This window comes from Homarus americanus, unplaced genomic scaffold (genome assembly GCF_018991925.1).
Source record: "Homarus americanus isolate GMGI-L3 unplaced genomic scaffold, GMGI_Hamer_2.0 scaffold23518, whole genome shotgun sequence".
Taxonomy (NCBI): Eukaryota; Metazoa; Arthropoda; class Malacostraca; order Decapoda; family Nephropidae; genus Homarus; species Homarus americanus.
Window position 1 is genome coordinate 49,023 of NW_024745451.1, and position 144,179 is coordinate 193,201.

The window sequence follows — 144,179 nt, forward strand, 5'->3', positions numbered from 1 at the left end:
TCCTTAATATAGTTATTGTGCTAATGCATAGTCTTGTTCCTCCAATATACATTATTACAGTACAGGATGTTGGCACTGTTTTCTTGTAAATTCCCACAAACAATTATTCATTACATTATATTTATGTTTTGGTCTGTCAGAGTACACATTAAAATATCTCTTATAATCCCAACAGATGCTATTTAAAAGAAGACCACGGGCAGCCCATATTTGGGGTGCAGTTTAATCAGCACCTACGTGATGGCCAGCCACTCGTGTTTGCAACAGCTGGCAACAATCGTATCTCTGTTTATCAGTGTATGGATGATGGCGCCATCAAACTCCTACAGTGTTACAGTGACCCGGACGTAAGTTTGTGACTGTTTATTTGTGACCTCTTAGCATAGTCCTCTGTCTTAGTTTTCTCCTTATATATGAATGTCAAATATTCTATTGTCATTTTATATTTTCTTATATGGGAAGTTTTCCTTTATAATGATCAGTATGATTGCCTTTGGGGGAGGTGAAGGTCAGGAGGATACAGAAAGTACCTTCTGTCCTAAGGGTTGCTGGTTCAATTCCAGGGCACTTATAGTCCACTCAGCTGTAAAAGGGTACAGGACTTTACAATTGGGAAATGAAGGCATTTGAGTGCAGTGTCGGCCACACTCCTTCCTTGTATACCAAAGGCTTATCAGGCAGTCATGTCTGTGGGACCCACTCTCACGATGAGTGTTTTCATAGTTCAAGAGGAGAGTAAGACTAATTTATGCCTTTCTTGTGTTACCAGCCTGAGGAGAACTTCTACACGGTGGCTTGGAGTTATGACACAGATACGGGTAGACCAACCCTCGCCGCCGCCGGCTCCCGGGGTGTTATACGAATCTTTTCACTCGCCACAATGCAGTGTGTAAAACATTTCATAGGTAAGAGTACTTTATGGGAAGTAAACAAAGAACTATTTTGCTGTACAGTCACCCAAAAACTATCTTTACAAAATTGGGTTGAGAAAATATGATGCAACGGACGAAAGATTTTGACAACCCTGTCGAGATAACAAGAGTCACAGTGTTCATTCTGAAATCCATCGACCCCCACGGTAAGATAGCTTTTGAGTGACTGTACATTTCAGTTAATTTTCATGGTAAAGTGTTTAAACATGCCTGGTCTGTAAAGGAGAAACTTCAATTATATTCTCAGGTAGTTTTGGTTGACACACAGACATACAGAAGGCAGTTTTTGTGAAACTAACATCAGATTTTATTTAAAATTACTTAAAAGTTTATACACCATGATGAAGATTGTAGGGCTGTTAAACTTGAGTCTTTCTAATGTTAAGAAAAATTAGTAAGCCAAGAAAACAGATCTGAGAACCTTAAAAAAAATTTACAGCCATATTTTTTGTTTCTCATTGAATACAGAAATTAATAGATAAAGTAGAATCTATTGGGTGTATGATATTTTTATTCCAAAGAGGATCCAATAGTGATATATACAAGGTGTTTGATAAGTAATGTAACCTATAGAGTAGAATTACCACATGAATGAAGGTAAACTAGTCTGATGTATTAAGTCTTGTGTATTGTTTCTTTGTTCATATTGTTCTCATGTTCTTGAAGGCCATGGAAATGCTATCAATGAGTTGAAGTTCCACCCACGGGACCCCAACTTGTTACTATCAGTTAGCAAGGATCACGCTTTAAGGATGTGGAACATTCGCACTGACATCTTGGTGGCGACCTTTGGTGGAGTAGAGGCCCACAGGGACGAGGTGCTTAGTACGGTGAGTAGCATATTTACCCTCACTAAATGTATGTCTCTCCCTGTCTTTCTCTATCACTGTCTGTGTCTCTCTCTCTCTCTCTCTCTGTCCATCCATCTCTATCACTGTCTGTATATCTTTGTCCCTCTCTATCACTGTTTGTATCTGTCACTCTCTATCACTGTCTGTCTCTGTCCCTCTCTATCACTGTCTGTCTCTGTCACTCTATCACTGTCTGTCTCTTTGTCTCTATCACTGTCTGTCTCTGTCCCTCTCTATCACTGTCTGTCTCTGTCCCTCTCTATCACTGTCTGTCTCTCTCTATCACTGTCTGTCTCTGTCCTCTCTATCACTGTCTGTCTGTCACTTTCTATCACTGTCTGTCTCTCTGTCCCTCTATCACTGTCTGTCTCTCTGTCCCTCTCTATCACTGTCTGTCTCTCTGTCCCTCTATCACTATCTGTCTCTGTCCCCTTATTTATCACTGTCTATCTCTTTGTCTCTATCACTGTCTGTCTCTCTCTGTCCGTCTTTATCACTGTCTCTCTCTGTCCCTCTATCACTGTCTATCTTTCTCTGTCTTTCTATCAGTGTCTGTCTCTCTGTCACTGTTTTTTCTCTCTATCACTGTCTGTCTTTCTCTGTCCTTCTATCACTGTCTGTCTTTCTCTGTCTTTCTATCACTGTCTGTCTGTCTGTTTGCCACTGATTGTCTGTTTGTCTCTATCACTGTCTGTCTCTGTCCCTCTCTATCACTGTCTGTCTGTCTGTCTGTCTGTCTCTATCACTCTCTGTCTCTGTCCCTCTCTATCACTGTCTAACTCTCTCTGTCTCTCTCTAACTGTCTTTCTCTGTCCCTCTCTATCACTGTCTGTCTGTCTGTCTCTATCACTGTCTGTCCCTCTATCACTGTCTGTCCCTCTATCACTGTCTAACTCTCTGTCCCTCCTATCACTGTCTCTGTCTCTCCCTCTCTATCACTGTCTGTGTCTCTCCCTCTCTATACTGTCTGTCCTCTGTCCCTCTCACTGTCTGTCATCTCTGTCCCTCTATCACTGTCTTATCTTTCTGTCTCTGTCTCTATCACTGTCTGTCTCTCTGTCCTCTAGCATTTGTCTGTCCTCTGTGCTGTCTGTCTCTCTGTCCTCTAGCCTGTCTTAGCTCTCTGTCCCTCTCTATCACTGTCTGTCCCTCTGTGCTGTCTGTCTCCCTGTCCTTCTCTATCACTGTCTGTCTCTGTCCCTCTATCACTGTCTGTCCCTCTATTACTGTCTGTCTCCCTGTCCTTCTCTATCACTGTCTGTCTGTCTCTGTCCTCTATCACTGTCTGTCCCTCTCTGTCTGTCCTCTCTGTCATCACTGTCTCTGTCTGTCCCTTCTGTCCTGTCCCTCTCTGTCTATCACTGTCTGTCCTCTGTCTGTCTGTCCTCTGTCTATCACTGTCTGTCACCACATGTCCACTGTCTGTCTGTCCCTCTCTATCTCTGTCTGTCCCTCTGTATCCTGTCTGTCCCTGTTGTCCTCTGTGTCTGTTCCTGTCTGTCCCTCTGTATCTCTGTCTGTCCCTGTCTGTCCCTCTGTCACTGTCTGTCCCTGTCTGTCCCTCTGTATCTCTCTGTCCCTCTGTATCACTGTCTGTCCCTGTCTGTCCTCTGTATCACTGTCTGTCCCTGTCTGTCCCTCTGTATCTCTGTCTGTCCCTGTCTGTCCCTCTGTATCACTGTCTGTCCCTCTGTATCTGTCTGTCCCTGTCTGTCCCTCTCTATCTCTGTCTGTCCTGTCTGTCCCTCTGTATCTCTGTCTGTCCCTCTGTCCCTCTGTATCCCTCTGTATCTGTCTGTCCCTGTCTGTCCCTCTGTATCACTGTCTGTCCCTCTGTATCACAGTCTGTCCCTGTCTGTCCCTCTGTATCACTGTCTGTCCTTGTCTGTCCCTCTCTATCACTGTCTGCCTCTGTCTGTCCTTTCTATCACTGTGTCACCAATCCCACCACTGTCTGTCCCTCTGTATCACTGTCTGTCCCTGTCTGTCCCTCTGTATCACTGTCTGTCCCTGTCTGTCCCTCTGTATCACTGTCTGTCCCTGTCTGTCCCTCTCTATCACTGTCTGCATCTCTGTCCCTCTCTATCTCTTGTCTGTCCCTCTCTATCACTGTCTGTCCCTGTCTGTCCCTCTCTATCACTGTCTGCCTCTCTGTCCCCCTCTCTCACTGTCTGGCACCAATCACACTCACTCTCTGTCCCTCTCTATCACTGTTTGTCTTTCTGCCCCTATCTGTCACTGTCTTATCTCTCTGTCTTTCTCTATCACAGTCTGTCTCTCTATCTCTGTCTATATCTCTCTCTTTTTTCCCTGTGTGTTCCTTGGTGGACAGAATCACTAGCAGTATGAACTCTCTCCTCATCTTCCATTGTTGTCTCTCTTGAACTGCTCTACCAGGTGTATTCTATCTTGGTGTTCCCCTTCCACAGTGAGACCTTAAGAATATCCATGAGAATGACTTTTGTTGTTTTATATTACACTCCATTATCATGTATCACCTTTATATACTCGTAGTCCCCTATAACCACTTGATGCCATGGCTGAGAGTTAACACACCTACACCTGTTTCTTAAATGGCCAACCTTCTTCACCCTCTATCCATTACCTCATTCTCTTCTGTTTTGCTTCACACTCCTTCCATTTATACTATTCCTTATGTTTCCCTGTTTAGTGCATCCTATTTGCCTCACACATATAGCTCTCGGACACATAATTTTGTCACTTTAAACGTGGTTCTTTCTTATGCATCCAGAATATGTTTCACACCTGAACAACATTGTTATCCATTGTTCACCAGTTTTAGATTTCTGTCAGCCATTGAAATTATTTGTTAACTTCACTGATCTGATCTTATTTTTGTCAATATGATTAATTATGATGAGGCTCTGTTTGAATTCTCTGATGATTGCTGATGCTGAGGCTCTGTTTGAATTCTCTGATGATTTATTATGCTGAGGCTCTGTTTGAATTCTCTGATGATTAATTATGCTGAGGCTCTGTTTGAATTATCTGATGATTAATTATGCTGAGGCTCTGTTTGAATTATCTGATGATTAATTATGCTGAGGCTCTGTTTGAATTCTCTGATGATTAATTATGCTGAGGTTCTGAATTCTCTGATGATTAATTATGCTGAGGCTCTCTTTGAATTCTCTGATGATTAATTATGCTGAGGCTCTGTTTGAATTATCTGATGATTAATGATGCTGAGGCTCTGTTTGAATTCTCTGATGATTAATGATGCTGAGGTTCTGGATGAGTTCTCTGATATAACCCTTTAGTCAATGTGTAATCAGCTGCTGCATTTATGTTAGTTTACTGTTTTACTTCTACTAGATCTCGTGTTCCTTTTATTATTTTTACTCGTGTTGTGTTTTGTTGTTGAAATTGGATGTGAAACTTGTGTACTCATGGTATTTTAACTCCTTAATCCCTTCACTATTGATATTTACTTTGACTAACACCAGGTGATTTTATTCAGCTCAGACATGACACTATACACAAGGGGGTTAATTTAAGTTCAGTAATCTCATAATGTTTACTCTTCCAAGTCTCGCAGTTGTTTTCATGTATGTAATTCTACAGGATATAGATGTGGAAGGCATGTGTATTGTATCATGTGGGATGGACCATTCCTTAAAGATCTGGAAGCTGACTACAGACATCATGCTCTCCACCATCAACCAGTCGTACACGTTCAACCCCAGTCGAGCAGTGAGACCGTTCCCAACTGTACAGCAGAATTTCCCTGACTTTTCAACCAGAGATATTCATAGAAATTATGTGGACTGTGTTCGCTGGCTTGGTAGATTCATCCTATCCAAGGTAAATTTTGTATTTTTGTATTTCTGTCATTTGTTTATGTAAATGAATTGAATTGATAGCGTATTGGAGTAGGGCCCCACTTCAAGATTTTATTTAATATTTTTTTTTGGGGGGGGGGGCAGTAGTAAGCAAAAGTGCAGTATAGTTATTTATAAAACTGTAAACAATACATTATTGAGGGTAAACAATTTCTACATGGAAAATATGCACTCTAATGCAGGACATTTATTTTTCCATTTTAAGTGTATTTTTACTTGAATCCACCTCACCTTTGGAACAGATATACAGCTTTTCTCATGAATTTGGTGGAATACAACCTGGACGGTGGATGTGGGCTGTCTTAAGAATGAAGGTCCTCTTAAAGGGGTTCTAAGTTTTTTTTTTTTTTATGCATACAAGTGGGATATAGATATCCTTTAACAAAATAATAATGTATTTCAATGTTGTTTCTCTTGCAGAGTTGTGAAAACACCATAGTGTGCTGGAAGCCTGGTCTCCTCAATCAAACAGAGCTGAAGCACAACGACACCAATGTCACAATCATACACAAGTTTGACTACAAGGAATGTGAAATCTGGTTCATGAGGTTCTCCTTGGACTACTGGCAAAAGGTAAGGGTGAATGTGGGTCTATTTTTGATATTGTTTAGAACCACAAATGAAAAAAATTATACTGTTTGTTTTATATGTTACAGAAACTCACAAAGTTTTGTACACACCATCAATACAATTCAATGTGCGCTCTGTTTTCACGCGCAGGATTTCAAGACCAGTCTAGGTCGCTGAATTGGCTGAGGCGGACCAACTTTTACCTGGTCACCACGATCACCAGACATAACTCCCCTTGATTTTTCCTATGAGGGTTTTTCAAAGATGTAGTCTACAGGACCAAGGTGAAAAACTTGCAGGATCTTAGTGCTCGGATCACAGCTGCATGCGCACTAGTGGTCACCAACATGTTGAGCCAAACACGGCATGTACTCGAGTACCGCCTTGATGTCCTGCATGCTACAAACGCAACATACATTGAATTGTGTTGATGGTGTGCACAAAACTTTATGAGTTTATCTAATATATACAGTAAAACAAATGGTATTGTTTTATTCATTTGTGGTTCTAAATTTATTAACAACCAAAGTTGTCCAGGTCTTTTTCAAACATCCTGTACTTCTACTACAATCATTTAAAGATTTTTATTCCACTTATAACATGGGTGTGACAGCAGTGAATGTACAAGCTAGAAATGAGTGAATGATATGAAAGTAAATGATAATACAAGAACAGGGAAAGGAAAAAAATAAGATTATTCTCACCGTACATAGTGTATGTCAAAAAGTTAGAATTAAAAATGCCCGCTGTACCTGATTTTACTTCTCAAATGTTTACACTTTTATTAATTTTTCATTCTCCCCTTTGAATGAAACTTTAACCGCTGACAGTAATAAACATCTGAGTGAAGAAAATTGGTCTTTATTTCATGGATTTGCAGACATTGACACAATTCATTCTAAACGTTAATATTAGGTGTCATATTTTCAGTTCTCTTGTGGTGCTTGTGGTTTCTTTAGTTCCTTGTCAGTATTTTGATTCAGTCTTTAACCCCTTGTGCATGGGGTCTGTCATTAGCCAAATAGAATATTAATAGTGGCGTCCCCGTAGTGAAGGGGTTAGTGAAGTTTACTGCAAGAGCAAGATGCTTGATGAGCATAGCCCGGCAGAGTGTCTTGGAGTCACAGTCACAGTATAACCTACCAAATAAGTGATGGTTGGTGAAATTGAACTCCTTCACCAAGTAGAAAAGCATTAGATTCACACTGTTGTATCCCACCTGGGTTTGTAAGCAAGATAAGGGAAAACTAGCCAGCACAGGACCCTGAAAACTTTATACTGTAGGTGCTGTTGTAAACATTTTTAAATAATTTGGTTATATTTTCAAGCTACAGGGTATTTGGTATTGGATTAATTTTTGCATTAGTGACCACATGTGTATTCCATCTTTGTTTCTGCTCTGGTTCTTCTTTGGTTATTGATTATTACCAACTTTTTCATAGGTTTGTCTTCTGCATGCATTATCTCCCAGTGTCTTGGCCACCTGTTGTTGTGTCCAAATTTTCATGTATTCTTCCTGCATCTGTTACTTGCAGGTTTTTTTCTTCTTTCTTATGTTAAATTAAGAAATCAGAAGACAGTCTTCTAACTGAATTATGAACTTAAACAATCTTTTTGTGATAAAGTGTTAACAGCCTGAATTGTTGCAGGTATTGGCAGTTGGTAATCAACTGGGTCGTACTTACGTTTGGGATCTAGATATTTCCGATCCATCTCAAGCCCGATGCTCAACACTTACCCACCCAAAATGTGTTGCCCCCATTAGACAGACGGCCTTTTCACGTAACGGTAATATTTTGATAACCGTGTGTGACGATGCCACTATCTGGCGCTGGGATAGAGTAGCGCAACAATAGAAGGTTTGATAGTTTATAATAAAAAGGATACAAAATAAAAGGAAAGCCTTACTTTGTAAGTGCTTTGTTGCATAAGGATTTATGCTGCAGTCATACATACTTCAGTTTCTTACTGATTTGTGTTCCTCCGTCTTTTGTATTTGTGTACAGCATGTGAAGGAGTGATTCACGTGCATATTATGCTCATTTAGTTCTCGTCTAAATGGAACATTTTAGTATTACGATTATAATTGAAAATAATTATAGTCATGTTTTGTACCTTCATATTGATAGGATATTCATAAATAAAACTTTTTTGTAATTGTTATTTTTTAACACCCACTTTGGACTAAGACTGTGTACAGTACCTACAGTACGGTGTTACTAGAGTTAAGAGAACAAAACTTGCACTTATATGATTACCATATATCTCTACCACATGACAGGTACAGGACCACCAAAAGCTTGCTAACGGGGTACAGTCCAGCTCGAAATTATTGACTTTTTACTTTTCAAACTTAACACTGAAGCCATAATCCTTACCCATTTATAAAGTTCTGCCATTACACATCTTATGATAAGGATTAATACTGTTGACAACATTCTCAACTGAAACCATCTTGCTTTATTCTTGGAAAAAAATTCCAAAACGTGTTAGAAAAAATAACTTTTGTCCCCATCCTTCCTTTGGCTAAGCACCAGCTACATCCTTACCTTGTTTGCAAAGTCTTGGCACAAAACAGGCAAGACCTTACTAATAGTTACATGTATAAACTCTATACCGCATATACTCGTCTATAATTCTACCTCGTTTATAGGTCGACCCTGATTTTTTGACCAAGAAATCATTAATTTATGATATGCCTCGTTTATAGGTCGACCCAAGTTTTTGAGGGTAATGGAACCGCAAAACCTTCACTAAAAACACTCTACGTCCTATAAACTGAGGTTCGCCGTGCCTGAAACACCGAGCGCCGAAGGCAAATTGTTTACCATTATTACGACACTTTACACTGAAGCGCGGGTAGTTTCAGCAAAAATATTGTATATTTCCATTCAAGTATTTATTCAAGTCAATTAGGAGGGAATATTATTGTAATACAACAGTGTTTTTAACTGAAAATCATTCGAAAAGCGATTATGGTAACGTCTTTTGAACAACGAAAGAAAGCGAAAGGCGATTGTTTTCGTCATGGTTTTATCCCACTTTCCGCTAATACGTATGTCATTTCAGCAAAAATATTACATTTCCGTGAATGTTTTGTATCAAGCACAGTATGAATAGAATATCATTGTAATATAGCAGTATTTTAACTGAAAACTATTAAAAAAACGATTAACATCTCTTGAACATTGGAAGGTTAGGTAAAGTCTTTTGTTTTCGTCATGTGTTTTATCCAATTTTACATTGAAATACATCACGTTTCAGCAAAACTACTATTTATTTCAGAGAATATATTCATTCAGGCGCAGTTAAGGTAAAATATACTTGTGATGTAACAGTTTTTTAACTGAAAACGATTCGAAAAACACGTACCGTCTAGCTGATACTCAACAGCTGGTGGTGCGTCGTGCATCGTAACAATATGATGTTGAGGTGGATTACCGGGTATTATATTAAGTGTGAAATATCAAAAAGGTTTTTATTACCGGTATTGTTTGTAGATCAGTGGGTACTGTGATACCGTATATGATATGATAAGTTAGCCTGTGCTAAGAACTTCAACATAGACTACTGAAAGCACGTTGTAGGGTAATTTAGCCTATTGTAAGTTGGTGAGCTTCATCTGCTCAAGGCACTGCACAGCTTTTCATTCCTACCGGTAAATGGTACATATTTTATGTTTCCATTGTTTAATGGCAGTAAATGATAAATATTTTTCATGTCTAAAGCTAAAAGTTGCTCCTCGCCCTTCCCATCATGCACGGACTCAACCTAACAAAACTATTACCCAAGTAGAGGTCGACCCCCAATTTTTTGCCGAAAAATTTGGTCTTAAAAACTCGAACTACACACGAGTATATACAGTATGTTTATATATATTCAGGTCATCTGAGAGGTAGTTTAGTAGTATTGTATAGCACCTTGGTTGTCCCTCAATATACTGATGCATAGTTTTTCTGTTGAGGTCCATTTAATAAATCTGTAGGGATGAAAGTAATGCAGTACAGGTACAGGTCAACCCAATCTTAATTTTGCTTCATATTAAACTGCATTTGGGAGGTCACAGAAAATTAAGAGGTTTGATAAGATCTCCAGATCATCAGTTGAACCTCAGTGGTGTTGAAGATTGGGGAGTGACTGTATCAAGCAATAAAGCTATTACAGTATAGTAACTTGTTGCCTTGGCCTCGGTCTTGACAGTTCCTTTCATTTGAATGTACAGTATATCTTTCTGAAGTATCTGGAAAAAGCTTTTGTACTTTATCTCAAACTGTATATAAACTTGCCTTAGAGATTGGACAGTACCAGTGGCTTACAATCTAGGGTTATACCTTTCTAGCATCAGAAGGACTGATTTCCTGTCTTTGAATATTGTCTGAACCTTAGCCAACTTTCTTTTCCAATCTTACACCAGAAAACTGGTAAGGCATAAGAACTAATTGGTTTGCAGACTGGAAATGGTGTAAGCAACCAACTTTCAAACAAACCAACACATCCCATCTATCAGTAATACAGTGGCAGTGCTATTGCCTCTCACTGTTGGGGTACAGGTTTGATAGTGGGTTAGATGTGAGAAGGGTATTGTTTATTGTGACCTGACAATCACCACAGGTTCTCTCTGGGTACTCAGTTTCCTCCTGTACTAACACTAACATTAGATATGTGAAGGACAACTCACCAAGAACAAAGGGTGAATCAAGCAAACCATCAACTTATGTCCACAACAACAGAGTAAACTTGAATATCCAGAAGGTGGCAGAAGACAAATTTCTGCTGCTTTTGGTTGGTGGACAGTTGTTACAGATGCTTGCTTGTACAATTATAAAATATAAAATATAGTCTCCAATATTGATATTAGCAATTCATAGGTATTTGTTTAAATGTCTGAAGTAGAAAACAAGCTTTTCTTATAAAGGGGCATTATTTGGGTTGAAATTAAAAATATTAATATTTCCAAGGAGATGTAAGAGGGTAGGGGATTGTGTGGGAGACCTCACCTGATGTGAGGCGGGCAGTGTCTACTGTACAAATTACTCTTCTGGAAAAAGTATGTGCCAAAATGATGTTTTGAATTCTAGCTTGCTGTAATAGAACTCACTCAAAAATTTTTCTCAAAAATCCATTCACCTTTTAGAAAAACAGATTTGCATATTTTGTGAAATGCAAATGAATACCGGTATCTATACCTGGTCACAGAGATGAAAGTAAAGTACAGTACAGTATATGGAGATTGCATTGACAGGTAGAATACAGAAGGACAGTTTAGTAAAAATTTGTTAGAGCTGTTGAAGATAGTAAAATGAGACGTAGTCCATGGAATACTGTAGGTGGGTATGGTTTATAGTTTAGCTATTAAGATTAAGAGTATAATAAACTGAATTTATCCAAATACTGTATTGTTAGATTATGAGAGAAGATGAATTGCTTAAGAAAAAAGAGGACTGAAGATTAATCAGTAAATTAACTGGAGCAATAAACATTGTTGTACTGATGAGTTGTGGATGTAATACTGTATACAGTATATGATAAAATTCCTTAAAAGTACAGGATTTGTTTGATATGTTTTAATTTGTTATTGTACTGTACTGTATATGTATTTATTTATTTATTTATTTTTTTACGGGGAATAGCCCACCCAGGCACAGGTCATTGACGCACAACTGGGCGAAAAAATAAGAGTAAAAAGAAATTAAAAATAAAAGAGAAAAGATTATATTAATCTACACCACGAAGATGCCGTTGTTACCTTAAGGGAACTCGGCACTGCTTCCCCTGGTGGTACAATACTGTAGTGGGAAATAAGTATGATTTCTGGTGATGAGTATTTGGTTGGCTGGACAAGTCTGTCAGCTCTACAACAATAGATCAACTGTAATATCCAAAACATTTATATTACTGTCCCTCGGTTAACAAGCACAATTCGTTCCAGAAGGTTGCTCGTTAACCGAAACCATTGTTTCAATGGGTTTTTGGGTATTTGGTTACAGCTCACCGAAAATTACATACAAACTAAAAATAAATGCAGTAAAGTACACTTACTTTGAGTTGTGCATGTAGAAGGCTCCTGGTTGATGATGATGATGATGATGGGTATTAGAATGGGAGTGGAGGAGAAGGGAGAAGAGAAGGCATTGGGGTGGAAGAGAAGTCACCCCATGCTGCCATTTCACCCATAAAATTTTAGTTCACTTGGTGTAATTCAAGATTATTTTCTTTAAATCAACACTACACTGCACTATATATTATCAATATGTAAAATTTATTTCAAAATGACCAATAATTTGACTGGAAACAGAAAAAAAGCATTTATGTTGAAGAGTCTCAAACAAGATGTTCCTTCCTCTGAACTGGTAAACAAACTGACGCCAAGCTTGGTGTGTTGAGTGGCTGTTTGGCGCGCAAAAAACTAGTTTCCTGTACTTCAATTATGTTCAATAATTGTTAAAATGACTAAAAAATTTAATATAAAATTTTTAAAATTATTGAATAGTACAAACTTCTTGATATTTACTAAAATGGTAAGGAATTTAAGCCCTAAATCCGATTACTGTATTGGCGGACTAATACTACAGCTGGTCGGCAGCCAAATGCAGGCGAAAACATGGGAAAAATTCGTAAGGAATTCGTTAACCGAGGGTTTGCTCGTTAACCGAAGTGAAGAATCTTATGGAAGGTAATTCGTTAACCGAGGGATCACTGTATGTGCTTATCCATTCAGAGGTGTTAATAAAGTCCAATAAGGTGGGATACAGAGTATTTATTTGGAAAATACAGTATTTTTCTTGTAATGCAATCAGGGACTTACTGCCCTTGCTCAACATACTGTTCCATCTCTAATTTTTTTATCCCTGAATTGTTTAACTATTATTATAGTTAATTTTCCAATTAATTAAGAAAATCTCGTACTATAATGTAACACACTCAAATACATCTCATTGATATAGTACAGTATAAACAAAATAATCCATCACAATTGAAAAAATATGGACATAATTTGGCCTTGTGTTTACATATAGTTCTGCATGCGATAAAAAGCTTAAAATTGTGTTGAATATCAACACAATGTATCTGCACTTTCAGTAATAACAAAAGCACAAAGTCAAATAAACTCAGAATAAAAGAAATCTACAGTACTGTATATGTAAAAAATAACATAAAATATTGGAATGGGCAGTAGAGACAATGAGAGAAACAATAATCCAGTGATTCCTTTCATAAGTTCCATTACAAAGCTAATGACCAATACAGGATTTCTAAGTTTACCAGCAAACATCTCAGTAAAGGTAGAAATTTAATATTTAAACTTTACTTATAAAATGCCCTGAACACTGTTAGAGGTCAAAACATCTTAATTTCAATGTTGAAAAGTAAAACAGTTGCTAAATAACCTGTAAAATTAAGATAAATTTCATTCGTTCTAAATTAACAATTCTTACTAATTAGTGTATCACATGTACTAAAGAAAGACTTTAGCAAAGAATACAGGGCAAAAACTACAAATTGGATTTGAACTGACAGGATGCCTTTATGTCAAAGAGTCCTCTTACAATATGGGGTCAAAGGCACAATACTGTACTGGATATAGAAGTTCTCATATATTCCCGAAGTATGGATGAAGACTCACAAGTTAAAACAAAATCTTTAAACACAGGCAAAGTTTAGAAACACTTCAAAATTATGAAAGTTCTGTGAGAGGCTGGAGAATGTCACTTGAGGACAATCAACACAATGGTCAGAATAGTCTAAATAAAGATGTATTAATTAAATTAAAGAAACTAAGATCTTCAGGTACTGAGACAGGTTCTCCTTGATTGCCCATGGGTGACGTGTTGTTCTGTTCTGTTTAGCACTTGCTGTCTTTAAGTACTGTTGATGCTGAAGTAACAATTTCACAACATGGTATTTGGTGGTTCGCTTATTTTCATTTCCTCCACATATTTTTTAGTTTCACTTTTCACAATCCATTTTCATTTTTTTTTACTTTTCCATATGTATAAAGTTTCTTGACGTAACAATAATATTTCCTATTTCTTGTGACACTCGTGAAATTTGTAGTAAGCTTTAGCAAAACATTTAAGCACTGCTGATGAATTTTCAGTAGTGAAGAGTACGGAAGTAATTGGGGAGAAGAGTCTGCATGTCACGCAGAACACGGGGTCAGGTAACATAATACAAGTTACCAAAAGGAATACAGTACAGTACTGTACAGTATACTGTACTTTTAAACTACAACATCAACTTGAAACAATACAGTTAATGCTGCATGAAGTACAATACAAGATAAATTTAAATATACAATTTCCCATGTATTCATAACTAGGCACAAATTTTACCCTCACAGACACTTACACATTCAACTACAATGATAACCTATGAAGTATTATATATATATATATATATATATATATATATATATATATATATATATATATATATATATATATATATATATATATATATATATATATATATATATATATATATATATATATATATAATGAATCTTCAACCTTAAGTACTGAAAGATTTGTCCTTTATGTAACAAGAACACTTTCTTAACATCTATGAATGACCGAAGGTTTGCCTAATGGCTTTATGTAACAAATACTGTAATACAGAATTGTACTCGTCACTCCATTTGCTTTACCTTTATTTTTATTTTACATTATTTATTAATTTTATTTTATTTATTTTTAATGAATGTTAAGAAAAAATGAAAGAGTGCTTTAGAGAAATTCTATATTACAGTACAGTAGTAAGTTTAAATGAGTTGGTCTTACCTTGGGGCTAAAAAAGTATTTGACCAGACAGTACAGTCAACTGTACATGGGCATTTTACATGTGCGATGACAGTATGAAAATAACTTGCTATTTATGTGAGGACAGCAATTCTGGAAATGTATGTTGGTTGCCACACACACTAACCAGATGTACATTAATAAAGCATAGTATCCTGATGTGATGATGTACCCTGTTATACTTGCAGCAGTGATGACAGGTATCACTCCTCTGTCAGGCTACCAGGTGGTGTCACATACACGGTGTATAAAATTTTCTTTGAACGTACGTAGCTAAACTCGTTGTCAAAGGTCACTACATCTGTTGGGGTAAGAAAATTTTTTATTTAACTTTGTAGAACAATAATGACTAATGTTCCACACACACACAACAGTATCTTTTGTAATGAAGTGCAGTACAGTACACACAATATTTTTCATCTACATTGTCTTTATTTAGTGAAATACAGTATATGACTTATGAAAAAGTTATCACTTTTAAGTGAAAAAGTATGTTGGATACAGTAATAATATATACTGTATAAAGTAAAAAAAAATACCCCTTAACATGTATACAGGGGGTCCCCGGGTTACAAACAGGTTCCGTTCCTGAGGACGCTTTAAAGTCACAATAATGTTTAAAATCCCACTACTGTATATCATAGCCTAAGTCAGGGGTGGGCAATTATTTTTGATGGAGGGCCACTTCATGAATGGTGGCACACTTCGCGGGCCACAGGTTAACAGCGACGAGCCAGTATTGCTGCTATGTCCACCCAACTTCCAAAATTGTCCTTTCTGTAATTAATAAGAATTTTTTTTTTCTGATTGCCAAATGCAGTGGCGGGCCACAGAAATAATTTGGCGGGCCAAATGTGGCCCGTAGGCCGCGCTTTGTCCACCCCTGGCCTAAGTCCTTATCTACATCTAAAATCACTTAATTTAAGACAAAAGAAGAAATAGAATGACAAAATACAGTAAATGAAAGTAAAAAATAAGTCATCAGGTAAAAAAAAAATCCAACAATGTAAATTTCAAGATTAACCCCGTTTGTATCGGCGGGCTTTCGTAAGTCGGGACTTCCTGTACTGTAATGTGCAATAGTCACAATAACATATTTCTCTCACATTCAAAGTAAAGAATAAACAAATACTGCACAGCACAGCACAGTACAGTACAGAACAGAATAGTGCAGTGAACTAAAATTTCATCCTTTTACCAAGTAGGGATTTGAGGGTATGTTATTACTTCTGTATGCTGTTTATAAGTCTGTCCATCCATTTATAAACACAATACTTGTACTGTCTTAAAAAAAAATTCTGTCCTACTTTAGGCACATCCATAAAACTTGACACACTTCAGTAGTAGAGCAACAAGCCTACAGTATTGTATAGACCTTGGTGGACATCAAGTCAAATGTGAAGCTTATCCATTCATATAAAATATCTGTTATCATAATTTGGTTTTACAATGTTTTTTATCTTTCTAAGCTGCCTTTATTGGTTTCTTGAATGCATCAGGCTATCCCTCGGCCTCTTACATCCTACTTCTCTCGTTAGTATGTACAGTATTGTGGTGTGTACATTTGACGTCGTCGTGGAAGTAAAGATCTTGTATTGACTCGTCCACTGTTAACCAGTGGGTGATAGAGTACCTTTGTATGATATTTGAACAAAATCTAGGTTGAGACCTACAGTAGAACCTCGATAAATTGGACTGATTGGAGCAGACCTCGGTCCGAAAAAAGCGAATATATGGGGTGGGGGGAGTTGGAGATAACACTGCTTATCTGAACTGTTTAAAGGAAATCAGTTGTTGTTGTTGTAATCTTATTACTGCACTTCAACAACTAAGGTCTTTAAGTGTATAACATGGTTATTAAAAGAATATTACATAAAAAAAAATATGAAACTGAACTCTGGGTTAAAAATCAGACAAATGAGTATAAATCTGGTTGTCAACAATTGTTTTCACCGAGATGAATGTTATTTACTGTAAAGTGATATATGTAAGTGACCACAGAATTTGTCTTATGAATAAAGAGAAAACCTGTACCATACAGTACTGTACTATAAAAATAAGAACAAATTAGTTTAGTAGTATATTGTATGTGGAAGACGAATGTTTATCTGGGAGCAGCTGGCAGAGAGGGGGAGGGGGTAACATGGGTGGATGGCTCCCTCTCTCCCACAAGACTCCTTTAACACTTCTTTATGCAATTCCACCACGATTATCATATAATTTAGGATCATTTGGTGCCAGGTTGATAAAATATTATCCTAAAAGAATCAGCTTTCCTGAAAAGAGAATCCTACACTGAACACCATGAGTCCTTGTTCACAAAGAGCAAACAGCAGATCAGCTTCCCACAACATGTCTTCAACACTTTGTAAATTAGTACAGTTGTGTATTATCACCAATTAATAAATACTATTGCAGTGTATTTATCATCACCTGTATTGTAGTGTAAAGTATTAATCCCCAGCCTGCTTACATACTCAAGTGTCTTGGTTCTCAGTAGGCCTATAGCAAATCTGATTCGACCACTGTACAGTATTCAGTAAGTGTTGTTCATTTCATAAGATTTTTTATCTAATCTTCCCCCCCCCTTTTATTTAATAGTATTTCTGGTGACCAGAGCATCTCAGAGTCAGAAAAAGTGAATTCCGATATATTGAAGTCCGATTTATCGAGGTTTTACTATGCCAAAATGCAAGATAATTGGTCAAGCGTAATTTTCCCAACAAAAAAGTATTTTATTTTTTCTGGAAAGTCATTACCTGTAATGTGTTTAAAGGGTAAATTATTAACTTAAAATTGTATGTGGTATAAAGGTAATTTGAAACCTACGGGCACAGTGTAACTGACATTTTAAATACGGGTATTCTATATCTAAAATTTCTGAACCCAGATCCTTAAGTACAGTACTCAAAGTGATGTAACTATATCATCCTTTCCCATAAAAGCCTTGGATATCTTGCAAATCCTCCAAATGGCATGAGGAGCCCCGTAGGTGCTCATTAAGATACCAAGTGGCAGGAAGGTTTTATGTTACAGTAATACCTTAATGCTTCAATAGTAATTCATAATGATGCCATGTACTGTACAGTATTTCATATGTACCTTGCAGATCATAACACCATGAGTCTCACAAATGCTCTGAATGTCAGGTATTCCAGTGGTGCTCATAATGACAGAAGTGCTCACAATGATGGAAGTGATAAGCAGATGTTTGTAATGATTTCAAGTGTTCATAATGATAGTTGGCGCCTCACAAGTGTTCATAATGATAGTTGGTGCCTCACAAGTGTTCATATTGTTGATGCCTCACAAGTGTTCATAATGATAGTTGGTGCCTCACAAGTGTTCATATTGTTGATGCCTCACAAGTGTTCATATTGTTGATGCCTCACAAGTGTTCATAATGATAGTTGGCACCTCACAAGTGTTCACATTGTTGATGCCTCACAAGTGCTCATAATGATAGTTGGCGCCTCACAAGTGTTCATAATGATAGTTGATGCCTCACAAGTGTTCATAATGATAGTTGATGCCTCACAAGTGTTCATATTGATGGTTGATGCCTCACAAGTGTTCATAATGATAGTTGATGCCTCACAAGTGTTCATAATGATAGTTGATGCCTCACAAGTGTTCATAATGATAGTTGATGCCTCACAAGTGTTCATAATGATGGTTGATGCCTCACAAGTGCTCATAATGATAGTTGGTGCCTCACAAGTGTTCATAATGATAGTTGATGCCTCACAAGTGTTCATAATGATGGTTGATGCCTCACAAGTGTTCATAATGATGGTTGATGCCTCACAAGTGTTCATAATGATGGTTGATGCCTCATGTTCATAATGATAGTTGATGCCTCACAAGTGTTCATAATGATGGTTGATGCCTCACAAGTGTTCATAATGATAGTTGATGCCTCACAAGTGTTCATAATGATAGTTGATGCCTCACAAGTGTTCATAATGATGGTTGATGCCTCACAAGTCTTCATAATGATAGTTGATGCCTCACAAGTCTTCATAATGATAGTTGATGCCTCACAAGTGTTCATATTGATGGTTGGCGCCTTACAAGTGTTCATCATGATAGTTGATGCCTCACAAGTGTTCATAATGATAGTTGATGCCTCACAAGTGTTCATATTGATGGTTGGTGCTTCACAAGTGTTCATAGTGATAGTTGATGCCTCACACAAGTGTTCATAATGATAGTTGATGCCTCACTAGTGTTCATATTGATAGTTGGCGTCTCACAAGTGTTCATATTGATGGTTGGCGCCTCACAAGTGCTCATATTGATGGTTGATGCCTCACACATGTTCAGAATGATCTTAGGTATCTCAGAAGTCTTGGCTATCACAGGTGTTTCACAAGTGCTCTTAATGATTCCAAGTGACACATGTGCTCTTAATGATTCCAAGTGACACATGTGCTCATAATGATGTTCATAGTGACTCAAGTGTTTCAGAAGTACTCATAATGATACCAGGCTTCTCACACATGCTCATAATGACTCCATTTGAGCTAAAGATACCCCCCAATGACATTAAATATCATGTGTGGAGCAGCTGGTTACATTTAGGTCATACAGTATGTTCAACAAGTGTTCTCGCTGAAATCAAATGTTCCGCAGCTCTTCGTATTTAGGTCATGTACTCAACAGGCATTCTCACAGATCAGACATTCAACAACTTTGAGCATGTCAATAAAACTTCACATACTGAATTTTATATTGAAGAAGAGGAAGAGGCATGAAGACATTGGTAGTTATTAGGTCAAGGTATTTCTCTCCTTACACTGCATGGCAACAAGGCCCCATCATGAAGACAGATTCTCCTCACTATTCTTCCAATTTACAAATATACAATAATTCTCATTGTTACCAGAGATTTGAAAGGTACTTAAAACAGAAGAAAATACTGTATGTGCAATGTGTTAGGTGGGACACAGATAACATGCATGGCCAGGGGTGGATCCAGGAATATCAGGGGGGTAAGTCCGTGCAAGTTTTTTTTTTTTTAATCTTACCAATATACGGGGACACTTGATATTAGAAGATATTCTGAAGTCAATGGTAATTACTATTTACTATACAAAAATGCCTGAGTACAATACTGCATTAAAGAAAAAGTATTGGAATTTTCTGGTGAAATGGGGTGTCTGGACCCCCCCCCCCCTGGATCCTCCCTTGATGGCTAGTCATTACAAAACAATGAGCTAGATGAATCTCCAAATTATAATTACAATACATCTTCACCTGTCATCAAACTTTACGGCCATTGCAGACGCTAAAAGATTTTACACATCTTCCTTAATAACAGATATTGGACTCCTAGTGGTCGTTGTTATCATTCCACAAATCATTTAATACTTCACGACTGTATCCAAAATATCAATTTACTTGTAAATACAGGCAGTCCCCAAGTTACGAACGCCCGACTTACGAAGACCCGTATTTATGAATGGGATCCCAATTTTTCATCACAAAAATCTGTACAGTAATGAGAATTTTATTTTTTTACATTACTTTATATTGTGTAACATTACTTTATTTACAGCATTTACATTATTTCTTATGTATGGGATATTATTGTTGTTTTGTATGGGCAGGGTTGTGCTTTAACCTAGCCTAACCTATGAAATTAATCTGTTCCGACTTACAAACAGGATCTAGGAACATATCGGGTTTGTAACTTGGGGTCTGCTTGCAAATAATAAATCTTGAATATTTGTCAACTAAAAAATATCTGTGTATTCAAGATTCCCTTCTAGTATTTATTTTGTAGTAAATCTCCCAAGTCCCTTGCATGGATATTTTGAGACCCATTATGCCTTAAATGTTTCTTCATATTAATGCTCTGTAGTTATCTAGCCATGAAACAAGCCATTGCAAACACAATGGACAAATAAAGTTGTAAAAATAATGTAAAACTTCTGAATAAAGATGGTAGTTGGTACCAAATGTAAGTCACATTTGCATACGGTCAAAAATACTGGACAATAGTGGTAGTAGGCACCTATCAAACAGGGAGGTACTACCGCCTGGGAAGATATTGGAAGCATAATGTGTTGTCTAATGGTAGACCCTGCTGCCATATGGCATCAAAAAAATTGTGACCAAGTCTCAGGTTGCTCATCTGACTTTTTTGTCTCATTTACACAAAAATTGCAGGGTCTCAATTGTTTCTCTTACTATTGACAACACAACAAACATATATTGTTTCTCACTATTGATATTTGTTTTTATTTTTATTTTTCAATTATGGCTCCTTACTATTACCGTACTATTATTATTTATGTTAAGCTTTATTAATTTTATTCTTCTTCATCTTCTTATTATTATAATTATTATTATTATTTTATTCTATTTTTGCCCCCCAGGCCTTGATGTGGGTCATAAAATGACCTGTGCCCGGGTGGGCTAATGCCCGTAAAAAAATAAATAAAAATAAATAAATAAAATAAATAAATAAATAAATGATGTACAGGTATTTGCACTTCAGGAAATATATTGTTCAATTAATGTAGAACAAGTGTTCATGAAAAAAATATCTGAGCATTGAATGTACAGTACAGTACTGTACAGTATTGTACAGGTATAGTGCATAGAAGATTTTAAACTTTCATCATCTTTCAAAATAGTAAAAACATTTATACTGTATTATATAAAAAAAAAAGACAGTAAGCATAAATGCAGTATACAGTACAGAGTTTAATAAGTGGACTTACAAGTGCCAGTTTCCGTGCACACCAGGCAGCCTTCCTCGGTTACTAACTGTGAGTTGACTCTTTGTAACGGCACCAAAACTTCCTCCTCCCCTTTCTTTACTTTGCGAGTCACTCCAAAACCGATGTCAAAATCTTCACTCCGAAATTCCCACCTGAAATAATAAGGATAACAATAATAATAATAGTACGGTAGTAATAGTACCTGTAATAATAATAATAATAATAATAATAATAATAATAATAATAATAATCAAAGATGACTAAACAACAAGGGGACTGTGGAGGGAAAATAATGTGTTGATGGGATAATAAAAATAAAAACATTTATAAGAAATACAGTTCCTGGACTTTTAATGTTTGGAATAAAATGACCACATTCATTGTTACTTACTGGACTCATAATTCCTTAAGACTCAAGGAGGATAAACTGACAAATTTACATGGGACAGAATCAGCCAGAGCTACACACACACATATACACACACACACACACACACACACACACACACACAAAGTTTCCCTTTGATGCTGTGCTCTCTATATGTAAATCTGTCAATCCAATTTTACTTTCCTCCTCTATTCTGTGATGCAAATTGTCACTCATTATTTCATACACTCCCAGATATTTGAAACCTCCCACTACCTCTATATTCTGTCTCCCCCCCCCCCCAACTAGAATCAATATCTTCCTACTTTCCATTACTTTCATTCACATTCACTATTAAACAATTCTCTCTCATTAGTACAGTGAATGTGTAATTTTTCCTCGTGAATCACCAGAGCAATGTTGTCTGTAATCATAACCCGATTTACCAGCCATTTGCATTCAGCGTCATTATTTACTTAAATTGCTGTCTGCTCCATTGCCTTGGTTTTCACCAGTATTACTAGCTAGGTAAACTATCCATGAAAATCACTCTCTCATCTTCTCTCTCCTCTTTGCCTCTTCTTTTCTTTCTGTCTTTCATCTCTTCTCTCTCTCCTTCTCTTTCATTCATCTTCTCCTCTCCCTCTTATTCATCTTTTCTCTCTCTCTCTCTCTCTCTCTCTCTCTCTCTCTCTCTCTAACATCAGTGGCAACATTACACATCACTAAAGAACCCCTTACACTTTGACTGGAACTGTAATCACTTTCCCTCTTCCTGACACAAGCTCCACCCCCCCACCCTCCTCCTCTCTTTTCCCTTTAAAAAAATCCAAATGACTCTCTTTATCTTTTCTTTTAAAGGGTTCAGTTTTGAGGTAATGTTTTGGGGCTGTTATTGTATTTTCCATATACAGTTAAACCTCTATATAATGGACTATATGGAGAGGAAAGTCCATAATATCGAGGGTCCATTAGATCTGAAATTTCCATCTAATGTAGTACAGGTACTGTATGTGGAGAAAAGTCCATTACTGTATATTAAGGCTTCACTGTACAGGTATGTTATCCACACACTGGCGTACTCACTTTAGGTGGGATCCCGAGTGTTTGACGTCAAACTTGAGTCTCTTCTTGCCGCCTTTGCTCAGCGTGAGGGTAGACAACTTGTCGTCCTCTGTCAGTTTAGATAGGTTGCTCTTGCTCAGGCTTAAGTAATATTTCTTGGGTACCTCTCCTCCTAGACATATCTGTAGACATATATACAATATTGTACAGGACTTTACAATGATAATAACTTTAGATTTGAGACTTGTACACAACAGTCATAATAACCTTAGATTTGAAGTTGTGTATTGAATTATGGATGTGTGTGTGTGTGTGTGTGTGAGGCACTCTGGGTGAGAAGCAGACAAGAGTTAAATTAAAACAATACCAGGAAATTCGGTGAATGTTAATCAATTTTGAAATAAAAATAATGGTATAATAAACACGTCTTAATCCCTTGTGTACAGGTTCCCCTCTGAGCTGTATAAAAGCGTCTGGTGTTAGCCAAATGATATAATGAAAGTGGCGTCAAGACGTGAAGGGGTTAAGCTGATTCGTCACTTACCGTATTTTGTTCTCACCTTGAGCATCTCATATTTATGAGGCTATTCATCTTGCACTTAAGTTTAGCTACTGGTTGTGTAGCTGTAGCACACTTTTATAATTATACTGTACTGTACTATATTCACCTAAAGCAAATCATGTTTCACCACCAATTTATCTTTATGTGTTACTCCATCAGGCCCTAAAGGACATTTACACACTCATATTATAATACATTGTACAGTACTGTATATAATTCTCTTACTAACTATGTTTTGTTTATTAATTCTCTCTAAAAACCATTGTCCATTTTACACTGTTAAATTAGTTTACCTGGAAGAAGTGAAGGATTTATACTACAGACTTACTATTAACATGCATGGGTTTACATTATCTACGAGGATATTATTTACCGTATCATGTTGTACTTACCACATGTTAGCATCATAACATTTCTTTAAGCTTCAATCATTCCTTAATACCCTGTACATTGTTTGAAAGAGAGAGTTTTGTACTTTTCACCAAGGTTGTGTTTGTCAGAAAGTAGTTCAAGATAAGCATAGTGAACAAAGAACTGATAGCTAACGCCTACTGTTGTTAACACTAATCAAAGAGCCACCGTACCTGTGAAGGACATTTGGGGTCACCGTCATGGTCTACGTTGGTGCCTCCCCAGTGTTGAGGAAGTTGGTCAGCGTCAATATCTTTTAACAGGGCTTCCTTCCACCCACTGCGTCCAAATATTCGTATTTTTTTTAGGGTAACTTCATGGAGGAAAGGCTTGATCACTGCATATGCTAGTGTAAACACCTTTGGTGCTGTGAAGGAAGGTTTTATTATTTATTTACAAATAATTTGTCTGTGATGAATGTGTCATGAATTTTACATTATTATGAAACCAGAAGCAATTATTTGAAGAACATATCCACCAATAAAATATATAATTATAATAAAAACATGGAAATTAGTGCAAAATAATTGTTTTTCATGAGCTGTTTATTAATAGCAGCAGTAACTCACCATTTATGACATAGGCACATTTGAGAAATTCAGGGTAATTGGCCTCATACAGTTGTACTAACTCAAGGATCACATCCATAGCTGAGGGGGGTAAAATATACATCATAAACCAATTGCAAAATACTTATGTCAAGAAAACCCATTCAGAGCCAAAATAATGAGACAAATTTAAAATACTTAATGCTGATCTGTTGTAGCTTATCTCAGATGCAGTAATTCCTATTGACTGACTGTTTATAAAACTCTGATATACTTTTACAGACAGATGTTTTCCTGTATAATACTGTACATGACTGGAGAATGAGTCACCGAATTTAAATTTCCACAGACCTATAAAAAATACTGATTGTATACTACACTAATCTGATTATAACTATACTGTATTTTAAAGCTCCCAAATTACTTATAGAGAGAAGGTTATCACTTACCAGGCTTCCAAGTAACATGTCTCAAGGAAAAGTTATCAAGGTCAAAGATACAGCACTGTTGGGTAACGGGGTAGCCCAGTATCTGTGTTTGCTTAGCCATATCTTGCCGAGATGCCTCCAGGACACGTACTGTGTACCTGATATAATCGTTCTTTCGTACACTCGATAAAAGGCCCCTCATGTCACACCCTCCGTAAGGAATGATCCACACTGTTCATCGCAAAAAGAACATAACAGTAAGATTTTTGCAATTATTTCAATGATTAAATTATACACTAAAAAAATTCATACTCTAAGTCAACAATATGGGAGTTTTGTATACCCGGTAGATGTCAATAATCTTCAGTGGGCGTGCATACAACTTGAAAAGAACTTACCAGGAAGCCCTGTCTTATCGTGCCCTGCCATGCCAACTGGATAGTACTTGAGGAGCACCTCGGGAACGTCCCAATCCAAAACCGTGTCTGTGCTCCACTCCTTACGCCATTCCATACTCTTGAGGTACAACAAATTACTGTGTGAGCTTTATCTATTTTACTTATTCTCCTGGACTACATGTACTGTAGTACTCAGTTCCTACATACTGTACAGTACAGTATAGGGAATCATGGCTCTTTTTTTATCAATTACCTCTACCTGCACATAATTGACAATACATGTACCGGTACCTAATTTTAATTTAGATTACTGCAGAAGTTAAGTTACTGGAGATGTGAATTAATTTTGACTTTCAATTCTAGTTTATATTTTTTCTCCATATTATACACTTCACACACCAGCCTTGGGAACAAGTTTTAATAAAATTTTAGTATTGTATGGTGTACAAGTACAGTACACTACTATCATAAGAGAGTACTCATCAGCAAACAATTTACATTCGATAAAGACTCACTCATGCCTTCTCAAAGAAAGGACTATTTTAGGACACAATGTTATTACACAGTACCTTCAAGTTTTCAGTGATTAGGATCTAAACTGTATTTCTTATATTCCTCTATCAATAGAACACTTTATCTCATAATTCTACCATAAATACTCAGTAACTGATAGGCTCTCCAATTTACTGTTAGAGTCATCATTAACTGCCGCGTTGACCGTCTGAAGGTGAGAGTTCTCTGGACTTTGGAAAACAGTGGTAATGTCTTCAAATGTAAGCTTCCCCACACCTGTCAAGTCTTAACTGTTATTCAGTGAAGGTGTCACGTGTAAATCACTTTTAACCTCCAAGAAATTATCTTTTTAGGGGGGGTCCACATATCTCTAGTAGGGTACAATACTGTATTGTAGTTTTATTTTAAAATGTACAATAAGCCTTCCACTTATCCTTATAAAGAGCACTTGCTTGGCCATGTAATTTCACTACCGGGTATCGTGTGTGATTTCACTACTGGGTATCATTTTAATACCTGTATAGCACATAATTTCACTAATAATTTTAATACAGCAAATATAAATTCAATCTTAATACTGTACTACTGTTATTGATTTCCAATTGCTTACACATACATTATACAGTACATTATACACACAAACAAATAGTCTGTATATGAGGCATTGATATTTTACCTAAACATGTACAGTACAGTATTTTTGTTCAGAACAAAGGTTGAACATAAAAATTAATCAAGATGGATCAGCAGTAGAATATTTTAGTGGTACTGATGTTCCCTCAACCAGTAAGACACTCACCTTCTTCAGCATCTGCTCAGCCTTATCCAGGTTGTAGTTGCGAGCTGTGGAGATAACACCGATTTTTATCATTAAAGATTTTGAGCATAATCTTTTATCCGAAAATAACAGTTTGTAGTAGAGATTTACCTGTAAACAGAAGAGGTACAGCTAGGTTGCTTCCCTTCTCCTGATTTCTTTAGCTATGGTTGGTCTCACTGATTTGTGTGTGTGTGTTGTAGATGTTATACTGTTTATTCAGTTAAGGAACGGCTTCACTTAGTCAAAAACAATGGATAGACCAACTACCTGAACGGCTGATAAGCTGATAAGAGGTGAAAAAAAATGATAATTGATCATTTTTTTAATACACCCGTCGTACAGGTACAGTATAGGTACAGGTCCTGTACCTATACTGTACCATAATTATAAGTACAGTACCTATATATTTTTTTACTCATCAAATTTCGTTTTATTTTTATTCAGTACTGTCATGTACGTTTTTATAATGATATAAAAAGTTTGTTTTGTCTTATACATTATTAAATTAAGAACTGGGTGCCTTATCAGAATAAAACTGCATTTGTAAATGAGTGAAGAGTTTTTCTAAATTCATCTTATTTACAACACTTTATATATCGGTAAGAATGGCTTTTATTTAAATTCAGGCTAATGTATATATATTAAAATGGTGTACTAAAAGAACACACACACACACACACACACACACACACACACACACACACACACACCAGTAATAAATATAACCGTTTTCTAGTCGGTGTGTGTTGCCTTTCCTGGGCCACGCCTCTTAGTTCTTGTCAAGTAACCCCGGGGCAGTGTTGAGAAATTATATAAAAAGTCGTAGCCAAGAGAGGTGCAGGTCTATATTGTACCAGTGTTACAGGTCCGCTGATATTATTGTCCTATCTTATTCTCAGACATCCTAAGCATTACTCACTCACACACACACAAAAAAACCCCTGAAAATGCCAACTTCTAAACTTAAGACATTAAGAAAAACAACCAAACACTGATCTTATTTTCCCACAATCAAATATTTACGTCAGTGAGAGACAGACACACACACAGCATGGTATCTCAATATATTTCCCCCGTTCCTAAATGAGTGTGAGTGGAGCTGTTATCGTACATATCTCCACGTTATAAACAAACATTACCATCCTGCTATCTACATCCTGATTTGTTTATCATTGTCTGTGTGTGGTTGCCTCATGCACGTGTTTATTTATTTATTTTTTCACGTTTCATTTTTTTATGTTATCTATAATGTACTTTCATACAACATTGTTAGGAGTGACAATAATATAGATGTCACTAGTTTATCCAGCCTACAGAGAAAGAGAGGGGGGGGAGGGGAAGCGTCATTCAAGGTTACACACTGTGAAGGTCACCTGCACACACCACCGTAATCATCTCACCTGTCTCCCCCCACCACACCTCCAACCTCTCACCTCTACCCCTACCACACCCCAACCTCTCTCCTCTCACCCCCACCACACTTCAATCTCTCACCTCTTTCCCCAACCTCTCACCTCTCTCCCTACCACACCCCAACCTCTCACCTCTACCCCTACCACACCCCAACCTCTCACCTCTCTCCCACCACACCTCCAACCTCTCATCTCTCTCCCACCACACTTAGCAGCCATCTAATAACCGTATCATAGCAACAACAACAAGCACATAACAGAGTGTACACATTTCACAGGTGTTCGGACGAGTAGACTCAACAGCTCCTCCTCATATTTTTGTGCACCTCTCGGGATATACACACACACACACACACACACACACACACACACACTTCACAAAATATCCACAACAACCACATTCCACAACACTTGAGACGAAATACACACACACACGCCACCCTAACACTCACCAGTCTACGATATACACAAAGAACGACACTCAAAGGTAAAGCAATCAAGTTTTTAGTATACAAATATCCACCTGTTGAGGACTCCGAAAGCTGTTTACATACCATAACATCATACTCATGGCTGTGTATACTCCACTACACAATAGGAGCGGTATACACTCACGGAAGGTAGTGTAAACCCAACTGTGACACACGCTACAGTAGACTCACCCACAAGCCATTGTAGAAGGTCGTGGTCGTGTTGTTGGTCTGGTGGCAGGAGATTCGCCACTCCTTCTCGAAACTGTAATGAAAAAAATAGATCGTGTTAGTGATTGTCTTTCTATATAGGCAGGTGTATAAAGGTGGGGTAGGTAGGTAGTAGAGTAGTAGTAGTAGTAGCATAGTAGTAATAGTATTATTGTTGTAGTGGTAATATAATAGTAGTGGTAGTAATAGTAGTACAATAGTAGTAGTAGTGAAAGTAATAGTAGTAGTAATCTAGGAGGATGAGTGGGTGGGTGGGTTCATGGGTAGATAAGATAGGAAGTGGCCAGGTAGGAGAGGTGGGTAGGAGGATAAGGTAGCATCACCATCATCCCCCTACACCAGCACTTCAGTCTTCAGCACTTGGGTCCACCACCCTATTTGTGAACCAGTTTCTTCCTGGATGAACAGTACTCATTAGCGTTGTTTTCTGTTAGAGTTATGGTAGGTGAACCGATTATCATACAAAGCTGTCACTAATGTTTAATGATAACTGTTATAATTCTCTCTCTCTCTCTCTCTCTCTCTGATGTGTTCGCTGGGGTCATTACTCCCTCATGACCTCTCCTCCCTCTCTCCCCCCTGTCTCTCCCACCTGCCCCTCCCCCTCACCCCAACGTACCCAACACACATCAAGTGACCTGTCTGCTTTAATTATCTGAAGTGCCCTGAGTGGATTAAGAATGACGCTCCCAGGATGACCTCAATACCCTCCAGAATGACCTGACCTTCAACACACGTAATGACCTTCAGAATGACCCCCCCCCCTACTCTCTGGATGACCCTAAAGTGCCCATCAGATTGACTCTTAATACGCGCAATGACTCCAAAATGCCCCTCCCTGCATGACCAACAGAGGGAAGTAGAGACGCTTTCAGGAGTCATGTTTGCAAAGGAGAGTTCAAGTGCAGGGAGAAATCTTGCCCATGTGTTTATTACCAGTGGCTGACTTACGAGTGTTACCAGAGGCTGTGGCATGAGTGACAAGTGTTACCAGTGACAGTGGCATGAGTGACAAGTGGCTGTGGCATGAGTGACAAGTGTTACCATCACCACTACCAAGAGGCAGTCAGTTTTCACATTAACCAATAAAGGCCAAGAGCTCAATGTAGAACACGTCTGAGATGGTTGGTGGCCCGAGGTACTGTGGTGCCAAGACGCTACACAACATCCTCTCCTCTTCCTGCCTCTTCTTACGTCTCTCTATCTCTCTCCTCCTCTGTCTTTCTCTTTGTCCTCCTCCTCACTGCCGACTGACTAGGCACTCAATGAGACAAATTTAGCAAGATTTTCTTTGCGTGTGTAACAAAATTCCTGTCTCTGCTCTCTTCTACTCGCCAACATAACATAACAACATTAATAACAACAGAAGATAACAACATACAGTATAAGTAAAAACAGCATAACAACATAGCACTAACTTAACATAACCTAACCTAATCTAAAGCTAATCAGACCTAATTTACCCAACATCAGATCGTAAAAAGGTGGATAGGGGAGGGATTACCTGAAGATTAACCACCCCGACGTATTTAACCTGAATAGTAACCCCCTCTAACGCTAATCCAATCTAATCTGACGCTTACTTAACGCTAACCCGCTCTCTCTCCTTGTCACGCTACACAACAAACCTAGGTGGTGACCTTGGTGCCAATGCCAAGATCTGGGTCTACTGCCCCCACACGGCACCCTCATCCATCGTGCCAACAGTTAACACCACCCTGACCCACATGCCAACACCTAGCATACAGTGACCTAAAAAGGTGTATTTGGTAAATACAACAACAACGGCCATTTGATGTACCGGAAATTTAAGCCTCCCAAGATAATGAAAATAGTCATGACATTAGGCTGTCAGTCAACGTTTTGTTTGTCTGTGTATACTTCCCGTGACAACAATCTCCTCATGACACACACACACACACACACTTCCATGCTGCCAGTGTGTGTGTGTGTGTCTGCGCGCGCATACAGGCTCTACCAGGGCCGGTCATCACAGTACTGATACGATTAGTGTTAATCGCTAGTCCACCCAGAGTGATACTGAACTCTCTCTCTCTCTCTCTCTCTCTCTCTCAACTTCCTTTATTCTCTTATATAAACAGTACTAACGAAGAATAATTAATATATTTAAGGAACAATAATGAACACAGATAAACAAAGACGTCAACAAGAAAATGGAAATTATCAACATAACAATAAACAAAGAAGTTCGTGATTGTATTAATAAACTGGACGAATCACCTAAAGATTAGCCCCTCTTCACCCTCCCAGGTTATTTCACTTAGAGAATTAACCAGTCTAACCTAACCTAACCAAACTTAACCTAACGCTACTGAAACTTAACGCTAATCTATCCTCCACAAATTTAACGGAGCGCTAACCTAACCCTCCCTCACCCCCTCACAGGTAGAGTTAGGGTATATAATCATCAGGCGAAATTAACTAGGAGGGGTGGCTAGTTTTCAGAATAGGCGAATAGGTAGATTAATGTTATGGATTTTGAAGGTCGAGAAAATAAGAGAGAGAGAGAATAAGAAAAAAAAAAGAAAGCGAGAGATAGAGAGAGACCACCAGCTTATGAATTAGGGAAACCAAGAGAAGTAACTATGTACCAATTTAAAGAACGTGAGAAGAAAGATTAAGTTAGGGATGTTAGTACGTGTTGTAGCCGGTAGGGGTTTGGTGGTGTTATGGTAGCCTGGGGAATCGAGTTTCTCTTTTGTGTTATGTATGCTGGTTGAAGGCATGAGTGTGTGTGTGTGTGTGTGTGTGTGTGTGTGTGTGAGCGAGCTTTTCCTGTTGCGTTATCCTTTTGTTTTTGTTGCGTTATCTAGTCTTTGTCTTGCCCTTTTTTTATCTGTTATTGAACTTCTTTCTCGAATTTCTTGTCTAGTTTGAGGTTTCTGCACAAAGAGAAATAAGAGAGGAGAGAGAGAGAGAGAGAGGGCATGTGTATGGTTACAACACACCCATCAGTGCTCACCATTTGGACGTGCTACAGCTGTCATCCAGAACAGTGGTGGCCTCCAATATTCTCTCACTCACACCACACATGACAGTCATACCACAGGTGACAGTCATACCATCCATGACAAGCACACCACGCATGACAGCCAAATATGTAACTTGAACCACACATGACGGTCACATATGTAAGCTGAAATACACATGACAGCTGCACAAACATACGACAATGGTACCATACATGACAGCTGTACCACGTGACAGTTGTACCATACATGACAGCTGTACCACACAAGTCAACCACAAAAATGACAACCACACCAAGTGACAACATCGCACTATGTATGAACCCTCACCATCCATGACAGTAATCACAACAATCATACATACATACATACATACACATACATACATGACTTTCACATTGTTACACACCCATGACCATTTTCACTGTCACGAGTCATGTGCGTCACAGCTTGTGCCAGCAACAGAGCTCACGGTCTGCTGACGTAACGGATGATTTGTGTTTTGTTTTATCAAGTTACAAGCAGACATACACACGGCTTTAACGGCGCCGGCAGCAGATTTATTATTGTTATTGTTACCGTATTATTATTATTATTATTATTATTATTATTATTATTGTTGTAGTTGTTGTTGTTGTTGTTGCTGTGATTGTAACGTTTTGGAGGTGATCTTGCTGGCGTTCGTAGTAAACCTCGTGAGTTCGATGGAAACGTTTGTTGATATGAATAAACCCGTTAAATTCACGATGCTCCTCTCTCTCTCTCTCTCTCTCTCTCTCTCTACTTCAGTAAATTGCATCATAAATAACTTGGAAAAATCTAATGTAAGACAGTGAAGGAAGCATGAAGTAAACAACAGGTGGCTGACACTTATGACACAACAACAGTTGGCTGACACGCATAACAAACAACAATAGGTGGCTGACACTCATGACATACAACAATAGGTGGCTGACACGCATGACAACAGGTGGCTGACACGCATGACAACAGGTGGCTGACACTCATGACAAAGAACAACAGGTCCTGAATCTACTATCACTATGCGCATAAGATACTCCAAATTAATTACTCTACCAAGATTAACAAAAACTTCTGGAGAAATACTTTAAATACACAAAAAAATTAAGACACTTTGATTATATAATTAGGGACGAGGAAGATAATAACTGATGTATTAATGAGCAAAGTTAAGGGTAGGAGGGCCAGGGGAAGGCAGATGCTGGGATGGATGAATGAAATAAAAAACAGCCCGAGAACGTTTAGAGTGGAGGACTGTGGTCGCCATCCCTCAGATATGAAGACGATACAGTACTCTTCTGACTAACCAAGCGGCACTGTCAGGAAGTACTGCATAGAGACGAGCTGCCACTAGGTAGGTCATGGCTAGGGGGTCATTAGGGTGGGAGTACGGTGCTCTGTGTGTGTGTGTGTCTCGCCACGATCTGATGTTCCTGGATGCACAAGGAATACATATTAGTTCAAAGAGAGTTCAATAAACCCTTCTTCATACGGGTTATATTATACACCAGTCTCTTACTGACACACACACTACTATCTCCTGACCTATACAGCTTCACCACCACACGACGCCACCATTACGTGATCCACCTGTACGTAATGGTAGACACTTATAGCTGTGATCATCAACCTGAGGCGACTGTAATATTATTAGATGAGAAAATGTCAAATACCTGGGCATATACTGTCGATAGGTGATCAGGGGTCGGTGTTGAGGGTTTTTTTTTTTTTTCAACATAGACGTGAGCATTTGTTATTGTTATTATTAGTGTTGGTATTATTATTGTTGTTTTGTTGTTATTGTTACTACTATTATTGTTGTTATTAAGGTTGTTATTATTATTACCCGAGTGGGCCAGTTTGTATCATCATCATCATCATTATCATCATCATCATCATCATTATCATCATCATTATCGTCGTCATCATTATCGTCGTCATCATTATCGTCGTCATCATCATCATCCTCCTCCTCCTCAGCGTGAAGCAACAGTTATTCTTATCAGAGAAGATGAAGAAACCACAATCCCAGCCACTCAATCACTCACTCACTCACTCTCACTCACTCAATCACTCACTCACTCTCACTCACTCACTCACTCACTCACTCACTCACTCACTCATTCCATCTAATGAACATATAGAGATGAAAATCCGTTATATCGAGGGTCCATTAGATGAGAAACCTCCATCTAATGAACTACAGTATATAGTGATGAGAGTCCGTTATATGGAGGTTTCACTGATGGCTACTATAAAAGACTGATCTTTATCTAAACATATATACCAGTGTTGTAAATAAGACGACCTTAACATTGGCAAAGACATCTTATCGTTATTATCAGTTAAGTATCGCCTCTGTCTGGTCAGTTGATGGCTGCAGGTGTATCCCAAGTGGCGGTTCGGTCTCTCTTGTCTCAGTCATCTTCTCCCTCAGTCGTTCCTCCTTATACCTCTCTCACTGACCTTCTCCCTCCCTCCCTCCCTCCCTCCCTCCCTCACCATAAACAACCTTGGACAACTCATACATATACATACATACATACATAACACAAAGGAGCAACACGTGCCCGAGGTGAACAAACACATACATACATACATACATACATACATACATACATACATACATACATACACACACACACAACACAAAGGAGCAACACGTGCCCGAGGTGAACAAACACATACATACATACATACATACATACACACATACATACACACAGGGGTATGAGCTAAAAATATCCAGAACTTCAAGGTTGAGATAAATGTCTCAAGGGATATGAATCACCTGAAGATTCTCCCCCCCCTACCCGCTCCACCTAACCTAAACTAGTCTTAAACTAACCTAAACTAGTCTTCAGCTAATCTAATCTTGCCTTAAGCTAATTTAAACTAGATCTTAAGCTAACCTAAACTAGTCTGAAACTAATCTAATCTTGTCTTAAGCTAATCTAAACTAATCTTAAACTAACCTAAACTAGTCTTAACCTAACCTAACACTGACCTAACATAACTCTAACCTAACCTAACATTAATCTAACCTATACACTCTACCTTACATGTTTCTATGGAGACGGTGTGAATGTTACAAGATCAACATTCTCCTCATACACTAGTGAGGACAATGTTGATGCTGTAAATATAAACAAACATTCATTCAAACTCCTCTACGAAAACTTGTTAGGTTAAGTCAGTGTTAGGTTAAGTCAGTGTTAGGTTAGTGTTAGGTTAAGTCAGTGTTAGGTTAGTGTTAGGTTAAGTCAGTGTTAGGTTAGTGTTCGGTTTGGTTAAGTTAGGTTAGGTCAGTTTTAGGTTAGTTTAGTGAGGCTAGGTTAGTGTTAGGTTTGGTTAGGTTTGTGTTCGGTCAGGCTAGGTTAGTATCAGATTAGCTTAGTGTTAGGTCAGTGTTATGATTAGGTTAAAATTAGGTTAGGTTACCAATAGGGCGGTGAAAATCTTTAGGTGTTATAAACTGGGATGGAAATTCTTCAGGTAATCCTAGTATTTATTTCTGAGACACACTGTACTGAGAGTCATTTTACTGAGACACACTGTACTGAGAGTCATTTTACTGAGACACACTGTACTGAGAGTCATTTTACTGAGACACACTGTAATGAGAGTCATTTTAACATCGAAGCTTTCTCTCTATTAAGATACAATTCATGCCTTAGTGCCCTGGATCAATCCCTTGAGGTCGGTGAAATCCTGCCAGTTCCACCAGTCACAATATCAACAAACACACTGCCTCGTCTTCCTCTCCTCACCCATCCCGTAATAGCATCCCCCGGGGTAAATAAGTAAGATACCTCCAACCTGTACACTGACACATACCCCTCCCCCCTCCCTTCCCTTCCTCTCCTCACCTGCTCACTCCAAACCTTTCCTATTATGTAAGATGTGGGTCACCTGAAGGCTCGCCGCCCTCCCCTCCCCCCCCTTCCCTCCTCTTTAGTTTATTTCACCGGAAGTTTCGCTCCTACTGTCCAATTTCACCTGATGATCAACCACTCTAACATTATCTGGGGGGGTTGGGTTGGGTTAGGTTAGGTTAGGTTAGGTTAGGTTTCAGTTGAAATAAACAGGGGGGGGGGGCACATCTTGAGGTGATCCCAGTAGCTTCACACATATAAGAACATAATAAACACAAACACACACACACACACACACACACACAGATCCCTGGCCAGGTGGAAAACAAAATTAATAATGGAAATAAACATGACTTTAATTTGTGTATGTACAGGATGATAAACAAGTGATGATAATGAAGTCATCATCAGTAGCGAGGCCTCTATAATTACGATACTCTTAGGCTTCTATAATTTATCTTGTATCCCTATCTGTACCTGTTACGTTTCTGAAATACCTGTAATTAACCTCTGTACCTGTAGGCTGAGCTGTACCATCTGTGTTGTTTCTCTTGGTGAATAAAAAGTAAATTGGAAACATAAGAACATAAGAATGGAGGAAACTGCAGCGGGCCTATTGGCCCATACTGGGCAGTCCCGTTTACACCCAACCCCTATTGCTCATATGAGCATCCAACCTATGTTTGAAGCAATTCAGCGTATTCGAGTTAATGATGATATTTGGTAACTTGTTCCATTCATCCACTACTCTGTTTCCAAACCAGTGTTTACCTATTTCACGCCTAAATCTAAATTTGTCTAATTTAAAACCATTGTTACGAGTTCGCTCCTGGTTGGATAATTTGAGTACCTTTGTAATGTCCCCTTTGTTTAGCCCTGCTTCCACTTATACACCTCTATCAGGTCGCCCCTCGCTCTACGTCTCTCAGGGAGTGCAAATTAAGATGCTTTAACCTGTCTCTATACTCAAGGTTCCTAATGCCCGGGATTAGTCTTGTCATTCTCCTCTGAATTCTTTCCAAGGATTCTATATCCATTCTGTAATACGGTGACCAGAACTGAACTGTGTAATCCAGGTGTGGTCTCACAAGAGCAAGATACAGTTTTAGGATGACCTCGCTAGTCTTGTAACTAACACTCCTTTGTATGAACCCAAGTACTTTATTAGCCTTGTTACGAGCAAAAACACATTGTTTACTTGGCTTAAGGTTCCTACTTATCATTACTCCTAAATCTCTCTCGCAGTCGGATTTCTCTATGGCATCGTTGTTCATCTGGTATCTGGTTTCCCTGTTTACATCTCCTATACTGAGTACTTTACATTTGTCGACATTGAATTTCATCTGCCATTTTTCAGACCATTCGAAAAATTTGTTTAGATCTTCCTGTAGTTTTGCCGAGTCCTCGTCAGATTTGATAACACGTCCTATTTTAGTGTCATCAGCAAATTTACTTATGTTGCTGTCTATGCCGATATCTATGTCGTTTATGTATATAATAAACAATAATGGTCCAAGTACTGAGCTTTGGGGAACTCCACTTGTGACGTTGCTCCAATGGGACTTAGTGCCGTTAATGCTCACTCGCTGTTTCCTGTCCTGTAACCACGCCCTAATCCATTTAAGGATGTCACCTTTGATGCCATGAGCTTCTACCTTTCTAATTAGTCTTTCGTGGGGGACTCTGTCGAAAGTAGGATCTAATTACGTTATGTTTTCCCCCTTCGCTTGACAGACCTACTGTACACGGGCGTATGACCAGGTGTGTGGTGACGTAAAGGTGCAATATCTCATTAAGTGACGGCAGGTAATTCTCGCCCGTTCGCCTCTTGGTACACCCATTGCACCAACACCAATGCTGAAATGTTCTGTCTCCACCACCACTACTTCCTCTACCATCAGTTACCACCACCTCACCACCACCACCACCACCTCACCACCACCACCTCACCATCACCTCCCTAAATGTCAAGTGGTCCGCGTTAAAGGGGCGTTGTAGGTGTCTTTAGTCAAGCCCCTTGTGACCACCATCTTCAGGAGGCCATAAGAGGTTTACGGGTCGACCCAGAAGAGGAAGAGGGGGAAGATGGGGATGAGGAAGAGGGGGAAGATGGGGATGAGGAAGAGGGGGAAGATGGGGATGAGGAAGATGAAGAGAAAGATGATGAACAAGAGGTAATGAGATAAGAGTGAGGCATAGAGAGGAAATTAAATGGAGGAAGACGACAAACCACGAAGAAGGAAAGGAGGGAGGGAGGAAAGGAAAAGGGAGAGTAGAGCACAATGGAGAGAGGGAAGGAAGGAGGAAGAGTTAGATAAAGGAAGGGAGAGAAAGAAGAGTACGAAGGAAGGGAGGGAGGGAAAGAAGGTGGAACGAAGGAAAGAAGAGAGGGAAAAGCAGATGACCCAGGTGGAAGTGGAGGGGGGGAGTTGACCCAGGTGCAGGAGGGGGAAATGCCCAGGGAAGGTGGTAAAACTTTCCTACAGCATGAACCTCCACCTCTCCTCCTCCTCCCTCATCACCATGTACTGAGGAGGAGGAGGAGGAGGATCACGTGAAGATTAGACACCTCAGCTTATTTCAACGGATAAACACCCTAACGTTAACCTAACCTAAACCCAACTAAACATAACTTTACTTGTTCCAAACCTAACCTAACCACACCTAACCTGAACCCAATCGAACCTAAGCTTAACCTAACCTAACCAAACTCACCCTTTTAGACCTGTACAGTATATTCAAGTGTTGTCGTAAAGCCACAGTCGGTTGGACATCTCTCTCTACACACACACACACACACACACACACACACACACACACACACACACACACACAGTTTATAATATATCTTCTCAAAAAGTCACATAATAACAATAATATCCTTTAAATTACTACACACTATATACACACTTAGTTGCCACATATGTACACGTAATGACTATATGTAAATTTAAAAGCAGGTGCCTTGAAAGTATATATAGTAATGTCAGTTTATTGGGATGACGTGAAGATTAGGCACCCCACACCTTACAGCTTATTTCACCTGAAGATTAACCACTCTTATGCCTTTTGGGGTGAGGTTAAGTTAGGGTAAATTGGTTTAGGTTGTGTTATGTTAGGTTAGGAGAGGTTAGGTTAGGTTAGGTTTTGTTAGTTTAAGTTAGGTTAAGTTGCGTTGCGTTACCTTGAAATAACAGTATTCTTGACAGTATTATTACCATGACATAAAACCAACAACAGTATAAACAGTAAATATGTTAAAAAACACGACGACAAAAATATATATAAACAAAACCACAAAACGGGAGGAGTGAGGGGGGGGGGAGGTTGTTTACACGCGTCAGCTGTTTTTTTCTTCATCACACGAGTCCACAATTTGGTCTTAAGTGAAGCAATTTAGCTCTTCGCTGTATGAGAAACTCGACAGACAACTAGACTGTAATGTTGTAATTTGGTGCGTCTGTTTTACCGAGTATGTTTATTTATATATTATACAGTTTATTTCGGGAGTGACTTTGTTGTGGTGTGTATATATGTGTGTCTCTGTTACTCACCATTTTTTTTGTAGAGAAAGGAAGGGTGAAAGAAGATTAGAGGTGGGGGAAGGAAGTTATAGTTCGGAAATTGAAGAAATTTAGGAGGAAGTAAGAGAGGGCGGGCTGACCGCCTAGCTAAGCTAATTGTGTGTTAGGGTTGTGTCATGAGTTAGTTATTGTCTGTCGGTACAGGCATTAGACATCCTACCCTGTCCCATATATGGGTGTTTTGAGGGCCTTATTTCATATTCCGCCGTCTCTCTCTCTTTCACTCTCATTTCCAGTCTGTTTCTTTCTTTATCACTCTCTCTGTCTGTCCCTCCCCCCCCTCTCTCTCCTTCCCTCTCCTCCCCCTCTCTCTCTCCTTCCCTCTCCTCCCCCTCTCTCTCTCCTCCCCCCCTCTCTGTTTGTCTCCCTCCCTCTCGTGGCCGTGGGTCAACGAACGCTCAGGGTCAACCTTTCCCCCTAAACACCTCAGTCCCCAGGCAGTACTCTCGGTATTGGCTGACACACGCAGCTCTCGTTTGGGGAAGAGGTATATGGGTCAATTTTTTGTTCTCTCACCCTACCCGTTCCACCTTTCACTCCCTACCCCTCCCCTTCCCCGCCCTACCTACCCCTTCCCCTTCCTTGCTCTACCTACCCCTACCTCCCCCTTCCCACGTACCATCCTACCCCTCGCTACCAATAATGCCCAGATAGAATACAAAGACAGAGGCACCCTCCTGGGCCTGCATATATCCACGACATTGATTTTTTTTTTGCCGCTTACAGCGGCTACTTTATTGTGCACCCCACACTCATCCTGTGAGCGGTAGCGCAAAAGGATTACAGAGTAGAGTTTACAACAGGTCATAATAATTAACCCCGTTGTCAGGATATTATGGCACTGAATGTTACACAGTATTTCAATTACATTATTTGTTTAGTTCTATACATAAAGGGTAACTCATTCACAAATGCGTGAGTACAGGCGTGCGAGGCAGTATGTCTGGCCGCACACTGTTATTCACAGTTGCGTGAGAAGTATTCAAGCCCATTGTGTATTTGGTTCTATACATGAGAACTGATATAGTTACTAAGTGCAAAAAAGTGGATACAATCTTAATATGTCAGCTATCTTGCCATTAGAGATGAACGACAGGTTACTCCCATCATGTCCACAGCAGGAAGGAAAAGGCAAGAGAGCTGAGAAAACTATACCGCTTTAAAGCGCTTCCTGAGAAAATAAAACTCCGCCTGGTGACATCATTTATCACACCGATAATAACTTACCCAGCAGTACCTCTTCATACTATGAGCACCACTCAAATATTAAAATTACAGGTGGTCCAAAATGAAGCCCTAAGATTCGTCACAGGTGAAAGATACCCCTTCACCAGAACCACAGCCGAGATACATAAGAACATAAGAACATAAGAAAATAAGGAGTCTGCAATAGGCCGGTTGGCCTGTGCATGGCAGCTCCTGTCGAGAGTTACTACCACTCTCTATCATCCATGAATCTATCTAGCCTCCTTTTGAAGCTTTCCAGAGTTCCCGCACTTACTACAAAGTTGCTAAGCTTGTTCCACTCGTCCACCACCCTATTTGTGAACCAGTTTCTTCCTATCTCCCTCCTAAACCTAAACTTATCCAACTTGAATCGTTGCTCCGAGTCCTATCCTGCTCGGATATTATAAGAACTTTATCTATATCCCCTTTATTGATTCCTTTCACCCACTTAAATACTTCTATCATATCTCCCCGCACTCTTCGTCTTTCTAGGGAATGCAAGTTAAGTTTCTTTAACCTATCCTGATATGGAAGGTTTCTAAGTCCCGGAATCATTTTTGTCATTCTTCGCTGCACCGACTCTAGTGAATTTATATCCATTCTATAATAGGGGCACCAGAACTGAACCGCATAATCGAGGTGCGGCCTGACTAGCGCAAGATATAGTTGCAATAAGACCTCTGCACTCTTGTTACTTACACTTCTAGATATAAAACCCAATACTCTGTTTGCCTTATTTCGAACAATAACGCACTGTTTTCTAGGCCGTAGGTCCGGGCTTACAATACCCCTAGGTCTCTTTCACAAGTCGACTTCTCTGGGTTGATGTTGTTAAGGCTGTATACATTATAAGTATTTGTTCTTCCAATATTAAGTACGCTGCACTTGCTGGTGTTGAATTTCATTTGCCATTTTTCAGACCACCCCTGCAGTATATTTAGATCACTCCTGTAATGCATTTGCATCCTGCCTGAATTAATTTGCCGCCCTATTTTGGTGTCATCCGCAAACGCTTATGTCACTGCTGATCTCCAATATCTAAATCGTTTTATGAATTATGAACCAGATGGAGCTGAAGTACTGACCCCTGGGGAACCCCACTGGTTACACAGCCCCCTCCGGAACACAACACCATCTGCATGACCTGCGTTCTATCGGTGAGCCATGATTTTATCCAATTTATAACTTTTCCCTCGATACCATGAGCCTTAATTTTTCTCAGAAGCCTCTGATGCGGTACTCTGTCAAATGCTTTGCTAAAGTCTAAGTAAATAACATCGTAATTTTCGTCATTATCTACTACCTCGAAGACTTTCCTAAAAAACGTTAGCAGATTTGTTAGACAAGATTTTCCCTTTGTAAACCCATGTTGAGAGTCGTAGATTAATTTGCTTTTCTCTAGATGCGATCGGATGCTATCTGCTATAATTGATTCAAGAAATTTCCCCACTACTGACGTCAAACTGATCGGCCGGTAATTTGACGCTGATGCTCTGTCTCCCTTTTTGAATATGGGTACTACATTTGCCTGTTTCCACAACTCTGGCACAACTCCAGTGTCTAATGATTTTGTAAATAAGTTTACGAGGGGTCCGCTAATCTGTTCCCTACACTCTTTTAAGACTCGAGGAAAAATTTCATCCGGCCCTGGGGATTTTGTATTCTTTAGTTTATTTATCTTCTTAAGAACATCCTCTTTTCTGATAGTGATATTCTTTAATTTCTCTTCTTCCTTTCCCTTAAATATCAGTTCCACCTCCGGAATTTCATCGCAAATTTCTAATGTGAAAACTGATAAGAAGTAGCTGTTCAATGCTTTGCTTATTTCTTCACTGCCATTTATCAATTCTCCCCTCCCTGACTTTAAAGGCCCAACTTTGTCCTTGACCTTTGTCCTATATACCTGGAAAAATCCCTTGGGATTCGCCTTGGATTCTTTTGCTATTTTGATTTCATAGTCTCTCTTTGCTTTCCTTACATTTTTCTTAACATTCCTAGATAGTTCATTATACCTGTTTCTGAGCTGCTCCTCCCCTCCCTTTAATTTCTTCAAAGACTCCCACCAGATAACGACAACAACCATACATGGTTCCCAAAAAGTTACCAAATCTCAAAAGGTCCATTACCACCTCCGATCTACACTGCCAGGCAATAGACAACCTCCCTAGACCAACATCCGCCAGTAGGGTCGGTGGAATATGAAATAAGGCCCTCAAAACACCCATATATGGGACAGGGTAGGCTGTCTAGTGCCTGTACCGACAGACAATAACTAACCCATGACACAACCCTAACACATTATTATTAGCTTAGCTAGGCGGTCAGCCCGCCCTCTCTTTCCTCCTCCTAAATTTCTTCAATTTCCGAACTATAACTTCCTTCCCCCACCTCTAATCTTCTTTCACCCCTCCTTTCTCCACAAAAAAAAATCCCTCGCTCCACCTGGCTATACCTTTTGCTGTTGCGAAATAAACAAACAAACACACACACACACACACACACACACACACACACACACACACACACACACACACACACACACACACACACCGACCAAAATCTGATTAAAAGTACTCTTAGCTCTTCACTACTCGTTCTTGGTCGTGTGTGTGTGTGTGTGTGCTTTTTCTCCGGTCAACTACTATGCAATTATATATCTGAACGTCACACAGGACCCCAGATGTTCATCATCGTCATTATCATCATAACCATCGTCATCAAAACCATCGTCATCGTCATCAAAACCATCGTCATCATCATCATCATCATCATCATCATCATCATCATCATCATCGTAGGTGGAGGAATGAAAGACACTTAAAAGGTAACGTCCTCTTACCTGTATTTGACCGCATAACTGGACAAACATGGAGCTACAGGTGTGCTGGTTACCTGAGGGAGGGAGGGAGGGAGGGAGGCAGGCAGGGTAGAGAAGTAACACACCACAAGTTGACGCCATAATTACTTTGTCCTGCTGTGAACTCGTGTTTTATGGGAGAGTAAACAAATAAATAAATAAACCCGGTACTATATATATGTGTGTGTGCTTCAAAACACACACACACACTAATATAGTAATAAATAATAAACAACACAGACACACATACAGGTACATATACATAAATACAATCATACATACATATATACATAAAATTACACATTTATACATTCTCCTTCTTTCCTGATGCTCAGATGATATGACCAAGACAAAAGATCTGTTCTTACATCACCCAACACAGTCATGTACCCGTACGTACCCTACGGCACTCACCCACCTGCACCACTGCACACACACACTACGAGAGCTGCATCCCTAATTCACTAGCTGTCGAGACGCACTTCCTAACTTGGAACTTTAAAACGAGATCTTCCCCAGTAGTATAGGTTGGATGGGGTGAAGCAGCTGGTGGTAGTCCTTCAGTTACGGTAATGATCCACCCAACCTGAACTGCCCAATTACTAGAGTTAATTTTTTTTATTGATAGCCAAAATAAACACCGCCTCTCATCCTACAGTAGTTTTGGCTTGTGTTTGTTGATTAATTATCCAAGTCTTATATACATATACGGTGTGATGCAATGTTTGTCTGCCAAGGCTCTCAAGAACAGACTGTTACCTCACTAAATTTACCACTAATACTTGTTCAACTGTGAGTTCTTAACCCACAAACGTTATTGACAGGTACACCATACACCCTGATTACAGCCAAGTACCACCTGATTACAACCTTACCTCCTGATTACAACCTTACCTCCTGATTACAACCTAACGCCCTGATTACAACCTTACCTCCTTCTTACAACCTTACCTGCCAAGATATTAGGCCCTACAAGAGGTGTGGACGAGACCTGCATGTGTGACCTTCAACTCAGCTGCACCACCACCGTCCGAGATTCCGGTTAGGTGAGGCTAGTACTAGAGGCCAGACCAGGTGTGTGTGTGTGTGTGTCCTCTAGGTTGCTCATCACCCCAAACAACCTCCCTACCCACCCACCCACCCACACACCCACCCACACACCCACCCACCCACCACACACACACACACACACACACACACACACACACACACACACACGCACACACACACACACACGGGTACACTGTAAACTATGCAAGGAATGTACAAGACACACAAAATATCACGTAGTGTATTGTTAAATAAAGTAAAATGTCCCCAGAATGTGGAGGACAGGTGGGAGGAACACTAACCACACCTAACGTGGCGTAACGTAACGTAACGTAACGTAACGTAACGTAACCCTAACATAAAGTGCCATAATCTAATCTACCCAACCCCCCCATTCCCTAGAGAGAGATGGGATGATAAATCTTCAGGTGAACTAATTTAGGGGTATCTAATCTTCAGGTAATCTCAATAAATATCGTGATCTAGTTTATTCTTATCTACGTCATTATTATACAAGGTAATCATATATACATAATTTTCTTAATACATTAACTCCTTTATCATTCAATCCTAAACAATGAATCTGACCTGAATGAAAAAAAATCTCACTGTCTTGCAATGTTTCTTCTCGACCCTCGGCACCAACACAACAGGTCTTCACTACCCCTACACCTGGCCTCCCCTACACCTGGCTCCTCCTACACCTGGCCCCCATACACCTGACCCCATACACCTTGTCTCCTCACACCTGGCCCCCCTTACACCTGGCCCGCCATACACCTTGTCTGCCCACACCTGGCCCCCCACATCTGCCCCCCCCCTACACCTGATCCCATACACCTGGCCCCCATACACCTATTCATCACTCCCAGCTCTCTATAGCAGAACCAACACGATGGCTATATATGGGTTCACTGACATCAATACGTTAATGATTAAGTTTCATTTTATTATCATTTAGAAAGAGTTATATAATTAGAGATCTCACCTCCACCTTACACTATTATGTCTTGAGGATGACTGTACGTGATTGTTGATTCCTCGTCTTATATACCGGTAAAGCGATGCGGTAGTTTCTCATGGTAGGTAATGTATAGGGTTGTCTGCCTGCTGGAGGTGGGTGGTGAGGGGGGTGTGGTGTAGTAGTGGTAGGGGTTGGGGGTAGGAGGTGGGGGGTGGGATAGTGGAGGTGGTTGGTGGTGTGGTGATGGTGGTAGGTGGTGGTGTGGTGGTGGTAGTGGTGATGGTGGTAGTGGCAGGTGGTAGTGGTGATGGTTGGTAGTGGTAGGTGGTGGTGGTGGCAGGTAGTGGTGATGGTTGAGTAGTGGTAGGTGGTGGTGGTGTGGTGTGGTGGTGATGGGCGGTAGTGGTAGGTGGTGGGTGGCAGTAGTGGTGATGGTTGGTAGTGGTAGGTGGTGGTGGGTAGGTAGTGGTGATGGTTGGTAGTGGTAGGTGGTGGTGGTGGTTGGTGGTAGTGGTGATGGTTGGTAGTGGTAGGTGGTGGTGGTGGCAGGTGGTAGTGGTGATGGTTGGTAGTGGTAGGTGGAGGTGGTGGTTGGTGGTAGTGGTGATGGTTGGTAGTGGTAGGTGGTGGTGGTGGCAGGTGGTAGTGGTGCAGACATGCCTCAAGGTGTTCCTCCTCCCCTCCCTCCCCACCACTACAGGGTTGACCGCTGCTGCACTACAACAAGTGTTTTTTATTATAGCTGAAACACACAGGAATGTTTCGCCATATAGATTATAAAACCATTCACTCCTTCTGATGTAAATAGAGACGATTATAGTGTTTTGAGAGAAAGAGAGAGAGCAAGAGCAAGCTGAGAGAATTTACTGAGCGACTTAGCAATATTAGTTTTTTATATATACAGTATATCCAGAGTGTTTACCGAGCGTGGCAGCGATATTTGTGTTTGTGTAATTGTTTACTGAGCGTGTAAGCGTTATTTGTGTTGATATAGAGAGTGATTACTAGGCGTCGTCTGTTGTTGAGGTTAGTTGGTATACTCGTATATACTGTTTACACGTTTTGCAACCCGTTTATTGTGTGTCGGACGCGTGAAATTGCATCACTGGAGACAGAAGGCAGGGAGTATTGCAATAGTGGTGTGGTGTAATGTGGTGAGGAGTGTGGTTTGGTATGGTATGGTGTGTGGTATGGTATGAGGTGTGGTGTGGTGTGGTGTAGTATGTTGTATGATGTGGTGTGATGTGCCCCCAGACAAGTGTAGCTGGAACCTGTTCAACCACACCAGTTTACCTCACACTCTACCCACTGAAGCTATGAGGTTACATGATGGTCGTGTGTGTGTGTGTGTGTGTGTTCAAATCCAACAGCAGAAGCAATAAAACAACTACCATCACCACCATAACTACCCCCAACTACATACCACCACCACCTCCTCGCCAAGCACATACTACCACCATTACCACCACCTTTCCAACCACATACTACTACCATCACCATCATCACTCTCTCAAAACCACATACCACCACCATCACTACCCCCACCACCACCATTAATTTCCAGCTCCATCGGTTGTTGCCCTCCCTCACTCCTCCAGCAGACAGGGGGAGGGGGGGGACTGGAGGAAGGACGGGCGGATAGTCTCTAGGTTATCACACACACCACAGTACTACGATATTATCAAGTCACGCAGTCTACCAACACATCTCTCCTTTTTCACCAACACACGTAAGGTATATATATATATAATGTCGGTATGGCAGTGACTCATACTTACAAGGACACGGACTGACTTAGGTTACGTACGTATTTCCAGGGATATATGGACTGTTCCTTGTCTGACGCATTTGTAGTGTGACAATGTTCTCTCTCTCTCTCTCTCTCTCTCTCTCTCTCTCTCTCTCTCTCTCGCTTATTCAACTCATCGTTATGGTTATATCATCCCTCGTTACTCTGGTTGTCGATTCACAAACACAACCAAACACCAATCAACCAAAACTCCCGAGACACCGAGTGAATCCCAGGAGCTTCACGCATTCTTCATCGTTCTCTCAAGTCTTCCATTCTTGGTTTAGTCGATCTGCAGCCAAGAGCCTAAACTATAATACACCTTTATTCGGTCAGATTGAGGACTGGTGGGTCATCGTCCTCCCTTCCTCCTCACCGGATATTAGAGACAAATAGTACACTCACACTATGGTTACTTGTCATGTCGTCAGTACCACCCAAAAGGCCAGATACAGTACCTCCCTTCTCCTCCCTGACAACAGTAAGGGTTACTTCCATATGGTCTTGGTCTCGTTGTCACCCCTCACTACCACCACGACGTTATTACCTGCATGTGTACCAGAGGCGTAACCACAATAATTGCCAGATGCGGTGTTCTGTAACGCGGCAGTACCCTAGGCTGAGATCAGTGAAGAGGAACGTACTGTATACAGTATTTCTTCACCTGTGTTACTACAAATGACAGTACAGGACGTGTTTACTGCTGGGGTGAAGACAAAATTGGACCTCTCCTTGACATATTCCAGTCGAGGCTCTACTTTGTCTGTATAACTGAGTCCCCTCCTCCTCCTCCTCCTGTACCTGTCTGTGCTACTTTGGAACTCCGGATCATTCATTCAGGTTACTTCCCTCCTAGTGACCTCCCAATCGCAGCACCGCCGCCGCTACCACCGTCACCCTTGAACCACTTCCTTACCAGAATTCACCCAACCCTTCACACGGTGGCCCTACATCACCCATTACTACCAGACACTGAATAATGATCGTCTACCTCGAAGTCGTGAACCATCTGGCCATCACACTAACTTTAAACACTATCATCTCTGTTAAGTTACGTGTGTTGTGTTTGATCGTCAAGATTGCCTCAGCGTCGCGTCCTCTGTAACACAAATACAACAATTTGACGTAATCGGGGAGAAGTGTAGAGCCAGACAGCCCCAGACATGGCCTCAACCGTGTGTCTAATTCGTTCTAAATTTCCCAGTCTTGACAATCAGTGAGAGAGTCGTCGGGTGGCCGGTCAATGACCACTTTCAATACACCTCCCCGTCTCTCGGCCAACCCAGAGAGGAAGAAACACACTACTGAGTCACTAATCCTTTGTCACCAGCAGTAGCCTACAGCCCTACACACCTCACCCATGACGAGCTGTTTGGGAGTAGCCTCATGTTGTGTTTGTAAATATGATACACTAATCTACAGTATTCTGCCGGTGGTCCACATCATAATGCTCGTGTGTGTGTGACCGGTGATGGCAACGCAAGTCATCAAGTTCTCGACATGTGTCCGTCAATAAAAACTTGCATTGAACCTAAGTACAATCCCGAGTGGTTATTGCCTCAGAAGAACATGACGGGCCGTAGCCCCAGACCCTCAACTATTCACCCTCCACCCACGGGTTACACGCTAACTGTATTCAATCTTACAGTGGGTCCAATAAAACTCATTACACACCCAAACCTTACACTGCAATCCTCTCCAACCATTGTATCACTCGTTACATACTCGTGACAGTACATCCAATGGCTACGCTACAGGGCTCTGATTTAATGGTACGACCCATCTGACCATAAATTTATCAATGGACAAATTTAGGCGAGAATATGACCCCTGGTTGTGTGAGGTTCTATGCATGAAGGAACTGATAAAGAGGGAAGAAAACGAGAGAAAGAAAGACAGACGGAGATGACCACGTGAACAAAAACTAAAAATCGAACGCCCAAAAATTCTTCCTTTATAAAAACACATCTAACACAAGACTCCCTCACCTCACACTTCCTCCTGTAGGTGTCGTTACTGCCGCGGTGGTCCAGAAACCATAAGAGTACCTAGTGTGTTCTTCCATCAGGGGTAATGAATCATCTGTTACCGAATCTAATAATTTGTTTCATGGCCTCAGGGAACAGGTCACCTTGGGGGAGGAGGAGGAGGAGGTGTAAAAAGCTTGGTTCCTTTAGCCTTACCGATATGACACACACACACACACACACACACACACACACACACGTTCTGTCGCCACACCCGTCCATGCACCTTCCTACACCCGCGTCAGGTTTATTCATAACATCCATCCATGCTACGTCTTTCATCCATTCATCCTTCCTTCAGTCATTCATCCGCGTCGTGCCTCTATCTATCTATCTATCTATCTATCTATCTATCTATCTATCTATCTATCTATCTATCTATCTATCTATCTACCTACCTACCTACCTATACTAGCAGGAAGCAGAGGGCGGTACATGGCGTCACAGCAGCTGGTTTATATAGTAACTGTATTAAGTCCGGAAATCCGCCCAATAAACAAAAGCATTACTTCTCTTTGTTTATATTTTGTTAAAACATTTATAAACACGGGGAAGTTTGGGTTCCTGAACTGTCGAGAGAGAGAGAGAGAGAGAGAGAGAGAGAGAGAGAGAGAGAGAGAGAGTTTGTTTACTGACGATAGACAGAAAAAGAGAAAGAGAGTGGGAGGTAAGATGAGGAAAAAATAGAGGAATTAGAAAATGAAAAAAAAGAACGGGAAAGACAACATAAACAAAAAAAAAGACGAAATGAGAAAATTACAAGAGAAAGACAGAGACCGAATGAAGGATAATGTAATAGAAAATGAGAAAAAGAGAGTGAGGAAAGGAGGGAAGGGGATAAATGACGATGTGACCCCCCCCTCCCCCCACCCCTTTAAAGACGTGAATCACACAGGTAAATAATAACTGTGATTTGTAAACAACTTCACCTGGGTGTTCAAATTAACGATCAGTGTTGTAATTAACGTTGGGGGGGGGGGGATGTGAGTCAACAACTATCGTACTCCAGGGGTTGTTATTGTACTCAAGTGGTTAAATTATCCTACTCCTGGGGTTATCGTACTCTAGGAGTCTAGGGGTTAAATTAGCGTACTCTAGGGGTTAAGTCAGTGTTCAAGAGGTTGTCATTGTATTCAAGGGGTTAAGTCATCATACTCAAGGGGTTAAGTCATCATAATTAAGGGGTCAAGTCATCATACTCAAGGGGTTAAGTCATCATGCCCAAGGGGTTAAGTCATCATACTCAAGGGGTTGTCATCATACTCAGGGGTTGTCATCATACTCAAGAGGATAACTCATCATACTCAGGGGGTTAAGTCATATTCATGGGTTTAAGTCATCATACTCAAGGGGTTAAGTCATCATACTCAAGGGGTTAAGTCATCATACTCAAGGGATCAAGTCGTCATATTTAAGGGGTTAGGTCATCTTATTCAAAGGGTTGACATTGTATTCAAGGGGTCAAGTCATCTTATTCAAAGAGTTATTGTATTCAAGAAGTTAAATTATCGTACTCTAGGGGTTAAATTAGCGTACTCTAGGGGTTATGTTAGTGTCCAAGGGGTTGTCATCATACTCAAGAGATCAAGTCATCATACTCAAAGGGGTTAAAGTCATCATGCTTCAAAAAGGTTAAACCAAAGAAATAATCACACCGACATCTGACACTCTAGATTAACTCGACCAGTTGAGAAGTTTACGTAACACTTCTCAACATTACCTCACCTGTTACATAAGATGGAACATAACCCCGACGCAGTGAGCGGGCGGGCTGTGTGTCTACCTTTGTCAGTGGTTGGGGTGGCTCTGTTGTCTGTAACTACTGTGATTCTGTTGTTCTTAACTAGTGTGGCTCTATTGTCTGTAACTAGTGTGGTTCTGTTGTCCGTAACTAGTGTGGTTCTGTTGTCCGTAACTAGTGTGACTGTTGTCCGTAACTAGTGTGACTGTTGTCCGTAACTAGTGTGACTTGTCCGTAACTAGTGTGGTTCTGTTGTCCGTAACTAGTGTGGCTCTGTTGTCCGTAACTAGTGTGACTTGTCCGTAACTAGTGTGGCTCTGTTGTCCGTAACTAGTGTGACTTGTCCGTAACTAGTGTGGCTCTGTTGTCCGTAACTAGTGTGGCTCTGTTGTCCGTGGCTGGCGAGCATCAACGGGTGTCACCAAAACACCACCCCTCCCATATCACACGTCTCCTCGTCACCAACCAACAACTCTCACGGTTTTTAGGTCAAGTTCACGTAAACGATATCTTGGTGAATTTAGTTTAATCTGTTGAGTGTTGAAGGTGACTGTTACAAGATTGAAATTATAGGAAGTTATTTAATTGCAACAGCTGAGCCTAATGTACAAGGCTACTGCTGATGACGTTATGGTAGCAGGCAGTATAGTTAGTCCAAGGGCATATCGTCCTTGAGTGAAGTTATTCTACTCGTCTTGTGGCGTAGCCTAGTAAACAATACGAGTCGTTTATAGGGAAGACGAGTTTCGCTTTTGTTTTTGTTTGCACTTACGTTATATAAACATTGTCGTGTGGTATATTATAAAACACGTAAGTCACCCCAGACAGTGATTCAACAACAAATTCCTTTTAGCATCACCAACACAATGTCCATTAGTGTGTTGTGTTGAGTGGAACTGATAGTCACGCGTGGCCGTGTTTGTGATCAGGTTCTAGAATTGCGACAGAATCCTCGCTCGATGCTAACTTCCTGCTTGGTGGTATTCTCTTAATGCAGCTACGAAGGAGGTTTATTTATTATTCACGGTCATATAATAAAATAATTCAATTTTCTTTTAGGTATATGCAATTTGGGACAATCTCTCTCTCTCTCTCTCTCTCTCTCTCTCTCTCTCTCTATTCGCCACAGCGTCACGGCAGCAGTGTGCAGTAAACAACATTATCAAGAAGTAAACTGGTAGACGAGTATGTTGTCGCTCAGTGGGCGTGACACAAACACATCTTGCCTCACAACACCTCTACAAACACCACCACATTACAAGACAATGAACTCGTGGACAAGGCTGTGTACTGTGTATTTTTTATGTATCTCTTCAGTCGTGGGTTTAAAAGCAGTACAGTAAAAAAAACTCTAAATACCCTAACCCAGCAGTCTGTATTTAGTCTCGATCCACTTAACATCAATACAGGTCCTTGAATGAATAAGCTGCCACGACACAATTTATGAGACATTCATAGCGAGACCAAAGATCACTAACGCCAGGCCAACTGTGAGTCTTTGAGAGCCTTTTAACGTGACTCCTACACCATGCATTAGAATTCAAGAGGGATAAGGAAATATATTTACCTAATAGAGACAACAGATAACTACGCTATTATAACAAACGCCTACACCCTTCTCACCCTTTTCCCCCGGTCTATTTACGTACTCCTCCGTCAGCAAATACACATGACCTTTACCTCTTAACTGTGAAACCTTTCAACGGCCTGTGTGCCCATGTGCAAGGTGAAGCACAGAAGCGTTTTTGGGGGGCACTGTAAACGCTTCTGCGCTTCACCTTGCACGCCCAATAAACTATCCCCCTCGTGGGTAATCTGTAGAAAAAAATCTGTATCTGTGTGCCCATAACGGAAGAATTCGTGAGTCTTAACCTAATCTAAACTACCCCCCTAAGGTAGCGTTTGCGTGTTTCCTATATTATTTTTCTAAATTTTGATGCATAACGACAATACTGTGATGAAAATTCAAAAAGAAAAATTACGAAAGAAATCACTCCAACTTGGTAAGAATCATGGGAATGAATCGGAAATATGTCAGGGATCATTTATTTAAACATTCATCACCCGTTCGCCTTCTGGTGTGGCTGCAATAATTCAAATAATGCAGCTATTTCCTGATTCATATCGTAGTGATGACGGTGGTGGTCGTGAAAATATATGTATAATATTGTTTCTCTCGTACTTTACTTGTGTAAGCCTTTATTAATTTAAAAGTACACACGAGTCATTTATAAGTAACGGCCAAAAAATGTGAAGGGTACCATATGGTGTCCTTCCCTCAAAAAGCTGGGCCCCCATCCTCCTCCCCACGTGATCACCTCCAAAAGAGACGTTTACCTTGAAGTCGGCCTGCTGGAGACGTAAACACAAAAAATAAAGGAAAACAAAGAAGAATACGGTAAAATGCGCAGTTTCGATTGGGTAAAAAAAGTGCAAGACTAGCCAAAATTCGGTGCTAATATAGTATGAGGTCTACCGAGCTTGAATTAGGTTAGGTTAGGTTAAGATATATTAGATTAAGTTAGGTTAAATTAAAATACGCTAGTGTAAATATCCCAGTAGAACCAACTCCAGCTCGGTAGACCGCATACTATAGTAGCTCCTGCTTGGTAGACCGCATACTATAGTAGCTCCAGCTCGGTAGACCTCATTCTATAGTAGTTCCAGCTCGGTAGACCGCATTCTATAGTAGTTCCAGCTCGCTAGACAGCATACTATAGTAGTTCCAGCTCGGTAGACTGCATACTATAGTAGTTCCAGCTCGGTAGACCGCATTCTATAGTAGTTCCAGCTCGGTAGACCTCATTCTATAGTAGTTCCAGCTCGGTAGACCGCATTCTATAGTAGTTCCAGCTCGGTAGACCGCATTCTATAGTAGTTCCAGCTCGGTAGACCGCATTCTATAGTAGTTCCAGCTCGGTAGACCGCATTCTACTATAATGAACAGCTCATTGAACCGCATACTACAAATAGTTCAACTCGGTAGACCGCATACTATAGTAGTTCAGCTCGATGAACCGCATTGTATAGTAGTTTCAGCTCAGTAGACCGCATACTATAGTAGTTCCAGCTCGGTAGACCGCATACTATAGTAGTTCAGCTCAGTAGACCGCATGCTATAGTAGTTTCCAGCTCGGTAAGCATACTACAGTGGCTCCAGCTCAGGTAGACCACCATGCTACAGTAGCTCCCAGCTCATTAGATAACGCTACAGTAGCTCTGGCTCAAGTGAGACAACATACTACAGTATAGTAGCTCCAGCTCGGTAGATGACATACTACAGTGGCTCAGCTCATTGAACCAGCATACTACAGTAGCTCCAGCTCGGCAGCATCTGACCAGCTTCAGTGGGCAACATACTACAGTAGCTCAGTTTCGGTCAGGCAGCATACTACAGTAGCTCCAGCTCATTGAACAACATCTACAATGCTCCAGCTCGGTGAGCCAGCATACTACAGTAGCTCCAGCTCGGTAGACAGCATACTACAAATAGCTGCTCAGCTCAAGCGACGGCGCACCTGATAGCTCCAGCTCGGTAGACAACATACAGTAGCTCAGCTCAGTAGACCGCATACTGATAGCTCCAGCTCGATGAACAGCATACTACAGTAACTCCAGCTCGGTGAACAGCAGTAGCTCCCGCTCGGTGAACAGCATACTACCGGTAGCTCCAGCTCCGGTAGACCGCAGCCACTACAGTAGCTCAGCTCGGTAGACCGCATACTACAGTAACTCCAGCTCATTGAACCCAGCATACTGATGGCTCCAGCTCATTGAACCGCATGCTACAGTGAAAACCCCAGCTCGGTGAACCCGCATACGGCTCCAGCTCGGTAGACCGTATTATGCTACAAGTAGCTCCAGCTCAGTAGACCGCATACTATAGTAGCTCCAGCTCAGTAGACCGCATACTACAGTAGCTCCAGCTCCGTAGACCGCATACTATAAGTAGCTCCAGCTCAGATGAGCCACATGCTACAATGCTCAGCTCAGTGAACCGTCATATTATAGTAGCTCCAGCTCGTGAACCGCATACTGCCGTGGCTCCAGCTCGGTAGACCATCATATTATAGTAGCTCCAGCTCCATTGAACCACATACTGATGGCTTCGCTCAGTCAGACAGCATACTGATAGCTCCATCACGGTGAACAGCACTACTACATTGGCTCCGGCTCGGTAGACCGCATACTACAGTAGCTCCAACTCAGTAGACCGCATACTATAAGCTCCAGCTCGGTAGACAGCATACTACAGTAGCTCATCGGTGAGCAGCATACTACAGTAGCTCCAGCTCAGTCCAGACATCTCATCACTATAAACTCCAGCTCGGTAACCACCCATACTGCAAGCTCCAGCTGATAGACCAACAGCATACTATAGTGGCTCCCAGCTCAGTGAACCCACTTATCTCAAACTCCAGCTCAGTAGACCGCATACCTCGGCTCCCAGCAGCTCAGTGAGCAGCATACTACAAAGTAGCTCCAGCTCAGCCAGACAACACCACAGTAGCTCCAGTTCAGTGAACAGCATACTACAATGCTCCAGCTCGGTAGACAACATACTACAGTATAGTAGCTCCAGCTCAGTAGACAGCATACTACAGTGGCTCCAGCTCCCAGTGAACCCAACATACTACAGTAGCTCCAGCTCGGTAGACAGCATACTACAGTAGCTCCAGTTCGGTAGACAGCATACTACAGTAGCTCCAGCTCGGTAGACAGCATACTACAGTAGCTCCAGCTCGGTAGACAGCATACTACAGTATAATAGCTCCAGCTCGGTAGACCGCATACTACAGTAACACCAAAAATTCAATATGATCATTCGGTAGACTTTCCGCCTTACTAGAGATGTGACTCCTTGGTGCTAACATTTGAAAGATGTGAGTTAAATTACTGCCCGTGTGTGTAGAGCATCAACACCGAGAAGTCTGTCTCTTGATTTTTAATTGTTTGGAAACGACAGCATAGACAATATGAGACAACGGCCGAGGGGTTTGACAACCCTACCAAGACAACAGGAATCCCAGTGTTCATTTAGAAATTCATCGGACCCCTCTGTAAAGATGCTTTTTGTTGTGTTGCCAACATAGACTACGACCTTAAAGACTTAAGATGTTAAAGTGAACTACTGTATTATTACAACAGACTCAACAACTGGATGCGTGTCCCTTTAGGAAGATTGAAACATTTTAAGGTATGAAAATAGGGTACCCTGAAGCACTAAGGTCCCCGCAGGGTACGAACACAAGGACATATGTACCAAGGGAAAATAGACACATTCCCGAGTCTCGACACATTGGCATCTGATGTAGCCTAGCCAAGTGAGGCTTATGTTGACGTCCTGGACCGTCAGCCGGCGTGTAAACAACAAACAGCTAGCAGGCGGGAACTGACTCGTGCAAGTGTTTTCAGGAGATATTTAATATAAAGTAAAGTCTTCAAATAGATAAATTATCCATACTAACAATAAACAAGACCCGTTCATATCATAGCCATAAAAAATAAAACAAACCGAAACTCTGACAAGAGATAGGATAAGATAGTTTATATTGATCTGATACTAAACGTATTTTGAAATTTAAAAATACTTAAAAGATAAAACGGTACCATAAGAATTCTTATTTGCCGATGCTTTTTAATTGAAAATAAAAGCTTAAGTCTATGTGAAAGCAATAGGCTAGACGTGAACTCACTGAAAACAACCTAAATATACATCCTCACAAACAACTTGTGCGGATTCAGACTCGCGAAAAATGTTGGCATAACGACTGTCTTGGGTAACAGCATCAGAGCGTTGTAGTTACTTGGCCAGTGTGAGCTCGTGTGTTTACCTCTGATTCCATCATCTAAATAAACGACTGACCCAGTGACACCAGGAAGGCTAGTTCTTCTGTTGGAGCAAAGAGCCAGAGAGATACCGAGCCAATTTCCGAGACTTGTAATGAAATAGACATCCGGTTATAAAAAGCTTCCCAGATACGAAAACACCAGCTGTAAACAGTTTCAGTGAAAATTAATCCCCTCTAAACCGGGATATGGCGTTTAGCATATGAACAGAAAAATGAGATATTACATAGTTTGTTATTATTAAAACGTGTCGGATTTGTACCCCCAAACTGCTTAAAAACGCCCAAGAAATTCGTTTTAATCGCGTTGCTGTACACATCATCACGATTCAGAAACTTGAGGCCCTTATCAACGTAAAACATTCCTTCATTGGGCATGACTCGGACATAAGAAGGCGTGAGTCAGCTGCTCCGGGGTTTTCAAAAGAGTGGCCAACATGCATGTGGGTCACGAAACTAGGCTAATCTTCTTCCAGCCTCAAATGTCCTCCTCCAGGTTCACCATAAGCTCCTCCTCCAGGCCTACCTAAATTCCGGCTCCTCTTTCGATCAAAGGATTTCTCTCTCTCCTACACTTTAGTAGCTCCCACGCGTGTTTAATTCTATAACTGGTCTTCCCCACGCCTCCCTAATACTATCACTGGTCTTCCCCACGCCTCCCTAATACTATCACTGGTCTTCCCCACGCCACACTAACACTCACTGGTCTTCCCCACGCCTCCCTAACACTATAACTGGTCTTCCCCACGCCTCCCTAACACTATCACTGGTCTTCCCCACGCCTCCCTAACACTATAACTGGTCTTCCCCACGCCTCCCTAACACTATAACTGGTCTTCCCCACGCCTCCCTAATACTATCACTGGTCTTCCCCATACTATCACTGGTCTTCCCCACGCCTCCCTAATACTATCACTGGTCTTTCCGCCTATCACTGGTCTTCCCCACGCCGCCCTAACACTATCACTGGTCTTCCCCACGCCACACTAACACTATCACTGGTCATCCCCACGCCTCCCTAACACTATCACTGGCCTTCCCCACGCCTCCCCAACTTCCAAATTATCAGTGAAATTCTACTTTAATTAAACACATTCGCTCAGTACGAGTTATGGGAGAAAATGAAGCTTATTAACCCATGGAAAATACTCTATATCTTAATTCTGTTTCCTATTTGGCGTCAAGTGAACGTATCTCGTCCGTGTGTACTTTGGGTGGCGTTTTCGGATGTTATTTGCCTTGTGTTGGCTTAATTTAAGCGCATTCTTACATCATCGTGCGTGAGAAATAAACACCGAATGAATCTTTGTGATAGTTCATAATTCTTAGCAAAAAAAAGCATTTACTTTTCAGCGTTGATAGGCTGTGACGAAAATTCTGGAGAACAACCGCTTTACTTTCAGACATAACCGCTTCACTGCTGTCACTGATATCAACACGTAGTTACAGTTCCCTGAAATATTCTAACTGTTTCATATTAGCTGCTAGGAAGATCATATAATCGTGACACTTTAAAAAAAATCTAAATAAAAAACCGTTTTGCAAAGACGATAATTATACTGTGAAACGAATTATTTTATATTAGTCAATTGCTTCATGCAGTTGGTTTCTCTCCCTGGCAATTTGATACACAGACAAGTATAGAAGCCTGAGGTTAAAGATTATGTTGCATTCTCGCCTGAAATTGAAGATAGCTGAACACACCTAAAAGTTTTATGCCGTAACTAATGTGAACCAGTCAGTTGTGATAACTTCTCTTCAGACGGCAAAGTTCAATGTATCGGTAGGAATTTTATAGAATCCGGCTTCAGGATAAAACCAAAGGCAGTGTGAAAGATTGTGTATAAATTTATTACCACTTTTCATAACGGAATTCCGTTCATTCTAATTCAGAATTAATTTTAATAGAAACTGACATCCACTTTTCCTGTAATCATGCGTAGCGGTTTTCTGTTGTACCACTGATTAGAAAACCTGTCGACATAAATCATGAACATAAGTTTTCGCACAGAAATCAACCACACAGACAAACACCGTCAATTCATTCGCCTTAGGCTGTCTTCCAGTGGCGGCGCCAAATGGGGCTCAATAACCTTGGTAACATAATAGCCTGAGGGAAAACTATGTAGGATTGCATAATCTGGAGAATATAATTACCCGGAAGAACACACTAACCTGTAGGTTACATATAAATAAAATCAACAAGTTACCGGGTTAAAGGTATAAACAACACATTCCACCGCTGATGTCTCCATATACACGTAGCTAGTATAAATTCTTTATTTGTTAGAAAACTTTAGGGCGCCATGGTCACCATCGTTCAAGATTGATGATTTTTTATTCAATCATTTCTATATCTACTCTCGAGACTGACATCCTGTTTTTCCTGTAGTCTTATGTACAAATTTTCCTGTTTCTACTCCCTTGTAAACAACAATGAATCGTTAATCCTTCAATCTTGACAAATTAATTTAAACATCACATGTTTGTATATACGTAAGGTCTAAAGTCAAACATTCTATTAAGTAATAACCTATATTTTGAGCTGCTGTTCGGTAGGTGGGAGGCGTCGTAGATGGCGAAGGTTTTTTTCCAGCATCAAGACCGATGGCGACACATTTTCGCACTTTTTTTTATAACACGTTCTTGCACAACTGAATTTATAGATTTCTTCCATTTGAGACCCCAAATTTGTAATCATCTAACAGTCAACCGAAAGATTCACTTATTTAGTTTTCTATTCATACTAACTAACCGGTAGCCATTTTTGACAGTAAAACAATTTGGGCCTTTTAAAAGGCAGGAGCAACCAACACCCTAGCGACCACTTTTATTCTCATCACTAAGTTAACAGTTACGCATGCATGGCCACACAGGAGACACAATAGAGGGCCTGGGGGGCGAAGAAAAATAAATAAATAAATAAATAAATAAATAAAATAATAATAATAATAATAATAATAATAATAATAATAATAATAATAATAATAATAATAATAAAGAGTATAAATAAATAAAAAAATCAATATTAAGAAACGATATATACAGTATATGTTGTGTTGACAAAGTAAAAAAACAATTGAGACCCTGCAATTGTGTGTAAATGAGGCAGAAAGTCAGATCAGCAACCTGGGACTTGGTCACAATTTTTGTGATGCCATATGGCAGCAGGGACTGCCATTAGACAACACATTATGCTTCCAATATCTTCCCAGGCATTAGTACCTCCCTGTCTGACAGCCACCTACTACCTGCCATACCTCTCAACTGTTTACAACTACAAAGGGATTCATTCGTCCTAACTTGGAGCACTGCTCTCATCTGGGGCAGCTCTTCTGTCTAGCTGTTAGATAGGGTGGAATCAAAGGCATTTCGTTTTATTAACTCTCCTCCTTTAGTCAATAATCTCTATTCCCTTTCTCTTCGTCGCAATGTTGTTTTCACACTCTCTTTTACAGGTACTTTAACGGGCAATGTTCGGTGGATTTGGCATCCTGTGTATCGCCAGCAAGGCAGTGGCTCGTAACACTCGTCTTGCCCTCGGTGCCCACCGTTTCTTCGCGGAGGTTTATCACATTAAGATAGCCCGTTATAGTAGCTCCTTCTTTCCTCACACAGCCAAACTGTGGAATGCTTTGCCTTCTGTGTTTTCATCCTCTTACAATGTCTCTCTTCAAAAAGCTGGTTTTTCGACATCTTCGTGGTGTAGATTCCTAACATACTCTTTTTTCCCCTAATTTTTTTAACCCCTAGGCCCCATTGTGGGTCGATGACCCTGTGCCCGGGTGGGCTATTCCCCATACAAAAATAGAAAGAATGAAAGATTATGTAACAGAAATACCTTAACAAAACGCTTAAAAAGGGCCTATGAAAATGCATCTAAGTACCTCGACGTACCCTGTGCTTTTCCACGTTCTTGTTACAGCACCTCCACTTCATCTCTAATTACAGTACTGTACTGTAAATAACTTTCGCCCGTCCGTAAAATATAGCGGCCAAACAATCACCCGCTGTGCACGGGATTATTAGTTTAGTAACGGTACAAGCATCACATATTATAAAGCTACCACGGCAATCAATAATTGTCTTTACTATCTTCAATAAACTAAGGTACAGCAGATTCACACAGGTCCGCGTGGAGTCTTTTCCGTAACTCAAGATGTAAGAATACACTTATAGAGTTGATTTAAGTTACAGCATAAAAATAATATCGCTCTAGACTCTAGACTAGAGCAGGGGTTCTTAACCTGGGGTCCATGGATGGGCTTCACGGGGGGCCGTGAAGGTCAGATAAAAATTTAACATTTATATTCACTATATTTTTATATTAAGTTGTTCTATTTTTGTCAATATGTACCAGATGTTATGTATGTATTTTTGGTTACTGAAGAAAACCAGTATATCTGTAGGGTGGCATGGGATGCTACTGTACACGGTCAGGTAACACAGTCGTCATCGTCGTCAGAGTGTTTACTTTATTCATACTTTGTGTATGTCATACACTGTATGAGGCAATGAGTTTTCAATAAAATAAAGTATATTCATTGCATCCAAAGTTGTGTTTATGTGCATTTTTCTAGGGAGGGGGTCCATAGTTTTCACCAGATTCTCAAAGGGGTCCGTGACTCAAAAAAAGTAAAGAAGCACTGCTCCAGAGCGTCAGAAATGTACCATGGCTAACTACATACTTTCGTTGTAGATAAAGTTACCATAATAAATAATATTTCAGCTTTTTCAATTGAATATTACTCAGAATTGTCTTTCATTTATAATAAAAGATATAAAAATGAGGCACCCATCATTTAACTAAATTAACATGCAAGAATTAAAATACTGATAATTGTGTAAGCAACTTTATTTTAATTATATTGAATATAAGGGAAATACACCCGATCTCAATGTCCCCAATAGTCAAATGGGCACACGTACCCTATGCCTTTCTCGACCCCCTACAATCCCCACAAAACTACACTGAATCACGTGCCAAGTCCGCCAGCCCAGCACCCCATACACTCCACGCCCTGCCACTGCCAGAGGTTGGCGCCGAACACGTGTTGGGTCTTGCCTTCCCTCAGTCCTTTACATTATTTGTCTCTCCTTCATTATTATTCCATATTTACAAAAGTTCATATTTTTTCACATAAATATATACAAAATCCTGTCAAAAATCGACATGAAAATTACAAATTTTGGTCTATAAGAACTTGTTATAATTTTTTTTATTGGAACGTACATGCAACTTGCCTCACGCGATCAATACAACAGTCAACACTATACTGGCACTGCTCAGTCTGCATTATTTTATACGTTATGTATTAGAGTACGAGCCACCGATGGGGAACAGATAGTGAAGACACAAAGTGAAGAACTTGAGTACATTGTAACAAAACTTTAAGATCATCACAAATCCTCATATCTCCAAAAAATGATGCTGAATCAGTTTAGTTGTCCGCGCCACTACCTTTACGATCAGTACTCCCTGAACTATATTCGTTGACATATCTACTTGTACTACATGTTAAAGTGAGCAACTCTATTAAGTGTACTATACGATAGCAAAACAAATGTGTCTTGAGGGAATATGTATAGGACGGTATGTTTGTGATGTGTCATCTTCTGGTCCACCACATTCATCGGTTGCAAAACACCTGGGAAACACCACAGCTGAGAGTCACAATGTGTAGTCAGTACTGCTCTCTAACAGCTTAATGAATTTGAGTGATAGAGAATAAATAATACTTGTTCACTGAATGTCTCGAGTTAGTTAAGATTTGTCCATCAAATTTTATGAACGACTGGTGAATGTGTTTTTAGGGTGTATAGTCTAACATTCGTCACCATTTACACATTAATCTATTTCAGTCACAACTGTACACAAAACACGATAATGAGTGTACAAGGACTCGTTGGTACAGGGGTGTCCAGACTCCATTGGCCTCCCCGTTGCATCATTAACTATAGGAATGTCCTTGAGTTCTCAACCACAAACATATTCAGAGTAAACCAGGGAGGTAGACTGACCTGTGTGAGTAGCTCTTGTCTTTCTGGTGCGAGGGTCATGGTGGTGTCGTCGATAGTGTCAGGATCTTGGGATGAGTCTGGGTCACTCCCTGAGCTCTGGCCACGGAATGACCCTCTCCAGGATTCCCAGCCGAAGAGCCGCATCTTGCTGATAAGCTGATAACCAGATAACCACTTGGTCTCTATTAAACCGGAACTAATTTGTAGATAATGGTAGTAAATCACAAAGAATTGTTTTTCTAGTTGTCATAAACATATGTACAGCCCAGATGAAAATAATTATGGTGAAATGTCATCGGCGTTGTCAGTTTCCTGTCGCTTCAGTAGGGTTGTTCCACATTATATTTTGTGCCTGGTTGTTGCATCAGTAAGCAACCCAGTACAGTATCGCTCGAATTGCCACTGTGATTCACATTCCCCTTGTGTTGGACATCTCATGTGCGTCTCAGGTGTGTGTGTACGCAAACCGCACCTCACCCTTGCCAAAGTTTCCAACAGTTGCCACAACTCAATGACGATTTCTTCATATAATTTTCTATTGATAACTTGTTAATGGTTTCTATAAGAGGGCTTGTTTTCAAGAAACTGCCATTCGCATGTTCAAGCTGCACAACTACTATTGCAACTAGAACTTGGAGAATTAAAAGGGGGAGTGACAGTCAGATGTACTAGTGTTGCTACCGACAAACGGAAACCGAGATATGTTAGACGTCGTTGCCAGACGTATTCCGGCCTCGGCGGTGTATGAAAATATTCGTAACTTTATAATTATATGACTAAATGGACAACGGATTTCGTTACAGATAACTTAAAATTACTTTAAATGGTCTTAAATTAGTAATATCACAGTAAACTGACAAACACACAATAATATGAGGCAGACTGCCTGGCGCTTCCATGTATACGATAATGGTACGGAAGGTGGTCATATTATTTACCTAGTATAGTTAGCGAGGAGTAAATGTTTACATCTATGTATTGTCTGTTTCGAGAAAATTAATCTGCTAAAATGTGACCCCTTGAAATTTGGTGAAGAGGTTTTATCGATCGTGAAATCAGTTTTCTCAGGAGAACTTTATCGAAACAATAAGGAAAATGACGCAAACATTGAATATCGCAGTGTTTTGCAGCACGACTATTTTATATTTTATGGCTCGATATAACTTACAAAACTGTCAAGATTAATTTACGTAATGCAAAATTTTCACTTGTTAGTTATAAAACTTTTAGAACATAATTTAAAAAAAATGTAGTGTTCTTTCTTTACTGCCTTGTTAACCACTTGTTGACTCGGTAAACAATTGTTCATCAGTAACTGTCTTCTCTATCCTATAGTACTTTAAACCCTAGGATCGGATCACCGGAAGAATCTCCACCCCAGCTTATTTCACCTACCGATTAACCACAGTAACGCAACCTAACCAAACCTAACTATTTTGGAGATGGGTTTAGATTTGGTTAGGTTAGGTTAGCATTAGGGTGGCTAATCTTTAGGTGAAATAAGCGGAAGTGAAGATTCTTCTGGTGATCCCATGATTATGTCTCGGACAACTTTAAGGACACGGTGTAGCGCGAACTTTAAACTTTAAGATTTGACATTAACGTGGTAGATGTCAACCACTTGATTGGTCAAGAAAACGGGAACGTCTATTTATCACGTTTCTTTATTCATCATACAGCTTTCTTCCTACACTCGCTTTTATAATTGTGTATACTACTGTATACAGTATTCTGAACGAATGCAGATTTTCAAGGCTGAATCATGCTAGCAAACAGTGCTACGACATACTCAGAACTCTGCAATTGTGCGTGACATTTTGATCCGCCCAATGTTTTGCTTATCAAATGAATGACAGTTCGTTCGAAGACGTCCACCTGTTCAGATAAGCTGTTCCTTAAGCCCACATCATGTATAACAGGGGCGCACCCAGAAATTGAGTAGGGGGGGTTTCCAAATTACTGAAAAGTCTGGTCATTTGCACTGAATCTTAGGAAATAAGAGAAATACAAACCAAGGAGTATATATACAGAGGAGGGTGAGACCAGGTCCACAATGGTCAGGTATTAGGTAATGACCCTACTAATCTTTAAATAGCACCGCAACGGTCGGTAGTCAGGTCAGAGGGTAAGGTGACCCAACCTTCTCACCTGGTTACAAATCTTTTTAATTACAAAATTGTCCAGTTTGTTCTGTTTGTTCATTTGAGGGATAACAAGCATTGCATTGACTGGGATAATGCCTCCTCAATATTACCTTGTAATTCAATTGATAGTAGGAACATCATAGAATCTAGTCTCATTAAACATACCGAAGCATTCAACATGAATTTGAGTAATGGCATGTACAAACTGGGCAATTTTGTAATTAAGAAGATTTGTAACCAGGTGAGAAGGTTGGGTCACCTTACCCTCTGACCTGACTACCGACCGTTGCGGTGCTATTTAAAGATTAGTAGGGTCATTACCTAATACCTGACCATTGTGGACCTGGTCTCACCCTCCTCTGTATATATACACCTTGTTTTGTACTTCTCTTTAGTCTGTACTCACCCCTGAAGATGTGAATTACACGAAAGCGCTTGGGAACTTCGTGTTTTCTTCTTTCCTTGTGGTTATCAGCATATATATATATATATATATATATATATATATATATATATATATATATATATATATATATATATATATATATATATATATAACCACGTGCCTTGCCATTTCTGAAGTTTGTCTGCAGCCATTGCAATCTCATTTTGGTCTTGGCCAAATAACGTTGGAAGTCATGATATTTCTTGAAATCTTAATGGTATCGTCGTTAAGACAGTTTGATTCGTCTTACAAACTTAAATCACCCCTTATCCGTTCATAGTATAATGGTGTATAAACTACTAATTGTAGGTAGTAGGCAGCTATCAAACAGGGAGGTACTGCCGCCTGGGAAGATATATTGGAAGCATAATGTGTTGTCTATTGGCAGACTCTGCTGCCATATGGCATCACAAAAATTGTGACCAAGTCCCAGGTTGCTGAACTGACTTTCTGCCCCTTTTACACAATTGCAGGGTCTCAATTGTTTCTCTTACTACTGACAACGCAACATACAGGGTACATACTGTATAATATCATTTCTCACTCTTGATTTTTTTTTATTTATGGTTATTATTATTATTATTATTATTATTGTTATTATTATTATTATTAGTTATTATCATTATTTTTTATGAATTATTATTATTATTATTATTATTATTATTATTATTATATTTTCGCTTCAGCCTCTGATGTGGATTCGCATTTACATTAGTGACCAACAAATGAAAGTTATATTAGAACTTTCTGGTTGTACTGATGTGCCACTCCGGTACTGCGACAGTGGCACGGCCTCAACATTCCCCGATACAAAACTTTATCAAAGGTTTCTGTGTAAGTCAGTGACATCTATTAACCATTTAATGTGCCAGTCTATGGTGCGCTCATCCACATCACTTGTCTCTTTCTAAACACCAGCTGGACTAACACTATTTCGTCGTGAGGCTAGCTGTACCCTTCATGTTAACGTTAAATAAAGTTATAGGGAAGAATTCGACGTTGTTATACGAAAATCTAAATCGCCTTTGGAGATGTCATTAGGTAATATAGGTGAAATTAAAGAGACTATAGGTTCGAATGATCTATATATGAGTTCAACAGATTTTAGGTGTTACTACTCAGTCAAGGAACTAAGAACAGCTTGGCCACTGGGAGAGATTAACCTACCCTGTACTGTAAGAAACATGTTTGTTATTTCCATATTTTATCAGATAAGAATGAGTGTATAACGTATGTAACCACAATTAGATTTGACATTTATGTTAGATTATCCCATAGTAAGTAATAAATATGAATGTCAAGTGTAAATATGGACATAAACGAGTAATTGGTGTCAACGACCTTTCCAATTGTGTCTGACTAATGGTGTTTTCTTAGTTTAATTTTATATGGGTTTTATGATACCTCCAGTAAAATGTTTCCCTTGCCGTTTTTATCAGTACATTTGCTTTTAATTTTGATAAAGGTTGAGGTCTATACATTATTACTAGAAATTTGTTAACGGTATATCCCTTAATTCATTTATACTAGATCACCGACTTATTTTCAAGAACTTTCAAGAATATGGGATTGTCTTGGAGGATTTATTGATGAATTTACCTTCGACGATTTTAATCAATATGTAGGAACAGTTAAGAGAGGCTGTAGGCAAGTTACCGTCTTTTGTCTGGAATGATCTATCAAACATGAAGCTAAAGTTTTGTGTGGTAATATTTAAGGACAGTCTCCTAGGTTATCCAGCCACCTAGTGCTTTACCTAATTAGGGTTTTGGTATTATTTTAGTTTCGGTTATCCGGGGAATCAGTTAGGTTACATTTGGTTAGGTTAGGTTAATTTGGATTTCTAAATACAGGGATGACTGGAACTAAAATTTTACCAAGTTTTTATCCTTGGCTTGTCTTCTCGTAAAGAATACTCTGTTCTTGGTGCCTGCCACTGACCTCTGTTTATCTGAGCATGAGGATACGTCGTTATTGTTGTCAGAACATTTTGTAGACTTTAATAATAATGCTTGGTAAAATTTGACGAGCAATCCAGCCTTGGTATTACCGTATTATTGTTTCGGTCATCCGATCCGGGGAATCTTAGGAATTTAGGTTAGGTTAGGTTAGTTATAGTTCCTGGGTTCTGTGGTTAGGTTAGGCAAGATGGAAGTCATTCAAAACACGTTGGAAAAACATAGTGATGACTGAAACGATAATTTTATCTCGGCCTTAGCGCCTACTAGAGAAAATTTTCTCCGTAGAAGTTAAAAGCTTTCTTGCCTCAAGAAAGTGAAAAAAAATGCAGAAGGAATATGTTTAGTGCAGTTTCACTTACAAATTTTTTTTTCTGGAGGAGTTGCTTTGCTTTATGAGACTCAGTGGTTCTTTAGTTTTTTGGGGTAGTACATGTACATTCTGTTACAAAAACCTTTATTCTTGAGGAAAGAAATAAGTTTTCTGCAAAGAATTTTTGTAAATGGCTGGGTAACCTGGACTATTCCCCTATAGCAATACAGTACTGTATATGTCTGTGTATGTAGAGTAAAGGACAGTACTGTAAATAGTATTGCAAGACTTCAAGATTTGTTACTTTTTTTTTCGACAAATCCCTAATATGTTATATGCACGGTATAATGTATTCTTCATTTCCTATATTTATATTTTGTAGTATTTTACAGATAGTACTGTAGTTTCACAATAGATATGGCAGATAGAGAACCAAAAATTCAGAGTTATGGAGTGAGGCTCAATCCTGTACCTGCTAACCATTCAGAAAAAGGGGAAAATTCACTCATACAATTTTACGTAACCGGAGATGGAAGTTTCTGGATTCGAGTCAACTGTCCTCAGTGTAAGTATATTTTAAATCATATTTTTCAGATACCAAACATAGTACTGTATCATTATGCCAGGAAGAGGACGAGATGTGGGTACAAATCAAGGAGAAACTCTTCGCAGACCAGGCCAGACCAGTAAGTTATGAAATAAAAATTTTGCATGAATACATGGCCACTTTCTGTGATGGAAGTACAGATATCTGCCTTTTTCAAAATGTTTCATGTGCTATTTGCATGTCTACTGTGTTGGTGTATTATTAATTTTCTCAAACTCCAGTAATTTTTATTTATTTTTCACAATTAAGAGGCCAAAATGCAATAAGGTGGCAGTTGCTTGACCTTGATTATTCTGCTGTCAGCAGCTGATTTTGGTTGCCTTTGACAGACGGGGGAGAAAAATACAATTCCTGCAGTGCTTCCCCATGGCATTCCACAGTAACTGGGCACACTATGAACCCAGACTGTTAAAGATGTTTGAGGAGTGAGAGTTAAAGTGGTGAGGTGTGCTGACCCACTGGTATGAGGGTTTGCCCTTTTGCCTTCCAGTCATTGATTAAATGGTTAGGGGAGAAACAAAAACATGATCAGTACTGGTCCAACAACCCTACCTGATGAAAACTACTGTATACCAGTGTCAGTTCAAAGGTCTCCCCAGAATTCTGTGATATAAAGATGGATTAGATATGAGGTAGTGAGTTGGAGCGCTATATCAACCTTGTATGTTCTTTTGCCTTTTTCTACAGAGAAGACTGGAAAAAATGAAAATTAGACTGTTATGTACAGTACTCTTTTATATTTTGTCAAATGTATTCATGTTTTTATGTTCTTTCAGCAATAGATTTAGCAAACCTGCTTTTGCATATACAATAAATTGATATGTTCTCTTTACATAGACGAGGTTAACCCATGCTAGTTTATGGCCGTAAAATGTTGGTGATAATAATGATGCATTAAATTAACCTACCTTTTTTGTTGGCTCTGTATGTTTGTGCTTTGTTGAATATATAATCTAAGAAACATGTCTAAGCATCTTGGCATTTATATTTCTTAATCCTTAAGTGAATTGAATTGAAACAGTTTATTTAGCCAGAAAAACAAAGATACAGAGTGGATAATAATAACAATATTTACATGGCTGAGCCAGTTGAGAACCTGAGCTCTTTTTTTAGCACCTGATATGTACTGTACATTGGTCCCTCGGTTAACGAACACAATTCATTCCAGAAGGTCGTTCGTTAACTGAAACCATTGTTGTAATGGGATTTTGAGTATTTGGTTTCAGCTCACCAAAAATTACATACAAAGTAAAAATAAATGCAGTAAAGTACACTTACTTTGAGGTGTGTATGTAGAAGGCTCCTGGTTGATGATGATGATGATGGGAATTAGAAGTGGGGGTGGAGGAGAAGGGAGAAGAGAAGGAAGTGGGGGTGGAAGAGAAATCACCCCATGCTTCATGCCATCATTTCACCCATAAAATTTTAAGTTCACTAGGTGTAATTCAAGATTATTTTCTCTAAATCAACACTGCACTGCACTATATATTGTCAATATGTAAAATAAATTTCAGAATGACCAATAATTGTAGTGTGAAAACGTAAAAATAGTTTATGTTCAAGAGAGCCACAAGTAAGATGTAACCTCCACTGACCAGAGATACAAACTGACACCTTGCTGGGTGAGTCAAGTGGCTGATTGGCGCACCAAAAACTAGTTTCCTGTACTGCAATTATGTTAAATAAGTGTTAAAATGACTAAAAAAATTAATATAAAACTTGGAAAATTATTGAATAGTACAACCTTCTTGATATTTACTCAAATGGGAACAAATTTAAGCCCTAGAACCGATTACTGTATTGGCGGACTAATATTCCAGCTGGTGAGCAAGCGAAAACATGCTGACATGATTTCATAAAAATTTCGTTAACCGAATTGAAGATTCTTGTGGAAGGTAATTCATTAACCGAAATTTTGTTAACCGAGGCGTTCGTTAACTGAGGGATCACTGTACAGTACAGTATATTTATCTCAAGGAAGTACTGTATTAATGTAACATTTAGCATCATTTGGAATAGTACAATAGCATGGTGGTAATAAGAACATCTCATAATGTAACCACGGTTATCACTTCAATATTTTTTTATTTACTTATTATTATTTTTTTTTTTTATTACAAGTACAGTATAGTCTTCATTTACGCGGTCAGTTAAACCCGTGGAGGTCCGCTTAAAATGAGAAACGTGTAAACGAAATAACAACGTATGGGATTAATTGAAATAGAGACTGGGCCGATCCCCAGACTACCCTTTTTCCGACACAATACGTACCTTGTAGTAAAAATAGCATCTTAATTTTATGATGGTATGGAAACACACATAATATAGAAGAGAAATATCAATAAGAGAATAATATACTGTACAGGTAAAAGTAAAATCAAGGTTTAACACTTACGTTAGTAGAAGAGATGGCTGGGCACACGGGGGTGGGGGCTGGTTCCGAGGCAGAGGGCAGATTAGTGGCCCTCAGGTGAATCACTTGTATCACTATCCACCACAGAGGTCAGGGCCTCCCTGACAAACCCCTCAAAGTCACCATCACTGTCACTATCATTGACTTGGGCTGGCTGTGGTTGTGGTGGGTTGCGGGTGAAGAACTCGGTGATGTTAAGCTGACGGCTAGCGTTGATGTGGTCGTGATACATCTGTACATACGGCTCCATAGTTTGCAACAGATGGTTATTGGAGACTTCATATCGGTGATTGACTGGGTCTTTGGAAAGGATGAGCTTGAGTCTCGGCATACTCGATTGCTTCCTTTACATCACCATGAGTTAACTTCTGTTCTTCTTGTTCTGCCGTACTACCTGCCTCCTCACTGACGTCATCATCTTCCAACATCTCGTCAGCAGTCACCTCAGGTTGCCTGATTCCTCCAGGATGTTGTTCTTGGTGGTCTCGGAGAAGCCTGCAGCTCTAACACTCTGAGCAGCCTCTCTTGCAAGGTCCACTGCCACTGCAACAGACTGAGCCTCTCCAGCCACAGGTTGCCTCTGCCTCCCACCTGGGATACCTTACAGCACATGTCGCCACGCGTGACGAATCGCTGCCACAGACAGCTGCCCCCATGCCTCCACCAAGAAATCAACAGCTTTCTTGACGTTACACATCTTCCAAAACTGTTTTACTCGCACTTCATGCTCCGCCAACTCTTCTTCTGGATCCTCGCTCTCGCTATCGGTGCCACTCAGAAGGTTCCGCAACTCATCCTTGGTGTTGGTGATGTCGTTCAGGAACTTAAACGTCTTTGCGGAGAAAGCAGCCTTCATGCTACATATCAACTCCTGGTCCATGGGCTGGATTAACGACATAGCGTTGGGAGGAAGGAAGACCGCTTTTACACTGGGGTGACGATCCAACAGTAGGGGCGAGTGTCCTGGTGCATTGTCAAGGAGCAACAAAGTGTTAAATGGAACTTTATGTCGTCAAACCTGGAGAGGGACAGACCAGTGAACATCCACACCTTACATGCGGTTAGCTAGTGGACATTTAGCTTGATCATGTCCATGTTTTTGTAGGCGTGCGGCTTGCGGGCTGTGTGTATCACAGACAACTTGAACTTACAGGTGCCGGAGGCATTGGTGGTGAACAGGACGGTGATGCACCCCGTCTGCAACTTCTGGCCCCGACACTTGCTGGCAGACTCGACAACGAAGGTCTTGGAAGGTAATTTCTTCCAAAACAGACCGGATATATCCATGTTGAACACCTGGTCGTCGGTGTACTGTACTGTCCTTCTTCCATAGTTTCTCGAAAGAATGGAGGAAAATCCATGGCGGCAACATGATTAGCACTAGCTCCTTCACCAACAATGTTAATGTTCGTGATCTTGTTACGACGTTTAAACCCTTGCAGCCACCCAGCGGAAGCAGTGAAGGGTTTGGGCTCTGCAATTCCCATCTTTCGCGCCACTGATTGGTAGAGTTCTCTCGCGTAGTCCTGCACTGCCCGCGTGTCGACCGCCATGTTCTTCTTGCCTGACGAATCAAGTAGCTAACCAATAAATTCTTAGTTTTGAGCAGCATATTCTGACAATACTTCACCATTGAAGCACCTGCAGACTTTGTGATGGTCACGTGTTCTTTTATCTTGGCGGCATCCTTCTTGATTGTACGAATCATAGATTCGTTAACTCCATGCTGGCGCGCGAGATCAACTTGTCGGATTCCCTTTTCTAATTCCTGAACAAATTTGTATTTTACTTCGTAACTTAGGGCGCGTCTTATCTTCTTGGGCTTGGGGCGGCTTGGTCCAGGTAATTTAAGGTTTTTCTGGGGTGGTGGGGGTCCAGCGGAAGCCATTGTTGAACAGATTAGCGGGCACAAGAGAGAACAGTATACACGGAGACCGAGGACAATGAGACTGGCCAAGTTAGGTCAGCGACTTCTTCCCTCCGGTGGCTGGGCACGTCATATTACATTAGACCAATTACAGCTAGCGGCGGAGGGAGGTAAGGATGCGTGACCCAATCACAGTCCATTACGTCATATGATGTCAGCGATAATGCAACAGCGACATACTGCGCACCCTCCCTACGCCGCTTCCCGTGTTGGTCAAGAATGTACTGCGTAACTAATAATTGGCGCGTCTCGACCTCTCACGCCGCTCACCGCGTAAATGATGGAATGAACCATGTAAATAAAAATTGTTGGTCTGGCAAGGTGCCGTGTAAATGACCAAACGCGTAAACAAAATCCGCGTAAATCAAGACTATACTGTATCTGTGTATACATAAATTACAGTGGAATTGAAAAACATAAATATAATGGGGAAGCAGTACAACACGGGTATTAAGGTTAAACAAGAGGACAAAGCTGTCAGGATTATGTCTAGTTGGCATATACAGTATATATTTTTTGCAATGGTAATTTCTTATCTATTTACATAATGTTTTCAGATAAAACAGTTTTGATGGTACAATGAAAGCAGGTACAGTAAATATAGTAGGTATTACAAGAAATATTAATACTTAGACAATAGATATTTTTTAAGAGATGATTTAAAGGAAGGGAGCGTAGTCTTCGCTCGGATGGGTGGGGGTAAGTTGTTCCACACCTTCACACCATGATTTTTTATGGAGGTCTGGGACTGAGACGAGCGCATGGGGGGTGGTCTTAGTAGCTCTGGGTGCCTTAAGTTGTATCTCTGATTATTCCGGAACTGGAATAATTATTGTCAAGCAAGTGATTGATAGATTTGTAAACAAAGAGGGCACAGCAGTAGGTGCTATTATCTTCGAATTTTAACATTTTCAATTTAGCAAATTTTTTGTAGGTCATTGTCCCTATATCTCACCCCATATATGCAGTAATTAAACAAGGAACATGAACTGTCCACTGATGGCCAGCATTTAAGGGTTAAGAAATTTAAATTTCATTTCATTCAAATCTACTGTAAGCCCTGTACAGACAATATTGGATAGAGAGAAGGAGGCTTGATGGATGGAGCACTGTCTTGGGATGGGTATGTGTAGAAAATGGATAAAAACAGATTGACAAAGAGTGTTCATGAGTGAGATAACAAGGGAGGAGGGTTGAGGAAGGCTCAGAATGAAGCTCAGGGGCAAAATTTGTGAGAATTCTTTCAGGAATGTAACCCTCTCATAAATTGGGGTCTGCTTTCATGACAGAATTGTGTATAGTCCCTATTACAAAGTACATGTACAGGTCTGCTACTGAACTTTAACCAGGGATGTGATTTCTCAGGGTTTTTCCCAGTTTTCCAATTTTTTTTCCATTGTTTCAGGCGACCCATGTGAATCGTGTAGATCCATTGAGAAATTTTGTGGGGGGGGGACAAGAGAAATGTTTGACAATAAATAACAATAATTGACCATTTAGGGTCAATTGGTCAGTTTACTGACTGCTGCGCGGACGACGAGCCAGTATACTTCGTACAGTCTCTCCTCGACTTACGACATATTCGAATTGCGACAACCCGGACATACGACGGCCATGGTCGTATAAAATATTTTTCACATTACGTATTTTCGAGTCCCGGCGTTAGTGATCGCGCTGTGGACTGACCAAATTTTCCTTTGTAATTCCCTTTAAAATGGCTGGCAAGCGTAAAAGTGAGAGTTCTCGTGGTGCTGAGAAGAAAAAGAGACACCCATTTTAGAATTCATGTGTATTATTTTTGACTTTTTGATTTATGACCAATTCAACTTACGACCTGGTCGTCTGGACGGAACCCCTTCTTAAGTCGAGGAGAGACTGTATAGTGACCGCACTCTACATGTTCATGCATTACATCATATATGCTATTTCTCATTGGCTGAGTATTACTTGTTTTGTATTCCATTCTTCGATTCTTTAGTATTTCATTGACCAAAGATCAATGGCGTCATACAATGCCACTATTAGAAGCATTATAATATGCCTCTCCACCCTATCCACTTCATCCACCTTCCCCCTCTGCCACTGGTGAGGGAGGGGCTAAGCATTTATCAATATAACTAAGTTTCTATAATCATTTTACTCTTTCTGATGATCACAATTTATTCTGTAACCTATGCTGTATTTCACAGCTGTATAGGCAACTCGGTAGGGCGTGTTTGTGTCCCGCAGGAGGTCAGGGCTTTGGGGCATGTATGTTTGTTCCCAGGGGGTCAGGGCTTTAGGGCATGTGTATCCCCCAGGAGGTCAGGGCTGTATGGCATGTGTGTCCCCCAGGAGGTCAGGGCTGTATGGCATGTGTGTACTCCAGAAGGTCAGGGCTGTATGGCATGTGTGTCCCCCAGGAGGTCAGGGCTGTAGGGCATGTGTGTGCCCCAGGAGGTCAGGGTTGTAGGGCATGTGTGTGTCCCCCATGAGGTCAGGGCTGTAACGCATGTGTGTCCTCAAGGAGGGGGACCCTATGATGTGTAGGAACATAAAACTCTCCAAATTAGAGGAAATTAAAAAAAAAAAAAAAACTAAACAATCAAAGAAAACAGAGTGTGAGGAAATGACTCAAAAATCAAGGCAGAGCAGAGAGGCCTTCCAGCAACAAAAATAGAAACATTTACTCTCCCTGAAAAAACTAACTGATGCAATTAAAACTAAGAATAAAACAAAACCAAATGAGTGAATATTACATGGGAAAGAAATCTAAATATTTTGTTTGTATAAACTGTATCATGGAACAAGCTTATTTTTCTTATTTAAGTACTACATATGCTGTTGAAACCCCAGTTGCTGCTGCATTAGAGATATATCCCTTCAGTAAATATTAAATTTTGAAATCTCACATAATAGTGCAAATAAAAGCTTACCTTTTAGTTTATCTTCTCTCAGTGATGGTGTACAATTAAAAATATTAAACAAATTCAACTTTAGTAACAACTAAAATTCTTAAAGGAATTATTAAGACTACATGCATGAAAAATATTGTTGAAATAAACATGCAGGAGGTCCCTGACTTACGAATGCCTGCCGATACAAATGGCGTTAACCCTTAAGCCATGGGTTAGGGTACTGCTGGCAGTAACAACCCCCTTGCGTGCGCAGACAAATTGAGAAAAATCGACCTTTCAAAAATAAAAACAGTGGCGGGAATAGGCGGACGTTCTGGAACATCACCCGGGATGCATTGGTCTGACGTTCTGGAACGTCACCCGGGGCCTAAGGTTTAAACTTGAAATTTGCAGTACAGTATTTTATTTACCTGATGGCTTTTTTTCCTTTCATTTACTATACTGTATTTTGTCATTCGATTTCTTTTGTCTTAAATTAAATGATTTTAGATGATTAATAAGGACTTAGGCTATGATATAGTGGGATTGTAATAATTTTTTTGTAAGTACGGTATGCACATAGCATGTGTTCCGACTTACGTACAAATCCAACTTATGAACGTCCTCAAGAACGGAGCTCGTTCGTAACCCGGGGACCCCAGTACATGTTTGATTTTGGGTACTGTGTATTTTAACTATTAGGCACTCACGAAATGAGTAACAATGCGAGAAATTAAGTTAAATATGGTAAAAACTTCCCGGGTAGGTGTTTCCCCAGACCCCTCAACTCAAATTTATTTATATGTACTGAATATATATATTTTTTTTTCCCAAGACCCAATCACATCCCTGTTTAACAATTTTGGTATCCCGTGACAAGATGTACAGTAAGTAAATGGCATGTGATTGAACAGTTATTGCATTTTTGTGTACCATTCATGAGATTGTATTTTTCTCCATTTATCTCTGTGAATTGTGAATGGTCAATACATAATTAATCAGTGCATAGACTGGCTTCTGTCTAATTTACCATTCGGCTATCCATTCATGTCATATCCACCCACCTTCTGTGTCATCTCGTTCAACACCACTCAGCTGGCATTTCACCTCATATTTCCACTTTTATCACCACTCCATCCACAGTTTTTGTCCTGATCTTTACCTTTGTATAATGTCCCCAACTCTTATTACTGTACTGTACTGCTTTGGTGTGGCCTTTGCTTCTGCTTGTGGTGTCATGGCAGTTATTAGAATTTGATCTTGAATTAATGCCCTGATTCACATCTTAGACCACCCTGAAATTTTTAACAACACTTGGTATAGTTGTTAATATATTTTTAAATTTTAAGAAGCTGTTTTTTGTTGTTGTTGAAGGAGATATATTTTCATGATTATTCTTAGCAGATGGAGGTGACGCAGGTGAAACAAACACACCGAATAAGTTAAAAGACTTGTTGTATCGTATCTTGGACATAAAGTCCCCGGATGATCTCCAAGTGCAAGAAGTGGCCTCTGAGGTGAAGGCAACAGTTACTGAAGAGGAAGACTTAAAGTGAGTTTTTACTTCAGAGTTATTTATATGTGTATTTCATTTACATTGAAGCCTCCATATGATGGACTCCTCTCTCCATATAATCTGTTAAATGAGGGTTTCACACTTTATGGAAACTTGATATAGGGTAATGGACTTCCATCTCCATATTAGTTCCTTAGATGGAGATTTCACATCTAACAGACCTTCAATATAATGGACTTTCCTGTCCATATAGTCTGTTAAATAGAGGTTTCACTGTATTTCTTTTACAGTAATAATTATTATTATTATTATTACAGAAATTAAGGCAACACTAGTTTTTATTACATTTTTATCTCAGGGAATATCTCAGTCCAGGTACAGTATCTGATATTTTCAGGTGGTTTGTAGAGGAGCTATGCACCCATGCATATAAAGACCGTGTATTTACCCCCGTTGCTGCTAAGCTGTTTGGCCTAATTGCTCAGCATCATGCTGGTGACATTAAGATACGGGATTTGTTGATGAGACGAGTGCAGGATGAATATGATAGTAAGTACTGTACTGAATGTCAAAATATGTACATACAGTGAAACATCCACATAGTGGACTTCTCTCTCAATATGAGCCATTATATTGGGGTTTCATATCTAACGGGTCCTCGATATACAGTGAACCCTCACTTTACGCGGTCAATTGAACCCACGGCGGCCCGCGTAAAGTGAACAACATAACATTTGGGATTAATTGAAATAGAGACAGGCCGACCCCCAAACTCCACTTTTTCAGACACAATACCTACGTTGCAGTAAAAATAACTTCTTAATTTTATGATGGTATGCACAGACAATTAATAATTAAGAGAAATATTAATAATATTAGGTTTTTTAACACTTACATTAGTAGAAAAGATGGCTGGGCACACGGGAATGGGGGGTTGGTTCCGAGGCAGAGGGCAGATTATTGGCCCTCACCTGTATCACTTGTATCACTATCCACCACAGAGGCTTGCAGGGCCTCTTTGTCAAACCCCTCAAAGTCCATATAAGTCCATATCCTCACTATCATTATCACTATCACTGACTTGGGGCGGCTGTGGTGGGTGGCGGGTGAAGAACTCGATAATGTTTTGATGACTGGGCGACCTTGTGCGCACCCTGCTCGCGCCACTCTCCGCGTAAAAGGGTACACACACCGCGGAAAGTGAGCATTCCGTGTTCGGCAGGGTACCGCGTAAACGTGGAAACGCGTAAAGTGGGACCACGGAAAGCGAGGGTTGACTGTAACAGACTTTCATCTCCATATATATAGTCCATTTAATAGAGGTTTCACTGTATGAAGTAAACTTTATACAGTATACATTATAGTACAGTAATAGTACAATACAGGTTGACAACCCTTCATCCGAAATTCCAAAAACCGAAATGCTCTAAAAACCGAAAGTTTTTTTTTTAGACAGGGATTATCCCACCTGGGCATAGATCACTGACCCGCATCGGGGCCTGGGGGGCGAAAATGTAATAGTACAGTAATAATAATTATAATAATTATTCATAGTAAATAAAAATTGTAATAGAAAATACACCAAAATAAAATGATAATAATAATGAAATATAATAATAAAATTTATAATAATAATAACAATAATACTGCAATAATAAAATAATAGTAATAATAATAAAGAAATACAAGAATGAAAAAAAAGATCAAAAGTGAGAAACACGACCTAGACCTATGAATTGTTATTATTATTATAATTTTTATTATATTTTTGCCACCCAGGCCCAATGTGGGTCAGTGACTTCTGCCCGGGTAGGCTTAAAAAAAAAAAAATTAACCATTCTAAAAACTGAAAAATTCCGAAATCCGAAATGCCTCTGGCCCCAAGGATTTCAGATAAGGGATTGTCAACCTGTATTCCCAAACTTTACCTTTGCTTGAATTTAAACTGAACACTTTAACAACAGTCAATATAAATTGCTTCCTTATTTCCTTCCTCTTATTTTTACATGGGGGTGGTCTACTAAATTGACCTGCTATTTAAAGTTTAAATCTATAACTACTGTATTTCTTTATCTTTTAGGCGACAGAAGAATTAAATGAAATAAAAATTCCTCATATTTAATTACATCTTTGAATTTTGTGTTGTGTTGCCTTTAATTCTTGATTAAATGTAAGCAACAAACCTAATCTTCTTTTCTGCTCATGAAGTACAGTAGACTCGCAAATTGCGTGGATTTTTCTTATGCGGTTTCAACTATATGCGGATTTCCCCGGGTTTTAGGTTACAATTTCCAATTTCAAGCTCAAATCTTTCAAAGTGGTCGCAAGCCCGCCAAACGATAGCCTGCCAAGCGTACCACCCCGCCATCCCACCTGGCTACCTCTGTCTGATGCCGAGTTGGAGGAAATAGTGAGAGCGGACGTAGAAGGCGGCGACGATGATGAAGAACAAGAAGATCCAACATGATGGGATATACACAAGATTAGTGAAGTGTTTCAGGTGGCCTAGCACTTGGAAAACTTAGTGTCTGAGTATGACCCCTCTATGGAGTGCAGCATCAACTTCTCACAAGGTCTTACAAGCCTTATGGCTCAGTCAAAGAATATGTTCCAGCAGCTTAAGAAGCAACAATGACAGCTTCCCATCACCATGTTCTTTAAAGAAACTTCAGCATGAACATCGTCAGCAGATCAGCCAATGCTCTCAGCTTCTTGCACTGACCTTGAGCTGCCCACATCCTCCCCTGCGTTATTATCTGAGTTTGACGGTCCTCCCACGGTAGCGATGGAAGGGAATGAATAATCTCAAAACAACAACACATGTCTGTCTACATATTGTCTGTGTACTATTAATGCCGTTATGCACTTGTTACAGATGTTGATATTACATTACAGTAGTGATTTATGAGTTCTAGTATATATGTACGTATATATAGTGATTTAAGGGCAATTTAGGGTATTAGGAGTGTTTCTGACTTTACGCGGTTTTTGGCGTTACGCGGGGTTCAAGCGTAAGGGGGGATTTATTTAAAAGTATTTTCTTAATAATTTATCCCACTGTTGTTACCCATTTATAAAGGGGAGTAATATTTCCTTTTTATAGGGGAATTTCTCTTTTCTAGTTTGCTTTAATTTCTTTTCTGTCTTAGTTTCTAAACTCAACTTTATTTTTTCTCTAGTTCTTGCTTTAGTACTTCCATATGTTAGCTATGTCTTAGTTATTTTACTTCTTATAGTTATTCCATAACCTCTGACCTGTGGTAGCATGGCATGAGGGTTAGGACACGTGGTTTACTGTAATTCTGGTACAGGTACCAGGTTGTGGGAAAACACGAAGGCAAATACTGTGGGAAAATGAAGCTAGATTTGTGAATACTTTCAGTAACACTTAACTACAAGGATCAACTCCCTGGCTTTACTCATCTTGTACTTTTACTTGTACACTTTCCACTTACACTTACACCATTAATGGGTGTACATTTACAAGAACACACAACATTATATTCTTACATATAACACACTTGAGCACCATTAATAATCCTTTAACAGCACCAGGACGAGTAACTTCACTCCACTACTTGTTACATTTGCCAAGAAATAAGTGGCGACCTCATACTCTTGCTGTCTCCAAACACCCAGACAATTAAGGAAATTACATACACGGATACTTGGATGAATGACACAGCCAAAACATAGTTCTACTGAGTGTTGGACTCATCCAAAACAATGCTGGGAGCTGGCCATGCGTACTTCTCATGAGAGAGCATCAGGAGGGACAGTAAACACCTGGCAGGCATCTGGGTGGTTGACTGGGGCCCATAGTAGATGGTTAGCTCCCCACGCCCATGTTCATGAAGTTACCCGATTATACTGGCTTCCATCCATCTCCCGAAACTAGTGTGGAGATCGTCCTTTTCTACACGGGCGCTTGGCCTAAAGGAATCTGTGGACGGGATTAACTCAGAAACTCGACTGCGTTGTTGACATGAATGTCAACATTTTAAAAGCTGAAGGCAAAAGAACATTTTACTTAAAACCCATCAAAGTTATGTTATTGGATCACTGGCATATTCAAACAACTACCAGTAAGTCAAAATCACATAATGTGACGAGGTGGAACATGGAATATTGGACATTACCTGTGGACGGGAGTAACTCAGACGGTAGACTGAACGAGTGAGGTCTCGTGTTCCTCTGCGAGCATTCCACCACAACTGGGCTCCCAAGCCGCAGCCCGCACAGATAATATCTACAAACTCCATTACACTACACCTTGACATGTGAACATCAGGCTACAGACTTATTTTAATTTTCTAAGATCAACTTTTTAAACTAAGCAATAACGGAGCTGTCGAAGACAAGAATTAAACTAATATCAACTAGTCAAGATGGCAATACATTGTGGGTGGGGCTTAGGACAGAGGATCTCAAATTTCATCCGTTAGATTCTCAAAGATAAAACGAGTGACACTTCCTTTCAGGATAATTAATTAATTTTGTAATTAACATCCTTATAACAATTTCACTATGAATGAAAAAAAGGTGACCAGCCTTGAACTAAGTTCGTAAGCTCACGAGAGACAATAAACTCACTACCTCGGTTGACGGGTACTCAACACAGCTCGTCTTAACCCTATGTACTCTATACCTAAAGATATATGCTGCTTACAACACATACTCAATACACTGTAGGTACCGGTATATCTGACTTATGGCTACTCATACACGTTATCTCTTAAATTTGAATTTTCTTTGTCGAGAGGTTTCAGGATGTTATAGAAAATGGACGGCACCTAGGCAAGGGAAAACACGTCTCTCTCTAGGGGTAACTCATCAGTTTCACACATGTTTCGTGGGCGTGGAGCATAATATGAATTATTAGGTGTTAAACAGACTAGCCATGCTAGCGTGACTATGACACCAGGAACGTAACCCCCGCGGAAGTTGCAAGTCTAGTGTACTAATGTAGAATTTTTTTGCTCTGTAAATAAGTAAGTAAAGGTTTGGTCCTATTTGTACTTGGGGCCAACTTGGGGATTGACTTATGTAATCAAACCTCATAGGAGCCGGAAGAGATTGTTCTCTCTATATCTCCCATTTTGTGTTTCACTATTTTCTTTAGAGCTCTCATCTTCTGTTTCCTTTTTCATTGTTTCATCTTACATGTTGTTGGTGAGGCATCCTCCTTAAATCATGGTGCTAATGTGTTGCATCATATTCTTCACTTAATAACAAAACAAACTATCGTACGTGCAGTGAATTGCTTTCCCGGTATACAGTAAATCATTATATCATACCACTCAAGGCCATGTGGTCTAACAGTTCTTCAAAATATTCTACCCATCTCCCTCTTCACCCTTTTCTTTCAGTAATATCCCCCTTTTTTATCATGTAATTTCAGAAAGGCTTGATCTACTTAACAAAGACCGCTATCGATTTGTAACTTCTGCTTTGTTCCTTGGAGAAGTGTACCATCAAGTTAAAATTGGCAAGTCTCCATTTCGTGTGAGTAAAACCTCTTGCTGTTATGATATTCTTTATGACTGTGCTGTATGATAGACATCCAAGAATTACTGAAATTGGGATGAATTATAAGTAGTTTGCCTCATCTATTTTTTAAATTTTTAGATACCAGACAAAAATATCTCCTACAAGTTTTAATTGTCGTAATCCTTGTAAAGAATTTTTTCTCAAATAATTAAACTTATAACATAAAATATTTTGGTATTTTATTTGATTGATGATCCGCTTCCACAGGTCCTCGTTGGTCCTGTCCTAAAATATCTAGATATGATTATTGAGCCACATCTCGCAGGGGACTCAAATGAAAACGTTGATGATGACATGATTGTTGTTTCAAAGCAGGTGAGTCATTTTCCTCCCTCCCTCCCTCCCTCCCTCCTCCTCCTCCTCCTCCTCCTCCTCCTCCTCCTCCTCCTCCTCCTCCTCCTCCTCCTCCTCCTCCTCCTCCTCCTCCTCCTCCTCCTCCTCCTCCTCCTCCTCCAAAAGAGGTAGCTACCGGTAATTAACATCCACAAGAATACAGATACACTGAACCCTCACTAATTCAATATTTTGGGATCATTTGATAAATATTTGTACATAATTTGATACTGTATCTGGGTTGAGGAATTAATTAGTTGTTTATAGCTGCTTATATCCTGAGATTTGCTTATACAGTAGAGCGTCGATATAACGCGAGATAGGTTCCAAGAGAGGTCGCTTTAAACCGAATTCGCACTGAATCGAAGTGTTGTTTCAATGGAATAATTTAGTTTGGTACTTGAGAGAAACACACAATACTAAAAAGACTGACAGTCTACCCAAATGCACCTCAACCCATCTCCTAGAATAAACAAAACATTGTTTTTGTAGTATTATGTTAAAATGAACACTCATAAATTAACACAACTAAAATTAAGGGATGCAAAATGGTCTGTTTACTGGTTGGGGAGATGGGGGGGGGGGGAGAGGATAGGTGATATGTTTGACAGTTGATGCCAAGGTCTAGTGCTGGCAGTACCCTAACCCGGGGCTTAAATCGAGAAAAAAAAATTAACATTTCCAAAAATAATAAAAAAAATAAAATAAAATAAAATGTCGGGAAAATAGGTGGACGTTCCCGGGGCCTAAGGGTTAAGAGTGACTACGTTTTTCTCTTATAAAATGTCACTGAACTGACATAGGAGAATATAATTAACATTGCTGGAATTCTTATACGATAGTGATTAATTTGAATATAAACATGCTATAGCTCGCATTAGACATACAAATTTTAGTTCTAATTTACGAATTTTATTACAGAGCAAAATTTTTTATCGTGCAAAATATATGACTTTTATATTCAAATTATTTGCTGTCTTGCAAGGATTCGTGCAGTACAAGTTATATTCTCCTAACTTTAGTCTGTGACATTATATAAGATAAAAACTTTAAGCCAAAAAACACCAAACCCTGGCTGGGAAGATGGGAGGGAGGGAGGGAGGGGAGGGAAGTGACAGTGACATGTTTGACAGTTGGCACCGAAGGTCTAATGATGTATTTATTTGTTTATTTATGTCCTTTAGCTTGATTTTATGTTTTTTGCTTATAAAATGTCACAGAAGTGACCAGGGAGAATATAATTTTCATTGTTGGAATTCTTATAATATAGTGATTAATTTGAATATAATCATGCTATAGTTTGCACGAGACAAAAAATTTTGTAATCATTTAGTACATTATTTTGAGTACATGTACAGTACAGCTTTCCCCTTAGGACAGTGTAGCGTGCCCAGAGAAACATTAGGGGCAAAATTTTAAATATGATGCTCCAGATTGACTCGTGCAAAATAGGAAAGATTCATTTAAATTTAAAACATTGTCCATAATTGTGGGTGTTGCTTTAAATAAATAATAATAAATTGTGTCGCTTTAAATCGACATTCTACTGTACAGGAGGCCCCCCAAGTTCGTGGATTTTTATTTCACGGTCCTCTATTATTCACGGATGACACCCTGGATGTACCCAAGAATGTCTGTAGGTACAGTAGTTTTAAAGTTGCCGGCATTTTCGCGGCTGGGACAGGAAGCCATTCGTTCTAGAGACAGTAATTTACTTGACCTGTATTGTAAATATATGTGTGTGTGTGTGTGTAGACACACACACACACACAAAACATATACTGTACAAATAAATAATAATTGAAAAATCCTCTCACAAATAATCAGAAACAAATTTATTACAAATGTGACTGTCTACCCTCAAGTCCGTGCTTTATTACTGTTTTAATAAAGCACGGACTTGAGGGTAGACTCACATTTTTAATAAATTTGATTCTGATTATTTGTGAGTATTTTCCCAATTTTATTTATTTGTGCGTGTGTGTGTGTGTGTGTCTACACACACACACACACACATCTACAATACAGGTATAAGAAATAATTGTCCTAAGGGCAAACACATAAAGGGAATATTGTATACATTTCTTTGTACACCAGTAAAAATGTAACACCACCACCACCACCTCTCTTCCCCCACACACACACACACACACACACACACAAAAGTCCACAAATATTATTCGAGGATTTGGCAATTTGTAGCCATTTTGAGAACCTAATCCCCACGAATTTGTGGGACCCCCTGTAGAGTATTTCTTATTACAGACTATTTTCTTCTTGTTGAATCTTGTATTATTGTTTCACAATTGGTCGTGGTACATATATGATCATTTTCTATAGAAGTGTTTCTACAGACAGATATCATTAGATGGGCAGTAGAGAGCACCTACTAGAATTGATTTAGTTTTGGGCAACTATTTGCAGACTAAGCTACTTAAGATGATCAACAATTTATTCAGATCTTAAGATTATAGATAAAGTAATTTCTTACATAAATCACACACACACACACACACACACACACACACACACACACACTTACTTGTCTGTTTCTGTCAAGACATTGTACTGTACATTGTAACCTTCGGGTCTGGTTTCTTCATATACCCTGTATGTGCGACAGAATCATCTAACCACAATTCTGAGGTGGAGAATGAATATTCCAGCCCTACTTTAGAAGCTAAAATTTTATTTCCAAAAGTCAGATTTCTATGTCAAAGATAGCTGATTGTTAAGATCATATTTGGGAATGGCCTTTTCTTTTTAGGTACAGTAGTGCAATATTCATTTATACAATTAGACCAGAATTAGATGTGTAATTTGAAACATATTTATAATTCAATGTTTTTATTTACAGTTATTACAGAGTGGTGTAGATCTACATGAAAGCAAGGCTGATGCAGTAGAAGCATTAGTACTAAAAGTGACGGAGGTTTTCTGCCGTTGTCAGCTGACAGCAGCAACGCGTCTGAATCTTGTAGCAGCTCTGGCTGACCTGTGGCCTCTTTTGGCCAAGGGTAATATCAGTTTACGGACACAGCATGCATCCCTGGCTGCAAAACTTGGGGTGTCTTTACATATCTAATAAGTTATCACTTTCTTCTTTCGGGCATCTATTTTTTTTATGTTAAATTATATGTGGCCATGATGGATATTTTTACTGCAATAAGACCACCCATGCTTCCAATTTACCTTCATTTGATGGAAACTGGATCACAAAGGAGGACACAAAATACCAAACCTGTATTATGTCAGACATATTGTATAGCCATGTATACAGAACAGGATATTAGAGTAGTGTGAGTATTCTTATTTTCCAAAAACCTAATTTAATTTTGACACAAAAATATGACTTTTCAAGTAAAAGAATACTGTACTATATTGAATTATTCTTTTAATATTCTATATACAGTATAACAATAGTGCACATAAGTGTGTAGTAAAATGTGGAAAATTAGTAATAAACAGTATACTGTAATACTGTATCAGGCTGCCAGCACTGTAAAATATACGAGAAGGAAAGAACCATGAGAAAAAATCCAATTTATGGAAACAATCTAAACAAAATTCTCCATTTTGTTAGATGTTTTTGTCAGTGGATTCCTCTACAATGGTTCTTCCTACGGCTGCATTGAGAATGTAGCACTGCTGAGTGGTCGTGTGACACGTTCTCACAGTCCACACCATGAAGTATATGTTTCATAACCAAAGTGCTTAGGCAAGAATGTGCATGTGCCTTTCTGTTGTGACCAGTGATAGATGAGAAAACATATACCATCTCTAGGTTATTGGTAAGAAAATAAGCATCATTCTTTAACTTTTTTTTCTCTCTCACTGATATAGCAAGTTCTTGTTTCATACTGAGAAGGTAGATGGAAGTTAGTTTCTGCTGTAAGCTTTTGTAAACCAAATGATTGATGTCTTTCATTATAGATACAGTACTCTGTCTCTACCACTCTTATTTATTTTTATTTTTTGCAAATATTTTATTGATATGTGAATGTTCCATTTTTTTATATATACAGTATATGGTATATCAGAAGTAAATATATTACCTTGATAATAATGTATCAGGCATTAATAGTCAAAATATGGTTATTCTGTACTGTACTATAGTGTAGTTTAGTACAGTGTTCTGCTGTGGTGACTTCTGTGAGCATTACTGTGAATTAGCTACACACACACACACACATACATACATACATACATATTTATATATATATATATATATATATATATATATATATATATATATATATATATATATATATATATATATATATATATATATATATATATATATATATATATATATATATATATATATTTATATTTATTACAAGCCTTTTCCTGCTTTTGATAGGAGCTGCCAAGATTGTTGTAAGAACCATTATTTTATGTTAATATTATTTTACAGTAATATTGAATGCAGTTTATTTCCTTTTTTATTCAATGAAAAATTTTAAGTTTCTGTATTCTGTATTATACTGTAGTTACTGCTTTGTCCTTCACCCTGTACTTCTATAGGACTGTACACCAATTCATATGTTCTGTATTTTAGCTATTGAAGGAACTTTTATGATTAAACATGTACTGTTCTTGAGAAGACAACATGTTGTACATCTAGTTCCATTCTCATATCTCATGACCTTTTGCATTTAAATCTCCCATTAATGTAACTTTATATCACACTGATGATTTTAATGGTTTTACTTAGATCTTCCCAAGACCTCACTTTATCCTCCCTCTTCTGAATCCCTGTTGTATAACTCTTCTATCTGCCTGCCTTTAATTTTTTGTTCTGGGTCTCAATGTCTTTTATATTGTTACACTATTCCACTTTTCATTACTCAACAACAGATCCACAACTCCTCACACTCATACACTGTCAGATGAGCCTGGCTTGACTCCCCTCACTAGCCACCAGTTCGTATCTCCCTTGCCCTTCAAATATATTTCATGCAAAGGCAGCATATGTATTCAGTTTTCTTTCATTCATCATAGTTTTTGTCATTCTCTTATTCTCTGTACTGCATCCACACATACTTCAGATGGGCTATATTGAGAGGAAAATCTGTTATATCTAGGGTCCGTTTGGTGTGAAACCTCCATCTAACGAACTATATAGAGATGAAAATCCATTATATCGAGGGTCTGTTGGGTGTGAAACCCCATCTCACAAATTATATGGAGAGAGAAGTCTGTTATATGGAGGTTTCACTATTATTATCAAACTCAGCATTTGTTTAAGTAAGCACAACTGTGGCTAAAAATTATGGTTAGGTGTTGGATATAACACAAATCTTTATGGAAAATTGGGATCAGACAGAATGTGTCGGGCTGTTAAGTAGGTTAGGTTAACTTTGTTTGGTCGCATTTTATAGATTTAATAAAGATTTTCTGCCGTCATTTAATACTGTACAGCATTGAATGATGGAGTGAAATACTGTACTCTAGTTATGAGTACAGTCGCTACTTTTGGAGTGAAATATACTTACCGTAATCGTATTTGGCTTATGAATTGCTAAAGTGGTAGGTTTTTAAAATTTGGGCAGATGTCTTCACAAAATACTTGTAATCGTGTATCTAGGTTGAGTTCTGCATATTGTTCATGTTTTATGAAATATGTGAAGTACATGTATATGTATTTGCTAAATGTAACAACTACAGTTGTTAGATTTAGCAAATACATTTATTGTAAACAATCTCTTGGTAGTTTTAAGGACAGCGAGTAATATGTTTGCATTGTGTATGATATTAATCTATATTAATCCAGATGCACTGGTACCTGAAGCATGTAGTATTTAACTTGGTGGTGCTGTTCATTTGTGTATTTGTTAGTGATATCATCAAAAATTAATTAGGTTCTGTACTTCTTTAGGACTTGTTTCTTGTATCCAAATTCCCACTTTTAACAGGCACTGTGGTGGAGTGGTTATTATACTGGGCTGGCAGCTCATTAGTCGCAAGTTCAAATCCTCATTGAGGAGGCAATGTGTGATAGCTATATGATGTTTGCCGGTACTGTACAGGGTGTCCTGGGTTACGAACGGGTGCCATTCCTGAGGACATTTTTAAGGTGGAACAAATGCTATGTGCATGTTGTACTTACAGAACAATATTTAAAATCCCACTATATCATAGCCTAAGTCCTTATATACATCTAAAATCACTTAATTTAAGAGAAAAGGAGAAATAGAATGACAAAATACAGTAAATGAAAGTATAAAGTAAGGCATCGGGTAAATAAATTACTGTAAATTTAAAGTTTAACCTCACTCGTATCAGCGGGCGTTCGTAAGTCGGGGACCCCCTGTGGTAGTAGTATAACCCAACTCATCAGACTTGCATATATCCAGACCACGGGAGGATACGTCGACCCTGTTTCAATCTACAGTACGTGTGACGTGTAACCTGGCTGAATGATGCTTTGGGTTGACTCAAATTCCCAAGTGTACTAGACAAGCTTAGCTGAGTGTACAGTAGGTCACATTGTTAAGAACACAACTAACCTCAAATATACCTCCCATAGTCCATCGTAAAGTAAACCAAGAATATATATTTTTTAAAAGTGTGTTAATGATGTGCATAGTTGTACATATCAGTATATGGAAATAATTAACAAATGTTGCATTGCTGTATTAGTATATGAATATGGAATACTGTATCTAAGTATGTGAAGGCACCACTTGCTAAGTAGATAATAGCATTTCACTTACTAGAAGATGAACTTTGAAACTTACTCTATTTAATTTTTTTCATGTTAACCATTCGTATTCTTGTTTGTCTTCCAGTTTTAATTGTGATCTCCATAATGCTCTTAATAGTCTCTTTCATGTCAATATATTTAGGTTACACAACACATCTTGCAGCTTAATTGGAGAGATTCCTTTGGTTTATCTACTCAGTATACCATATCATACAGTAGACTGATAGTGATTGGAAACTGTGTTATATAGTGTATAAATTTGGTCTGCACTTATTAGCATCAGTGACTCCAGCAGTCAACTTGCACACAAGAAAGTCTGGCAACTTTCTCTGCAAAAGAGGATGTGCAAATGACTAAGGAAGGATATAACATGGTGAATTACACTGCCCTCCTTGCTCACTCGTTTACAGGTCAGATTGGTGACCAATAAGTATTCAAATGAGACTTGCCAAGATAAAACACTGTGGCAAGATTTGATTTAGCCACCAAACCATCTTAGCTCTAGCTTTTTATCTCCTAAAGGAATCAAATCTAGAATAATTTTCATCTTATGTAACTTCAGTATGTCTAGGTTAAGGTTTTTTTTTTTTAAGTTGGAGTTATATTTTGTCAGGACTTTTAATTCCTTGCTCTAACTTGTGTTTCATGCAACCTCCCACATTCATCATTGAAGGACTGTTAGTGTTCAGAAATTTCATTGGCTAGTGCACTGTAGTCATTATACACAAAAAAGAATAAAACTTAAATTTTAGCAAAAGCACCTCAAAATGCATTTATGTTTTGTATTATAAATTATGTAAGATTCACAGCAACAGGACATTCAGGTTGTACCAGTAGTAACAGTAGTGACCATGAGAAATTTGCAGAAGGTCAACATGGTTTTATGTGGAATGGAATTGAATTGTAATGATGGAAAACCATTTATTGAGAGTGGAGGTTAATGCAGACCAGATGGTTAAGTAATGTTATTCATCGAAATATAAAATACTGTAGATGTAATTATATGTTGTTATGAACCAGAGTCTGTGTACACACCTGACACTCATTTGAGATTGGCATAGTTTAGAACTGTAGTGTAGATGGATTTTGGGGATCACCTGAAGAATCTCCACCTTAAATTATTTCACTTAAAGATTAACCACCCTATCACTGTCTTGAGGATGAGGTTAGGTTAGGTTAACATTAGGGTGGTTAATCTCTTGTAAACGAAATAAACTAGGATGGCGATTCTTCAGGTGATCCGATTTTGGTTTGTGGCTGTACTTTTTAGGTGTTTATATTTATAAAATGGAGCATACTGTATTTATATAATTGAAATAGTCTTTGAAACAGCAGAAGATAAGGCTTTAGTGAGGTGAGTTATATATCAGCCTCCATTATATTGTTTCACATACGGTAATCAGAACATTAAGAAGATTTTGCCACTTTTGTCACTTTCTTTTAGATGCGTATATTCAGATGATATGTTTAGTTTTAATCCACTGAAGCATTTAGCTCCCTCTTGCACGCTTGGAATCATGATTTTTATGCTTATTCAGCACTAGAGATCTTTAAACCATTGAGACTGTACCATATATTAAATGAGGAAGCATTACAAAGTACAGTACAAAAACATAGATAATGATAAGAACTTGTAGGAATTTAACCAGATGGAAAAATAAAAAAAAAGTTTATTAATTGTATAGAGGATGAAATAAGTTGAAGATGGTTCCTAGGCACGAGTGTTTCTGACATCAAGTTTGGTTACACTGGTTATACCTCTAAGTGGTAAAACCTTCAGATATCAGTCAATGCAGTGACATTATATTTGCATTACATTTATACTGTTGTCAAATACGCAGTGCTTAAATTTATACTTTCATGAAATTTATATTTGTCTGGTGTGTGTGTACATACAGCATATGAATACGTTTATTAAATTTGTATTATGATACTGTACATTTATGAATCGAAATTAGTGTGTTCATGAGTGTCAGACGTATTTTATATCTAATAAAATGAATTTGGCATTTATAAAGACTCAATTAGAAACAGTGATGTGATCCTGTATAAGGTTTTCTTGTGTTGTCATTAAATAAGGATTATACTTCTACAGTTACAAGTTATCCCAAGATAACACTAGTCACTTGTGTTTAGGTATTATTATTATTATAATATTACAGTAATGGGTGGCACTAGCATAAAGAAAGAAAATATAGTACAGTAATTAAAGTATGGTATACGATAATCTCATTCAAGTACAGTAGTGAAATATGTCAGTTGGTAAGAATTAATTATGGTAAACTTACATAAGCAAAGTCATTGGATGATTGGAGTTTTAGATTCACAATACTGTATACATCAGTACTTACATTATTTGTAAAAATGTTGTTATTAACTTTCTTATTATGGGTGTAGAGAGAGAGATGCTAGTACTTGTGTTATGCTGGCTTTATTAAGTACAGATGATGCAGAATGACCCCTTTTAATGAATATAAGGATGACATGAAGATTAGATATCTGAGTATATTTAACCTTATGATTAACCACCCTGATTTTAACATAACCTAACCTAACCCCCTACCTTGGTAGCATTAGGGTGGTTGGTCTTTGGGTGTCTTAATCTTCGGATGATCTAAGTATGATTCATAATTAAATGGAGTTAGCTGGTTATTATTATTATTAGCAATATTATTCTTGAGTAGCTGAGACTGCCACCCCATTCAGTGGAAAATGGCAGAAGAAGTGGTAGTTTTTTCTCCTTTGTAAACCAGGTGTTGTATAAGTGTAGCTGCAATTTAGTTTTATTTATAAGACTGTACTGTTGTTGAAATTACTGAATACTGTATATTAAAGAGATGAAATATGATGTGTTATACAGGTATGTCAGTTCATCAATCATTATATACTGTACATTTATTCTTTTTTCATATTTATTAGTACAGTACTATGTTGCTCTTTGTTCTAATTATTGCCTTGGGCAGCTTAGTACGGCAGGAATTATGGTAAAACAAATCTTTTGCCTGTGTGGTACACTGCCTCCTGCTACCCTGTAGTACAATACTGTATAACATCACTTATAAATATATGAGGAAGACACCTGTTTAACAATGTGATAAGTTTGCCTTTTGAAAATGGTGTACAGTATTTTTAGTCAAAAGTTTACAGTACAGTGCAGTACATATGTCCTCCAATACAAGTTTCCTTCACAAGTGATAAGTGACAGGTTCAATTCCTGCAGTTTATGCACTCCAGATAAATCGGCACACTATCAGTATTCTTGTCAATGGTGGAAAAAACATTTTGTGGACTAACATCTTAACAAAATGAGGAAAATCACACCCAAAAGTAGGTGAATGTGGGTAGGTAATTAGGTTTGCTATTGTCCCCGATAACTCTTGTATTAAATAATCATCAGTATACTGTAATATATAAATTTATATAGTTGTGTAATAAATTTATACCATTTTCATTAGTTCTGGAAATATATGGTTACAGCCACACCAATGTTTAAGTTTTTCTTCGTTGTTGTCAATATGGTACTACAGTATTACATAACTGTAATTTTTATGTCCTGTTGCTGTACAATACCCAGTATACTGTGTTAATAATGTTGTATTATGCATTTTGATCTTCATGACTGAAAGTTCAGGGAGGTATAGTAGTGCTGTCCATCCATCTTTCTGTGATAAACTTTGGTATGTATCTGCTCTATGACTTTCCATGGACTTATGGAATTGTTTCATTGCTGGTGTGAAATTGTAGTGTGACAGGTACAGTACAATATTAGCCTGGGACTGCTGGTAACCTAAACTCTTTTAGAAATAACCATTTGCAGGTGGGGATGTACCATTTTCATTGGTCCCTGTTTACTTAGTTTGTACAGTACAGTAGTATTGTAGTTCAGAACAAATCATTTTTTTTTTAAACTTATCTTAGTTTGTTTAGTCAGTTTCATTATATGATATAAACCTGTAATGTCATCTCAGCTGAGGTGTACAGTATGTGGAAGTGCCAGGCATTGTAATTTTTACATTCGTAATAAAAAAAATTATGAGATTATCATCTCTTTAACAGTACATGTTCAGTATAGTAACATTGTCCTTTTTTGTGAGATAAGGATAAAATAAATTTTGATGGGGGTATTTAAGTGAGTGCAGAGAGACCTGCTTACCATTAATTTTTACAAAATGGCTTAATACAAACTAACTTTGGAAGTTCTCAAGATGAATGTAAAATAGTTTGTAAATATTATGGAATAGAGAAAGTTTGGATATACAGTACAAGAAGCATTTTGTAGTAATAGAAAGGTGAAGCCATTAAAATTTAAAAAAATTTAAAATATTCCTAAGACAGAGTACATGTAAGGAGGTTTTATTGATGTAGGTCTTCCATGGAATACAAAAGTTTTGTCCAGGTCAAATGCACTACAGAACTGTGATTATGACAGGCAATATCCATTTAGCTATCTCTCTATGTACAGTCAACCCTCGCTTTACGCGGTCCCACATTCCGCGTTTCCACGTTTACGCGGTACCCTGCCGAAACCGGAATGCTCACATTCCGCGGTGCGTGTACCCCTTTACGCGGAGAGCGGCTGGCGAGCCGCGCCATTTTTGGATCCAAACCTCCCGCCATCCGCCATGTTGTGTAAGCGGCGCGAACAGGGTGCGCACAAGGTCGCCCAGTCATCAAAACATTACCGAGTTCTTCACCCGCCACCCATCACAGCCGGCCCAAGTCAGTGATAGTGATAATTATAGTGAGGATATGGACTTATATGGACTTTGAGGGGTTTGACAAAGAGGCCCTGCAAGCCTCTGTGGTGGATAGTGATACAATTGATACAAGTGATACAGGTGAGGGCCAATAATCTGCCCTCTGCCTCGGAACCAACCCCCCATCCCCATGTGCCCAGCCATCTCTTCTACTAATGTAAGTGTTAAAAAACCTAATATTATTGATATTTCTCTTAATTATTAATTGTGTGTGCATACCATCATAAAATTAAGAAGTTATTTTTACTGCAACATAGGTATTGTGTCTGAAAAAGTGGAGTTTGGGGGTCGGCCCGGTCTCTATTTCAATTAATCCCATATGTTATGTTGTTCACTTTACGCATTTCTCACTTTTCGCGGTACCCTGTGGGTTGCATTAACCGCGTAAAATGAGGGTTCACTGTACTGTATGTATGGATGTTCATATAATGTATGTACAGTATCTAAGAATTCTCACCTGTATTTACAAGAGATACTTATACAGTACAGGTACATTATTATTTTCACTTACCGGTATTCATTTTCACTTATGTAAATTTTTACATTTTATTTTTTAAAAGACTCATAATAGATAGGTTCTGTGAGCAGTAGGACACTTTAAATTTTTATAATTCCAAACTTAGCCAAGTAAGTTTTTCTGACATAATTGATAGATATTATTTATTTCTATGTTATTTTATATACTGGTACATGACCTTAGTAACAGCTATTGAAGCACATGTGAAGGAGTATACCTGTCCAGGTACTGTACTGCTCATTTCCACAGAGGTTTGAAGGTTTTGTTTACTTTTTATGCACCATGCAAGATTTTCACATGAGTACTGTTCTGTACAGTCACAAAAATGTCATTTTAATTTTTATTTCTGTAATCATTATATGTGTCACAATTGTTTTAAATAATTCAGTACAGGGTCCTTTTTTGTGGAGAATCCTAAATAATCATATTGTGAAGAACATAAATATTCTTCACAATGATCTAACTTTATTCCTACTGGTTATTAAGTTCCTGGTTATCGCATGTCCTAAAATACAGTACTGTATAATAATCATTTAAGGGTTCTCAAATAAAATAATGACCCTGTATTATTTACCATACTGATGCACAAGGATACAAATTGACAGTAATACATGTATATTTGTTTAGCTTAATCAATATGAATTGTCTCATTGATTGGCATAGTTGCAGCTGTTTTATTTATGGTCATTTTGTATTTTTCACGGCAAATAGTGGATAAGACAGCCTAAGAAATTGACCCCCCATACAAAACTCTACATAGTTTAATGAGCTTTAATGTATTGCTTTATATCTCACTGGTATGCATGTTATTTTTTTCTTATTATTAATCCTGATATAATATTTAATTTTTATTTATATATTTATTTATTTTTTACAAAGGGACGGACATAAGGATTCCCCCTCACATCCCCCCCCCTTTTTTTTTAATATTGTCACCCCCTCCCCCCTCCCCAAGTGTCATTCCTGTTATTTCTACCTCAGACTAGGATGCCTACCAACTTCCATTTTCTTACATGCATGGATATACTGAGCAGAAGCAACCATCATTTATTTCACACAATTGTTTGTAATAAGAGCCACTTTGCTCTGTTCACTTAATATCAAATCCAATGTGGAGAATTCTCGAGCAAATGTTTGTGATGATGATGATGGTGTTGGGGCCTTGAGCATATGCAGGTGTGGGGAGACAGGTAGATGGGTGGGAGGCATTATGTGGCACCCAGTCGTCATTGTGGGAGGTATACAGGATAAGGACATTGTGGCTGTTTATTTGGGAAATCATATAAATGAGTAGGGATTCTTTACTATGCAGGTTGGGTATATAGTATTGTTAAAAGTGTCACCAGTACATTATTATCTTAGATTCACTTAATGTGCCACACTGTGGAAATCCTGTTCACTACTGTAATATCAGGTATCAGTATTGGTTATTAGGCACTAGTCAAGCTAAGCATAAAGTAATTTTTTATTTATTTATTGTCTCAGAGATAAAACCAGATAAATTTAAATTAGCTTCTAATTATATATAATATATTGCAACATCATGAGATCTGGGTAATGGAAGGAATAAAATCTGAACTATATGTCTTTTTTATTCAATATTTCCAGTGTTCGATGGCATGACTGACTATGTAACGATTTAAATCCTTTTTCATGCAAATGTAATTTATGAAAAGGTAATGTGCCTGTAGCTGGAGGGGAAGTTTTAACTTGTGAATATGATTAAATCTACAGTATGAGGAATGATGAGCAATATGTTTGATCAGATTGTCTGATTGTGATATATTAAATGAGATGAGAAAAGAGAATTTGGTTGTACCTCGACAGATATAAACACAAAAGATACTGTATGATAAAGTATTTAAACATCGAGGGTTAATAAAGTACTGTATAGCGCATGAGGATATAACAATGAAATGTGACATGTTTTAGTGTATCAGAACAAGTACATACATACTTGTATGTATGTATTTAAAACAGATTCTGCTTAAGTTATAGAAATGATCTGCACAGTATAAATATATTATCATGAATGACTACATTTCTCTGTACTATAAGCATATTTTTCTTAATGTAATACAGCTATGTGGATAGTGTACTATCAAAATATGCTTTCCCCACTAGTCAAATAATTTGTGATTTTTAATGTGATAGAGTGCATTCTGATCACATTATCTTTACAGTTTACCATAGTATTATAACTACCAGTATACACAGTCTCTGCTAACTTTAGTATCTATACATGATCATTGTTTATTACACTTTTGTACTGACATATTATCTCGAAATGGGGAGATTATCATGGACGCTTTGATCTGTTTATTCTATACAGTACTGCATTGTACAGTACTGTGATTGGTCAATTTATAGTAAGGACATAATTCGATGTTTTTGTTTTTTTTGTTAATGTTGAGTTCAGACAAAAACAAGACGATTTTCATCTATGACACTTGTGGCACATTTTACCCATAACCGAGATATCGTGAGTTGAAAATCAGAAAACTAGTAGAAAAATCTAAGCGATGGCGGGGTTTTGGCTTATTTAATAATAAGTTCAGGCAAAAACAAGACGATTTTCTTCTATGGTACTTTTCTCATATTTTACCCATAACCGAGGTATGAGCTGAAAATAAAACTACTAGAAAAAACTAAGCTATCATTGCATTTGTTGACACCAACCGAATCTAGTGGTTTATACTTTGCAAACAATAGTACTGTATAGACAATTCTAAGACACTTGTTCGATGACGTTTCCCTCGCAAATGACCTAAAACCGATATATTTAATGTGCAGGAGGGGGGGGGACATAACTCCCGAGTTAGGATGTTTGGTTGGTTAGGATAACTTAATTAGTAATACAGTATGTGGATAATAGCATCAACCAAACCTAACTTCCTAACTGGGGTGCTCTGTCCCCCAGACCCCTTCCCATGGCATATTAAATATCGGTTCTAGGTCTATTTTCGAGGGAATTGTCATTGAAGAAAAGTTAATTAGAATTGTCTAAACTATTGTTTGCAAAGAAAAAATATAGAAATTCGGTTGGTGACAACAACTGCTATACAGTAATGGTTTTTCGAGTAGTTTTCTGATTTTCAACTCTCAATATCTTGGTTATGAGTAAAATGCCCCAAAAGTGTCCTAGATGAAAGTCGTTTTTGTCTGAACTTATCATTAGCATCAAATAAACAATATCGAATTATATCCTCTACTATAAATTGACCCTACGATTGTATTTCCTTAGGTTTTCATTTTTCGTTTGAGTGACATGCAAAAACTTCATGCAGCCAATAAACATAATTTACTCTTTCACGATATGTCACCCAAACTCCCTTCCTTATTTACTTTGGTCTTCCCTCGCACCTGAGTCAGCCAAACCTCTACAGTACAGTATATACAGTACAGGTTAGTTTTAGGGGTTTGGGTGATCAAAAAACCGATATTATACCAGTTCTTACATCCATCTAATATATCCACGTACAGTATTTAGGGTATTAGGAGAAACACTGATTTTTTTTCTACATGGACTAGCAAAAACTCACTTAATGTTATAGTTTATCATAAAGGCAACTCATTTTCTTTGATAACGTCCATATGTACATTTTATATACAGTAGCTCACGTGACAATGTTTACAGTAGTATCTAAAAAAATTATTATTTTATTGACTTTATTTTTAAATTTAAAAAATTTATCAATATTAAGATCACTCTGGATTTGAAAACAAAATTATTATTTTTAAGGATTCGAACATGCTTATCCAGAAAGGCTCCAGTGAGACGGACCCGCCATTAACAGTGTCCCTCTGTATCGCGGCAGTTGGTATGGCCTGGCACTTTTGGCCTTGGCTCCGAGGAGTTTCCCCAGGATTGACAATATCCCGAAAACGGAACGCCCACCGAAAACCTGCTAAGCATTTTCTCGGTAAAATAATTATTTTAAGTTTACATTTGACTATTTAGTATATATGGTAGAGCCTTTTCTAAAATGTCCTTTTTGAATAGTATTAACTGTCAGGTCTCTAACCTTATAGCCAAAACAGCTGATCTTTTTGCTTAGTAACATTCAATGCTTGACCACAGATAAGTTAGGAGACTAGCTAGCTAACTATTTGGTATTTTTGCAAAAGGGTCAATTTTGCAAAAAAGACCATAGCATATATAGACTGCAGGCTTGGAATATACAATATTAACTAGTACAGCGGTAACGCGCGTAATTCTTACTGTGTCAAGGGTTCGAACCTCGACACGGATACACGTGAGAAAGGTGTTATCCAGTGTGACCCGACCTAACACCACAGGTTTCCCGTTGCCCGTTTTTCTCATGCACTAACACTGGATAAACCGCTCAAACGGTTACTAAGCTGATAAGTGGCGAATAAAATTAAAAAAAAAGTGTCTTTGATTAAGACAAAACTAAATGAAACCCAAAATGCAAGTTTAAAGGGAGACGATGAGTGGAGGAAAACTTGCGTCTTATTAACTGGGATTCAGCAGGGTAAACTATCAAGGATAAGCTCATTCTGCAGTTTCAGAGATGCATTCCTCTTAATTTGAAGGTGTTGGTGTGTAGTATATGAACTAACTTGAGTCGTGCTTAATTTTAAAGAACTTGGTTGTTTAATACCCAACAATACATTATTATATATAACATCAGCTTTAATCTGCACTATGAATAGCTGCGAGTCGGTTCACCTGCAACAAGAGACTTATGTGTGGTAATAATTGGACTGCTGAGAGTGACAGTATAAGTATAATGACTCCTAATGTATATGCACTAATAGGATTCTTGGATGACTATCTTGAGTTTAATCTACTTAACAGTTTACCTTAGCATACCTGCGCTGTGTATGTACCTTCTGAACTAAAGTGAACTTGTATGACGATTTTATTGAATGTCTTCTTTATCTTCTCTATACACGTATGAAGCAGATTCTTATTCATCAGCGATAGTCATACTACGAGGAGAGAATAAATGATTGTTGATTTACTTTTCGATTCGCAACTGTAGCCTAATATCAGTTGTGGTCATGCCTTGTATGACTTGCATCATTGTGAAATTGCCAAATCCCCACTTATCCTGGATAATATTTACCTGAATATTTTTGTTTTAAATCTAAAAAACACATAAGAAAATCTATTGTTAAGCCTCACATAAGTACTTGAAGGCTCAGACCTCCCCACCACTAGGCTAGACCTTGCTTCTCTGGGTCACTAAACGTTGCAAGAATTAAACTGAGGCTTAACAATGGCGGCCGTAATAGGCCTACACCATAACGCCCAACTTTGTCGTTTTCAGTATTCTTCTAATATAAATATTGTGATTATCAAGTTAATCTTCGGGTCAACACCTCATTGTAATTTTAGCTTTACTACCCCGGTAGTTTTTTAATCAAAGTATTCTGCTACACTATTATCATTTTGATATCCACGTAACATTTTGGTAATTTCATCATGTTCTTATCTTTAATTGACAAATAGTTTATTTTTACCTTTGTATCAAGTTGATTTATTTTGTCTATAAGGTTTCATTAAAAAAAATCATGGATATCTGAATTTCTGAAACAAATTCCCACTTTTATTGTATTGTTACGACCCTCCTTTCACTGCTTACCCAGCTTCCACCACTGGCTACCAGCGGTCAGGGACGTATGTGCAGAAGCAGTAGATATATCACAAGTGTCGAATTACCACTGGCTGTCCTGCCAGTCTCAGATAATTTCCCGACGATCAACAACAGGCAGTTAGTTACATTTCCACCAGGTCTCAGACACACACTTGTTTCTGTGTTTCTGTTAACAGGGTAATGTCTTCACAGCTGGACTTCTCACTTCAAACATATAGTCAGAACACTACCGGTGTACAACAATTCCTTGGTCTTTTTACTTTTATATTGTTCACAACAATTCCACAACAATTATCTTAAGTTGTCACTACTAGGCTTGCACTTTACACTCTGGGCAGAAACGGTCGACTGATTGACTATTGGCATTGGAGTCATGAGTTATGAGGTGAAAGAACATTATTAGGGATTGAAGAAAAGTGGTGAAACTGAAATACAGTAGAAATAATCTGGGCTCAACCAGATCGCTTCATCTTATCTATTGTTTTTTATCTTTCTTTTCCTCTCTCGGATCGTCAGACCTTTGTGTTAGTATTGGTTTATTTATATGGTGCTGCTTATTATACTTCTTACTTCGTGTTTTTTTTAATTGACTAAGCCGCACTCTACTGCTTATATACATCATCAGACGCCCCTCACACATCCCAGCACCACCCAAAGACGCCTGGGAGGTTCTAGAACGTTCTACTTAGATCGAGGCTTACAATAAGAAGTAAAGCATAACAAAAATGGTGCAAAACATTACAGAAAATTCTTACATAGGTAATACATCAATATATACAAGAACGTCTCCCTTAATTTGCCCAAATAACTGCTGCTTGGGATTAAAAACAATCAAAACACCTAGTTCACAAAAATTAGAATACCAAATTATGCCTCGGCGTGAGAGTATTTTACATCTTAAATACAGGAGCAGAGCCAGGGGGTCCGGACCCTTTTTTTTCATCAGAAAATTCCAATACTTTTTCTTTAATGCAGTATTGCACTCAGGTGATTTTGTTTAGTAAAAAATAATTGCTATTGATCACAGAATATCTCCTAATAACCAGTGCACATGGCCTCAAAATGGGTGGGCTCGCTGTGTTCCCCGTTTCCTGACCCACAACTTCTTAGACCTCCCCCTATTGATATTCCTGGATCCGCACCTGAAATAGTATTATACAGTATTTTTTTTTACGCGGATTAGCCCACCCAGGCACAGGTCACTGACCCACATCGGGGACTGGGGGCGAAAATGTAACAATAATAATAATAATAATAATTAGTCATAGTAAATTAAATTTATAATAAAATAAAAACAAATTTGAAAATAAAATAATAATAATAATAAAGAACCATATAGACATACAAAATGAAAAAAAAAGATCAAAAGTGAGAAAATATATGTATGTTCAATTTCAATTGTTTATTCCTTAATAGAGGAAGCGGGATCCTAGTGCTGTCACTAGGTACCCCTGTACAATGACACCAGAAGCATCTGGCAAGTGTGACAAGTATATACTGTACAGTATAAATATTATAAAGGGGCTTACTAAAGCCTAAGGAAGGAAGGATATTCCTTGAACACAATATCAATATTATTTACATAATATCTGGCCAGTATGGGGAGGACCATCGTGTCTCCGTCAGGGGGTCGTGGAGTGGTGGTCCAGCAGGCGTCACGGAAGCGTTGTGTGTGGGGACATCTGAGGAGGTAGTGGATAAGGGTGCTGCTGTCGGGTCTTCTGCATAATGCACAAGAGTATGTATGTTGTGTTGTCAATAGTAAGAGGAACAATTGAGACCCTGCAATTGTGTGTAAATGAGGCAGAAAGTCAGATCAGCAACCTGGGACTAGGTCAAAATTTTCGTGATGCCATATGGCAGCAGGGTCTACCATTAGACAATACATCATGTTTTATTGTGTATGAAAACAAATATATGTTTTCGTTTATCATATTTTATATCATTATATTTTTTTTAATAATACAATTACAGTCGTTGCTACATTTCTTTGATAATTTGTATTCAGTCGAACAACAGTATTGTGTAATACATTCATACCTGTGGAGCCGGTTGAGATCTGATATCATAGAAACGTTTGTAAATAATAAAAGTGTTTGTTACAGTGTTTTTATTCTTATATAATCTTTTTACAGAGGCCCGTTAAGGACAGTGTGGAAAAAGCACATTGTTAAATTAACCTTCGGTACGCGAGAGAGCGTGGTCGACACTGCACACGACACCGCCTTCATCTCCTCAGCTGTAAAGTTAGGTACCTACAGTATATACAGCTGGGTAAACTAATGGCCAAGTGTATTTAGACCATGGGTATAATGGGAATATCCTGTGATCGAATCAGGGTCTCGTATGTCAGGAGGCTTACGTTATACATACTCAATCGTTGCAACTACTGTTCAAAATTTGGAGACCAAAAGATATTGTTCTTGATACACACACACGGGCAGTCAGGCACTATATCTTTGGGACTTGCAACACTTTTGGCCAGCCTGGAACCCTTAAGCTTCGAGACCTTTAAAGAGTAACCTCTCGTTGCTTCCCAATGTGGCTGACCTTCCCCCGTAGCTCTCTCTCTCTCTCTCTCACACACACACACACACACACACACTAAATTAACATTGCAGGAGCTACATGAATTTTATCTGTGTTCACTAACTGTCAATCCTCTGCTTTTACCATGTCAGACAGAGGTAAACTCACGTCCCCATCCTTCCTTCACTCACAACTCTGACTGGAGCATTATGATCAGAGGCTTGCTGTAGGAACTCCTGACAGTATCATGGAGTAAGGACACATTCACACCATGTATTGATATGTTAATGGGGCTGTTACAAGTGTGTGTGGAACTAACTGTAAGCTGTTACGTGAAGAGAAGATATTTAGAATCACCTGAAAATTCGCCCCAGCACATTACACCTGAAGATTAACCACCCTAAAGCAAGGCTAACTTAGAATAACTAAGCCTAATTTAAAATAACCTAATCCGGCCAAAAATGTGAATTACCGAACCAAATCACCAGGTGGATGGTTTTAGAGGTGTCTGGTTTGGATATTAATTGTGGACTGGTGAAGGGGTCTGGAATAGCCCCGATAAGAGAGGGAGGAACAAGGCACGGGTACGAGTGTGGTGTTGGCTGTGTGTACGAGACATAAGAGAGAGTGTGTGATATACGACCGAATATAGTGACGTGGTAGGTTGAGACCAAAAGTGAAAAGAGGCAGGTGTTCCCCTTTTTCTGCTCCTCCAGGTGCCCCTTGTACCTGCATTCTGTTTCGGTGTTTTCTATAACATTTAGCTATTGTACCTCTGCATTACAAATGCAGGAATAATGAACCCACATCGCTGCACTTAAACATTTCGTGTAAATTTGACCGTGGTAAGCCTGGTAAATTCTGAGAATCTGCAATATATTTGTTTCTAAGATGAGAATGGTAATGGTTCTTTATTGAAATAGCAATTAAAGTATCTTCATAATTTCCAGGAAGAAAAACGGGGGAGGAGAACAAGCTGCGAGTCGAGCAGCGAGGAAGTAGTAGTTAGAATGGGAAAGCTAACTTAATCTCGGTGCAAAGACGGGGGCGGTTAAAGTACTAAAGTTTACCTAGTCCTTAGACGTGATCAGAACAAAGCACAAATGTGGCTTAAATCGACAGTAACGCCCAGTATTTGAAGCGCAAATTAATATCGCTGGGAAAGGAATTAAATGACTTGTTAACATGGAAACATATGAAACCGGGAGATTTATGTGAGAGTAAGTATAAGTGACATGGAAGAATAAGTTGAAGGAAAATGTAGTTGAGTAGTGTGAGAGATGATGGTGAGGTACCCAGGGCCAGGCTGTGCGTGTGAGAGGTGTTGCCGAGGTTCGCCCTACATGGAAGACTATGTTGAACATTGGCTCAGTCTAGCTCTGCAATAACTCATCTGAAGTAATGGCTATTTTCTACCCTTTTCATTATGCATGATTATCGCAGAATTAACCAAAATTAAACTGTTAAAAAAAACATTGCCTTTTAAGAGTAATGAAATCCCTCTCAGTTTCAGTGCTGGGAACAAATCAGGTAAATAAGCAGTTGCTACCCTGAATAAGCAAAAGCCGAAGACAACCGTTGGTAATAGTAGCTTATTGTGTTACAATAATAAGAACTTATATTACAAGCCTTAAATAACCAGTCAAATAATAAACCTTTACTGAAGAGTTCTATATGATTATTATTTAATTACTTATCCTCTAAGATCTGATAAGATTTCGTACCCTCGTGACAATATGACATCACACACAGGCATATAGGCACCTAGGCTATTAGCATGTTACAAAATTCAGTTATAAGTTAGTCATGCGGTTGATAATAGTTATATGTAATGTGGTATCAAAAATCATTTCAAGCGTTGGTGATATTAATTCATGATAAGCTTCGGTCACCAAGACATAATTGCCTGTAATCTCTCCAGTAAACGGTAATTATTCAGTAATACCCATTTCACCCAATATAGAGGGTTTTAACCTTGATCATTGAGACATCTGGTCATATGGGGTGGGGCAAATGAGGTCAGCGTGTGTCCGTTTTTTTCTTACTTCAATGGGGAGAGAGTTCCCCCGTTATGATGAGTGCCCCGATGCCCCGCCCCAGTTCTCCCTCCCTCAGGTTTAGAGGCGATTGGCTTGCCAATAATTCATATAATTCTATTATTATAAGTGAGTTTCATATTCATCGGCACAGCACTTAAGTTAAGTAATATAAAATGTTTCAAATGAGTGAAATTGTCAAATATTTCAGCAGTGGTATAATTGTAATATAAGGTGATAAATGTGTTGGTGTGTGGGGCGACCTTCACGCCGTAGTGTCCAGCTCCGGCAACAGGTGTCAGCACCGGCGCTGCCACAATCAACAAAAACAACCTGTTCTCACTCCACTTTGTAAGTTGTTATCTTCCTCCACAAATTATTACGGCATGCTACGGTGTCATTGTTGTGAGTGTAGGTGTTATGACGGTGTGTCCATCGTAGGTCTGTGGGTGATATTTACGTTCAAATACCATTGGTAGTGAAAGTTAATGGGGGTTTGGACGGGTCCCGGAGCAGCTCGGGGTTCATGGAGTTGGTCCTTGAGACATTAGATAAGATTGTGTATGCTGTCCAGGACCTCGGTGAGCAGTGGGCCTAGGCACAGGTACAGGTGAAGACTCCTATTGTAGCACCGGTGGAGGTACGGGAAATCAGGTTCAATCTAGTGTTCAATTTGAGTCATTCATGCCACTCAGTGTTGTCATTCATTAGTCTCCCCCAGTGCCCATGGCATGTTCTTGCTGTTTCAAAGTGTGTATTGTGGAGCTCACCAGCCAGGTCTTCAGAGACATTGTTTGAACCTTTTGTGGAGCCTTGTGTGTTGTAAGAAAAAATCAACAGTGATTTTTAACTAGTGTTGTTATTTAAGAAATTATAAATATTGAATAAATTCATTGAAAGGTGGAATCTGCCGTACTGAAATTTTAAAATGATATTTAACCTTATGTATTTACTTGTCTTAACAGACCAGCAAATATATTCAGTATATGTCAAGTGTAACTGCATAGTTTTTAATGGTATAGTATATTTTGGCTAACTACTTAAAAGAAAAGTGCATGATGAATGATAAATGATTCTAGAAGTGCTCTGCCATTTTTTCCAGTAAATTTACAAGAAACATGACATAAAAAGTAGTTCAGAATTGTTTTGGGATTGTGAATGTTACTGAACAGAATAATCTAGTGTTTATGTTCAATTACTTATGTGAATTTGGTATTTTGGCAATTAAAAAAAGGAGTTAGTGATTGCATTTGATATTAGCCGGAACAAATCAATGTGCACTGTTGAACTTCAGTACAATTTATGTTACTCGATGGTCCACTCCTGCTAATATCATAGTTCAGTGATAGCTATTTTAAATAGCACAGGATATAGGTACGGCAGCCATATGTAAAACATCAATGTCTATGGTTACCGCTCCTAATGTGCATGAGTCGTGGCCAGACTATACAATGATAGTTACCAAGATGGCCTTCTTTCTGACTAACCCAACCTAACCTAACCTAATCTAACCATTAAGAATACAGTGTGATTTTTGGCATACAGTTGCTGTACCTATATCCAGTACATTTTTAAAATTGCTGCAGCATTGTTAGGTAAAATTGCAGTTTAGAAATTAGTTTTTCCTGTGTACCTGTATTTTGGTGTGATTTAATCGAATTTGAGCATTATTTTCGGGGGGAAGTACCCGTTTTAGAGTTACCCCCCAAGTATGGAAAACTTTAAAAAAAAAATCTGACATTATTTTTTGTCACTTGGTTGAAATGGGGTTAGAAATACTCCACATAAGGAGATCTAAAGGTTGGGGATGGTTAAAACAGTTGTCCATGTATTGGCTGAAACTGCAGTAATACTAGCGGTGGTTATATACATCGTCTTAGGAGGAGACCTGTTAAAAATTTGTTCGTGTTTTGTTTCAGTACCTTATTTCGTTTATCAAGACGATTCTGATGAACTACTTTTATGTTAATATCATGCTAATGTAATGCTAAGCAAGGCAACACCTTTATGGAATGTAAGCAGAAATGGAGTGCAAAACTCTCTGATATTTATTATTTGTGCAAGTTTGGAAACCATGAAGTAGTACCAGGTAAGTATCCTATTGCTACTGTTGCTCTGTGGCTCCGGTGAGTGAAAAAACCCACCTTCTGAATTATCTGATTTTAAATAGAACTAAATACTGTACAGTACTGAGTGTTGCCAGAAAGAGGCATTGTAGTTATATTGGTGCTCAGTGCTGTTTGTAAGAAGATCCAATATAGTTCTCTGATGGTTTGTTTATATTTGCCAGAGCAGAGCAGCAGTAGAGGCAGTGGCATGTCTGTATTTGCTGTTCCATAAATTATTTCCAAACTTGCTCATTGGTTTTAATTGTTAAGGATATAGGGTTATAATTTATTGGTTAGCTAACTTAAATATTAAAAGTGGCATTCAGTAGTGAACAAGTTAACCCCTGGTGTATGGGCCTCTTTGCTGAATAGAATCGTCTGTCTTTAGCCAAATAAAATGTTAAAATTGGCGTCCCTGTAGTGAAGAGGTTAAGGCTCAGATTAAAAGGCGGATAGGTATTTAGGAATCGGTGATGAAGCAGAGATCACAAACCAGACTATTCACAATTTTAGCATTTATGGCTCACCTGTAGATTAGCCCCCTCAGTTAGTTTTGGTGATAAAACTTCAGGTTGGTTAAGCTAGGGGGCAGCAAAATTTCAGATGAGCACTTCAGGGCTTATCTTCAGGTGACCCATATAGGTGAAATTGTGAATGGTCTCGTTTGTGGTCTTGACTTCATCACCGAGAGGAATTGAGAAGTTAAAAATGAGACAAACTACTTAAGGCTGGATTAGGGACAGGCATCACTAAATTACTGTAGCAATTTTGGAAACATTTGTAATGTGACTGGGTAATTTGCTTGCACTGTTACACAGTGCTCTCCCCAAGTACACGAATTTTAACCATGCGGAACCCAACTACATGCGTCAATGCCATGCAACCCAAATTCCAAAGTATGTGGGTGTTAATTTCCGTGAGGCATGGCCGAGTGAGGGAGAGAGAGAGAGAGGAAGTGATCAGAGGAGCTGGCTGTCGATTGACTGAGTGGCCACTACAACCAATAAGAGACGAAAATGCCATTTCCTGGCCGTGACATCACTAACGATGTGGTTGCCAGTCCCAGTCCTCTCCTCAAGACACTATAGCAGCTTGCTTTTTCCTGTATTTTTGAGGTGTTTTTGGCTGCTACAGCTACCATGGCTACCCAAGTACCCCACCTACTGGTGTTGGGACTCCAGCTTCTGCCCAGCCAGGCAGAAAAGTGAAGTCGATGACCCTGGCACGGAAGAAGGAGATATTAGACTGGCTGGACAATGGCAAGAAAATCTTTATTCTTCTTATTTAAGGGCTTATTTCTGTTTTATTATTCACCTTATACAACTAAGGTACACATATTTAACTAAGGGTAACTTTCATAGAGGTTATGTGCAGAAAATGTGCTTTGAAAGACTAGTTTTGGGTTCATGGTGTGTATCTGGAGGGGTCCCGGAACCAATTGTTTTTTTCCCATTAGTTTATAGTACCCAAGTACAGTACACAGTTTCCTAAGACGTGCCACTCTGTTGGCACCAATTACCTGTGTACTTGGGGGGAGCACTGTACAATATTCTAGGTTAAGTATCTTATATTATTGAAGTCAAGTTGTTGTAATCTAATAGAATCATCTATAACTGATTCAGGAGTAGATAAAAGTACGGTACAGTAATGTGTTTCTAAATTTCAGGGAAGAACTAACACCTTAGTTCTTAGAGGTGGCCGTGGCAACTACAGTACTGTATAAGTTCAGTATGCTATTGGCTCTGGGCTCTTTTCTTCATCAGTTACATTGCATTTGAATTGGGTTAAGGAATACAGTAAAATATAATTTTACCTTATGAATTAATGAGGATGTCTGAAAACATTATGGTAAATTTTGAAATCATCAACTTACGAACTTATTTCTCGTGGGAAATATTGAGATATTTTTTTATCTACCTTATTTACCTAATGTCCTCCTACTGGAGGTCTCCATGCCGAGGGAAGGAGGCCAGTGACCTGTGTAGGATTCCTCCATTGTTCTTGAGAGTTTTGTCGAAGGCTATTTTGAAGACCAGTGCAGGTACTGTTCTTGATTCCACAGCTTGGACTGGTAGACTGTTCCTTTGGTCTATTACACTCTGTGAGAAGAACATCCTTCTGTTTGCTCTGCATGACAATTTAGCTTCAAGCTGTGACCTTTTTTGGTTGTGGCACTTGACATCTCGAAAACTTGATCTGGGATTACGTCTTTAACCCCTTTCAGGATTTTGAACGTCTCTGAGGTCCACCATGGTGTGTCTTCTTTTTGATGGGTAAGGTATTAGTTCTGAGGTTAGTAGGAGGCAATATCCTTAGGCTGACTGGCACTTGCAAATTTTCAGCTGGAAAAGCTCTACTTCCTGTAGTTTCTCATTTACTGTTTATACATCAGAGGTCAGAGCTTGCCCTCTAAATGTGGAAGTAATGAAGTGTGGCCATGTTGTTCATGCTTTATATTGTATAAACTGCTCCTTTTTGGCTATTTCTTGAACCATTAACAGTGCCTGTACTTCAGTCACCATCGTTCCTGGTAAAATACATTTCTATTTGACTTATTCTTGTTTAGAAGTAAGTCAAATGTCTGCCTCTTGGGTGTGTTGGGCCATGTAGTGGATGGTGTTGTTTTAGGTAAGAGTTTTTCATCTCGTATTGTTTTGTGAGTGTTTATGCATGTTAGAGCTTAGCTGCTACTGTATGTGCCAGTGTAGCTGTCTGAGGGAGCTGTCTTACCTGGTGCCATGAAGACGAGTACAGTGCATACTGTACAGTACTATCCTGTACAGTACAATAATATTGCATGCCAACAGAATTCATGCTAAGATACAGATAGCTGTTATTTGATATGACTTATTTAAGTTAGATTATTTTTCAGATGTGATGTGGCAGTGCGACAAACAGAAGCTTCCAGTACCCAGATGCCATGGTCACCGCACCTGCTGGGACTCACTTTGCCATTATGGTGTCTTGAGGAGCACCTTCTGAAAAGTCTAGAAATGAAATGCTGCAGAAGCAGAAAGTAGTAGTGCTTTACTTACATATACTGTATCTGGAATATCCATGATCAGAGAGTAGTTTTGTGAGGCTGCAGAAAGAATAGGATGGTTTCTTGAAAGGTACTGAAAGTAAAGGACTTCCTGCTTGTGCGTTTGGATTAGTAACATTTGTGATAACTTTAAATACTTCATAAATGTGGAGTTTACAAAGTACTGAATCAATGTTGAACTGAAACAGATAATTATATATATACATATACTGTATTTATACTGTGTACTTAATATATTTGAAAATAACAAGTTTTTGTAAGAAGAGCTTATATACATACCTACTTTACCTAAGTTGAAAATTTTTGTGGTTGTGCTTCCAGACCATACTCCAGTGCCTTACTGAAGAGTGTTACTAAATTGCATGTATAGTGTTGAAAAATAGTGAAGTTTTTATTAGAAGAGTGATTTGTATATCCCAAGTTAGATGTAGAAAATATCCCCGAGAGTACAATAGTTATATTTTGTGAACCTAAATATATGTACAGTAGATATTTTTGTAGTAGACTAGTGGAACTATAGTGAAATTTCCATTCCATTTGTGAGAAAATTATTGTGATTGCAAAGTGACTATTTTATCTAGAACAGTATTAGTCTTTAACTATAGTAACAATTATATACCTGTTTGAAAGAGCTTACAATAAAGATAGCTACCTGAGTGTGGTGTTATGATATGGTGTAGAGTGAGGCAATTATTGTGAACCAACCTGACTGGAGAAGTGATAAGAGAAGTGTTTTACAGAAAAGAGAGACACTTGTTTTCCTGGCTGTCAGTGAGGGGCCTTTCATTTCAGGACCCAAATACGGTACATAGAGAATATTCGGAAAAAATATTTGTAGTGCTTCATCACAATGAGTCTGAAACGTATACGGCGGCGCCTGTCTCAGACCTTTACCAGGTTTCACGATGGTAGTCTGACAGAACTGGCGGAGCACCTCACCATTGAAGAAAATGGAGGAATAAGGGAAAATGGTTAGTAAAAAGTCTTTTATTAAAAATTTTCTTTGGTTATGTGAAGATTAGACACCCTAGTTTATTTCTCCTGATTTATTAATTTTTTTTTTTAGGTCATATGAAGATTATGCACCTTTACCTTATTTTACCCTGATGACTAAACACCCTGATGCTAACCTAACCTAAACCCCCCAGGTAGTGTTAGGGTGTTTTATCATCAGGTGAAGTAAGCTGCATTGCTTCTTTTTCAGGTGATTCTTGCTATTTGTGTTACTGTAACTACTCATTTTGCTTTTACTGTAGCTTATTGTACTCTGTTAATGATCACAGTTTTTTTTTGCTTGTTCTGTTAGTGTTCTGATGAGTTGGTCCTTACAAAATACTACCGTACCTTAAATGACATCATGACTTATTGAATTTAATTACTGGCAGCAGGAAGTTCAGGGAAAGGCTGGTAGTGTAATAATTATCTTGCCTGTACAAAAAAAAAAAAATTATGAATGGCATATCTTTAGTGTCTCAGTTGTTGACGTTGTTGCCATTTTTATGTCTCATTGTATCAATCCTTCATCTTTATGCCTCTCCAATTGTTATGATTTTGAGATTGGTCAGTTGTGCAGAGTCAGCAAGTCTGTGTGTGTGGTGGGGGGGAGGGGTGTAACTAAGCATGTGTGTTCTATTGTTCTGATAATCAAATAGATTTTTTGGGTGGGAATTGCATCTAGAATGGGCTAACTCAAGTAAGACCTACATTGGGTGTTTGTGTGATTTGTTATGCTTATATCCATGCTTAGACCTACTCTGTTGTATAGTCTATGTATTATACTGTATATAAAGTGTGTGTGTGTGTCTGAGATATATTTCCTTTTGGGGTTAGGAGACACCGTATTTTAATAGACTGTATGTACAGTTAGTTGCTGGTTACGTGGAAAGATGTCACCAAACCACATCGTCGCAAACCCTGAATGATTGACTGCATTCCTGTGTTGCCGGACTGTTTATTCATTGTCTTGTCCTGCAGGCGTAAACATTAAATATTAGCTACCATGGTAGGACCTGTATATACTGTATAGCTACATAGTGACCTGTTCAGGATCTTAACATAGCTACTATAGTCTTTTAATAGATATACCAGAGTAGACAGTATTTTTTTTTTATCATGAATATTAGGAACCCGTTTGTTTCATGTGATGATTAAACACTGTACAGTATTGCTAAAAGAGTTATGATGTTAGTATATGAAGATGTTTAATCAGGGGTCCCTAATCTTCACAAGATCTGTTTTGTCTAATTCAGTACTGCATACACACACATAATAGATACTGTACTGTATTAATTTTGATAAGGCCTTGGGCTAACCTGTTGTAAATATCTTTTATCTTACCGGTATTTATGTATGGTGCATCCATCATATTTAAGAATTTGGATCGCCTGAGGATTAGTCCCCCTAACTTATTTCACCTTAATGCTAACCCAAAGTAATTGATTCTAATCTCATCCTCAAGTAGTGTGAGGGAAATAAGCTGGGGGTCATAATCTTCATGTGATTTAACAAATCTTCTAAATATCCCTAAATTCCATCTTAGTACTACAGTAGTTGTTTTTGTTTGTGTTACCAATTTTTTGGTCATATCAGGGCTATAGCTAGTATCCTTCTCCTCCTCAGCCAGCTTCCACGAGGGTATGAAGGCTCATACAAGTAAGCTACAGAACTCCTAACTATCTCTCTGTCTCACTGTCCTGATCACTGGCTGTGTGAACATGGTGTGCACTAGCTGTTTGGGATACTGTTGTAAGGTTGACAGTGGAAAGGCCTGCATTAGTGTGGGTGGGCGGACATTTTGTCACCGGTCTATTAAATACTGTGTTATATTGATTAAATTTAGATTATAAAGCCTTTATTTTGGAGGTGATGAAGCCATTGTTAGGTTAGGTTAGGTTAAGTTTATACTGAATTGGTGACGAATTAGCTGGTGACAAAATGTCCTAAAACCATTAGTGTTGCCTGAATAATGGAAATTGGGATCACTTGAAGATTAAATACCCCAACTTAATTTACATGAGGATTAAACACCTTAACTAACCTAACCAAAACATCTCTAGGTAGTATTAAGGGGTTAATTTTCAGGTGCTCAGTAAATTTTCTTTAAAAAATTTTGTATTAAGACATAAGGAATATTACCCCATTTTAAATTTAGTGATGGCTTATTGTACTTTACTTACAGCAGCATAGTTTACATTAGTGACTTTGTTCTTGCCTAATTTCAATGGCTAAAAACAATGAATGGACTACCTGAAGATAAATAGCCCCACCTTATTTCACCTTAAGATTAACCTTACCTCAATTAATCTAATCTAGCATGGCCTGACTTAACCTAACCTAACCATCATAATGTTAACCTAATCTAGCATGACCTAACCTAACCTCACCTCACTTAACCTAGTCTAGCATAACCTAACCTCTCCAGATGTTGTTAGGGTGTTAAATCATCAGTTGAAATAAGTTGGGTGATGTGAATTAACAAATACAGTACAGCACTGTGCTTCTGTCTGTTACCCTGTTGTCTAATTTTTTATAGTACAGTGCCTATTTAAATCCTGTACGTAATCAACATTCATCATGTATTTTAATTATCTTTGTATTAAAAACTTGATTGATGTATACTGTAATTTTATTTTTTACTTTTCTCACAGGTTCAGCGACTACTCCTACCTTCACCAGAATCAGTCGCCGCCTCTCCTTATCCAATTCCCGGATATTCAGCGACTCCCACAAACAAGGTAAAGTGAGAGGATTGACTTTGACTGTATGAAACTGTGCTACTTTATTGAGTGTAAACCATCTTGTTAAGCATAATGGCATACAATACATTTAATTACACTTCTTTGATTGTATTGTACATTATGTGTTGACTTCATATGTTGAACGTTGTAGCTTTTGGTCACAGAGCCATCTCAATTTTGCCTTACACGTCATATGGCATTTCATTCATCTACAAGGACAACAGAAATAATCTTCGTCTCATACAAAATGTAAGGATTATTGTCGTTGTAGCCTCCTGTTGATCCAAGGAGATTCATGTACAGTATTATATCTATGGGCTCTATCCCAGAGCTTATCCCTTGACGGTGATGGCTGGCATTAATCGCGGCTAACCCATGCAAGAGTGAAAAATGGCAGTAAAATGTTAAAGATGATTACCTCGGAGAACTGAGAGGTGATTGGGTATTGGGGCTACAGCAGCTTGCACATCACAGACCTTCCTTGTCTATCATGGGCCACACTTGTTTTACAGTAACAAGCCATAGGCCAGCTGTCTCCACTACCAGTAGGGCATTCCTTGGATGGCTCCACTATATTACAGAGCTAGATAGTACTGTACTGACATCCTATATATAGTCATCTCACATTTCCTGTTATATAGTAAGGTGAATTCCAGCTTTTACTTAATTTGGGTTACAAAATTTATTTCTTTTGCAAAAGTTATTTCAGTTGTATTAGCATTCAATTGCACTGATTTTACTCGCACTGTGTCAAGGGTAATATCAGGTCTTATAGTGTAAACAACTCGGCCTAACCTTTGGGGTAGTGTTTGTTTGCCAGATGGGTACCTGGCCCATAGGGTGGTGGGATTTGTAGTTGGGGAGGTGATTTGAATTCTCCTCACAGGGTAATGAGACTGCACATAGCATATGCTGCTCAGTGGATGTACAGTATATTCTGTACCTTTCAATTCTTCACAGTTAAGCACAGGACACCCTTCAGGCGGTTCATTATTCAGTTGGAAGGGGATGGATTTATTAATAAAAATTATAATTAGCTCCAGTATAATCTACAAAGGCAGAAATTTGTTTTGCATTTCTTGTAAGCATTGTTCCTATCAGGAATATCTTAGAATTTTTCAAGGCTTTGTGTGGTAAAGTTCATCGAGGGATTGGTAGAAAGTTTCATCTCAGCAGAATTATACTCTTGGAGTTCTCAGCAAGGAATGTTGTGCTCTGTCATATCCTTGACAGTTTGGGCCCTTCTCTGGTTGAACTTCATCTAAGGCTGATCTTATGAAGCTGATAGATGATTCCTCAGGAAACCTGCTGATTAAGAAAAAAGAAGATGATTCTGTGTATCTTTTTAGTCTTGCCCTTTTTAAGGTCAGAGTGTGCGCCACATAAGAGCTGGCTGAAAATTTGTCAATCTGTGAATGGTTTTCTGTGGATTTGTGAATCTATTCAAACCAGTTGTCATTATCTCTGTGTAATCAAAAGCCATGGGACAAATATAGCGTTGGTTAATGGCCAAGGGCCTCAATTTATAATGCAACATGTAATTCCAAACTGTTATACACCTGCAATATGGTGGCTTATTTATCAGAAAAATATACAAAAATCTATTTTGATAAGTAGTACAGTAACTTTATATACTGTACAGTATAGTCACTGTCAAATGTCTTATCACATTCCTGTTGCTCCATGAACCCTGGGATTCAGTCTGGCAAACCCAAAGCAGTAGACATTGATGCATATTCTGTCCACGGATGCTTTTGATTCACGAGTCTGAATCTAGAAGTTCATGGAATAGCAGGAGAGTTGACGGGACCTTTGACTGTACAGTACAGTATAAAAATATTTCACCATTACAGTACTTTGCACTATCTCCAAATATTGACTTAAGTGTGGCAAACTCTTGTCATTATGCAATTTTCAGATTTCTGTTACATTCTTAGTAACTAAGTATCATATCTCTTAAAACCTGTAACTATGCATTATGTGGCCAAGTATGGCACAAGTATTTGCTAGATATGGAGCACAAAAAAATAAGTGGGTGTCGTGTACTGTACGTTTATAGACATAAAAATATATGTAAAGGCTGAGGGTGAGAGGAAGGGAGCCAAACACTAGAGAGGAAAGGTGAAGGTATGAAGGGGAGAGGTCTCGTCAGGGAGTTGGGGAAAGGAGGATGAAGTCAGCTGTGGAGGCATGATCAATTAAGATGGTTAGATTCCTTATCTATTGTGAACGTCTCTTTAAAGGGAGTGCCCGTAAAGAGTACAAGATATCAGAGATGGGAAGATAGATGCTGCTCTCCGTCATTATAATTGTCAGTGTTTTAGTATCACAATATTGTCCCAAGGACTTGATGTAACCTTTGTGCATGTATTTAATATTTTGATGTGTTGTCTTACAAAAGATTCAACACTAAATGAAGACTGTTTCTCCATTTATAGTTTTTCTTGTTTATGAAATTCCAAACTCATACCTGTATTGTTAAAAAATAAGTAGCTTAGCATCTCTGGCTAATACAGTGTAGTAAATCTTAGACCAGTGACTTTCCAATTTTAATCAACAGTTCTTAAGAGTTGTACAGTGACTTTATGATATTGCAGTACTATACGTTTTTTTGCTTGACCACTCACCTACAGTACACTAAGACTTGTATAGTACATAGTAAATTATCATGAAAAAAAAATTATATATATATATCAAAGCCAACAGAATCCCAAAATATTATACAGTACAGTCAAGGTGCAAGATTTATGTGATCTATCGACAGAACCTCTCAGATTTTCATATGTTTTGCAGTTAATGATATAAAAGCATTAAAAATAATATTAACACAAGAATTCATACAATTTAAATTTGGAAATAGAAAATTAAAATGAAATGTTGATCTAACACACATAGGCAACTTAGGCTGGAATCAATAGATCTGGCAGTTAATGACACCCATACTGGAGGTGATCTAGACTGTGAAATTACTTTACAGTACAAGTACAGTACTGTGATTTCTTAAAGTACATACAGTCCAGGGTAGTTAGAATTACAAATATGGTTACAGTTATTTTAGGTTTCACAATACAGTACTGTACTGTACCTAAAAGGGGTGGTTGGGTCTATGTGAAAATTAAAAAAAAAAAATACATAGTCAAAGTTGTTCACAAAGAAATATTAATATCTTAACTTTTAAAAGACATATTGTCATAGTATGTTGCTTTTGTGCCAGTACAGTATGCCATCCACACTCCCATCTCCTACAATATACTGATCTGCTTTCCACACCAATGCATGACTCACTTGTGTATCATCTACTGTGTGACCTCATCTGGATTCAGCCTGTGTCATTGCTGATGTTTGGTCTTTTAGCTTTTACAGTTGAGATTTACTTCGTTTTTTTTTTTTTTTTAAGTAAAAGATTGAATTTTGTAGATCATTTTTTTCTTGAAGGAAAGGAAATGTTTAGTGAACTTGTCATGCTGTCTCCTCCCAGTGTTTATTATTTAGCCCCCCACCCCCCCTCCTCCACCCTCTCCCCCACCCCACTCCCCACACCCCTCCCCACCTCCCCTCCCTTACACCCTCCCCTAACACACCTCCTTCCCTCCCCACACCTCCCACCTCCTCCCACACCTCCCCACACCTCCCCCACCCACCTCCCACCCCCCTCACCCCTCCCACCCACCCACCCCACCCACCACACACCCCACCTCAGCAAGCACCTCACCCCACTCTCAGGGCACACCCACCTGGGCACGTCCTTTGTCTCACACCTCCAGGTCCACCCCACACACTTGCCCCACACAATTGTTTACACCTCCACCCCCACATTCCAATTCTGAGTACACCTCCATTGATGGCAGTCTCACACACCTCCACTCCCCCACACTTTAATCTCACATCAATTTTTCCCATTACTCTCTAATCTACCTCACCCCTTGAGCTGAAAGTTTACCATGGCAGCCCATGCATGATCTTTCATGCAATACCTTTCCTGAACTCAGTGACTTCATTTAAATGTTGGTGGAGGTGAGTGGTGTGAGTGAGGTGGTGGTGTGAAAGGGTGGTGAGTGGTGAAGGAGGTGAGGGAGTAGGAAGGAGATGTGGAGTGGAGGGGTGGTGAGGGGAGTGTATGGTGGTGAAAGGGGAGGGAGTAGGTGTGGGTGGTGAGGGGAGGCAGGTGAGAGGGTGGTATGGTGGTGGGGGTGAGGGGAGGAGTTGTGGTGTGTGGTGAAAGGGGTGGAGGAGGGTGAGGTGAGTGAGGAGGTGTGGGTATGGGTGAGGGAGGAGGGGTGGCTCAGAGTGGTGGGTGGGGAGGTGAGTTGTGTGTGGTGAAAGGGGTGGAGGGGGTGAGAGGGAGAGGGAGTGGAGAGGGGAGCAGTGGGGTGGAGGTGGTGGAGGAGGAAAGGGGAGGGTGAGGGAGGTGGGAGTAGTGGGGTGTGGTGGGGGAGGTGGTGAGGAGGTATGAGGGTAGAGGGAGGTGGGTGGTGTGGTGGGGAGGTGGTGGAGGTGGTGAGGGGGAGTGTGGGTGAGAGGGAGGCAGAGGTGGGTGAGAGGAGTGGTATGGTGAGGGTATGTGGGGTGGAGGGGAGGTCAGTGGTGAGAGGGGAGTCAGTGTGGTGGGGTGAGAAGGGGGGAGTGGTATGGTGAGAGGAAAGGTGAGTGGGGTGATGGGTGTGGGAGTGAGAAAGGGGAGGTGGGGAGGTAGAGGAAGGGGGTGTGTGGTGGGGGGGGGGTTGGTGGTGTGGTGAAAGGGGAGGGAGGTGGGGTGAGTGGTGTGGTGGAGGGTTAAGTCTAGTGAACCCAGGTAGGGAGAAAAGTAGGTGTTTTTTCTCCTTGACTTTGCACGGCTTATATCCCCTGGAGTGGCTGTGTGTGTGTGTGTGTGTGTGTGTGTGTGTGTGTGTGTGTGTGTGTGTGTGTGTGTGTGTGTGTGTGTGTGTGTGTGTGTGTGTGTGTGTGTGTGTGTGTGTGTGTGTGTGTGTGTGTGTGTGTGTGTGTGTGTGTGTGTGTGTGTGTGTGTGTGTGTGTGTGTGTGTGTGTGTGTGTGTGTGTGTGTGTGTGTGTGTGTGTGTGTGTGTGTGTGTGTGTGTGTGTGTGTGTGTGTGTGTGTGTGTGTGTGTGTGTGTGTGTGTGTGTGTGTGTGTGTGTGTGTGTGTGTGTGTGTGTGTGTGTGTGTGTGTGTGTGTGTGTGTGTGTGTGTGTGTGTGTGTGTGTGTGTGTGTGTGTGTGTGTGTGTGTGTGTGTGTGTGTGTGTGTGTGTGTGTGTGTGTGTGTGTGTGTGTGTGTGTGTGTGTGTGTGTGTGTGTGTGTGTGTGTGTGTGTGAGGTTGATGTGTTCTGTTATTGGAAGCTGTGGGGAGGGAGGAAGACCGGGGATAATAAAATAAGGTGAATGATTGACAGAGTAGCTACTGATGAAAGATGAGAGAGAGAGAGAGCAATTGGAAGTAACAGTTTAGAGAGGAAGAAGATGTGGGAGAGAAAGAAGAAATAATAGTGAGATGTGAAGAATACTTTTGAAGATGAGAGAGAGGAATTTTTCCTGTTTTGGTTTTCCTGTTCCCCACTCTGTCAATGTATACAGAAAAAAGGGTTTCATCCCAAATTTCTTAATGGATTGGGGCATCATGTTGAAGGAGATTGGAACACTAATATATTTCAGGGATTGGGAGAGATTGGATCACTATTAATGTACTGTATCAAGAATTGGCTCACCAGTCTATTACAGAAATGGGAGACTGAATATATTATAGGAATTGTGTGTGTAGGGTTAGGTTAGGTTAGGTTCCAGTAGGCTAGTAAAGCATTGAAGGGTTGCAGAGTGTAGAGGTGAAGTGGGTGTGAGGTAAAGATAAATTATGGGGCCTAGAGTGTGTGTGTGTGTAAGTCTTAGATCATGAGGAAGATTTGATGGGTGGAGTGAGACATATTTTTTTTACATTCCAGAAGTCGTTTAGGGGTTTTTATTCTGTTTTCCGTTTCTTCTGTGATTTAGTGATTTTTATAAGGTTCTTTTCTTTATTTTTCTGTCAATTCTGTGGTTCGTGGGGTAAGTTGTAAGGATAGTTGTCTCGCTATGAAGTTTGTTGTTTGTGAGCAGCTGTTGTGCGAGTTCTAGTCTCCTGATTCTTCTTTATGCTTCTTCACCCCTTTGTGTAACCAGGACAGTTTACTGTAAATTTTATTTTGATGGAGTCTCATTTTGCTGTTTCTGTTCAACCCAGTTTGTGATTTTTTTTCTGTGGGTTTTCCTCTCGTTCATTTTTCTGTTTTGTTTGAGCTGTTTTATTTATTTATTTTTTTTTTTTGTACTCCCGCAAGAGATTTTTTGTGACCTTTACTTACTGTAGCTAGTTATTTTATTTGTAAAGATTGTCTATATACACGTTGAACTGTAAACTTGCACTGTGTATTTATGGTGAACTGTATACTTTTTTTTTTACGGGGATTGGCCCACCCGGGCACAGGTCAATGACCCACATCAGGGCCTAGGGGGCGAAAAAAAAGAATAGAGAAATTAAAAATAGAAAAGGAAAAGGTTATGCTGAATTAACCTACACCACAAAGATGCCTACTTTGTCTATATACATGCTGAATTGTATACGTGCATTGTCTATATACTGTATGTACTGTACAATGAAAGACAAAAGTCGTGTCGTGAAATTTGGTGAAAACATAAGCCGACGGCCTAAACTTTTGGTGCGCTCTGCCTTGTGGTAGGGGGCTCTCATGAGGTTTCACGAGTTATATTTAATCTTCGGACAAAGCCGCGACACGACTTTTGTCTTTGATTGTACACTCGCTCCAAAAAGTATCTTTTACAATTTTGTGTGAGACAATATGACAACAGACGAAGGATTTTATCAACCCTACCGAGACAACAGGAGTCACAGTGTTCATTTTGAAATTCATCAGACCCTTCCGTGAAGATACTTTTTGGAGTTTGTTTGTTTGTATATGCTGAACAGTATGCAGCTACTACCTGCATTGTCTGTATACAGTACATGCTGTATTGTATATCCATCTATCAATTTGTTCTTTGTTGTAAATGAGTTTTCCATCACACTGTCTCTCTTGAAGTATGTTAAGTGAGCTCCGCATTAGAAGAAAGTTTTTTCAGGAGTCCGTTCGTGTGAGGGTTTAACGAATTAGCCAAGTGTTTCCGTGGGTCCCTTCATACGAGGATTAAACAAATTAGCTAGGTGTTTCCTTGGCTCTGTCCATGTGAGGCTTCAACGTGTTTCCGTCTGACTTTAACAAATTAGTCAGGTGTTGTGAGTGATTTGGTTTGAGGAGATTGTCCCAATAAGGATTCCTCACAGGTGATAGCTACAGGTCCTCTGTGTGTGCATGTGTGTCTGATCTGTGGGAGCTGTCTGACGAGTTGAGATATACCTGTATGTACAGTACTGAGTAGTTGTAAGAATTTCATAAGGTTTATCCAGCATTTAAAAAATCATAATTTAATTAGTGTGGTTATTATTATTATTGTTGTTGTTGTTGTTGTTGTTGTTGTTATTGTTGTTGTTATTGTTATATTGTTATTATTATTATTATTAAAGTTTTGGAAAGGTGTTGTAGGCTTGTGACACCTGTAACGAGTCACTTTTTTGTTTTGTTTTAAGTTTTGCTCTGACTTATGAGATTTCTATTCTCTGAAGGTGAACTTGGGAGTATGGTGCTTGCCTGTCCTAGTAGAGCTTTCTGTGGTCATGATGGTACTGTGTGTGTGTGTGTGTGTGTGTGTGTGTGTGTGTGTGTGTGTGCGCGCGCTCTGAGGAAACGATGATATCTTAGTCACCGACCTAAAGAATAAAGACCTTTTGCTTGTAACTGCATGCAACTACTGTACTAAACCCCGCTGACACCTAAAGGTCCTAGTTGTTGGAATTAGGGTCAGTGTTTGTGTGTGTGTGTGGCCTTGTTCCAGAAGCCTCTCAGGTGTGTGTATGTGTGTGGAGGAAGGTGTTTGTGTACGGACTGCCTGTTTCTTTACACTGAAGGAGAGAGAGGCTTCAACATTATCATCGTCTCCTCCAGAAGTTCACGTTTGTTCAGCGACCTCCTCCCCCCCCCCCTTTCCCATCTAGGGTCATGTAGTGTGTGTGTGTGGGGTACTAAAGCCCTGAGTGTAGGAACTAAATACCAGACTATGGGTATGATATGTGAGAGATAAAAGAGGAGTGTTGAGAAGGGGCCAGAGGGAACACCTGTTGTGAAGGTGAAGTGGGAGAGGTGAAGGGAATGAGAAAGGGGAGAAGGTTAGATAGGGAGAGGGGGTAAAAGGAATGGGAATATTGAGGGAAAGAGGTAAAGGTGAGGAAGGGGAGAGAAAAGGTAATGGGGAAGGGGTGAAGGGATATATGCACTTGTCAGTGGGCATTGGAAGAGGTTATGTGAGAAACTACCGTATTTAAGTTAAGAGTGAGAAAGGCTGGTGGGAGAGGGGGGGGTCACAGGTGTTAAAGAGGAAGGTGTAACTACTGAATATTGAAGGCGGAAGGACACGGAAGGGAAGACGGTATAGGTGGGTGGGTGAGGGTGGAGGGGAGGGGTAGGACACGCGCACTCCCTCACACCACTACACGTGAGACATGGTGGTGACCTGCTGAGGTGGCCATGTTTACGGTGGTGGTGGTAGTTACTTGTAGGTGTTCCCCCAGGTGAGGACCCGCCACCGCCTCTGCCCGTCGCCACCACCACCTGTCACAGTTCCGCTCACACCTCCGTTCCATCACCATCGCCTCACTCTTCTCGTCTCGCCAGTGTAATTCTTGTGGCCAGTGTGACTTCCGTGTCTTGTGACGTCTTAAAGTGTGACATCCTAGTGCCGCGTCTTGACTGTGGTGTAGTGGTGATAGGGAGACATAGACAGACACTCACTGACTCTCTCTCTGTGCCTAACGTTTGTACAGTACTGTCCGTTTAAGTGTGGTGTGTGCGTCAGGATAGGAAGTGTGAGGCCGTGTTCTTTAGTGTGTTATGCGCCCTTTCGTGGATGCACTCCACATCATCTTTGATAATGGTTGGAAAATTATCCTGTGTTGTACCTTATTTTTATTTATTGTTTATTTTTTAATGAATTATATATTGTTCGTGTCTTTGTGTTTATATGTGTGTGTGTGTGTACGAGGTGTGTCAGATGGATAAGCTAACTTTTGGGACACACTGTACTGTGTATATACTGTATGTGTGTCTATGTGACCTTAGTTTTTCGTCCGCCAGCCCCTTAAAAAAAGTGTCCATAGAAAAGTTCGTTTTTTGGTCTTCTCTCACTGAACTGTAAAGTAGCGGACCATAAATATTGGGAAATGCAAAAGCACCAGTGAAAAAAAAAACACGAGCGATTGAAACATCTTTGTGACACCTGTGTAGCTCAAACCACGTACTCTACCAGTATTTGTTCCCTTGTACAGTGCAGTAGTCATGTTCCGGACACGTCTATTGGGTGACCCTTGAAAAAAACAACAACATTGAACTGTGATTTTGGTGTTTGTTAAGCCTGTGTTTAGAGAAAGGTGTAATAATAATAATAATAATAATAATAATAATAATAATAATTAACGGTTTATTGAAAAAGTTCTGCAGTCCGAAGGCTGAAAATATACATTGGACAATAATGACTTATTACATACATTGGTGGTTTAACAAAAGCCTTCATTAGAGAAAGGTAAAGGAACAAACAGTGAACATACAGATTAATGTTTGCAGCGGAGGTCAAGTAGATCTTGTGCGCTGAAGTGTTGAACAGCAGACACGTAGTGTAGTAGTTCCCTCCCAGGTGTGTGTGTGTGTGTGATTTAAAGGAATATAACACTACTGGATGTCAGTTTATTCCTGCTTTGAGTCGCCGTCCATGATCTTATCAATAGCTAATGTAATTGTACTGTAAGATGGAAACGCGCCAATTAGTACCAGGTGATATGGTGTGGTGGTCGTCGCCTCTTCCTCCTCTGCTCTCCATCCTCTCCTCTCCATCTTTCCCTTCTCTCTCCTCTTACTTCTCTCCTTCTCTTTCTTCTTATATTTTCTTCATCTCTCTTTCTCTTCCTGTTTCCTTCTCATCCTCCTCTATCTTCCCCTTTCCTTCTATTCCTCCTCTCTCCTTCTCCTCTTCGTATTTTAATCCGACGTGTTAAGGACTTGTTTAACGTCATGACACCCTCATTCACTCACCTACCCACCCACCTACCTACCTACACCCACACACTCCCACCTACCTACCTACACCCACACCCACCCACCTACCTACCTACACCCACACCCACCCCACCCACCCACACCCACACACCCCACCCACCCACCCACACCCACACACCCACCCCACCCACCCACACCCACACCCCACCTGCCCACACCCACACACCCCACCTGCCCACACCCACACACCCACCTACCCACACCACACACACACCCACCAACACCTCTCACACACCCCCACCTACCTACACACACACCCACCAACACCCACACACACACCCCAACACCCACACACTCCCACCCACCAACACCCACACACTCCCACCCACCAACACCACACACCACCCACCAACACCACACCATCCACCAACACCCACACACTCCCACCCACCAACACCCACACACTCCCACCCACCAACACCCACACACCTCCCACCCACCAACACCCACACACTCCCACCCACCAACACCCACACACTCCTTACCTCTACCAACACCCACACACTCCCACCCACCAACACCACACACTCCCACCCACCAACACCCACACACCCCACCCACCACACACACTCCCCACCCACCCCACACCCACACACTCCCACCAATAGCTGGGCCACACTCCCACCCACCAACACCCACACACTCCCAACACCCACACACCCCACCCACCAACACCACCCAACCCACACCCACCCACACCCACCCACCCACACACACTCCACTCACCCACCCACCCACCCAGTTCACACTCTTATTCCTCTCACCGACCACAAGGAGTGAGTGAGCGAGCGACCAGCCGGACATACACCAGCGCTGATTCATCCCTCCAGCACTGCATTCTCAGGGAGGGCTGTGTGTGTGTGGGGGGCAGAGCACTGGGGAACATTACTATTATACGCTTGGAGATCGCCACCTTATGTGTCCCCCCTCCTCCCCCCTCCCCCTCCCCCCATACCTCTCCTGTTTTGTCGTTTTTATTTTATTTATTTTGCAGGATGTTGGAAGATTGTTTACTTTGTTGAGGGAGAGAGGTGCTGAATGTGGGGTAAATAGTGTGTGTGTGTGTGTGTGTGTGTGTGTGTGTGTGTGTGTTTTGCTTGAGCCAGGGTGAAGGGTCGTGTAATTCCTTCCCTGTTCCTTGTGTCCAAAAGCTTTCCCCTCACTGACCACTTATTTCTCTCTCTATCTCTCTCTCGTTTACTACCTTTCCTTTCTGTTCCTCACCATCCATTTATTCCACTACTCATAATATTAGATATATTTATTCCTACCCCTCCCCACCACCCCCCACCCCCAACCTCCCCACTCTCACCCTGTTCCCACCCCAGCCTCCAAAATGTCCCTGTACCTTCTATCTCTTTCATCCTCCAATCCCCACCTCTACACCACCCCCCACTCCTACACCAATCCTCCACTACACCAACTTTCCCCACCAATCCCCTTTCTCCACTAACACTCCCTAACCAACATCCCCACTCCTCCAATCCCCCACCCTATTAACTCCCATCATCCACCCTCCCACTCCACCCTACACCTCTGGAACAACCTCAAGACTTGGGTCCCCACCATCCCATACCTCGCCGTCGTGTCCCTTCCTGTCTTAACTCTCCCTACCACATACCGTCACGGAGAAGCTGCCTGCCGTCGCCTTGTATACCTGGAAATAATCCCACTATAAGAACTTTTTTTTTTTTTTTTAAACTTAGTTACCTGCGCGGTGTTGTGTGTATGTTTGTGTGTCAGTGTGTCACGTTGTGTGGCGTGTGAGGTTGAGAGAGCAGGTAAGGGTTCAGCTGACTGTCGCCCCCTCCTCTTCCCCCTCCACCGCCCCAGTCAGCTGATTCGTGTCAACAATACACATGAGACAATTGGAGGAGGAGGAGGTAGGGGGGAGATGTGGCCTTGCTGGAGCGTATGGTCGAGGTGAAGCGAGGGGGAGGTCGTCAGTGAGGACTTGTTAAATTGAGACAGATTGATATACTTGTGTGTCTCGTAATTGCTTAGAAGTTACGGCCGCGTTGACAGGTTTCAGTCTTGCTGTTGCCGTTTCCATGTACGGTGCTAGTCGTAGGTGCGTGGTTAGCGTGTATAGGTGTGTGGTCGGCGTGCACAGGTTCGTGGTTGGCATGCCGCTGTGTCTTGTGAGTCAAACGTGGTAATTAAGTGCTGGTATTGATTTAGCGTGTGTGTAGTAGTGTTTGTATTGCGTGGTTGGTGTTACGTTGTGCGTAGTTAACCCAGCGGTGTTAACCACGACACCTATGTGAGTTTAATGTTCGGATGACTGATTGGTTTGATGCTGTGCGTGGTTGAAGAGTTTTGCTAAGCTTCGTGGTGTAAGGAACATATGAACTTGGTTTAGTGTGTGTGTGTGTGTGTGTGTGTGTGTGTGTGTGTGTGTGTGTGTGACTATAACGTCTTTAAAGAGGAGATTCCCCACATTGTGGCAGTAATCCTTGTCTACCACCTGCTGGGTTTCCAATTGACTTACTGGAAACTGTGGAACCCCATCTACCCCCCCCCTCCCTCCAGGCCACTCATGGGAGTTATCGATATTGTGTATAGTGGAGAAAACTAACTCTGGTGTATGTTTTGTGTATGTATTCGTGTATTGTTTGTTCTCGTGGTGTCTTAATACTGTTGTTGTGTATATGAAGTGTGTATGTTGCTGATTATATGTCCGTCATCTCTTGCACTTGGATGTTCCAGCCCAGTCAGAGGAACGTTTCTCCTAACTCCGGCACAATCCAGTTCCCGGCATATCCCAGCCCGTTCTCCCGGCACCTCACACCGAGTCCCTACTCTCAGCTGGTGTCGCTCAGCCCGCGCTCTGAACACGATTCACCTAGCACTTGTTCCCGGCAGGCGTCACTCAGTCCATATTCCCAGCAGGATTCACTCAGCCCATACTCCAAGCAGACGTCACGCAGCCCACACTCCCAGCAGGTGTTACCCAGCCCACAGCCCCTGGAAGCCTCACCCAGCTCTGTGTCTCAACATTTGCCACCCGACGTGCTTCCTCCGCCGCCACAAACACAGCGGACTCACTCGGGGTCGCCGTGGTCTTGTACCGTGAAGGTGTCCTCCAGATCACAGGAACCTTTACCCTCGGCTGGTTCCTCAGTGGCCTCGCGCTCTATCCCGTCCTCGTCCTTGGCCACCAGCAACCAGGACAGAGTTGATGTAGACGCCTGTGACACACGTGGCGGCGACTGGAAGGGGGGCCGTGGGAAGAAGAGAGGCATGCTGGGGATGGTGTTGTCGGTGGTGGGCGACTGTATGAAGGCAGTCGAGCCCGCCCAGAGGAACTTGATCGAGGACCCAGAGTTGGTGCTCGAGGCCAGCGAGGAGAGCGGTCGGTCTCAGGGTGGTGGCGGGTCACAGCTGCGAGACGCGGGCCAGGGCGGCAGGTCGGAGGGACAACGAGTTTCGCAGCAACATCACCACAACGGAGCCAGCAATAACCTCTACATCATCGATGAGTTCCGCGGGGTGGAGGAGGATTTTCACTACTGCCCCCAGTACACTCCAGGGGTGACCTCACACTCCCTTGACGTGGCCAATGTGCACGTTAACAACAACAACCACCACCACCACCACGTAGCAGCCAAGAAGAAGGGGAAGGTGGTGAAGGAGTCGACCAGCCGCCGGCCTCTGGTGCTCGTGTTTAGCTCACACCGCGGGTCATCACGCACCGCCAACAAGCGCTTCAGATCTTCCTCAGGTGGGTATTGCCTCCACACCTCACCCTAGCTAGTTTTGTGCTCCTAGCCACCTACACCCCACCCCCGCCATTACTCCTACCTTCACTCTCCTCATTGGGTGCGTGCTTGAACAGAGGTGTCATGTGTCCTGGTGTCAACAGTCTTAATGTATGAGGCACTTACTCTTATGGAACACAGTTGTTTATATGGGTATTTGTAAGTACCTCCCTCCACCACCCAGTTCCTCCCTCCCTCACCACCCAGTACTTCCCTCACCCACCACCCAGTACCTCCCTCACTCACCACCCAGTACCTCCCCCACACCACCCAGTACTTCCCTCACCCACCACCCAGTACTTCCCTCACCCACCACCCAGTACTTCCCTCACCCACCACCCAGTATCTCCCCACCACCCAGCACCTCCCCACACCAATCTTAGTACTCTCACCACCACCCACTTCCCCACCCACCACCCAGTACCTCCCCACTCACCACCCAGCACCCCCACACCACCCAGTACTTCCTCACCCACCACCCAGTAATTTCCTCACCCACCACCCAGCATCTCCCCACCACCACCCAGCACTCCCCCACACCACCCAGTACTTCCCTCACACCCACCACCCAGTACTTCCTCACCCACCACCCAGCAATTCTCACCAGCACTCCCCCACTCACCACCCAGTACCTCTCACTCACCACCCAGTACCTCCCTCACGGCTTAACCATCCCAGTAATTGATGATGGGTGACCCTGGTGTTCGTGGATGGCCAGCACCACTAAGACCTAACCAACTGGGCGTGAGTTTCTTAAAGGTGTAACCCAGGAAGATCGGACCACTTGCCAACTGCACTGGCTGATCGTGAACCCCTCCCCCCGGAATTCGACCCGGTCATAAAGCCATTAAAAACCTGGACTCCAGTTTCAGGTGGTGTTGGTTTTGTGTTGATATCGGGGATCGAACCCGGGGTCAGCCAGTCAGTCACGTCACCACTCACGAGTATGATGATCTTTTCTCCCCAAGGTCACCAGCGTTCAACTCAGGTCGCGTGCCGTGTGTGTGTTGGGGAATAGCTGTTCACGCACCTCATACTATCCGTTAACCTTCTCTCACTTCCTCCCTACCATCGCTTCTTTCGGTCATGATGGTGACGTCTGCTGGCATTCCTCACGTGTTTCCTCCTCCACGGGCGGCCTTCAACCCACGAGCACGAGAGAGCTCCTGAGGTGTGTGTGTGTGTGTGTGTGTGTGTGTGTGTGTGTTCCCCTGGCGCGAGATTCCTCCAGTCTGTACACGTGTCGGGAGTAGCTTACAGTAACTGGGTGGGGGGCTCAGGTTGATGCTCCTGTGATAAAGGATACTGTACTGTACTGTCAAGGGAGGGTGGGAGGTGATGCGCTTTATGGCTGGTGTTGATTTATTATTGTTGTTGTTGTTATTATTATTATTATTATTATTATTATTATTATTATTATTATTATTATTATTATTATTATTGTTGTTGTTGTTATTGGTGAAGTGTACTAAAATATGAGAAAAAATACTATAATCTATTTGTACTTACTACAACAATATTGTGACAGCTAAAACTACTCGAACATAATACTTAACCTTACCTCACCTGACCAAACTTGGAAGGAATATCTAACCTAACCTAACTTGGAAGGTAACTATACCTAAACTAAACTAAACTAAACTAATTTCATTTAATCTATTCTTAACTTAATCTATCCTTTTCTAAATCAACCTTCACTACTATTTTTTTTCGGAGGGATGAGGTTAGGTTAGGTTATGTTACATTACGTTGGGTTAGATAGGGTAGGTTAAGTTAGGGTAGGTTAGGGTAGTTAATATTTAGGTGAAAATAATAACCTGGGACGGAGATTCTTCAGGTGATTCAAATTATTACATACATACACACATACATACATACATACATACATACGTTGTTGATAATGAATGATGTTCTAGAGACATTATATACAGTATGTACCTCAGGTGAATAAATAATGATCTCTCTTTATACAAATTATCGCGCTTGACATTCCCTCAGTGTGTGTGTGTGTGTGTGTGTGTGTGTGTGTGTGTGTCAAATTTGTATGGCTTCGTGAACACCTAAGAATACTCGTGCCTGGCGGTGGTGGTGGTGACGGAGGGAAGTTGTGCCTGACTGTGCAGGGGTCACGTGTGGAGAAAGAGAGAGAGAGAGAGTTCATTGTAGTGGGTGGATTGGCTGGCGTCCCGTGATAGGCATCTCCACTGGGTTATTGTGAAGGCGACAGGTGAATGGTGATTAGGTGATTAGGACAGGGGTAAGGTGTGACAAGGGGTGGGGGGGTTCATTCAGACACAACTGAGTTCCCTGCTGGCTGCTTACTCTGTGTGTGTGGGGGGGTAGGCTAGGTTATGTATGTGTGTAGGTGGGTGTAGGTAGGTGGGTGGTGTAGATGGGTGGGTTTGGTTATGTTTGTGTGTGTGTGTGTCGAGGTAGGATAGGTAATGTGTGTGGGGATAGATTAGGTTAGGTGGTGAGTATGCATAGATGGTATAGGTAGGTTATATGGGAGTGTATGGCTGGTGTAAGATGCGCGTGTGTGTAGGAGCGGGTGTATGTATGGGTGGTGTGCAGGAGGTGTGTGGAGGGGCTGCTGGTGACCTAGGTACTGATCCAGTGTGTTCTAGCTAGTTCGCATTGTACTGTTGGCGGTATAAGAGATAGCATCGTAGTGCCCCTGTTGCGTGTGTCATGTCGTGTACTGTAGTATACAAAAATAAATAAATAAATAAAACCTTGAAGTGGTAATATCAGAGCAAAAGTTTACCTCCTTCCTTCGAGAAAGTTTAATAATAATAATAATAATAATAATAATAATAATAATAATAATAATAATAATAATAATAAACGGTTTATTGAAAAAGTTTGCAGCCCGAAGGCTGAAAATATACATTGGACATAAATGACTTATTACATACATTGGTGGTTTAACAAAAGCCTTCATTTGAGAAAAGTGAAGGAACATACAGTGAACATACAGATTAATGTTTACACACGTAGATCATGTGAGCTGGGTGTTGAACCACCCCTCGAAAGTTTACTTCATGTGTACGTATGTTAGTAGTGTCGTGCGTATAGAAAAGATCATCTATAGGCCTATATACACCAGTGGCTCTCATCCTTGTTGTAAAAGAAAAAGATATTAGAAAATACCTCATTAGTTTATAAATGGTAGAGCAGCCTCAGGACATATACTGTGCTGTAGGCCAAAGAAATTACATAGTAAATGTACGAGTGTTGGTCTTGTTACCTGTTGTGATATAGGATGCTGTATATATTGTGCTTTAGTTGTGTAGGTATACAAACGGTGTACGTAGACAGTGCACAGGTATACAAACACTGTAAATAGACACCACAGGTATACAAACAATTTACATAGACAGTGCACAGGTATATAAACAATGTATACATAGACTGTTTAGTTAGATATACAAACAATGTAAGCATAAACAGTACAGGTATACAAACAAAGGTAAACAACAACGAGGCAATAGAAAGCGCTCCACCATACCTCTTTTATCTCTACGGGAACTCCAGCACCGTCAGGAGACACGCACCACCATCTCGGGGTCTCGCACCACCATCTCGGGGTCGCTCACCACCATCTCGGGGTCACGCACCACCATCTCGGGGTCACGGCTCCTTAATTAATGGTGTAGCTATCCAGTGTGATGATGTCATATACGGTTACAGTATAATAGCGAGTATAACAACAATGTCCAGCTTCGTGGTATTAGCGTGTTGCCCCTGCTGCTCTTACCCTGCTGCAGTCACGCTTCCACTGTTGAGAAGAGGTAGGTAGGTTTGTGAGTATGTCCGTGGGTATGCCTGGGTATGTCTGTGGGTGTTATAGAATGGATCACGTGAAGAATAGTCCTCCCTCCTCCCCACTACCATCACCACAACTACGTTATTTTGCTTGATGATTTATATAATTGTATCTAATATACTATAGGAATAGCGGTGTGTATGTATATCTGTTCTGGGCAGCCGAAACAGCACAATCGTTTTTCATCAAACTTGGTGAAAAAATCGCAAAATATTCGTAGAGTGGAACAAACCTGGTCCCATGTCGATGGTTTCTTTGGGAAGGAATTAATTATCCGTTTTATTTACGATGGAAAACGATGCAAGTCTACGGACATGGCGCACCCTCATTCGCTGTACGCTAGCCAAGCACGAGCGTTCAAACTTTCACCGGGCACGAAGTGCCCACGATCACTTGTATACCCTATTGCTTACCTCTGAGGGTTAGGGTAGGATAGGATAGGTTAGGTTCGGTAGGGTATGTTGGGTTAGGGTAGGGTACTTTAGGTTAGGGTAGCAGACGGGTTTTTAATTATCACGTGAAATAAACTCAGGTGGCTAATAACCCTCACACGTGATCCACCAGGTTTTATGCATGGGGACTTTTCTTCAACATGTCTATATATACAGTATAGAAGCATTTTATATGTATATCTCCTGTAATATGTATTCTATTATATACTTTCTACTCATATAATGGACTTCTCTCCATGTAATGAGGCACCGTTAGATGGTGGGTTTCACATCTAACGGGACTCTCGATATAACGGAATTTCATCTCCAATATAGTTCATTAGATGGAGGTATTACATCTAACGGTACCCTCTTAATAACGAACTTATGCGTTCGATGGGGGGTTTCTCAACTAACGGATCCTCGATATAACGGATTATTCTCTCCATATAGTCCGTTAAATAGAGGTTTTTACTCTAATTGAATTCCTGGTCTTCTTATCCTTGGGTAAAAAAAATAATGTCACGTCCCGTCACCTCAGTGTGGGTGTGGTGGTGGTCTCAGGTCTCTCTCTCTCTCGTGTGGATTAAAACTCGCCAGTGGTATAAATATAGGTTTTTCATCTTCACCTCAACACACACACACACACACACACTATGCGGGATTGTTTTAATTAACGAAGGTGTGAGAGAAGGTATAAGGTCGTGCAGTTCTCATGGTGTGTGTGTGTGTGTGTGTGTTTTCTTTCCATTTATTGTGGTAGGAGTGGTGGTGGTGGTGGTAGGGGGAATGTTGGTTATGGTGGAGATTGGTTGTGTGTATCAGAAGCCTTAGTGGTGGAGGTGCACATGATTGTAATGGTGGTGATAGTGGTGAGGTGATGGTGGTGATAGTGATGGAGGTGGTGGTGATAATGATGGTGGGTTTGTTGTTGGTGATAGTGGTGGAGATGGTGGTGGTAATGATGATGGTGTTGTTGGAGATGGTGGTGGTGGTGGTGCAGGAGAAGCCGTTGGGGGGGAGGAAACCGTACAGTGACACCACTCTGGTATTTATATCTTGGGTCCCAGCTTATTTTTGTGCCTCGATGACAACATAATTTGACGAGGAGGAGGAGGAGGAAGGAGAGGAGGAAGAAGAGGAGGAAGAAGAGGTGGAGGAGAGGAAGAGGTGGAGGAGGAGGAGGAGGAAGAAGAGGTGGAGGAGAGGAAGAGGTGGAGGATGAGGAAGGAGAGGAGGAAGAAGAAGTGGAGGATGAGGAAGAAGAGGTGGAGGAGAAGAGGTGAAGGAGAGGAGGAAGAAGAAAAGGCGGAGGTTTAGGAGGCGGAGGAAGATTATTACGAGGAAGAGGAAGGAACAGTAGAGGTTAATGGTTTTGTCGTGTGTGTGTGTGTGTGTGTGTGTGTGTGTTCAGGAGCATGTATACACTCCTGTTACCTGTTATCAATGCCATTAACATATATACCTGATAACTCGCCACCATTAACGTTATCTTCTCTCTCTCTCTCCTCAGGTAAGATAACACCTTGGGTCGACTGGTCACGCCTACAGGTATTGTTGCCGAGGTGAGTGTGAGATTACAGGTGTGTAGTGACGTCATCATCCTCGTATATTACCTGTACTGTTAGCCAAATCTGTACCTGTGTGGATCATTGGGCTTTACTGTATTGTTAAATCTGTACCTGTGCGGATATTTCACCTGTACCGTTTAACTAAATCTGTATCTACCTGTGCGGTTATGTCACTTTTGCGGTATGACAAAAAATCGGAATTTCAACCTATACTTCTACAATGATTTTCTTATTTTAATCCGATTTCAATAATACGTAAAAATCTATAAAAAAACGCTTCTTTTTATAACTTAAAATCTGTCTGGTGTGTGTGTGTGTGTGTGTGTGTGTGTGTGTGTGTGTGTGTGTGTGTGTGTGTGTGTGTGTGTGTGTGTGTGTGTGTGTGTGTGTGTGTGTGTGTGTGTGTGTGTGTGTGTGTGTGTGTCATCAATTATACCAAACGCCTATTAGATTATTATACTCCATTATTACGTAGCTTGATGGACAGGTAGAAACAGGAGTAATTAACCTGTGTGGCAACTAATGATTAGGTGAAGTAATCTCTATGTCAAGTTGGTATTTATATTTTTGTAATCAGTTATCTTGTAAGTCGTTGATGGATAAGGTATAGATAAGATATAAATGTGTGTGTGTGTGTGTGTGTGTGTGTATTGGTATCTGTGTATGTATGTATTTATTGGTGTGTACGTGTGTGTGAAATATGATTAGACACCTCGTCGTTACCTACAAATGCTTACCTGGGTCCTCCCCCTCCCCCCCCCCGTCCCTACTCCACAAAAAAAAATCCATCAATTAAACACATAACTGTCCAGTCGCAGCCAGAATTCCCTAAACACTTTTGCCAACATCTGAAACATGACGGAATAATAACGAGGAAAAAAAATAATTTAAAAATAACATAAATTAAATGGGTGTTGAAAAAATTATCCAGGTAATTTTATCATTCAGCTGTACGTGACCTTGTTGTTGTGTTTTGACAGTTTTTTTAAAGGTTCATTTACGTAACGAAAGGAAAAATAATAACGAATAGAATTAAAACTGCGGTTGCATCTCTCGTAAGGCGCCGGCGTCTCTGTTTTCGTTTCTTTCATTAATTTAAACTGTGTGTGTGTGTGTGTTTGTGTGTGTGTGTGGTGGCGGCGGCGGCGGTAAGGAGAAAAATATATATATAATAAAAGTTGGTAATTTGTTTTTAACGAGGTCGTGGTAGTGTAATTAATGAATGAGGTTTAGTGTGAATGTGGGCAGGTGGGGGGGAGGGGGATGGGGCTGTCTGTGTTTACGGTGTTTGCCGGAGGTGTCTGTATAGTTCCGGTACGACACTTTTTCCCGAGGCTTACTGTACATAGTATATAAAGTGGCCGCGTACCTAATAACTTTTAAGCCCCCTCCCACAAAGTCATCCTAAATGCCTGGTGTTTATAAGTTAGTGTTATATTCAACGGTGGGGTTAAGTTGTACCACACTAAATGCCTCTTTGACTCCACCTAAATTAACTGTAGGGAGGTTTTTTTTTTCCAGTAAGTTCTTTGTCTAAGTCAGTTGTTAACGTTACCCTGGAGTACGATAATTTAATTTATTGGTGTACAGTATACGGTCTTTTGACCCCTTGGAGTACGATGACTGATAGTGTGTGTGTGGGTGTGGGTGGGTGTGGGTGTGGGTGTTTTGAATCTGTTTATTTGATTCCGAGTTTCTCTATTCCTACTCTAACTCCTTTTCCGATTTTCCTCTTCCTCCCTCCCTCCCCCTCCCTTTCCCCCTTCCTATGCTTGTCACTTACAACACGACCCCTGGAAGTCTTCCCTACGCACGCAATACCTCACTTCCCCTTTTTAACTGATTGGCTTAATAGATGTGTGTGTGTGTGTGTGTGTAATAATAATAATAATAATAATAATAATTAACGGTTTATTGAAAGAGCATGGCAGCCGGAAGGCTGAAAATATACAATTACATAATTGGGGAATGGGTGTACGTGAGTGGTCATAAATGCGGTAATTACCATAAACAAAACCCGTAATATAGCGTACGTTTGTCCCTCCCTCCTCCCTCCTTCCTCCTTCCCTTTTCCTCCCTCCCTCCTCCCTTCTTCCCTCCCCTTCCTCTCTCCTATCACGAAAATGGCTCCTGGTTTCATATAACCTCCCCTTTCTTCCTCCCTCCTTTCTCCCCTTTCCTCATTTTCCATTCTTCCCCTCTTTACCCTTCCTTTCTTTCCACTCGCTCCCTCCCCCTTCCTCCTCCTTACCCCCTCCCCCCTTTCCCCTTTGACACGCACCAGTACAACACGCTATGGGGAACCACCTCAGTTTATTATTATTATTATTATTACTATTATTATTATTATTATTATTATTATTATGAAGGGTCGCATGTCGTGGTAATACTTCGCTCTTATTAAAATATTACTATCAGTCAGGTTTGGGAGGAGAAAAGAATTATCTTTTTATCTTGGGTATAAAGTTTAATAATATATATATAGCGGCGTTGGAAGGATAGCTTGTGGTTAGGTTTGGTTTGGTTTGGTTTGGTTAGGTTAGGTTAGGTGGGTAGGTTAAGTTAGGTTAGATAGGTTGGGTGGGGGAAATATATTTTTACTGTGTATATTTATTCTTTATCTAGGTTTAGGGAAATAGATTGTCCTAGAGTGTATATTTTTCGTCTGGTTTTGTCTTTTTTTTTTCAAGTATATAAGATCATATAGTATAGTGTGAGGGGATATATTGGTGGGTTATATATTTCTTCTTATCTGGTGATGATATATATTTCTGAGGAGTTACGAAGAAGATTGTGTCAATATAGCGTGTCTATTTCACCATTGAGGAAAGAGTCGGCAAAAGGTTGATGTAATGGAAGGTAATGGAGGTGGTGATGATGATGTATGGTGGAAGATTGTGGTGGTGGTACAGCTTACAATGGTGGTTGTGGTTGTTGAAGCTTACAGTGGTGGTTGGGTAGTGTGGGTGTCATGTGGTGGCAGGTGATGGTTGAGTCGTATGGGTGGCAGGTGATGGTTGGGTCGTGTGGGTGGCAGGTGGTGGTTGGGTCGTATGGGTGGCAGGTGGTGGTTGGGTCGTATGGGTGGCAGGTGATGGTTGGGTCGTGTGGGTGGCAGGTGATGGTTGGGTCGTATGGGTGGCAGGTGTGGTTGGATCGTGTGGGTGGCAGGTGATGGTTGGGTCGTGGTGGTGGCAGGTGGTGGTTGGGTCGTATGGGTGGCAGGTGATGGTGGGTCGTATGGGTGGCAGGTGATGGTTGGGTCGTGTGGGTGGCAGGTGATGGTTGGGTCGTATGGGTGGCAGGTGATGGTTGGGTCGTGTGGGTGGCAGGTGATGGTTGGGTCGTGGTGGTGGCAGGTGGTAGTAGTAGCAGCGGCAGGTGGTAGTGGTGGCGGCAGGTGGGAGGCGTCCTTGTGTTGTGTTGACGTAGGCAGTCTGTCTCTAAGAGGTTCATCTTTAAGAGTATTTATCCTTTTAAGGTGTTGCCTCCTGCTTACGTTGTGATGGTGTGTTGGTGATGGGTTGGTGGTGTGTTGTTGGTGTGTGTTGTGTTGTTGGTGATGGTGTGTTGTTGTGTTGGTGGTGGTGTGTTGTGTTGGTGATGGGTTGGTGTGTGTTGTGTTGTTGGTGGTGGTCTGTTGTTGTTGGTGTGTGTTGTGTTGGTGGTGGTGGTCTGGTGGTGGTGTGTTGGTGCTGGTAGTGTGGTGGTGGTGATGTGGTAGAGTTTTGGTGGTGGTTGTGGTGGTAGTGAACGACATACACAACTTCTTTCCTTCACCATCTAGAATATTTTTATTTTATACAGATTTTATGTTTTTGGTTAGTGTGTGTGTGCGTGCGTGCGTGCTTGTGTGCGCGCGCAACAGACAGACAGACACACACACACACACACACACACACACACACACACACACACACACACTAATCTCCCGTCGTTACCCAGACCAAGGTTAGATCCCAATGGAGTTACAGATGAATACTTTATATATATATATATATATATATATATATATATATATATATATATATATATATATATATATATATATATATATATATATATATATATATATCTAGTGGAGGTGAATCGTGGGCCAGGTCAGGTGTGGATCATGGGCCAAGGTCAGATGGCAAATGTGGGTCATGGGGCCAAGGTCAGTTCTGGGACATGGGCCAAGAATAGAGTAAAGGTTAGATGTAGGTCATGGGCCAGGGCCAGTTCTTGATTTATTACTTGACGACTTTGAGAATAGTTACCTGGCAGTCTCTCTCTCTCTCTCATGCAGGCCAGTGAGAAAATGAATGGAGAGTGTAGCCATATGTTAGTTCATGTTCGTCTGTCTTTCAGGTTCCAGATTAAATAAGACAAATGGGAAAAATAATATTGACTTCATTCATTTTTACTTTATCTTCAACGGGTTTTTATTGAACATGTCTCTTGAAGGAATGGTTTTGTTGTATTTCTATTTAATTCGTTTTTTTCACGAACCCTGTTGAAGTGTATTGGTTTAAGTGTTATTACTGTTTTTATTATTATTATTATTTGTTATTATTATCATTATTTCTTGTCTGTCAGTTTGTTCGTCTCATGGATTTATTTTTATTTGTTTATTTATTTATTTTTTTCCCATGTATTTTTATCCAAACATCTATTCCTGTGTGTGTGTGTGTGTGTGTGTCAGATGAAACGTCACGTCAATGCTCACAATTAACCAGAACAAGCCGTCATTCTCGAGCCTGTCATTCAAAGGTCAAGACGGTAGGTAGCCAAAGGTTAGAGGTCGATACCTTACCTTGGCCTGAACACGACTCGGGGTATGGACGGTTCACCTAACTCAGTGGTTCTCAACCTTTTTCACTCCATTCCCCCCTTGAGGAATTTTCAACATCCTCGTGGCCTCCTTCATTTTTCTCCCACAACAGACAAAAACAGGACATGATAAAGGATGAAGACAACAGGACACGGAGTTAGAATGGCAAACACACACACACACACACACATTCACATACATAACACGCCCATACACTCACACATACAGCACACATACAGTCATACACAAACATGCACACAGGTAAACATTCACACTCAAGCTAGCAAGCTGAAGTGTACTTCCTGTAAGCAAGAACACGCCTCCTTTGACAAGCACTGCCCAACTTGGAAGAATGAGAAGAATAGTGAGTCACACCAATTTATCACTAAAAATGGTCGGATTATATAAGTAAAGAATGAGTATGAACAACAATGGCACCAATAAATAAGGAAATAATTAATAAAGGAAGTGTACAAATATTTCACCCACGTAAAGCAGCGACCACATGAATTATGAAACAAAATAAGTAACACCAATTACGGAGTATATTATGCTTGAGTCAAGCTCTAACACAATATATGGTTCAGAGACAATACACTCCACTGTTTTCTGATGGTATCCCAGGCCAGACTGAGATCATTCGGTCCTATCACCACTTGCAAAGGGATGACACACGGACACGTACTGAACAAGTTGTTCAGCAGCTCGGTCCAGCGCCTGTCACAGACAGGGACTGGACCTGTGAAATCTTAAATAATCCGTAAAAAAAAAAAAAACCACCAGAATATGTAAATATTAAAATTGTATTGTCGTTATGATTAAACAAAATGACAAAAAATTAATGAAAATTCTCTTCTGCCAAGTTAAAATAAGTACAGTAATACAAGTTTTGTTTTATTCAGATTCCCAACATTATTTGGAAACGTACAATTTATAACAGCTCGTCGTGGCTCCCTTGGGGGCCATGGCCCCTAGGTTGAGAACCACTGACCTAACCTAACCTAACCTTACATTATTTTACCTTACCATGCCTAGGGACCGGCACAAGGCTATAAGAGCGATCGGCAAGATGTTCTGTTGATCATAGTGGGAGCACCTTATGATTTAAACCTTTCCCACTTTTTCTCTCTTTTTCTGTTCTCTTTTTTTCTTTCTCTTTCTCAATCTGTCTGTTCACTCGCTCTCTCTCTCTCTCTCTCTGTGTTCTTTCTCTCTCTCTCCTCCAGCTTATTTCACCTTATTAACCGCACCCAAATTCTGATTTAATGTAACCTGATGTAATATAATTTAACCTAACCTTACATAATTTAACCTAATCTAATCTCACCTGACATGACCTGATCTAACCTAACCTTACATAATTTAACCTAATCTAACCTCACCTGACATGACCTGATCTAACCTAACCTTACATAATTTAACCTAATCTAACCTAACCTCACCTGACATGACCTGATCTAACCTAACCCCTTGTACCACTGTTGGGGGAGCACTAGACGATACTAAGCAAGTACAGTATACTATATATTCTAGTCACCCTCTGCTCTTCCTTGAGGTGGCGGGTCACATCAAGGACGACTTGAGAGCCATGCACGACACATTCCCTTAAAAGAAACAACTTGAGTCACACCTCCACAACAACAAGGACCTGTTTACCTTGTTTGCAGCTGTAAATATGTAAACAGTGGACCTTCGATTTTTTTTTTTGGTGTGCAGGTGTCTCTTCCTTTTTCGTGTGTGCAGGTGTGAATATGTAAACTACTCTTTGTTTACTTGTTTGCCGGGGTAAACATGTAAACTCACCTACCACTTGATTTCCTTTTTGCAATGGTCGAGTGAGTGCGTGCGTTTGTTTGTTTGGGTTTAGCATACGAGGCGCACAGTAACTAGCCACTCATCATCTTGAGGGCTGTTGAAGTGTTGGTGATTGATGGAGGATTAGGAGCGAAACATTGTGTTGGAGGAGGGTGAGGGAAGTGTGTTGGAGGATTGGTGGAGGGTGAGGGATAGTGTGCTGGGGGTTGGTGGAGGGTGAGGGATAGTTGCTGGGGGTTGGTGGAGGGTGAGGGAGGTGTGCTGGGGGTTGGTGGAGGTAAGAGAGGTGTGCTGGGGGTGTGTGGGAAGTGTGTTGGGGGGTGAGGGAAGTGTTGGGGGGGTTGGGAGGGTGAAGGAGGTGTGCTGGGGGTGTGAGGGAAGTGTGTTGGGGGTTGGTGAGGGAGGTGTGCTGGGGGATTGGTGGAGATGTTAGGGAGGTGTTTTGGTGAAATGTTGGTATGTTGGAGGATTGGAAGAGGTATGTTGGGGAATTGGTGGAGATTTGTGGGGGGGGGGAGGCGCTTTCCAGGAGTGATCAAGTTGTGTTGGAGGTGTGTTGTTGGAACTTGTGTTGGGGCAGGGCAATATTGTTGGAGTCGGATACAACTTTCCTTCACTTTACGTCAAGAACACAATCGATGAACTGATGTTGTGTTACTTCCTTCCGTTCATCGTCTTCGTCATCATCATCATCATCATCATTATTATCACCACCATCTCCACCATCATCATTATCATCACCACCATCTCCACCATCATCACAATCAGTACCATCACCACCATCATCATCACAATTATTACCATCACCCTCATCACCACCACCACCCTCACACCACCACCACCCTCACACCACCACCACCACCACCACCACCACCATCACCACCACCACCAATCTGTGCCTGATGACTCGCTTCTTCCGGGTAGTTACGTTGTTGTTGTTATCATTGTTGTTGTTTATTATCACAGGTAAACATCTCGTAAATATCTTCCTGGTGTTTTCTCTACAGGTAATCAATGGACCTGTTAACGGAGGCGAGCTCTTTGGTGGCCCGTTGAGTTTAAGGGAGGAAGGAAAAAAAAAGCCTGTGTAGAGATTATATAAAAAAGTACTAAAAGGCGACGATGAAAACTCAACAGAAATAAAAAAAAAATTAAATAATAAAAATAGATGAAGATAAAATTGTCAACTAAAAAAAAAACCATAGCACCAAAAAAAGACGTAACACGAAAAAATATAAAAGTAAAAAAAAAAATAAAAAAATAAAATAAAAACTAGGAAATCAAAGTAACAGCTTGGCCCCTGCAGTAAGTGGTCCTTCATGCTCGGAATACACTAAATTGCACCGTTTGAAGATATGAAATCATCCAATCCCAATCCACCGTGGGAATTTGTGCGTGGAATCTTTTGGCTTGGCTGTTGATCTCTCTCTCTCTCTCTCTCTCTCTCTCTCTCTCTCTCTCTCTCTCTCTCTCTCTCTCTCTCTCCCTACCCGTCCTCAGCTCACCCCTTCCTCCCTCCCACCCTTTTTCTTTCCCCTTCCCTCCACCTTCCTCCCCAGTCTCTCCTTCCCTGTACCTTCCTCTCCCTCCTCTTACCCCCTCCCCTCCTTCTCTTGCCCCCTCCCCTTCCTCCTCTTGCCCCCTCCCCCTTCCTCCTCTTACCTTTCCCCCTTTTGTTATTCCATCTTGGTAATTTTCCTCGGTATCACCCTCATCGCCTTAGGGAACTCATCTCACCTGCGGCGTTGGTCAAATGTCACGGAACTTCATCTGGAACGCTTGGCAGGTGTGGGATGGTCATTGTGGTTGTGTTGCAGATTTGTGACAGGTGTGAGATGGTGCTTGGCAGGTGTGTTGCAGGTTTGTGGCAGCTGTGGAATGGTGTTTGGGGTGGGGAGGAGTCATTGTGGTTGTGTTGCAGGTTTGTGACAGGTGTGGGATGGTGTTTGGGGTGGGGAGGAGTCATTGTGGTTGTGTTGCAAAGTTTCGTCTCATTGTTGCAGATCACGATGTTGTGTTGACCAACCCAACCCAACCCAACCCAACCAAATTTAAACCTAACCAAACCCAATCTAACCTAACCTAACCTTTTAAAAGACGTAAGAAATGTCATGGGTCACCAGGTATGTCAGGAGTTGTTGAGAACACAGGTAAAGTGATCGAGTCCTTCTCTCCTGTGGAACAACTTAACGGAGACTATATTGGGTGTCAGAGAGGTGGTGGTGGTGGTGATAGTTGTGGTGAGGGTGGTGATGGTGCTGATGGTGATAGTGCGGGTGGTGATGGTGGTAGTGATGACGTTTTGATTATTATCATTTTGATGTATTGGGTCGGATAAACTCGGGGGAGGGGGTGCTAATCTTCAGGTGATCATCTTTATCTAATAATGTGCTGTAGGTAGTGTGTGTGTGTGTGTGTGTGTGTGTGTGTGTGTGTGTGTGTGTGTGTGTGTGTGTGTGTGTGGAAGAAGGAAGGAAAGAGAAAGATGAAGGAGAAGAGGGCAAGACATACCAAAGGCAATGAGGAGAAAGAAGGGAGCAAGGGAGGGAGAGAAAAGGGAGATAATGATGTCGAGGGTAAAAGATATGTCGTGAGGAACAAGAGTGTTTACGTCGTCATCAGGGTGGGATCGGATATCGGGTGTAATCGGATATCGGATTGGATATCGGGTGGGATCGGATATCGGGTGGGATCGGATATGGGATGGGATCTGGTAGCTACAATAGGCTGGGAAGTGAAGCGGTTCATGATGGTCGTGGTGGTTAAAGGTCTTGGCGTGTGTGAGAGAGAGAGAGACCCCGGATCATGTGACAGATGAGGGGGGTGAGAGGGCCCGGCACAGCCTCCATTACACCCCTAGATGTAGAGCATTAGGGGGATTAATCTTCTCTCATCCCTGATCAAGACAGAATCCCTCCTACCCCAGCATCTCTTCCTCCTCCTTCATCTCTTCTACCTCCTCTTTCATCTCTTCCTCATCGTCCTCCTTCATCTCTTCCTCATCGTCCTCCTTCATCTCTTCCTTCTCCTTTACCTTCTCTTCCTTCATCTCTTCCTCCTCCTCCTTTACCTCCTCCTCCTTCATCTCTTCCTCCTCCTTTACTTCCTCCTCCTCCTTCACCTTCTCCTCTTTCACCTCTTCCTCATCCTTACCTCTTGCTCCTCCTTTATATCTTCCTCCTTCGCTTCCTCCTCCTTCACTTCCTTCTCCTTCACTTCTCCTTCACTTCCTCCTCCCTCGTCTCCTCCTTCGCCTCCTCTTCCTTTTCCTCCTCCGCTTTCTCCACCACCACCACTTCTTCCTCTTCCTATAATCCTCTTCCAGGCTTGTTTGTTTACGTGCGATCTATATACAATTTGTCGGAAGTCTCTCTCTCTCTCTCCTCTCTCTCTCTCTCTCTCTCTCCTCTCTCTCTCTCTCTCTCTCTCTCTCTCTCTCTCCCCCTCTCTCTCTCTCTCTCTCTCTCTCTCTCTCTCTCTCTCTCTCTCTCTCTCTCTCTCTCTCTCTCTAAGAATATTAGCAGTAGAATCTGTTACTTGGCGTGTGTGTGCGTGTGTCTGTGTGATGACTTGTCTGTCTGTCTGTGCCGTTTCCTCGTCTGTTATTGGCCAGCAGGTTGATTAGTTTCCCCTCCCTCCCCTTTCCTCCCCTCCCCCCTTTCCCC

The 144,179-nt window shown here is 40.2% G+C and overlaps 5 protein-coding genes across 10 annotated transcripts in view; 4 read left to right on the forward strand and 1 right to left on the reverse strand.

The window, feature by feature from the left end:
* Positions 1–8,373, forward strand: part of LOC121878673 (polycomb protein EED-like) — a 14,088-nt gene extending 5,715 nt beyond the window's left edge. For all 3 annotated transcript variants that reach the window (XM_042384998.1, XM_042384997.1, XM_042384999.1), the window contains exons 3-8: positions 176–347; positions 770–905; positions 1,599–1,762; positions 5,369–5,608; positions 6,067–6,219; positions 7,866–8,373. In XM_042384998.1, the coding sequence (XP_042240932.1) occupies positions 176–347; positions 770–905; positions 1,599–1,762; positions 5,369–5,608; positions 6,067–6,219; positions 7,866–8,072 (1,072 nt within the window). In that variant the 3' untranslated portion in view covers positions 8,073–8,373. The remainder of the gene's footprint in view (positions 1–175; positions 348–769; positions 906–1,598; positions 1,763–5,368; positions 5,609–6,066; positions 6,220–7,865) is intronic.
* Positions 8,374–12,958: 4,585 nt separating this feature from the next.
* On the reverse strand, positions 12,959–63,646 carry LOC121878671 (SEC14-like protein 2). The gene is made up of 10 exons (XM_042384992.1): positions 62,966–63,646; positions 28,932–29,004; positions 26,837–26,880; positions 25,525–25,642; positions 25,148–25,357; positions 24,720–24,800; positions 24,324–24,517; positions 23,199–23,359; positions 21,746–21,897; positions 12,959–15,315 (listed from the first exon to the last, which is right to left on the reverse strand). The coding sequence occupies exons 1-10, from the start codon at positions 63,107–63,109 to the stop codon at positions 15,218–15,220; spliced, it is 1,275 nt and encodes a 424-aa protein (XP_042240926.1). The 5' UTR covers positions 63,110–63,646; the 3' UTR covers positions 12,959–15,217.
* Positions 62,213–87,251, forward strand: LOC121878672. Of its 4 annotated transcripts, none has more exons than XM_042384994.1 (7): positions 62,213–62,467; positions 68,420–68,511; positions 77,050–77,200; positions 77,562–77,713; positions 82,566–82,669; positions 82,922–83,029; positions 85,905–87,251. In XM_042384994.1, exons 2-7 carry the CDS (start codon positions 68,445–68,447, stop codon positions 86,130–86,132), a joined length of 810 nt encoding a protein of 269 aa, XP_042240928.1. In that variant the 5' UTR covers positions 62,213–62,467; positions 68,420–68,444; the 3' UTR covers positions 86,133–87,251. The 4 variants fall into 4 exon arrangements, with proteins under 4 accessions (XP_042240928.1, XP_042240930.1, XP_042240929.1 ...); XM_042384996.1 differs by lacking the exon at positions 62,213–62,467 and adding an exon at positions 66,325–66,388; XM_042384995.1 differs by lacking the exon at positions 62,213–62,467 and adding an exon at positions 66,457–66,595.
* An 18,200-nt stretch (positions 87,252–105,451) lies between these two features.
* On the forward strand, positions 105,452–114,389 carry LOC121878678. The gene is made up of 5 exons (XM_042385003.1): positions 105,452–105,570; positions 110,200–111,341; positions 112,990–113,022; positions 114,018–114,104; positions 114,259–114,389. Exons 2-5 carry the CDS (start codon positions 111,221–111,223, stop codon positions 114,387–114,389), a joined length of 372 nt encoding a protein of 123 aa, XP_042240937.1. The 5' UTR covers positions 105,452–105,570; positions 110,200–111,220.
* Positions 114,390–122,770: 8,381 nt separating this feature from the next.
* Positions 122,771–128,047, forward strand: LOC121878679. The gene is made up of 2 exons (XM_042385005.1): positions 122,771–123,119; positions 127,004–128,047. Exons 1-2 carry the CDS (start codon positions 123,093–123,095, stop codon positions 128,045–128,047), a joined length of 1,071 nt encoding a protein of 356 aa, XP_042240939.1. The 5' UTR covers positions 122,771–123,092.
* The last annotated feature ends 16,132 nt before the right edge of the window (positions 128,048–144,179 follow it).

Bases quoted from the DNA above. Each gene is read 5' to 3' on its own strand.
- LOC121878671 (XM_042384992.1), bottom strand. From the start codon at position 63,109: ATGCGGCTCTTCGGCTGGGAATCCTGGAGAGGGTCATTCCGTGGCCAG. The intron at 26,881-28,931 runs GTGAGTCTACTG...TTATCTCCACAG, and splicing joins CCTTCTACAATGGCTTGTGG to CTCGCAACTACAACCTGGAT. The intron at 25,358-25,524 runs GTAAGTTCTTTT...TGCGATGAACAG, and splicing joins CGATAAGACAGGGCTTCCTG to TGTGGATCATTCCTTACGGA.
- LOC121878672 (XM_042384994.1), top strand. From the start codon at position 68,445: ATGCCAGGAAGAGGACGAGATGTGGGTACAAATCAAGGAGAAACTCTT. The intron at 68,512-77,049 runs GTAAGTTATGAA...GATTATTCTTAG, and splicing joins TCGCAGACCAGGCCAGACCA to CAGATGGAGGTGACGCAGGT. The intron at 82,670-82,921 runs GTGAGTAAAACC...CCGCTTCCACAG, and splicing joins TTGGCAAGTCTCCATTTCGT to GTCCTCGTTGGTCCTGTCCT.
- LOC121878678 (XM_042385003.1), top strand. From the start codon at position 111,221: ATGAGTCTGAAACGTATACGGCGGCGCCTGTCTCAGACCTTTACCAGG. The intron at 111,342-112,989 runs GTTAGTAAAAAG...TCTCCTCCTCAG, and splicing joins TGGAGGAATAAGGGAAAATG to CCAGCTTCCACGAGGGTATG. The intron at 113,023-114,017 runs GTAAGCTACAGA...CTTTTCTCACAG, and splicing joins GGGTATGAAGGCTCATACAA to GTTCAGCGACTACTCCTACC.
- LOC121878679 (XM_042385005.1), top strand. From the start codon at position 123,093: ATGCACTCCACATCATCTTTGATAATG. The intron at 123,120-127,003 runs GTTGGAAAATTA...TGGATGTTCCAG, and splicing joins CCACATCATCTTTGATAATG to CCCAGTCAGAGGAACGTTTC.